The 144179-nt window shown below is 40.5% G+C and overlaps 1 protein-coding gene across 2 annotated transcripts; it reads left to right on the top strand.

The window, feature by feature from the left end:
* The first annotated feature begins 59920 nt into the window (after positions 1 to 59920).
* On the top strand, positions 59921 to 122221 carry LOC115520441 (monocarboxylate transporter 1). Of its 2 annotated transcripts, none has more exons than XM_030324789.1 (5): positions 59921 to 59940; positions 104386 to 104646; positions 109687 to 109830; positions 114032 to 114898; positions 117122 to 122221. In XM_030324789.1, exons 2-5 carry the CDS (start codon positions 104430 to 104432, stop codon positions 117391 to 117393), a joined length of 1500 nt encoding a protein of 499 aa, XP_030180649.1. In that variant the 5' UTR covers positions 59921 to 59940; positions 104386 to 104429; the 3' UTR covers positions 117394 to 122221. The 2 variants fall into 2 exon arrangements, with proteins under 2 accessions (XP_030180649.1, XP_030180648.1); XM_030324788.2 differs by lacking the exon at positions 59921 to 59940 and adding an exon at positions 76214 to 76422.
* Positions 122222 to 144179: the final 21958 nt, after the last annotated feature.

The following is a 144179-nucleotide window of genomic DNA, read 5'->3' as shown; positions in this document are numbered from 1 at the left end:
ACTGGAATTTAAATTAAAAATAGCATATTAATATCTAGTGATGTTTCAAAATATATTAACCATGAGTGACTATAGGAAAATTATTTGCCCTCTCTCTATCTCAGTTTCTTCATCCATAACAACGGAATAATGACCCTCACGCACTATCGGTAGAAATGTAAGTTGTGGGGGCGCCTGGGTGGCTCAGTTGGTGAAGTGTCCAACTCTTGATCTCAGCTCAGGTCGTGATATCTCATGGTTCGTGAGATCGAGCCCTGCACTGGGCTCTGTGCTGATAGGGCGGAGCCTTCTTGAGATTCTCATTCTCCCTCCCTCTCTCTCTCTCTCTCTCTCTCTCTCTGCCCTTCTCCTACTCATTCACAATCCCTCTCTCAAAATAAATAAATAAACATTAAAAAAAAGAAATGTAAATTGGTTCATCCACTATGGAAAACAGTATGAAGCTTCCTCAAAAAATTAAGAGTAGGAATACCATACAATCCAGTAATCCCACTTCTGAGTATTTACCTGAAGAAAACAAAAATGCTAATGCAAAGAGACATATGTACTCCTCTGTTTATTGCAGCATTATTTACAATAGCCAAGATGTGGAAGCAACCCAGCTATTCATCGGTAGATGAATGAATAAGAAGATGTGATACACAAAAATAGACACATAGATCAATGTAACAGAATAGACAGCTTAGAAATAAACCCAGGATTACATGGTCAATTAATCTACAACAAAGGAGGCAAGAGTATACAATGGGAAAAAAATCTTTTCAACAAATGGTGCTGGGAAAACTGGACAGCTGCATACAAAAGAATGACACTGGGCTACCTGCTTACAGCATATCCAAAAATAAACTCAAAATGGAGTGAAGACTAAATGTGGGATCTGAAATCATAAAATTCCTAGAGAAAATACAAGCAGTAATCTCTTTAACGTCAGCCATAGAAACATTTTTCTATATGCCTCCTTTGGGAAAGGAAACAAAAGTGAGAATAAACTATTGGGACTTCATCAAAATAAAAAGCCTTTGCACAGCAAAGGAAACCATCAACAAAACAAAAGGCAACCTACCAAGTGGGAGAAGATATTTGCAAATGATATATTGGATAAGGGGTCCATATCGAAAATAAAGAAGTTATATGACTCAACACCAAAACCACACAAATAATCCCATTAAAAATGGGCAGAAGACATGAACAGACATTTATCCAAAGAAGACATACAGATGGCCAACAGATACATGAAAAGATGCTCAATATCACTCATCATCAGAGAAATGTAAGTCAAAACTACAATGAGATATCACATCACCTCACACCTGTCAGAATAGCTAACATAAAAATCACAAGAAATAAGAAGTGTTGGTGTGGATGTGGATAAAAAGAACCCTTGTGTAGTGTTGCTGGGAATGGAAGCTGGTGCAACCACTGTGGAAAACAGTAGGGAGGTTCTCTCCAAAATTACTATAGAATTACCATATGATGCAGTAATTCTACTACTGAGTATTTACCCAAAGAAAATTAAAACACTAATTAAAAAAGATATATGCACTCTTATGTTTATTGCCACATTATTTACAATAGCCAAGATATAGAAGCAGCCCAAGTATCCATCCAGAGATGAATGGATAAAGATGTGGTGTGTGTGTGTGTGTGTGTGTGTGTGTGTGTGTGTGTGTGTAGCTATAAATATAGATATGCAATGGAATATTACTCTGCCATAAAAAATGAAATCTTGCCATTTGCAACAACATGGGTGGATCTAGAGGGTATAATGATAAGTGAAATTAGTCAGTCAGAGAAAGACAAGTATAATATGACATCACTCATATGTGGAATCTAAAAAACAAAACAGGGGCGCCTGGGTGGCGCAGTCGGTTAAGCGTCCGACTTCAGCCAGGTCACGATCTCGCGGCCCGTGAGTTCGAGCCCCGCGTCGGGCTCTGGGCTGATGGCTCAGAGCCTGGAGCCTGTTTCCGATTCTGTGTCTCCCTCTCTCTCTGCCCCTCCCCCGTTCATGCTCTGTCTCTCTCTGTCCCAAAAATAAATAAATAAACGTTGAAAAAAAAAAATAAAAAAATAAAAATAAAAATAAAAATAAAAAACAAAACAAAGGCACCGGGGTGGCTCAGTTGGTTAAATGGCTGACTTTAGCTCAGGTCATGATCTCACAGTTCACTAGGTCGAGTCCTGTGTTGGGCTCTGTGCTGACAGCTCAGAGCCTGGACCCTACTTCAGATTCTATGTCTCCTTCTCTCTCTGCCCCTCCCCTGCTCACGCTCTGTCTCTCTCTCTCTCTCAAAAATAAATAAATAAATAAGCAAACAAATAAATAAATAAACATTAAAAAACAAAACAAATGAACAAAACAGAAACAGACTCATAAATAGAGAACAAACGTCTTTATGAAAGGGGAGTAGGAGAGGGTGGCAGACTAAATAGGTGAAGGGGATTAAAGGGTAGGAACTTCCAGTTATAAAATAAATAAGTCGTGGAGAAGAAAAATACAGCACAGGGAATATAATCAATAATATTGTAATAGCGTTGTATGGTGACAGATGGTAACTACACTTATCGTGGAGACCATTTTGTAATGTATATAAATGTCAAGTCACTATGTTTTAACCTGAAACTTGTACGTCAACTATGCTTCAATTTTAAAAAATGGAACAATAGTACCAACTTCATAATTTTATTATGAAGATTAAATAAATTTGTGTCTGTAAAGTTCTCACAATAGCATATGATACATAGTTAAGTATTATGTGTTGTTTGTTCATTGTTAGCCCAAGGCACCTGTGTGTGCAACACACTTTACTGAAGATTTGGGGACAGGAAGAGATTTACTTTACAGAAAAACAACACAAACCGAATTTGACCATCATTTCTTCCCGAAAGCCTCTTTGTTTATTTAATTTTCAGGCGTCCCCTTCCTTTGGTCTCTGGGAAATTCACCCTATTAATGCAAAACAACTGACCTCTTCACCCACTACTCAACCCCAGGTCTTCTCTGCAGACTGACCTCCTCTAACCTGCAAGCATTTTTCTCAGAGCCAACTTCTCAGGGCCACTTGGAAATCTTTTCCTTTCTCCTTCCTCAATAGCTCCTGGGAGGACTAAGGACCAAGAGAGAGATTTATTTCCATATCAAAGTGCATTCCATCACCTCCCTAAGCAGGAAGCAACAGCAACAATCAATTCTTGTCTTAAATGGCAATTTTAGTCATTGAAACTTAGAAATAAACATTTCATGGGCAAAAGACATGAATAGACACTTTTCCAAAGAAGACATCCAGATGGCTAACAGACACGTGAAAAAATGCTCAACATCACTCATCTTCAGGGAAATACAAATCAAAACCACAATGAGATACCACCTTACACCTGTCAGAATGGCTAACATTAACAACTCAGGCAACAACAGATGTTGGCCAGGATGTGGAGAAAGAGGATCTCTTTTGCACTGCTGGTGGGAATGCAAACTGGTGCAGCCACTCTGGAAAACAGTATGGAGTTCCTCAAAAACTAAAAATAGAACTACCCTATGACCCAGCAATTGCACTACTAGGTATTTAACCAAAGGATACAGGTGTGCTGTGTTGAAGGGACACATGCACCCCAATGTTTATAGCAGCACTATCAACAATAGCCAAAGTATGGAAAGAGCCCAAATGTCCATTGACAGATGAATGGAATAAGAAGATGTGGTGTATATATATAATGGAGTATTACTCGGCAATCATAAAGAATGAAATCTTGCCATTTGCAACAACGTGGATTGAACTAGAGGGTATTACGATAAGTGAAATTAGTCAGAAAAAGACAAATATCATATGACTTCACTTAAATGTAGAAGTTAAGATACAAAACAGATGAACATAGGGGAAGGGGAGCAAAAATAATATAAAAACAGGGAGAGGGACAAAACATAAGAGACTCTTAAATATAGAGAACAAACGCGGGGTTGGTTGCTGGAGGGGTTGGGGTGGCGGATGGGCTAAATAGGCAAGGGGCATTGAGGAATGGGCTAAATGTTGGGATGAGCCCTGGATGTCATATGTAGGGGATGAACCACTGGATTCTTCTCCTGAAATCATTATGGCAGTATATGCTAACTAACTTGGATGTAAATTTAAAAAATAAAAATAAATAATAAATAAATATTATTTCATATACCTTTTGGGAAAAAAAAGAAACAAACATTTCAAATACATATTTTAAACACATTTTAAAATACACATTTTAAACATATTTAAATCTATTTCATTATCTTCCTTAATATTAAATTTCATCAGTGTGATGCGTAGGTCTTGATATTTTAATGACTGGATAAAATGACTCACTATGAACAGTGAGATTTGAATACTAAGCAGGGTTTCCTAATTCTGAGAAAGAAGTCGGGAAGGATGTCCTTAGGTCATTCATGCACAAATATAGCACTGATTCTGCCCGGGAGGGTAAGGAAATAAAGTAGAACTTGAGTGGAGCTGCTTTCTCAACCCCGGTTAACACTCGGTATCATCTCTTCCTCCACTCTCTGAGCTACTGGTTATGGCTGTTTCCTCCTCCCAGACAAGGACCTGGCCAGACCTACAGAAGCCCCCTCCCTGTTCTTTAACAACTCACAAGGATAATGGTAAGGTCTCCAGGGAGATGTTGGGCTTCCTGCCACTAAAGGCAGTTGTGGGGGGTTGGGGTGGGGGGAGAAGAGTGCACCCGGCTGGCTTAGTAGGTAGAGCATGTGACTCTTGATCTCAGGGTTGTGAGTTCATGCCCCACATTGGGCATAGAGATTACCTTAAAAATAATTTTTTGGAAAAATAATGAAGACAGTTGGCAGGCTCAAGTGATTAATGAAAACTTGAAAGATAAGACTATATTTATACCCCAAGCCACAAAACATGTCATACCAGCTATGCCTGATTATATAAACAACCCAGTGTCCCAAGACTTCATTAGCCCAAGACTACAGAATCAGGTCGCATTTCTTCAATAGACACATTTCAATGACTCCAAGTTGTCTCCTCTGGAATATGAGAAGCATTGTGAGTCTCATTGGATTTCCCCTTTTGTTTGTTTGTGGAAGAAAGCCAACATAATCCTGGCCTTTGGAGGTTTTCCCCCTAAGTACATTTGCCACACTTGGTGCTTCTCCACAGCTCTGGGGCCACCCGAAGCCATCTGGGGATTCGCTCCTCCCAGACTACTGCTGCTCTCCCCCAGCTGTGTCTCCCCCAACTTGAGCACAGGCTCTATCCTCCCCTCCCCAAAGTACAGCTAGGGCCAGCAAGTGGTGTTGAAAAAAGCCTGCCAGATGTCTTGAGAATCGCATAAATGGAGGGAAACTTAAACTGGACGAGACATATCACTTCTCCTTAAATTTGTTTTCCACACGCTCCCTACAGGATCCTCTACCAGAGCTGTCTCCATGGGCCATGTGCAATCACACAGGCCCTGTGCTTAGAAGGGCCCCATACTTGGGGCGCCTGGGTGGCGCAGTCGGTTAAGCGTCCGACTTCAGCCAGGTCACGATCTCGCGGTCCGTGAGTTCGAGCCCCGCGTCAGGCTCTGGGCTGATGGCTCAGAGCCTGGAGCCTGTTTCCGATTCTGTGTCTCCCTCTCTCTCTGCCCCTCCCCCGTTCATGCTCTGTCTCTCTCTGTCCCAAAAATAAATAAACGTTGAAAAAAAAAATTTAAAAAAAAACAAGGGCCCCATACTTAATAATCTGCTGTTGCCATCTTGGAATTCTTAATACTTTTTAACAAGAAGCCCTCTGTTTTCATTTTGTATTGAGCACAGCAAATTACGTAGCTACTCACACCCTCTTTTCTTTTATTGAGATATAATCAACATACAATATTATATTAGTTTCAGGTATACAACATAACAATTTGATATTTGTATATATTGCAAAATGAACACTACAGTAAGTCTAATTAACATCTGCCACCATACCTTCTCACAATCACACCCTCTATTAAATACCATCCTTCTCCTTAACCCTTAGCTTGCCTGTGTTTGCAGCCTACGTACCTATGATTATGCCCCTTCTTCTTGGAGTTCTGATCCAACTCCAGGCACAAAATGGCTCCAGAGATGCAACCCTGCTCACAATGAAGGCTACCAAGTAGATGAGTTCAAGAGATGAAATTGTCTTTCAAGTATCATAACCACAAGGCAGTGGAAAGGTGCTTTGATTTTAAAAAAAATTTTTTTTAATTGAAGTGTAGTTGAGACATAATATTATATTGGTTTCATGTGTGCAACTTAGTAATTCAACATTTATATACATTAGGAACTGATCACCACAATAAATCTAGCTACCATCTGTCATCATACAAAGTTATCACCTATTATTAACTATATTCTCTATGCTGTACATTGTATCTCCAGGTCTTATTTATTTTATAACTATAAGGGTGCTTTGATTTTTTTAAGGTTTATTTTTGAAAGAGAGAGCACGAGCGGAGGAGGTTCAGAGGGAGAGGAGGTCAGAGTACCGAAGAGGGCTCTGCACTGACAGTCGCAAGCCCTGATGCGGGGCTCAAACTCACGAACCGCAAGATCATGACCTGAGCCAAAGTTAGACACTCAACCGACCAGGCACCATCCAACTTCGATTGTAATACAAATACACAACAGGCATATATACCTGCGGTCATATAAATAAAATTATCTAAATGTGCTTATCTAAAGATTCAGATATTCAGTCCCATGTAGACCAAAAACCAAGCAAACAACCAAACTTTTATCTAAAGATAACTGTTTTGGTTGAGGGGCTTAGCATCACAGATAGACTTATTCTGTACATGAGGATATTTTGGGAAGAGACTAGAGTATTTCATGACACCAGAACATTCTGAAAAATTTGATCTCCACTCTCATCTCTACTGCTCTCTCTTCATCTCCCCCATCTCCGCGACCCTCTCCTCCCCTCCCTTCTTCAACTCCATCCCAGCCCCTTTGGGGCAGTTATTTTCCAGACCTGGCTCTAAAGGTATCTCCCCAGCAGGAGTCCTACACTCTGCAGAAGTCCCAGGACAGAGGGTACAGGCATGACTGCTCGCCAGGGGCCAGCCCCAGTCAGAGCTGAAAAGGGGCAAAAGCAAGAACTAGGAGGAAATGGGTCACTGCCCCGCGGTTGGCAGGAGCATCTGCTGTGCCTGAACTTTTATTCTGGGAACAAATCTTTGCTCTCTTCACCAGTGACCCACGTGAACCATAATTCCCAACAGCAATAAAGTGGGGCAATAAAGAAGGTCTGACTCCACAGCTGCGGGGTAAGAGTTCCCTGGCAAGAGAATAAAGACAGAGAGACCTAGAGACAGAAGAAACAAAGAGATCCCGAAAAGGAGATTTTTTAAAAAGTCTGAGCCTTGACTAACTGCCTCTAGATGCCTCCATAGCAAAAAATTCCGTCTTTCGTCTTCCTCTGATTTTAAACACCCTTTCTTTTCAAGGTGAGAGAAGGGTGAGGAAGAAGGGGGAGAGTGCAGAGCCAAATCAAGCTGGGAGCTTGGAATCATGGGAGCCAGTGTAGGGCTTGGCAGAACCCCACTGTTGGATGGATCCTGGAAACACCCACTGAATTGGCAACATTTTCCTTCCCTGCAAACAAGATCCTAACAAGATTCTTCTAGCCCAAAGTGGTGACTTTGTGACCTGTTGGCCTTAGTCACGGCCTCTCTCCCACCTCAGCCCCAGAGACTCTTTTCTCTGGCAGTTCCCGAGTCCCAGAGTGTTATTTATTGGTAGGCAGCAGAGGGCGATCTGGCTCTGGAGAATGACCGGGTCAACTCCTGCCATGTGCCTGGATTGCTAATGACTTGCAGCTTCATCAACATAAAGCTAACTCTTGACAAAGGAACATTGTCACTAAGCATTTTCCATTTCATTCTTGAAAGCTCCACTGCCTTAGCTAACCCCTGGCCCCTCCCTCCTGCCTTCATTCTCACTCTCTTTCCTCTCCCAACCTCTTGGAAGCAGCAGGAAATGAACAAGGTCCACAGTGGAGAAAAACAAATCCCAGGGCCCTGTCGGGGAAAACCACAGGGAAAGGACCAAGTGGCATTAGCAGCTGCAGGAGCTAGAGGCAGCGCTCTGTGTGTGTGGTGTGTATGTGTGTGTACTTTCGTATACAGAAAAACGACCTTGAGAGATTGTTAAAACACAGTTTCCTGGGCCTCACCCAGGAGTTCTGATTTAGTAGGTCTGGAGTGGGGCCCAAGAAATTGCATTCTTAACACTCCCAAGCTATTTTAATGCTATCACTGGTGGACCACGTTTTCAGTAGCCCTGTTGTACACCAAATGCAGTGAATAGGTTTATAAATCTGGGTCAGGGGCTTGCTTGGATAAAATCCTGATAAGATGAATTTCCCCTAGAATAGTAAGTCCAGATCCTTCTAAATCTAGGCCAGAAGATCTCATGGATCAGCCTGCTGCTGTTCCCTCCCCTTGGAAAAGGAGCAGAGAATGTATCAACCAGAGCATTGTTTGGAGGGGGCTGAGTTCAGATAATAAGATGGTTCTCCATTGACTGTTTTTCATCCCAACTGGCAGGAGAATTACAGTAGGCCCCTCCTTCACCCCTGGGCAGGAGATGGAAACTCTATCTACAGAACCCTGCTGTGTGTAACAGCTTTTGTCCAAAGGCCTCTGTCCCCTCCTCAGCACCCTCCAAACTCTAGAACCTCTAGATCCCAGGGCTCAGTGGGATGAGCTGGTTATCCTCAAGAGAGGTGAGCACCCAAAGGCACTTTGGGTGATCGAAAGAGAACCACTCACTTCTGTCCATGCACCAGAACATAACAGAACAAAGTATCAACGGACACTGCTTATCCTCGCCTCATCCCCGTTTATGGCATAGGCCAAAATTATTGTCCTTTCTCCTCCCTCTAAGTTTGTCTAAATGGCGTGACATTCAATTCAACAAACATCCTTTGAGCACCTACTCTGTCCACACCCCATGTCAGACTCTGGGGACGCAGGGTCTCTGATAAACCTGGACCTAGCTCTCAAGGAGCCCACAGTTTAGAGAGAAAGACTAACAAATATGTAAGAGATATGTACCAGGATAGTAAGTGCCCTCTAAGAACTGTGAGCTAGAGGTGCTTCCCCTGCCAAGACCCTTCATCCCAGGGAGAGACACTGGGGGAGGGTGGGGACACTTCTCCCTCTGAAGGGCCACTGTTTGAGCCAGAAGAAGCCTATGGGTGTGGGGTCTGAAGCTTAATTTCCTCAAGTGCAACTGTCTACACTAGATCTGGCAGCTAAGGGGTGAGCAGCTCTGTTGCGCAGAAGATAGATCAAAATGGGCAGAAGCCATAGAAAAACCAAGAACACCAGCTTGTGGGCACAAGAGAGCCACCCCAACGGCTCCAGAATGACTCAGGAAGACCTTGAAGGGGCTGTATGTGGTGCAAACCCCGTGGATAGAGAATAAAGAATACTGCTTGGTTACTGCTATACCCAGTTTCTCTGCTAGGCTGGTGTGGGGCACGGGTGTTAACAAGGCAGGTAGTTTAGGTACGCAGATACTTTCCAAAGGGTATGGGACACTGGTCAGTTTCAAAGGGATCAATTTGCAGGTCTTCAGTTTCCATTCATATTCTTCCCTAAACGGATGTGCCTCAGAGGGCATCTGCAGCGCTGATTTCCTTTGACCGCCATTTTTCTTTTCTTTTTTTTGCCTGGTGGCTCAGTTGGTTGCGCGTCTGACTTTGGCTTAAGTCATGATCTCATGGTTTGTGGATTCAAGCCCCGTGTTGGGCTCTGCGCTGACAGCTCAGAGATGAGCCTGCTTTGGATTCTGTGTCTCCCCATCTCTCTCTCTGCCCCTCCCTGGCTTGTGCTCTCTCTCTCTCTCTTTCTCTCAAAAATAAATAAACATCAAAAAATTTAAAAAAAAATACTTTAAAGATTTTATTTGTAAGTAATCTCTACAGCCAACTTGGGGTTTGAACTTAAAAGCCCGAGATCAAGAGTTGTTGTCTGCTCTTACTGACTGAGCCAGCCAGGGGCTCCTCTTTTCCTCACCTTTTTTTCCTCAATTGCCCTCCTCCCATTTCACACACAAAAAAAGTTTACTGCTCATTGTTCTCTAATCCTGCTAGCTGATGCATTGCTCTAAGGTATAAGAACCTCTGGGACATCAAAGGGACAATTCCACAATTATTCTAATCAAGGAACCATAAATACCTCCCCAGTCTTTCCATCTCCTTATAAGACAAATTCCCAATAAAATTTCACTTCTTAAGAAGTGAACCAGTGTTTACTAATTATAAAAATTTGTAATACCTGTTGTTGTGATAAATGTTACTAATCATAATATTTTCAAACAATTAGAACCTTCTGTCACTGGAAATATCTTTTAAAATGAATTTCAATTTATGTATTTTTGTTGCAGAAAAGTATGTGTAATCAAAGACCAATAAAATGTTTTTATCACTAAATCATTTTAAGATTACATGGAAGAGGGGGCGCCTGGGTGGCGCAGTCGGTTAAGCGTCCGACTTCAGCCAGGTCACGATCTCGCGGTCCATGAGTTCAAGCCCCGCGTCAGACTCTGGGCTGATGGCTCAGAGCCTGGAGCCTGTTTCCCATTCTGTGTCTCCCTCTCTCTCTGCCCCTCCCCCGTTCATGCTGTCTCTCTCTGTCCCAAAAATAAATAAACGTTGAAAAAAAAAATTTTTTAAAAAAAAAAGATTACATGGAAGAGGAATCGAAATGTGATAATGTGATTTCAAAGAGAGAAAGAAACAATATAAAACTTCCATTTTAAAGAGTTTCATCATGAATTAGCTAAATCGACAAGGGTAGTATCAAATTACTCTGGTATTTATATGAATCCTTTAGATGCATTTAAAAGAGTGATTTCACAGTTTTTATTGATATTTACAAAAGGCCAACAGTATTTTACAACTTTTAGAACTCTTCGAGCTAATGATGAAAAATGTTAGATGCCAACTTTAAATGTACGAGGAGGTACAAGATTTTTCAAAACTCTTTTAAAAGATACAGGAGCAAAAATGTTAGAGGACTGCGGCTCCAACCAATGTCATTTCCGGAGGGGAACCTGGCAGGGCTGTGACTCAGCATCACTTCGAGACTCCTCTGGGGCAGGGCCAGACCTGTCTTCCCCTTGTAGCAACTTCCACCCCCTGTTCCCAGCAACTGACACCAGTTACTCACCTCCCAGTCACATAACCTCTGGAGGCTGCGGACTCAGTCACGTACACAAATGCCATACCCCTGGGTATGGTACTTAACCCCTCTGTACCTCAGTTTTCTAATTTATAAAATGGGAGCGATATTTACTGCTTCTTCTATTTCTACTTCTTTTTCCACTACTTTTAATTTATGTATGTTACCTTAAGAATGCTTGGCAGTGGAAGCTACTGTTGTTTATCTGAATACTCACTTAACAGAAAAGGAAGAATGAGAAACAGAAGTCAAGCCAGATGTCAAAGGTCATTTGATAGGTCAGTTGCAAAGGACTAGAACCTTAGAAAGGTAGCATTTAGCCTACTGGCCTCTATTTTCTGGCAGTGACTCAGAGCTCATCTAAGAATCTAGAGGCACGGTTCATAACATCTTTTCCCAACACGGGCCTTGAGGACAGTCTATTCTTTCATGGATTTGTGTTAACCACTGCCTGCCCAGAAGCATCTGTAACCAGAGTAGGGGGCCTAGGCTTACACGTTGAGGTCTTATGTCTCCATGTCTTCAGGCTGTGCTCCTCCCCCCATAACAGAAGAGTAGTTAACTGCTAAAATCTTCTATCACTTCTCATTTGTTCATTAAATCATACAAATCTTAGATTTTAAGAATCTGATAACTAAAAGGGACTTTAGAAATCAGATTGTCCCTGGGGCCCCTGGGTGTCGGTTAAGCCTCCAACTCTTGGTTTTATCTCAGGTCATGATCTCATGGTTTGTGAATTAGAGCCACACATCAGACTCTGCACTGACAGTGTGCAGCCTGCTTGGAATTCTTTCTCTCTCTCTCTCTCTCTCTCTCTCTCTCTCTCTGCCCTTCCCTTCCTCGTGTGCTCTGTTTTCTCTCTCTCTCTCTCAAAATAAATACACCTGTAAAAAAGATCTCTCAAAAAAAAAAAGAAAGAAAGAAAGAAATCAGATTGTCCCAGCTTTGAGGCCCAAACCTTTCTCATCAGTCACCCTGCAGCAGGGTTCCAAAAAAGCATTTCCACCTGTGTTCTCTGTGCTGGCCACCTTGAAACCAAGACAGGTGACTAGAGTTGGTGGAGGTACTGTTGCTACTGCTGCTGACTCTGTTGAGCCTCCATTCTCCAAATTTTAAAGCTCATGATCTCCTTTGACTAAAACTGATAATAATCATAAAGTCCTATACCTTTTTTTCATGTAAATTGACACAATGTTTGGAATGAAAACAGAATTTTTTTTAATGTTTATTTATTCTTGAGAGAGAGAGAGAGAGAGCATGAGCGGGCGGGGGGGGGGGGGGCGAAAGAGAGGGGGCAGAGGATCCAAAGCAGGGGCCCTATACTATATGTTTTTAATTTATACTGATCTGCCTCCTTGGGAAGATTCCTCCAAGAGAAACATTCCACCCCTTTATCCACGCCTTCTAGACCCCACATTCCAACACACACTTCTTGGCTCCAGGAGTGTGTAGGGTACGTGTGGCAAGACCACCAAAGATGAACAGAAAGAGGCGAGAGCAAGACACCCAGCAAATTAGGCCCAGCGCCTGTGCACGTTTGTGGGCGCACTGGGATGGGGTCAGGGGGAGGGGCACAGAGGAATTATCTATAACCAGAGGAGAAGACTAAGGGTGGGGCTGGAGGGAACGGCTCATAAAAAGCTGTGCCAATGTTCTTCCCAGCTAACAGAAATAAAGGCAACAGACAGGTCAGAGATTTAAGGTCGGGAAGGAAGGTGGGGAAGAGCCAAACTCACACTTCCCTGAAGGATTTCTATTTTGTACCTTTCCGGTGCTCTTCTGTCAGCTCATCCTGTACTACAGTTGGCCAATGGTTCCCCGCTATTCCAACTGATCTCTCTTTCACTCTTGCCAGTCCCTCTTTCCCTTGTGTTTAGGTGACTTCACCGCAGTCCTGCCACATTCACACACGTTAACGTTGGAAGGGCCTCATTTGCCATCCAACCCAATTCTTTGAACATTTGGACCGTGGCAACACGGTAAGAAGTGCATTTTATATCCTGACCTAGTACCTGTGCACATAGAGTACAACCAAACCAAGTTTCAGGAAACAGCCCTTGCTTTACCACAACTATTCAATGGTTTCAATGTTAAAATGCCAGGTGTCACTGGCTAAATTAACACAGGCTATTGATGGCTCACAATTCATTCTTAAACCCAGACTCATTTTACAGATAAGCAAATTAAAACAAAAGGAAAGGCCCCAGGTCACACCACCAGCGTCAAAACCAGGGCTAGCACTCCCAACTTTTCCTGCAAGGAGTTAGATTCCACTCAGAACACCACCTTTGATTGGAAAGGGATAATTTTTTTTTTTTCAACGTTTATTTATTTTTGGGACAGAGAGACAGAGCATGAACGGGGGAGGGGCAGAGAGAGAGGGAGACACAGAATCGGAAACAGGCTCCAGGCTCTGAGCCATCAGCCCAGAGCCTGACGCGGGGCTCGAACTCCCGGACCGCGAGATCGTGACCTGGCTGAAGTCGGACGCTTAACCGACTGCGCCACCCAGGCGCCCCTGGAAAGGGATAATTTTAAAAATATGCTATCTTGGGGGCACCTGGGTGGCTCAGGGTGTTGAGCATCGGACTCTTGATCTCGGCTCAGGTCTTGATCTCAGGGTCATGAGTTCAAGCCCTGCATTGGGTTCCATGCTGGGTGTGGAGCCTACTTAAAAAAAAATGTTTTTTTGTTTTAAATGCTATGTTGGTGCATAAATGTCTTGCCTATTTTTGTGTGGGCTCTCTGCCATGCTCAGTTATTTGATGCCAGAACACTGAGACCTAGCAAATGGAGAAACTTGGGTGAATTAGGAACCCAAAATGCATTTGCTTTTTTTTTTTTTTTTAATTTTTTTTTTTTAATGCTCAAAGACCTCTACCGCTGCTCCCTGCTAGTAGCTGGGTAGACTGGTCCTCTCATCTGACAGAGCTGGGCAGGTGGTGGGGGCTGGGGGAGAAGTGGGTTAGGGGAGTGAAGAGGGGGATGGATGGGATTTCCTTGACCTTCCTTCCTCTCTTCCTCCATCCCTCCCCCCCCCTCCCTTCCTTCCCCCCTTCCATGAGCAAACCAATATTATATACCTATTATTTGCCAGGTCTTGTGCTACTTTCTATAGACAGGGTGAAAAAAATTCTCTTGGGAAACACACTCTGGCAAAGCAATAAACTTGTAAGCAGTCCATTATAATGCCACACAGAGGTTAAGGCTTTATGAGAAGAAAGTTTAAGCCTGTATTTAACCCAGACTGATGAAGAAAGAAGTGACTAGAAAGGCCTGCCCTGAGAAGGGGATGGCTGAGTTGACTCCAACCAGGTGAAGACATAGGGAAGAAGGTCTCCGGCAGAAATCCTGCTGGACCAGGGGACGGTCTTGGTGTTTCATAACATTGATGTGTAGAGCTCCTAACTTGGGGGAGATCTGCTAAATATAGACTGATTTTCAACTCCTGTCTCTGAATGCAGCTGGATGGTGAAGGACAAATAAAGGTCCTGTTTACAGGATGGATGAAAGGTATCCATCGAGCCCTACCTGCCCAAACCAGTTTCTGAAGGGACAGAGCTCTCATGGGGTGGGGAAGAAAGATAGCACACACCTACCCTGCTCATTCTTTGAATTTTATTTTGTTACACTTTTTGAAATTATTTGAATTCAGGGGCACCTGGATTGTTCAGTCAGTTGAGTGTCTGACTTTGGCTCAGGTCATGATCTCACAGTTCGTGAGTTCAAGCCCCACATCGGGCTCTGTGCTGACAGCGCAGAGCCTGGAGACTTCTTCAGATTCTGTGTCTCCCTCTCTCTTTGCCCCTTCCTTGTCATGTTCTTTCTCTCTCTCTCTCTCTCTCTCTCTCTCTCTCTTTCTCAAAAACAAATAAACATTAACCCAAAAAAAAAATTATTTGAATTCAGAATTCCGTTAAGAATATCCACTGAATATGCAAATGTTGTCACTACTTGGGGATGCTTAAAAAAAACAAACCAACCCCCTCCCTACTCCCCATTCATAGCCTTGCTTAAGAGGCACTTATAGTAGTGCTAGAGAGACAGCCTCCCCACTCCCCTTCCTCCCTGCATTCCCTGGAGAGATTGTGCGATAGGGCCATTTGTTTAGATAGGACTCTGCCTGCCAGCTAAGGTTCAGCATCTGGCCTCAGGCAACAAAATAAAACAAAACAGGAAAGTCAGGAAGAAGCTAGGGAGCTAAAACTAGGCCCTTGAAATATCAAGCCTCCAGCCCAGCAGATGTTGGAATGAGGACTCTACATACAGGAATAAACAAAAATTATGTCTCAAGATCTAACTTGAAACAACGCCACTTAGTACGTCCTAGGTGATCTTCATGTCGAAAATAATCAATTATCAGTCTAAAACTGATCCAAACGGTGTTAGAAAAGCTCAATGAAAAATTCTGACAATTTTGTGGCTTCTTCAACATATTGTCTTCCTGAGGATCAGCAAATCTGTTAAGGTCTTGCTCTTCTGTTTGGCTGACCACTATCATCTACTAAAAATGTCTGAGGTCTTTCTAGTTTATTTCAACCATTACTTCTTAGTGATGACGGCTTGAAATTCATAAGAAAGCCTGAATTATGCAAGTTGTCTGATTCTGAAACCTCTTAGATCAGTACCAAATGGTGGTTCTCAAGACTTTCACTAAGTGACCTTTATTCAATGCCTGTTAATACCAGGATTTAAAAAAATATATATATATCCTATTTCATATATAACCATCCTAAAAAGTAACTGTTTTGTTCCATGAGATTCAGAAGTTAGGCAAGGTAGTGAGAAAAAGCAATAATTGAAGTCCAAACGCGCCTCTCTTTACAATCCAAGATCTTTTTGTCCTAATACTGCCTTCCCAACTGAACCAAAGCAGGCTCTAATTTAGCTAACTAGCTAAAAGCTAGAAGCATTATCTTAAAGCAGGAGAATAACCGGAACGGGGCTTTCTGACCCTCTCTGTCTCACCTTCTGTCTCTCTCACCCTCCCTTCTCTCCCTCATTACTTAGGTGTCCTGCTCTCTTCTCTTACCATCAAACAGAGCTCTCTAGAATGCATTCTACCATAAAAGGTCAGAGCGGCATTTTCCAACAGGGGTCCAGGACTTTTACTACCTCCCCCAACCCAATCCCCCACCCCTGCCCCCACACTACTACCTTGGAGGCTCCAAAAGGAGTCTGAGAGCTGTTGTCTCCATTTCAAAGGAGTCTAAAGAGAAATTGTCAATTCTTTTTAGGCTACTCAGATTCCTTTGTTTTTTCTGGTGTCCCATCAACTCAGTGTAGTAGGCCTGAGTTGGGAAATTGAATTAATCAATAAAGGATATTTGTCTGGCAGGTTGAAATCTTTTGAAGCACTGAGATCCCCCCTGAAAGCTGTAGAGTGGTGAAAGGTTAGGGCTTTGCAACTTAATCTCCACTAACAAAGTCTTAATCCGAATGGATCAACTCTTTAGTAAAACATTCAAGCAACACTGCCATTGTGCTGGAGAAGAAGGGTATGGGTTGAAAGGCTGAAGATACGTTGACCTGGATATCTAGGTCCATAATGCAAAAGAAGCAATAGACCACAGTGGTTAAGGTAATGGACTTTGACAGCAGAGAGACACTGTTCAAATCCTGACTCTGTCACTTGTTAGGAGTTATTGACCAAATTGTTGAACTTTGTACATCAGTTTTCTCATCTGTAAAATAACAGCAACCATCTCATCGGATTGCCAACTGGATGCAATGCCATAACGCGTTTGGAGTGCAAGATGCCTCACACTATAATAACCGTTAAGAAATGCTGCCTTACATTTTTTTCAAAGGACTATAACCCAAATTGGTCTTCTGTTATGCCACAGGACATCTCCTCCTCCCCCATCTGCCTACTGACTATTTCCTTTGCAAGCCCTGAGCTCATTGGATGTTTTGGCTGATGTTGGAAAACTCTTGGAACAAAAGCAGAAGGAAAGTGTAGTCTGGGTCCGAAGGCTAAGCAGCAATCTTTTCGCCCTAAGTGATGACTACAGCTGGCTATGGCGTAGAGGGCCTTGGCACAAAGAGGAGGGTGAAGGACAAATAAAGGTCCTGTTTACAGGAAGCTCACTGTCTGATGGGGAGCTAGGAGTCACGCTTGGAAAAGAGAGAGACCCACCAAAACCAGACTCAGGTAAGGATAAATGTTGAATGTGTAAGTGCTAGGAGGGAAATCCTTCCTTTAACAGCAGTGGACTCAGAGGTTCACGGTGGGTAACTGGTCAAGGAAAGCTTTGCAGTGCTGTGCCCTCACCTCACTGAAGCTCCTTTTATCCCTCCAAGCTGCCCTCCCCCCACCGCTGCCGCCCCGCCCCACCCCACCAGCTGCTACAGTAATCGCCCTAAAGTACTAGGTCAATCATGTCACTCTTCACCTAAATGCTGGTGACACCTGCGGAATTAAGCACAGACTTTGTAGCCTCTCCAGTGTGAACCCACCTTATCACCCGTGCTCCCTGTCATGTGCCAGATTGTGGTACTCATTGTCCCCTGAGCTCATCCTGAGCTCTGGCTCCTCTGCACCTTTCTTCCTCCTCCTCCTCCTCCTCCTCTTCCTCCTCCTCCTCTTTAAAGACCTTTATTTTTCAGTAATGTCTATACCCAACATGGGGCTCAGACTTTCAACCCCTAGATCAAGAGTCCCATGCTCCACGGACGGAGCCACCCAGGCTCTCCCTTCCTTTTATTCTTTATTGTCTCTCAGGAATGTCCTCTGGTTCTCTCCTATCTCAAACACCACTCCTCCCTTAGAAGCTTCCTCTAATCCTCTCCCAATTCCCCCAGCACTCCCTCCTCTGAAACTTGGGGGATGGAAGGTTCTCTGTAAATCTTGTTTTCTACCAGTTATCATATTGTTGACTGCTTAAGCGTAGGTGAGATGTCTGACTGGATGGTCCCCTCTGCTGACACTTAATATGTACTCAAGAAGGGATTGCTGAATTGGATCAGAGCTGAATAACCTTCCTTCCCCCTCAAGACCCTCTTCATATTTATTCTTCTAACAACGCTCTTCCAAGGGAAACAGAATTCATTCTTCCTATTTTACTGAGCAGGAAACTGAGGCCTGGAGAATAAAAATAATTGGTCCAGAGGGGGTTGGGGGGTGAGGGCTACAGAGGCCAATATGGAAACGTCCATAGCAAAGCAAACCCAGTGATGATTTTGCTTGTCATTCTGTTTAGTCTCTCTTGTCTCAAGGCTACGGTGACAGCCTGGAATGGATTAAACCGTGACTAGCAACTGTCGGTCTCTAGGCCTGGGGTGAAGTAATGTCTCTTTAACTCCGTCCTCAAAGAGAATTTTAAAAAGGCAAAAAGAAAGAGGAAAAGAAATTTTGCTCCCCAAGAAATGGAGAAATGTACTGCAACATAAAATCATACACGGCTTTAAAATTCAATGTTTTCCTTCCCTGAAGATAACCCAGGACAGCCCGTCTCTACTGTTTCTCATCATACAAATTGCTTTGCTTGAAAGACAAGTGGGGGTAAATATAGCAGCAGTATCTCTGATGTAACATTCTCTGACCTGGCCTAGACATGCCCTTGACATTGTGCTTCAGCAAGGAAAGAGAAGGAGAGAAAGTAGGTCCTTGCTACTGTGTGTAAGAGAAACTGCCATGCCCAGCCATTATCGGGGTGCAGGAGACTGATGAGTATAAAGAATAAAAATAAAGAAGTGAAGGATGTGAGGATTTGTCAGGTTTCCTGTGTTTGGCTGTCTAGCAGGCAGGCCAGAGCCAGAGCCAACCAGCGGTATTTACCAAGGTGGACGTGGCCCGAAGCCCTGCCCTGGAAACCACACACGGCTCCACTTCCACTTCTGCCCGCTGCATTTTGCAAAGTGTCCTGCCTAAAATATTTTGTAGGTTACTGAATCCCACTTTCCCCTTATTCTTTCCAGGCTCTTTTTCCTTAAGGCAACAACTTAAGGATAGCAATAATGAAACTGTAATTTGAAAGTGGGCAGAACACACACCAAAATGATCATTGTGGTTACCTCTGGTGAGAGGTCAGCGCAGCTGGGGCTGGGAGGAGGGCAGCGGGAACGCCCCAGGGCTCTTGGCTCTGTATGGCTGGACTCTTTCACAATGAGAATGATTTAGTGAATTGCATGCGTAATTTTTTTTAGCCAGGGAAGAAAGGAAATAATGGATTGAGAAATAGCCCACCTGTGATTTATACTTTGTTTAAGCATATTATGAGCTCTCAATTCCCCCCAAAGTAAAGTATCTATTTGGTAGGTTAACTGCGATGTTCTTACTTCCAGTGTCCAGGATAACAACTCTTTCTTTTCTTTAATTTTACATTCCTAATGTAAAATTTCAATTATGTGCCACACATATATATGTAATTTATGTCTGTATAAACCATTTAGAGTGATTTTATATGCATAGATACTTCCATCTATCCATTTCTGTCGATTACCTATTTCCTTGTGTTCTTAATAATACATAAATAAGAGAACCTCATGATACCACTCATGTGTGTGCCCACCCCCTTCTTAAGATCGCTAGTCAAATTAAGACAGCTCTGCTGTCCCACGGGTTAATGTATACATTAATATACACAAGATCCCTCATGCAATGCCTGGCATGTGTTAGCTGCTTTATCAGAACTGGGAAGGCTTCTCTCCTCCCTCTTTGTCCACAGAAGAGGACAGAGTTGACACAGAAGAATTTCAAAGAATTTCAGCGTGTAAGCCTCTGGCCTAGGAAACTTAGAGCTAGGAAGTGTTAGATATGATTTCACCGATTTTCCTCACCTTGAGACAGGGAAATTGAGACCCAGGGAGAGTTGCTTATTTAATAAAGACTACAAATCCACTAAGTGGCAGAGCCAAGCATCTTAAATGACTTTTCTGAACTTCCACTTGTACCCCTGGCTCATGTCCAAACTAGTTAAAATGACAAAATTGCCAATTTTTAGAATAACTGTCCTCTCTCTTCCCTTCTCTTAGTGTGTCTGGCTTAGAACTTTTATTTTATACCTACCTAGATGAGCTTGTAGGAGTAAAATCTCAGAGGAGATACAAATGCAATAACATCTTTTTTTTTAACTTTATTTATTTTGAGAGAGAGAGAGAGAGCGAGGTAGTGAATAAGGGGGAAAGGTCCAGAGAGAGAAAGAGAAAGAGAGAGAATCCCAAGCAGGTTCTGTGCTGTCAGCGCAGAGCCTAACATGGGGCCGACATGGGGCCTGATCTCACAAACTGTGAGATCATGACCTGAGCTGAAATCAAAAGTCAGACACTTAACCGACTGAGCCACCTAGGAGACCCTGCAATAACATCTTTAATAATCGAGTACTGGGCTGAAGGCATTCTGACTTCCCCCAGAGCACAGTATACATAGTGAACAGCAGGTGTGGTTTATTATTACTATTATTAGCATTATTAACATCATCATCCTTATCTGTCTTCTGTATGTGAATAGGTTTTTAATAATGCACTATTAGGGGCATCTGGCTGGCTCAGTGAGTAGAGCATGTGACTCTTGATCTTGGGGTCGTGAGTTTGAGACTTTGAGTTGGGTGTAAAGATTACTCTCATTAAAAAAAAGCGCTTCAGGGGTGCCTGGGTGGCTCAGTCGGTTATTTCAGGGTAGGTCATGACCTCCCAGTTCGTAAGTAAGTTTGAGCCCCACATCAGACTCTTTGCTGACAGCTCAGAGCCTGGAGCCTGTTTCAGATTCTGTGCCTCCCTGTCTCTGTGCCCCTCCGCTGCTCACACTCTGTCTGTCTCTGTCTCTCTCTCTCAAAAACAAATAAACTTAAAAAAAAAATTAGAAAGAAAGAAAGAAAGAAAGAAAGAAAGAAAGAAAGAAAGAAAGAAAGAAAGAAAGAAAGAAAAAGAAAATTCGAAAGCCTGAGCAGCTTCTCACCTGGAGGCAGTGAGCCAGCACCCAGGTGGCCCCACCATGCTGAGTCTCTTCTGCTAATCATGGGAAGGACTTCAGGAAGGTAGTCCCCAGCCCCCAGCTTGTTGCCTGGGGCAAGCTCCCAGAAAAGTTTACCTAACTTCCACCTAGAAAAACAGAGCTCTCCTCTGGAATTCAAGCACAGTTTAGAGAGGTCAGAGAAATTCACAGCCTGGGGCCCCGTTTCTGTCTGCCTGGTGCCAAAACAACCACATATTCTGCTTTCTGCTTTGCAGTTTATAAAACACGATGAGAGGCTGGGGATCTGGATAACAGGCCGGTTTTACAAAGCAAAACAAACAAGGAAACAACAACAGCAACAAAAACAGAGAGAAGGAAGTGAAGAGGAAGAAAAAGATGCTAATATGTTCGAGAGCCCCTGTGTCTCAGACGTCAGCCGCTTGTCAGCCACCTCGTAGCTCTGATCTCTTTCACAACCTCCCTTACTCCCAAAAATAAGAGTTGCACCCATTTCATAGAAACCAAAGCTCACAGGCCAGGCAGCATATCTGAGGTCACACAGCAACCAAGTGGCAGACCCAGAAGTTGAACCCACCCGCTCAGACCCCTGATCTAGTGGGTGCACCTTCCACAGCCCCACACGAGGAAACCGAATCCCAGAGCATTTTCTGTGCCCTGCAGAAGGTCACATAGCTAGTAAATAGCAAGGCTGGCACCTGCCTGTAATCCTGATCTCAAACTTGAGGTAGATCGTCTGTGCTTAAAAAGATGTTTTGTTTGCTGATGGCAAACAAAAAGTGGGGTGGAAGAAAATGAGATGTCACACAGAAATTGACCTGTTTAGATTCTATTAGATAACCCAGGTTGGGGGTGTGGTTCTCAGGAAGAGGTTCTTAAACTAAAAGATCACACAACAAAGTCGTGAATCAGATGAACAAGTAGGTTATGAAACTACTTGTAAATCCAAGTACAGATTTACTACAGTAAATCCAGGAGGCTTTACTGACCAGACAACAGAGACTTCAGTTTTCCTTCTCAGTCTCAATCAAGTCTTTAAAACAACTTAAGCTTTTCAAATGAAATGATACACGTTCACAATACAATTTTCAAAAGATGCAAAATAATAATAGATAGAAAAGTCATCCTCCCACCTCTGACTCCCCCAAGCCAGCTTGACCACCACAGGGTCTCCAGAGACCTTGATTCAGCCTAAACACAGAGGGTTCTAGGTAGTAGAAGAGAAAACTGTTCATATGGTGTGGTGATAAGTGTGGAAAGATCCGATGCCTTGTCTGAAATATATCTCCATCAGCCGGGTATCACTTTCCCCTTCAAACTAGTAGGAAATTTGCCCTTTACTAAATCATTAAGTAAAGATGGGGATATTACCTCCAGAACTACACAGGAAAAGGGAAATGGTCAAACTCAGTAATTTTGCCTAATGGGCTTTCTGTTCATCAACCCAATAATTATTTTCTCTGATGATTTTGTTCTCCCCATTCTCATCCTCAAAACATACACTCAACTGAGGAAGCCTTGAGGGGCCCTCACTAAGGCAGATCTAATTTTAGGATTTTAAATGTGATACATTCTTCCAACAGCCCCACATTTTCTAGAAGAGCCAGCTGGACACAAACGAGATTTTGCTTATGGGTGAAATGTGAGGAATGTATAATCAAAAGCTTCCTCCCCTTCCCAGTGCCCTGACCCTGACCTCCCAAGAGTATAATTTATGAAGACCCTTACCCTCTGCTCCCCTTTTTTTTTGTTTCAATTTTTTAATTTAAATTCTAGTTAGTTAACATATAGTATAATGTTAGCTTCAGGAGAAGAATTTACAGATTCATCACTTACATACAACACCTAGTGCTCAACACAAGTGCTGTCCTTAATATCCATCATCAACTTAACCTATTCCACCACCCCCCCACCTCCCTTCCAGCAGCCCTCAGTTTGTTCTCTATATTAAGAGTCTTCTCCATTTTTCAAAGTAAAACAACAACAACAAAAAAGGGGTGTGTGGGGGGGTGGTAGAAGCTCTCTTTGCATGCTATCAACTTTCCACTATTAATCAGGTCTTCTTCAGACTTAGACTTGCAATTGAAATAGTCAAGGACCCAGAGCTTATACCTTCTTGTCTGTGTTTTTCCAATTCAGAACAAAAGCTTTGCCCAACTCTGCCCCTAAAGGTTCTGTCCTGTTTCTACCCTTCTTTGCCAAACTCCTGTGACAAATTATCTGCACTCACATTTATTTTCAGCTCTTAACTTCCAATAATTCGGTTTTGGTCTCTATTGAGAATGTAATTAGGGGTCATTATCTACTCTGGAATAGGTGGATTCAAATGTCCCTTCTCAGTCTTGACTGGCATCCAGAGTCTCTTACTCAATTTGCTACTGCAAATCACACTCTAAAGGATGGGTCTTTTTTTTTTCAATAAGTTAAAAAATTTTTAATTTCATGATCAGTATAGCAACATTAATACAGTTCTACATAAAAGGCAGAAAAAGTCACCCACAATGCCACTACCCTTAAAAAAATAAACATTTTTTAAAAGTTATGTTTATAAGGCACTAGCTCAATACATTATAGTTCATCTTGTGGAATGTTATGCAACATTTGAAAACAATGAGATAAATCTATGCATCTGAAAAAACTCCCATAGTAACTGTCAAGTGAAAATAGCATGGTGTATAACAATATCTATAATGCAATACTATTTTTGTATGTTTATAAATATATCTCATGCTGGGATAGGTATGCAAATTTTCTGGGAAGACATACAAGATACATTCAACAGCCACTACTTGTAGACTCTAAAGAAAGGGAATTGCTGATATGAAAAAAGATTTTACTTTATACTTTCCTGAATTGAGTGATTTGTTTACCATGTAATTTAAAAAATAACTACCATCTAAAAAAATTTTTTTAACGTTTATTTATTATTGAAAGACAGAGAGAGACAGAGTGTGAGCAGGGGAGGGGCAGAGAGAGAGGGAGACACAGAATCTGAAGCAGCCTCCAGGCTCTGAGTCATCAGCACAGAGCCTGATGCCGGGCTTGAACTCACAAACCGTGAGATCATGACCTGAGCCGAAGTGGGATGCTCAACCAACTGAGCCACCCAGGCGCCCCCCCTTTTTTTTTTTAATTTTTTAACGTTTATTTATTAGTATTGAAATAAAAAATAACTACCATCTAAAACAAAAGTTATGTTTGTGCACAGTTTTTTTGGAAATAAATAAAACAGTTAAATGTCTACACATGCAACATGTGAAGTTCATTGCTTACGTAGTTGATATTCAAAAGAAGTTTATTACATTTGAAAAGTATTTGAAGATTAAAGACACAGAGAGATAAACCAAGAAACAGATTCTTTTTTTTTCAACGTTTTTATTTATTTTTGGGACAGAGAGAGACAGAGCATGAACGGGGGAGGGGCAGAGAGAGAGGGAGACACAGAATGGGAAACAGGCTCCAGGCTCCGAGCCATCAGCCCAGAGCCTGACGCGGGGCTCGAACTCACGGACCACGAGATCGTGACCTGGCTGAAGTCGGACGCTTAACCGACTGCGCCACCCAGGCGCCCCCAAGAAACAGATTCTTAACTATAGAGAACAAATGAGGGTTAGCAGGGGGGGTGGGTGGGTAGAGAGATGAGTGAAGTAGGGGATGGGGATTAAAGAGTGCACTTGTGATGACCACTGAGTGTTGCATGCAAGTGTTGACTCATTAAATTCACACCTGAAACTAACATAACACTGTATATTAACAAGTATTTGAAAGTAAATTTTACTTCATTCTGCACAAGTTCACAAAATTATATAACAGTTTTTGAGAAATGATAACCAAACGTACATTAAATGTTACTTGCTCATAGCTTAATAAATTTCAAAAGAAAAATTATACAAAATTCTGTCAACATTTTACAGCATATTTTGATATTTGATTTGGGAGGTCATTATATATATATTTAAATTTTTTTAAGTGTTTATTTTTGAGAGAGAGAGACAGACAGACAGACAGACAGACCCCCAGTGGGAGAGGGGCAGAGAGAGATGGAGACACAGAAACCGAAGCAGCTCCAGGCTCTGAGCACACAGCCAGATGTGGGGCTCGAACGCACAAACTGCGAGATCATGACCTGAGCCGAAGTCAGATGTTTAACCGACTGAACCAGCCAGGTGGCCCTGCATGTCATTATATATTTTAATATGTATATAGGATACTACACAGGATCTCCTCTATGTATATAGGATACTGCAAAGAATACTACAAATGCCTATAGCACAAAAGGCTCTTAAATTAGACCTGGGTAGCATAACACTCCAAACTGTATAAAGAATAAATCCACATCTAATTCTGCTTTCACTATTGCCCTCCCTGCTTACTTTGGCTTTGGCTTCTAGAAAACAGTAGAATGTCTGCTGATAAACAAGGTAAGGTCTGGTTTTCTTTCTATCGTCTTTAAGACACTTTTTTTTTTAAAGGTGAATTTTATGGTATGTGAATTATAACTCAATGAAAATAAAGAAAGATAATTTTCATGCTGGAAGGGGAAGAACAAACATAGGTAAGAAATTTGAAATTCCACAGAGGTGAAATAATATGAAGTATTCTGTCACTTTTAACAAAGCAAGATTTCTAGTCCCAAATACTGTAAGGCCAGTGTGATTATAAACCACGAATGAAAATATAAAAATTATTTTGACAGTGGGAAAAATGTCAGAAGGTGAGATGTATTGATTTTCAAGGGTGAATAAGGTCTTCTTTTAAAGATAGAAGATTGGTCAAACCTGTTTAGTTTGAAGTAGCTGCCTACCTCAAGAGTATTACTCTTTTCATTATAAATATTTGGTACTACTTCTTCACTCAAAAAGTGTTTTTGGCAGGGGTGCCTGGCTGGCTTAGTCAGTGGAGCATGCCATTCTTGATTTTGGGGTTGTGGGCTTGAGCCCCACATTGGATGTAGGGATTGTTTGGAAATAAAATCTTAAAAAGTGGTTTTTGTGTGTGTGTAAAAAAATGAGATCCTAAAAATTATAGTCTGAAAATCTTCAGCGACCCCTGGGAGATTTTGGTATGAATTATTAAAAGGTGTTAAAAAAAATTTTTTTTAAAAAGAGGGGGTGCCTGCATGGCTCAGTTGGTTGAGTGTCCGACTCTGGATTTTGGCTCAGGTTGTGATCTCACGGGTTTATGGGTTCGAGCCTCACATCAGGCCCCACAATGACAATGTGGAACCTGCTTGGGATTTTTTTCTCTCCCCCTTTCTCTACCGCTCTGCAGCTCAAGCTCACTCTCTCTCAAAGTAAATAAATAAACTTAAAAAAATTTTTTTTAAAGGTGTTTTATGAGCACTTAAAGGAATTGACTCTAGGAACCAATATGGATCCACTAAGGGCAAGTTCATTGACTGAACAAATATTTATTGTGCACCTACTTACTGGTCCTGGTTACTGTGCAAGGCACTCGGGATGAAGCAGAAAACAAAACAGGTATGTTCCTCCCCTTGTGGAACTGAGGAAGACAAATGATAACAAAAATTATGGCATAATTACAACTTGTGATAAGTGCTATGAAAGAAAACATAGGGATTTATGTGAGCACATAATTAGAGGAACTGGCCTCATTGCAGGAGAGGGTGATGCTAGAGAAATCCTCTGTGAGGAGGCAGCATGTAATCAGAGCCCTGAAGGATGAATAGAATTTAGATAGGCAAAGTGTGGGGAGTGCTACAGAGAAAATCTGAAAACCACGTGTGAAAAATGCATGAGGCAGCAATAAACTTGGCATTCTAGAGGAAGGAGAAAAAGCTGATGTGGCTGGAACAGTAAACAGGAGGTGAGTGCAAGAATGAGATTATCCAGGTAATTAGGGGCCATACCACGCAGGCTATTTCTTTCTTTCTTTCTTTCTTTTAAAGTTTTTATTTACTTGAGTACTCTCTACACCCCATGTGGGGTTCAAATTCACCACCTAGACATCAAGAGTAACACGCTCTTCCAACTGAGCCAGCCAGGAGCCCTGTGGCTATTTCCTTTTTTGAAATGACAGGACAGTAGATTAAAGAAATACAAAGACACACTAAATTTATTTTCAGGAAGCCATTTGATCAAAGCACTTAGAAAGAACCACAGTTACCAGTTTTATAACCAAATTCGGTCCAAAATCCACCCACTTCTCCCCTACCTTCTGTTTCCTCCCTGGATGAGGCCACCACCATCTCTCTCCTGGGCCACTGTTTTCACTTTTACCCCCTCCCCTTGCAATCCATTCTCTGTACAGCAGCTGGAGTGATCTAAAAACTAAATTATACCATTTGAATTCTTTGCTTAAAATCCTTCAGTGGCTTCTCATTTGTAACAGGTTGGGCTCTCCACAGACGTGGGGACCAAGCTTGGGATCCAAGATGTATATCAGGGTTTAACACCTCTGAATGGAAAGAAGAGGAAGCGGGACTCGGCAGAGGAAGAAATCAGTGATACACACTCAATAAAGCTTGGGCTAACCCACCAGGGAGCCCAGGAATGAGTGCGGTCGGTCAGAATTGTGCGGTGCAAGATCCAAATGATCCAAATGATTGAGCCTTTATATCCCCGCCCACTCAGTCACAGGTACGGTCTGTTCTAAGTGGGGTATGTCCTCAGGCAGCAAGGCTCTCTGCACCTAAGGTAGACCTGAAAGAGCTGTCAGCTCAAGGCTCCTTGCTGACCACACTCTCCATTTCTGGGCATCAAGCACTTCCTTAAAGGGATATCTGGTTGTTGCATCTTCTTATCCATGTCAGCATTGCATTTAGACATGTAGGACTTCAAAACCCTGAATGATCTGGCTCCTGTCTACCTCTCCTCCACTTGGCTTCTGTTCACAATTGGCTCTAGGCACACTAGCCTGCCTGTTTCTTGAAGCTTATCCCCTCTTCAGGGTCTTTGTACTTGCCTCAGTGTTCTATTCCCGGCCTTCACGTTATATTCCTAGCTTCTTCTAAAGTTGTCTGCCTCCCTCCTCAGCACTCCCTATGATGTTGCCCTGCTTCACTTTCCTTATGCACTTACCTAACATTATCCAGAGTATTTGATTTTTGTTTACATTGGTCTCATCAACTAGAATGTAAGTTCCACGAGGGTATGGATCTGATCTGGTAGGTTCACTGCTTCGTCCCCAGTCAATACCTAGAACATAGTATACCTTCGATAAATATTTGTTAAACTGAATTCAGATGAGGTGCAGAAATGCACGCTAAATGACACTACAGACAGTTCCATGTTAGCTAATTGAACGACTCGCCCGAATACTATTTATTACTGCATTAAGATTAACCTGAAGAGAGATCTCTAATTGTCTGATACAAATCTGTCTGGTCTTGTCAAACGGATAAATGTCAATGATTTCTGTAGACAAAAATGGTGTGATCATTCAAATTTCTGACGTACAAATCTGGGAGTATTGGTGGTTAATGTATTGGATGACAGGTTTCAGATTCAAAAATACCTGAAGGTCCATCAACAACACAACAGGTAATTAGTTGTAGTATATTATTCATACAACGAATTATTGTGCAGCAATGAAAATGAGTGAACTACTGGTATCTGTCACACGGAGGAACCTCACTAAGGAAATGATGAGGGAAAGAAACCAGACACACAAAAAAAGAGTATGTCCTACATGATTCTATATCTATATACTTCAAAATCAGGCAAAACTATTCTGTGGTTCTCTTAAGGAAGGAGGAAGAGAGCAATGGGAGGGACATGAGGAAAGCTTTTGAGGTGTTTATTTCTTGAACCAGTGTCTATTTCTTGACCTAGGTGGTGGTATAAATGTGTTTACTTTGCAATAACTCATTGATCTGTGAAGTTATGATTTATCCACATTTTTATATGTATATTATACACTTTTAAAGTTGAGGTAAAAAGGACCTGACAGGTATATTTAACACTTCTTAAAAAATATTTATTATCTATTTTTGAGATACAGGGACAAAGCACAAGCAGGGGAGGGGCAGAGAGAGAGAGGGAGACACAGAATCTGAAGCAGGCTTCAGGCTCTGAGCTCTCAGTACAGAGCCGTATGTTGGGCTCAAATCTACAAACTGTGAGATCATGACCTGAGCTGAAGTCGGACGCTTAACTGACTAAGCCATGCAGCTGCCCCATTGTAGTTCCTGATTTTAAATGAAAGAGTTATAATATTTTCCCAGTTAGGATTATAATTGCCGTTGACTTGCAGTAAATAATTTTTATTATATTGCAACTATGTGGATGGAACTAGAGGGTATTATTATGCTAAGCAAAATTAGTCAGAGAAAGACAAATATCATATGACTTCACTCATATGAGGACTTTAAGACACAGAACAGATGAACACAAGGAAAGGGAAGCAAAAATAATATAAAAAACAGGGAGAGGGACAAAATATAAGAGACTCTTAAATATGGAGAACAAACAGAGGGTTACTGGAGGGGTTTTGGGAGGGGGGGATGGGCTAAATGGGTAAGGGCATTAAGGAATCTACTACTGAAGTCATTGTTGCACTATATGCTAACTAACTTGGATGTAAATTTTAAAAATAAAATAAATAATTTTTATTATATTTAAGTAGTTTCCTTTGATCTCTTGTTTCACAGGGGTTTTATTAGAATGACTGCTGTAATACCTATTGCTGCAGGGATATAGGATAAAGAGTATTTTCATGTGTCACTATTGAAATACAAAGCATTACAGGCTTTTTAAAAGCAATCTGGCAACACCTATTATTTAAAAATACGAAAAATGGGGTGCCTGGGTGGCTCAATCTGTTAAGCATCCAACTCTTGATTTCAGCTCAGGTCAGGATTTCACAGTTGGTGAGTTCAGCCCTGTGTTGGGTTCCACACTGGACGTAGAGCCTACTTAAGATTCTCCTACTTTCTCTGCTCTTCCCCTGCTGGCAATCTCTCTCAAAATAAATAAATAAATAAATAAATAAATAAATAAATAAATAAAATAAAATAAAATAAAAAATGAAAATATATACACCCCTTGGGGTGCCTGGCTGGCTCAGTTGGTAGAGCCTGCAACTCTTGATGTTGGGTTGTGAGTTCAAGCGTCATGTTGGGTGTAGAGATTGTTGAAAAATAAAATCTTTAAAATACATATATCCCTTGACCTACCAATCTCAGTTCTGGAAATCTATCCTACTAAAATAAACTACTAGTTTCAATAAAACTGTTGAAAAACATCATAGTACATAATGTACCAGGATATTTATTACAGCAGTGTTTTCAGTGTTAACACATGCACACACATACACACACGTTGTAAATACTATGCATGCCCATCGATAGGGGAATGGTTGCAAAAATTATAGTACATCCACATTTGGAACATCCATTAAAAGGAATGAATTTGATTTAGAAACTTAAATTTTTTTTAATCTTTATTTTTGAGAGAGAGAGATAGGCAGAGTGTGAGCAGGGGAGAGGCAGACACAGAATCCGAAGCAGGCTCCAGGCTCTGAGCTGTCAGCACAGAGCCTGACATGGGGCTCGAACTCACAAACCATGAGATCATGACCTGAGCTGAAGTCAGACGCTTAACTGACAGAGACACCCAGGCACCCTGGAGATTGTTTTGTTTTGTTTTGTTTTTAATGTTTATTTTTGAGATGGGGGTTGGCACAGAGAAGATCCAAAGCGGGCTCTGTACTGAGAGCAGAGAGCCCAATGTGGGGTTGGAACTCATAAACTGTGAGACCATGCCATGGGCCGAAGTTGGACACTTAAGCAACTGAACCACCCAGATTTTATACAAGAAATTGTTTTAAGTAAAAGTGAGAGGCAAAAATGTAGTCACTTCTTTTTTTCCTTTAAGTTTTTATTTGTATATTTTGAAGGGGGTAGGGGCAGAGAGAAAGGGAGGGAGAGAATCCCAAGCAGGCTCTGCACCGTCAGGGCAGAGCCCCACATGGGGCTTGAACTCATGAACAGTGAGATCATGACCTGAGCCAAAATCAAGGGTCACATGCTTAACTGCCTGAGCCGCGCAGGCACCGTCACTTCTTAAATTACAAAAAAAGTCTATAACGAATATGTGTACGTTTCTATTTGTCTATATGTTATTATAGAGCATGGAGGAAAATATTAAATAGGTTGATAAAATGGTTATGGAAGGGTTAGAACTGTTGGGGTAACAAAGGAGGAGAGATAAGGTGGGAGTCAAAGTGAAAAAATAAAATAAGAGCTAAAGGTCTATATGAGTCATATACCAGGTGAAAAATCAAATAAAGTCTTAGGGACATTAATATATTGTAATGTGTCCAAATCCAAGGGCATAATAATCACAGTGTACTTTATGCTCTCCAGATCAAACCTAGATTGTTGTGTCAATTTCTGGACACCACACTAAAAATAAATATTTTTCCTGCCCCTCAAAAAATTGTTTTTTTTGCGGGGGAACCTGGCTGGCTCAGTTAATGGAGCATCTGACTTTTGATCTCAGGTTCAAGCCCCACACTGGGCAAGGAGCCTATTTAAAAAAAAAAAAAATTGTTTTACTTTTATAAGAGGAATGGTCAAGAATTAAGCAAACCTGGGTTTCAATTTCTTTTCAGCCACTTAATTAACTGTGACCTTGGCAAATTACTTAATCCCTCTATGCCTCAGTTTCTTCATTTGTACAATGGAGAAAATTATAGTTCCTATCTCTCAGGTTTATTATAGGATAATTCTATACACATTCTAGGACTGGTATCTAGAATAAACCCCCCCAAAATAATTTAACTGTCAGATATTAAAGTAAATATTTATTGCAAAAATTAGAATCTACATAGAAGCAAGAAAATTTAAAAACAACCACAATCTTACCTTCCTAGATTAACTACTATTAACTTTTGAATGTTTGTCCATTATTCAACGTGATCTGAAAAAACTATTATGAGTGATGATACTTAGTTAGGACAAATTAGCAGCATCCAATGGTGCGTCATATGGACCAGGGGTAGACATATTCTGTGAAGCTGCAAAGAACCACAGCAAGCAGCAAGGGTTATGATGAGAGCTGTCCAGCAATGAAATGGGCTGTCCAACACCATGGCAAGTTCCTCATTATACTAAATAACTGAGTCTTGGCTGGTGACCATTTGTTAGAAAAAGTATGGAAGAAATGCTGGCTTTGGAAAACAGGTCAAGCCAAATGACTTCTAGAACTCTTCCTAACTCTAACATATGATCAAGAAATACTTTTTGGAGGAATGGATATATTAGACTCGCAGCCTTCATAAAACAATTTGTGTGGTTCTTACCGTAATACTGGGTGGTAAGAACAGTTCTAAGGTCCCATTAAAGTTAATAGGAAATTCCTAGCATAGGTCAGGCAGAGGAACTCTCCCTCATACAACACTGAGGACGTGAAATTCCTCCACCAATTAATTACATTCAAATGGAGAAAGAAATCTAAGGGAGGGGCAGGCCTGAAAAGAGTTACATCTTATCTTCAGGTACTGTTTGTCTGCTTTCTTAATACTCAGGGTCTCTTCCTTGGAACAGTTTCTGACCTGGCAGAAATTCATAGTAATTACGCAGGGGAAAGGAAAGGAGAAACCAACAAACAAAAAATACATTAATGTGGGTGGGTAAAAAAAAAAAATTTAAGAACGTGGTGTTGGTGGGAGAGAAGACTAAAGGCCTATGTAAGACCCACCCAAGTGCTTTTGATGTTTGAGCAATTATTATCTTATTATTTTTCCTGCTATAGATGCAGCTGCAATTTATGTAACAGGATGTTTAAAAAGATTAAAGAGAAGCTGTAGTAGAGTTCTGAGGTGATAAGAGTCCCTGGAATATGTATTTATGGACGTTTAGAATATAAGTTCCTGTACGTTCTTAGAATAAACCATCTATTTGTTTTTCTTTTTTTTTTTTAAAGAAACAAGTAAAATTTGTATTTCAATATGGCTGCTTCCTGCCCACAAGTGATACTGAAAAAAATAGAGCAAAGAGAGCAAACAAATAATAGAGCAAAGAAAGGTTAGTGATGGTTCAATCTGTTATCTGTGCTGTTTTTTAATCAGCTATGACTTTTAGGTCCAAAATATTTTATCGCTATATTAAGATAAGTGTTTAGAATTTATTTGGATTAAACCTATTCATCGGTAAATGGATTATTCTATTGCTCAAGCAGGAGAGTTGCATGGAATTTGTGACTATAATAACTCTGTCTGAATATGAAAACTAAAGAAATAATTTTTGGTAGAAGAGCTTGTGGTATTGAAGTTGAGGTGAGTTAAATTGACTGGGTTAGAAGAGTGTGTTCTATAGGTGTCTCAAATACAGAGAATGACTCATTGGTATTCAAGACTTTCTGCCGTATGGGCTGCTGTCTTATCTTACATCTTAAATTGGCACCAGGCACCAAATAAAAAGAGCTTTGAGGCATAGTTTCAGAATTTCTGATTAGTCATGTAAAAATTGCTTGTTAATTTTAATTCTTTCTCCTAGCAACCTAGGGCAACCTTGTGTGCACTTGTGTACTATCTGTACATATTTATTTATAATTTTTTCTGTTGAAGAATAAGTTGGAGGGACGCCTGGGCGGCTCAGTCGGTTAAGCATCCGACAGATCATGATCTCATGGTTTGTGGGTTCAAGCCTCGCGTCAGGCTCTGTGCTGACAGCTTGGAGCCTGGAGCCTGTCTTAGATTCTGTGTCTCCCTCTCCCTCCGCCCCTCCCCTGCTCACGCTCTGTCTCTGTCTCTCAAAAATGAATAAACATTAAAAAAAATAAATAAATGAAGAATAAGTTGTAGACATGATGCCCTTTCCTCCTAAGTACTTTAATGTGTATTTCCAAAACACAAGGACATTCTCTTTCACAACCCCAGTGTAATTATGCAAAGTAAGAAGTCAATATTGATTCAGTAATACTATCCAATCTATAGACCTCATTCCAACTTTGCTCAATTGTCTCGGTAATGTCCATTAAATAAAATTCCATACCATACACTGTTGTCAAGATCAACATTCAGTTGTCAAGTATCTTTAGCCTCCTTTAATCTAGACTAGATTTTCCATACTTTGTTTTTCATGACCGTGACATATTTGAAGAGTTATAGGCAAGTTGTTTGTAGAGTGTTTTTCAACTTGGGTTGTCTGATTTTTCCTCATGATTAGATTCAGGTTATGCATTCTTAGCAGAAATACCTCAGAAGTGTCGTTGTGATCTTCTCAGTATATAATATTAGTTGATTTGTTCCATTACAGTTAAAGTTCCCTTTAATGACTTGGTTAAGGTTTTTCCACTTTAAAATTACTGTTTTTCTCTTCATCATTAACAAGTATCTTGTGGGGAGATACTTTGACACTATGTAACTATCCTATCCTTCATCAAACTTTATCCACTAGTTTTAGCATGCATGATGATTCTTACCTGAGTCAATTATTACCACGATGATTGCCAAATGGTGATTTCATAATTCTTTCATTCTTTTTCTATTTTTTAGTTGGTGTTCTACTGTAAGGAAAAATGTACTTTTCTCCATGATTTGCTTGGGTGTTTGTTTATACCTGTAGAGACTCATAGATTCCTATTCTATTCCATGGGTTATAATCTGTTACTGACACTATTTATTAGGATACTCAAATTGTCCCTGACACAGCTAGTGAGAGTCCCTTCAAACTGTCCTTTTGACATGTCCCTAAAATTCCTTGAGCTTCCTAACTTTATGACACAAGAAGATAGTCCAGGTTTTTCTAGTGTTTTCCTAGCACCAGCCTTGAAATCAGCCACTTTTCTAAGCAGCACTGGTTCCTTTGGTGGAGAATAGCGTTTAGAAAGACTTGGGTTCTAGGTGTGTTAATTTGCACTAGTGTGTCATTGCCTGTAGGTCCTCTCAGAGAACAACCTCCCCACTCCCCAACACACACACACACACACACACACACACACACACACACACACACACACTGAAAAACAATGGTTTCATACTGATATTTCCAATTCCAGTCCAGCACCGCGGGGTTCGTTCGAGCCTTCTCCCTTTCCATACACTTATAATCCCCTTCTATGACAGTGAGAAATCTGCAGAACCACAGACTTAACTTCTACACTTAACCACTCCTACATGCACTCTTACCTTCCCACTTCACTTCAGTGCAATCTCTTGTTATCCTTAAGCCAAACTGTATACACACACTGATACTGGGGCCGAAAGCACCTGAAGCACTGATAATTTCGCTACATTCCCAATGCTCAACTGAAGGGTAATGTCTCTTCTGCTTCTTTGGGGGGCCCTAATGTTGACTGATTTCTCTGGTTTTCAGCCTGTTAATGCTTGCGATAGAAATTCCACCAGGAAAAAGCATTCTTCACTCCAAATTTTCTCCACACAGTGAAACAGCTAATCTGGAAGGGCTGCGTTAAGGTCCTGATGACTCTGAGATTTAATGGAAATTACTCTTTTGAAATTTACATGCCCTTTATTTTAGCTCCCTTTCCCTAGGATTCAAACATGAATCTGGTCTGTGCCCAGAATCACTCCTTTCTTATGGTCAACATTGTCCTGTGGTACTCTCTTCCATTAGAATGAAATTGTTCTTAATCTCTCACATGTATGGAACCTTGGCAGACAGGTCCTCCAGGTACGTCTGAATGTGAGAATGTGTCAGCCTAAGTTCTCAAAACACCCCGTCACGTTCATTACACTCTTAAAATTACTGGCATTAATAGTTTAATTGAGAAACTCTCTTGAAGACTGAGGACTATACCATGGAAGCAGCGCAGAAATAAATGGACTGCAATCTCATCCCAAGGATCTTATTCAAGGAAAAGAACTCCTTCATGATTCTCCTGGCTGGCAGAGACAGAAGCCTGGAGAACTTTCAGTTTGAAGATGGCCCTGCACCATATTTGATCACAATGACACTATTGTCTGGCATGCCTCTTAGAACACCATCATCAGGATACGGGTGTTAAGTTGTTTTTCTAACAGTGCTAACAGACACCTAATCTATCATCTCCTTATTTCTCTTGTTTTCAACTGGATGCCTCTGGAGGACTGGCCAGGTTAGCAAAGCAGTCTGTGGCAATGAGACTGAAAGATATTAACTAATATTAACTAGTTTGTGTGTAGAATAAGCCCAAGAGTTAATGACCTTGATGTCATCATACCTTTCTCAATCTATTCAGCTAACTAGTCACAGACAGGTTACATTTGGCCATTTTATTACTAAATTGGTATTTAACAACAGACAATTACTTTACTTGAGTTGAGATAAAATCTCCTGATTACATGAATGAGATAATTCTGAATTAAAGCCAGAGGATACTAAATCTGCAGCGTTACAGACATTAACAATAGGAACTCTATCGTGGTTACTGAAATTGTTTCTTTTACTAGATGTGGCCCCCTCTCTATGATGAACTGTGAAAAGTCTGTTCTGCCAGTCTTCTTGCTGTTTTGTGGGTTTAGGATGTGGCTGTTATCTAGGAGTGTCCATGGGACAGGTGGGCTTAGGATCCTCCTACTCTGCCATCTTCCCGGAAGTCTTGTTTCCTTCACTAGAATGCAAGTTTCATGAGGGCAGGGAGCTTTGCTTTGTTCATTGCTCTATTCCCAGTACAAGTATGCCTGATTTGTAGTAGGAGCTCAATACATATCTGAACACATGAAAATGGTGGCACAATACGAAATGAAAAAGTATTAAAACTAAATCCTGAAGGAACTATTGCCCAGTTATAACTATTCCAAACAATATCCGTGAGAATGCTAAGGAAGAACTTGGCTACTATTAATGTGGCCTAAAGAATCAAACCTCCCCTCCATCTCTGGTAGTTCAAAGGCTGGGAGAGAGGAGAAGTCTTGCTAAGAACTTACCTAGATCCTTAAGGGAACATTTAAAAACTTTATGTGGTTTGGGGGGGCATGCCTGGGTGGCTCAGTTGGTTAAGCATCCAATTCTTGATTTCGGCTTAGGTCACGATCTCGTAGTTTGTGGGATCGAGCCCTGTGATGGGTTCTGTGCTGAAAGCATGGAGCCTGCTTGAGATTCTCTGTCTCCCTCTCTCTCTCTGCCCCTCCCCTACTTGCATGTGCATGCACATGTGCTCTCTCGCTCTCTCTCAAAATAAATAAACATTACAAAAAATTTTTTTAAATTAAAAATAGTAAAAACTGTATGTGGTTTGGGATTAGCTAAGGGAGTGGCCTGGTATAACTTGAAGACCCAAGGGGCAAAGTTTAAAAGCAGAAGGGGGAGAAAGGAGATATGTTCATATATTAAAAGTAATTAGGAAAATGTATATCTTCCTCCTTATGGGTTTAAATGTTTATTTATTTTAAGAGAGAGAGAGAGTGCATGTACATGTGAGTGAGGGAGGGGCAGAGAAAGAGAGGGAATCCCAAGCAGGCTCCATGCTGTCAGAGCAGAGCCTGATATTATGCTTGAACCCACAAACCATGAGATCATGACCTGAGCCGAAATCAAGAGTTGGATGCTTAATGGACTGAGCCACCCAAGCAGCCCTCATTATGGGTTTAGATGCAGGGATCTCAAACTCAAACGTTTTTCAAGATCAGGCCAGTATATAAATGAGTGATGCAGCTGGATGTGAATAAGAAGAAAGAGTAGAGACTGGGGGGGAAACAACAATTGCATGCCCCTTCTAAAGACATTACAAATCATTTGAAGATCATAACAACAACAATAACAACAACAACAACAACAACAACAGGGAGATCAGATATGTCTGTAGGAAGAATTCACTATGTAGGCAGTCTGAGGGCTTTTGGTTGTATATTGTCTCCATGATTAACATTTGCCCTTGAAAGGTGTTTTGTGTGTGTGTGTGTGTGTGTGTGTGCGTGTGTGTGTGTGTGTGTGTGTGTGTCCATCTGTGTTCTAACAGTTACTAACTAGACAATTTTAAGAACAAAGAGGCATATTTGCTACTCACAGCAGTGAGGAGACAAACAGGGATCACACTTGGAGGTCTTACGTGCCCACCTGGACTGTTCTGTAGGGCTCTAGCACCAAAGAACCATGACTAGTCTGTGGGAGTTGTCTAAAGCATTTCGGCTGTTTTAACTGAATAACTCAGACTTGAAGAATGAACTACTGGAATAGTTCCTGGAATGAGACCAACTCCATGGGTGATGACTAGAGTTTGTCAAAGATAGGCAGACAGCCAAATAGCAGAGGTTAGGAAATGGCAGGGCTCTCAAACTTGAGGGTAGGGCAGAAAGATTATAAATTGGGTTATCTAGAAGGCAATCAATCTCCCGGCAAAGGTGTAATGTCTTATTCACTTTCCTGGGATGATGGGAAAGGTTATTTAGCTGAATTACCATTGATACACTGAAAGTAGGATGTACAAAAAATATGTAACTTGATCAATTAGTATCACTATTCTCATTTTGTTCTTCAACCTCTGACTTTCCCTTATGGTGGGGGAGAGGTCAGGGCACTTAATTTTGCTGGCCTCCCTCCTGCAGTCTTTTGTGGGTCACTAGGCTGAAACCAGAGTGACATGAAAAATTCAAGAGTAGAATGTGGACTTCACTCTTGGAGCAGCAGGTTTATGTGGCCAGGAGTCTAAGTTTCTTATTAATGTATTAAGTGGAAGGCTTGATGCGATTTCCAGGAAGGTAGTTTAAGTAGAGTTCCTACCTATCAAATGCACTGTGAGTTGGGTGATTATAGCAGGTTTCACATTCAGTTTACATTTTTTCCCCTTCCTACACTGTGATTTCCTTAAGTTAATCCAACCATTCACTAAGTCTAATAGATGTACACTACCTTGTGTGATGGAGGTGTGGAGGATAAAGGGATGAAACTGTAAAGAGAAGCATGCCCTGCCTCACACTTAATCTTATGTGGCACCCATCACAGAAAACAACATCCTACAAGAGAACTGTGTCCAGGAGTTTGAGGCATTGATCTGTAGTTAAGTGAATGGTGGCCCATGATGGAGCAAATGCCTGGTGAAGAGCATGTAATTTCCAAATTAGGAGAAGGATGCTCAGAAGGGACATAAACCAATACCCCTCTCCTTTCTCCACTTACACTAGAGGACAGAGGTCAGGATAATTTAAGCGGTAATTGTGTTATGCTCTGTTCTTTTCGTGTGCATTAAAATCATACAGGGATATGACTTGTTAATTACATTGGTAAGATTTCATAGATGGTGGATGGTAACTATTTGTATTTCAATAGCTTTCCCTCAGTTTAAAACATGTGAAAATTAATAAAAAAGGCACCTCACTGAAATGGACTTGGGAGTCTAGAATGGGAGCCTGGAAGGGGGTGCCCTACATTAATTACAAGAACTGTCAATTACAGACCCCAAAAGAAGAATCAAAGGAAAGAATCATCAATTATATGCATTGCATCTCATGCAAGAAATCGAGTGCCCCAGCAACCCAACCAATGAGAAAGCATCATCACCCTGAACTCTTTCTTTCCTTCAATGCACTTTCATTCAAATAACCCCGACCCCCAACCTCCTTTTCCTCCATAACATGAGGTTCGTCTTTGTTTGTTGGAGTTGCCTATGGCTTTTCATATGTCGCATGCCCCGAATTGCAATTCTCCAGTATTCCTGAATAAACCCATTTTGCTGGTAAAATAACTGACAATTTTATTTTTAAGATTAACAAACAGCTTTCCACATCTTTATTTTTTTTTTAATTTTTTCATGTTTATTTATTTTTGAGAAAGAGAGAGAGAGACTGAGAGAGAGAGAGAGAATGCAAGTAGGGAGGGACAGAGAGAGAGGGAGACACAGAATCTAAAGCAGGCTCCAGGCTCTGAGCTGTCAGCACAAAGCCCAATGTGGGGCTTGAACCTGCTAACTGTGAGATCATGACCTGAGCCAAAGTCACATGCTTAACCAACTGAGCCACCCAGGTGCCCCTCCACATCATTATTTTTAACAGAGCTTATGAGCTAAAATAATAAAAATTATCATATTTTACAAACTGAAAAATTTCTGAACTTCATAATCTGAGGAGTAAAGGATTTCTGAGAGAAGATATACAAAATCTGGACTTTCCCTGATAATTTAGCACATATAGTTGCCATAACTGGAGCACACTGGCAGATGCATGGACAAGTAAATACCTTCATACTCTTTAAGTAGTAATTACTTTTGGCCTTTTCTCACTTAGAGCTTCATTAATTAAGGATTGAGTTCATTTTTCTCTTAAAGATTCCCTTAAAGGTTAAAAAATTAGTTTAAATCAGGGTAAGGGTCAGACTGGCTACTTTTTCAGTTCTGGGTGGTTTTTATTAGGCAGCTCAAGAATCTACACTGGGACTGATACAGAGCCATGGGAGAGAGAAAGTTTCTGCTACTTTTTCCTCTTGCTTTCTAATCATTAAAAACTATTCACGAGGTTATTGCCAAGTAAAGACCAACCCTGCTGAAAGTCGTTGCCAACTTCTAGACCTAAACGCCCAACTGCTGAACATAGTGTCTACTGACTCCCTTATCAAAGATGAACGTGCAAAATATTCTGAGAGGCAAAACAAGTCATGTCTGTGCTCTTGAAGGAGGCCAGCCAAGGTGAACGAAGACCTCTGCTTTAAGGGTGAAGGCCATATTCCACTCTCAAGTGTTTCTATTGTTTCAGCCTGGTGAACTTTCACCCACAAAAATCTTTCTTTGAACAGTCTGATCAAAAACAAGGTCTTTAATTTTTTTGGTTGTTTGTTTACTTACAGCTAAACCTTTAGACAGGAGGCCAACTCCCAGTGGTCAGTTTCAAATAGGTTAACTTTGGACTGAAGTGATTTTTTAAAACTCCGCAATTTTCTGACAGATGTGTGAGCGATGCCAGTATGCTTGACTTTATCTGCTCTTCTGAAGAGTTTCCTCCCTCCCAGGGAACACCTAAAGGGAGTAGTATGGAGTTAAGAGAACGAGTTTAATGGGTAATCTTTGTCCAGTCTTGTAATGAAAAGTGCAGTTGATTACATGATGACCCACAGATTTGGGTTGGCATGGTTAGGTCTTGCAGGTAGAAAGAAGAGAAGGAAGGATAGGGAAAGTCAGCACAGCCATGTTAAATGTGCCTCCATGTGCTTTTTTTCAACCTTTCTTATGAATCTCGCAGACATGTTTACTGCTTTTTTGCATAGGACCAAGGGGTAAAGTTATAAGGGAAAAGCAATTACGGACTTGTGCTTTAAGAATGTTATCCTCTTAGGGCTGGTTCAACATTCGCAAATCAATCAACGTGATACATCACATTAACAAAAAAAAAGAGAAGAACCATATGATCCTGTCAATCGATGCAGAAAAGGCCTTTGACAAAATCCAGCACCCTTTCTTAATAAAAACCCTTGAGAAAGTCGGGATAGAAGGAACATACTTAAAGATCATCAAAGCCATTTATGAAAAGCCCACAGCTAACATCATCCTCAACGGGGAAAAACTGAGAGCTTTTTCCCTGAGATCAGGAACACGACAGGGATGCCCACTCTCACCGCTGTTGTTTAACATAGTGCTGGAAGTTCTAGCATCAGCAATCAGACAACAAAAGGAAATCAAAGGCATCAAAATTGGCAAAGATGAAGTCAAGCTTTCGCTTTTTGCAGATGACATGATATTATACATGGAAAATCCGATAGACTCCACCAAAAGTCTGCTAGAACTGATACATGAATTCAGCAAAGTTGCAGGATACAAAATCAATGTCCAGAAATCAGTTGCATTCTTATACACTAACAATGAAGCAACAGAAAGACAAATAAAGAAAATGATCCCATTCACAATTGCACCAAGAAGCATAAAATACCTAGGAATAAATCTAACCAAAGATGTAAAGGATCTGTATGCTGAAAACTATAGAAAGCTTATGAAGGTAATTGAAGAAGACTTAAAGAAATGGAAAGACATTCCCTGCTCATGGATTGGAAAAATAAATATTGTCAAAATGTCAATACTACCCAAAGCTATCTACACATTCAATGCAATCCCAATCAAAATTGCACCAGCATTCTTCTCGAAATTAGAACAAGCAATCCTAAAATTCATATGGAACCACAAAAGGCCCCGAATAGCCAAAGGAATTTTGAAGAAGAAGACCATAGCAGGAGGCATCACAATCCCAGACTTTAGCCTCTACTACAAAGCTGTCATCATCAAGACAGCATGGTATTGGCACAAAAACAGACACACAGACCAATGGAATAGAATAGAAACCCCAGAACTAGACCCACAAACGTATGGCCAACTCATCTTTGACAAAGCAGGAAAGAACATCCAATGGAAAAAAGACAGCCTCTTTAACAAATGGTGCTGGGAGAACTGGACAGCAACATGCAGAAGGTTGAATCTAGACCACTTTCTCACACCATTTACAAAAATAAACTCAAAATGGATAAAGGACCTAAATGTGAGACAGGAAACCATCAAAACCTTAGAGGAGAAAGCAGGAAAAGATCTCTCTGACCTCAGCCGTAGCAATCTCTTACTCGACACATCCCCAAAGGCAAGGGAATTAAAAGCAAAAGTGAATTACTGGGACCTTATGAAGATAAAAAGCTGCACAGCAAAGGAAACAACCAACAAAACTAAAAGGCAACCAACGGAATGGGAAAAGATATTTGCAAATGACATATCGGACAAAGGGCTAGTATCTAAAATCTATAAAGAGCTCACCAAACTCCACACCCGAAAAACAAATAACCCAGTGAAGAAATGGGCAGAAAACATGAATAGACACTTCTCTAAAGAAGACATCCAGATGGCCAACAGGCACATGAAAAGATGTTCAGCGTCGCTCCTTATCAGGGAAATACAAATCAAAACCACACTCAGGTATCACCTCACGCCAGTCAGAGTGGCCAAAATGAACAAATCAGGAGACTATAGATGCTGGAGAGGATGTGGAGAAACGGGAACCCTCTTGCACTGTTGGTGGGAATGCAAATTGGTGCAGCCGCTCTGGAAAGCAGTGTGGAGGTTCCTCAGAAAATTAAAAATAGACCTACCCTATGACCCAGCAATAGCACTGCTAGGAATTTATCCAAGGGATACAGGAGTACTGATGCATAGGGGCACTTGTACCCCAATGTTCATAGCAGCACTCTCAACAATAGCCAAATTATGGAAAGAGCCTAAATGTCCATCAACTGATGAATGGATAAAGAAATTGTGGTATATATACACAATGGAGTACTATGTGGCAATGAGAAAAAATGAAATATGGCCCTTTGTAGCAACGTGGATGGAACTGGAGAATGTAATGCTAAGTGAAATAAGCCATACAGAGAAAGACAGATACCATATGGTTTCACTCTTATGTGGATCCTGAGAAACTTAACAGGAACCCATGGGGGAGGGGAAGGAAAAAAAAAAAAAAAGAGGTTAGAGTGGGAGAGAGCCAAAGCATAAGAGACTGTTAAAAACTGAAAACAAACTGAGGGTTGATGGGGGGTGGGAGGGAGGGGAGGGTGGGTGATGGGTATTGAGGAGGGCACCTTTTGGGATGAGCACTGGGTGTTGTATGGAAACCAATTTGTCAATAAATTTCATAAAAAAAAAAAAAAAATGAAGTGCACAATTGCATGAAAAAAAAAAAAAAAAAAAAAAGAATGTTATCCTCTTGGGCTTCCCAAAGAAAACTAATAAAGTTCAGATGCATACTTTGTCCAAGTACTTTGGTATTTTAGGAACCGTAAGAAAAGAATAAGGATTTTTTTTTTTTTTTTTTTTTTTGGACCAAATGGGTGGTACAACAAAGAGAAGAGCCTTTGTAAAATTCTATTTGAAAAAAATCATTTAGGGGCACCTGGGTGGCTCAGTCAGTTAAGCGTCCAACTTCGGCTCAGATCAAGATCTCAGGGTTCATGGGTTCGAGCCCTGTGTCAGGCTCTGCACTGACAGCTCAGAGCCTGGAGCCTACTTTGGATTCTGTGCTCCCTCTCTCCCTGACCCTCCCCCACTTGTGTTCCCTCTCTCTCTCTCTCTCTCTCTCTCTCAAAAATAAATAAATAAAAACATTTAATGCCTTTAAAAAGAAAACAATCACTTAAACTTTGAACTGCTGGTTAAATAGGCAGATTAATCAACTAATTTCTGTAATGCCACACTTATAAGTAGGTAATGTTTCCAAAACACTCCAGTATTTGGAATATAGTCCAGGGACTAGAAATCAATGAGTAAACAGACATCAAAAAGCACATGCATTTTGTTCTTTAGGAAGTCTAAGTGTTCTCACACAGTCATTCAATTATGCATAAAATAAAGATCAAGCACACAGACCAGAGATTACGATGGAAGCAGCAGAGTCCATTCAGATGATCTAGAAGATGGTGTAACCAGCTGCAGCTGTTTAGTCCAGACAATAACTCTAGGGGTTTTAATAATGATGATAAAACAGCTACTATTTACTCAGTGCTCTTTATGGTCTACCGGGCACTACTCTATGCAGTAGGTACATATTACCCCCAATTTACAGTTGAGAAAACTGAGACACAGATTAAATAACTTGACATGCTATAATGGATAGAGGCCAGTTCAAACCCACTCCCGTCAAACTTCAAAACTTAAGTCTTGCCTATTTTGTTTTATTGCCCTATATTCCAATCCTAATTCTTTCCTAACATATTTTCAAAAGAAGACATCTATATGCCATATTATCTGATAAACAGCACAGGGAACTATGTAATATGTTTTAAGACATTTTAAATCTAATACAGGGGCACTTGGGTGGCTCAACCAGTTAAGCGTGTGACTCTTGGTTTTGGCTCAGGTTATGATCTCATGGTCTGTGAGTTTGAACCTCTAATCAGGCTCTGTGCTGACAGTGTGGAGCCTGCTTGGGATTCTCTCTCTCTCCCTCTCTCTGTGCCTCTCCCCTGCTCATGCTCTCTCTCCTTCTCTCAAAATAAGTAATCTTTAAAATTATTTTAAAAATCTAATCTAATACATATAAATTTGTTGGTATTTAAACAGTAAGTTTCGAATATCTGGAAATATCATTTATATGGAAGACGAGACAACTCCTTTATTAATTCATGAAGGTTTATAAATCAAACCTTCAGTGAAGGTTTGATTGCATATCTTCTATGTTTGTCTCAACCACGACTTAAAGGACATTCTTTTTTTAAATATATATTTATTTTTAGGAGAGCACAAGTCAGGGAGGGGTAGAGAGAGGGGGACAGAGGATCCAAAGCAGGCTCTGTGAGGACAGGCTGACAGCAGCGAGCCCAAAGTGGGGCTCCTACTCATGAGCTGCAAGATCATGACCTGAGCTGAAGTCAGATGCTTAACCGACAAAGCCACCCAGGTGCCCCTTAAAGGACCTTCTTTATCCAAAACTCCTTCCACTCTGGGGTGATAAACTTGCTGCGGTTCACATGGGACCTTTCATAGTTTTAGCAAACTAACTCCCACACTCCTTGGGAAAATCAGGACAGTTGGTGGCTCTAGCTTCACAACACATAAGGGGTGCTTTAAAGGGGCTTTTGGATGGGGGCGCCTAAATGGCTCAGTCGGTTGAGCGTCAAACTCTTGATTTCGGTTCAGGTCATGATCTCATGGTTCATGGATTAAGTCCCTAGTCAGGCTCTGTGCTTATATCACAGAACCTGCTTAGGATTCTCTCTCTCCCTCTCTCTCTGCTCCTCTCCTGCTTGCTCTCTCTCACTTTGAAAATAAACTTAAAAAATAAATAAATAAAGTTGCTTTTGGATGATAGTGGTGATTACAAATAGTATCTGATAGGCTTAAGACCTTTCTTAGGGAGAAAGAAGTAGTTCAGTTTCTGTTTCTGTGGGAGCACCTCAAGTGGTGGAGAAACTTCTCCCTGAAACCTCGTTTCATTTTTAGTTTGTCAATTTTATACACTTCTTCTGCATTCTGAACTAAAACTCTTATCTCACTGAAGCTTCCACCCACTTTTCTTATTCCACCCCTTGCTACCATATGAAATGAACCAAATCCTTTCCCCATGTGATTGCACATGAAATATTTAAAGAAATCTATCATGGCCCCAATATTTTCACCTTCAAACAACACATCTCCAAACCATTCAACATTTCTCATGCTCTTTTACCATGATTACTCTCTTCTGAATGCAGTATGGCCATATTCAAATTGTAGCCTCTGAAACTGTAGCTTCCAGAAATCTAATCAGCAGAGTAGAGTGGATAGGTCACCTCCTTCATCTAGAGTCTAGGCTTCCTTTAATTCAGCGTGACACCTTAGTATTTTTCTTGGCAGTCATTAACTTAGATTAAGTTCTTATCTACTAAAACTTCTAAGCAATTTTCTTATATACATTTAGGCTATATTGTTTATATTCTGTATATGCAGTTATTTTTTCCCAGCTTGATGTACAGGATCTTACATTTAACTCTGCTAAACTTAACTTTCAATCCCTCATCCTTTTTTAAAAATCACCCATTCTCAAATTATTTTGATGAGCATATTTTTGTGTCAATGATAGAGTTGTTAAAAAGACATGGCCTTCGTTGGCAATCTTTCTTTATGTTTGTATTCATCTGCTAACTTTAGTTACCATAATTTAACCCATTTGTAGCTAACCTAATTTACAAATAACAACACATATTTTCTTATTTAATCCCATAAAAAAGGAGTGGGATAGGAAAGTGAAGTCAGCCACAATGGAAAATGCTTTGTGACGGGGTGCCTGGGTAGCTCAGCTGGTTAAGCATCCGACTTCGGCTCAGGTCATGATCTTGCCAGTCCCGAGTTCAAGCTCTGTGTCCGGCTCTGTGCTGACAGCTAAGAGCCTGGAGCCTGTTTCAGATTCTGTGCTTCCCTCTCTGTCTCTGCTTCTCCCCCACTCACACTCTGTCTCTCTCTCTCTCAAAAATAAATAAACATTAAAAAAAAAATTTTTTTAAAGAAAATGCTTTGTGACAAAGAAGTATTTGCTACTTCTGTCAAAACTGTGGGATTGCTTTCTTAGCCCCATGCTCTCAGCCACAGATGGCATGTCCCAATGTAATTCTCCACTTTACTTACTGGGCTTGGCGTTGAGTAAGTTTTGGTTATTAAGGAAGATCAAATCTTCTCTCAAAGAACAACGATTTGCCCTTCTTAAGAATGTTAAAAAAAATAGGGGCGCCTGGGTGGCGCAGTCGGTTAAGCGTCCGACTTCAGCCAGGTCACGATCTCACGGTCCGTGAGTTCGAGCCCCGCGTCGGGCTCTGGGCTGATGGCTCAGAGCCTGGAGCCTGTTTCTGATTCTGTGTCTCCCTCTCTCTCTGCCCCTCCCCTGTTCATGCTCTGTCTCTCTCTGTCCCAAAAATAAATAAACGTGGAAAAAAAAAAATTAAAAAAAAAAAAAGAATGTTAAAAAAAATAAATCACAGATTTTTCAGTTCAAAACAGGAGTCCTGAATAGGCTTAGGAATAAATATACAGACTTCCAAATTTATTCCTTTAAAGGAGGCAATACTTTCTGGAAGCGCAAGGTTTGCTGTGTTTGTTAAACCATCAGAGACGGTTTAAGCTAGTAGTCAAATACATTGGCTTTGGCCTGGGTCAACTCTCAGTTCTAGCACTTGCCAACTGTTTGACTATGGACAAATATATTCATGCTTACTGCAGTGTCTAGCATCTAGTAAGAGCTCTAAATACATGAGTAGCTACTGTTTATTAAGCAACATTTTATGTTAGGTGTTACATAAGGCCTAGTACACATAAAGTGCTTAACATGCTGTCTTACTGTCTCCTAACAATTCCATGAAGTAGACGCTCCTGTTATGCCCAAATTACAGATGAGAAAATTGAGGCACAGAAAGATTACACAATTTGCTTAAGTTAAACATGAAAGATAGGATTTATAACAAGTCTATCTGACTCCAGACCAGGATCCCAAATATAATTCTATCCTGCCAGTCCCTGAATATAGACAAAACTCCCACTAGGCCTGATAACATCAGCAGTTTGAGTAGTAAGGATATTGACCACTGGCCAGTTAGGGAGTTTCTAGGAACTCCCAAAGGTCCTCCATTGGTATGGTCTTATCTTTCATCAGAGTGAGGTTCTGGTCCTCAGCCATATAGGCTTAGAAATCCAATATGCTAACACACAGACTATAAATTCATCTCCCAAAGCAGACTCATGCTCCCAGAGCCTGGTGTTCAAAACCACAAGTTTGTCCATAATGAACATTATGAATATAAACAGAAAAAGATATAATAGCCACGGGCTAAAACATTCATATCCTGGGGCACCTGGCTGGCTCAGTTGGCGGAGGTTGTGACTCTTGCTTATCGGGGTTGTGAGTTCGAGTCCCACATTGGGTGTAGAGATTACTTAAAAAAATAAATAGATGAATAAAAACATTCATGTCCTGTGACCAACATTGGGGAATCAGATTGTAAGACTAGGTTGCTTACAGAGCATGGAACTAAAAATAAGGGTGTCTGTTTTATGTGTGAACGTTTGACAAAAAAGCCATCCAACTCCAAAGCAACAATTTACCTGCCTCCAAACTGAACAAACCAATGTAACCTCTCACCTAAAACCACTTGGATAAATACCACCAGGATTTGCCTCATAGATCCTCTTTATTCCTAAGTTTTCAGGGCTAACCTTCCCTGACACCATGTTCTTTCTTGAATTTAGGTTAGTTTTTTTTTTTTTTCCAGGTTACAGCATAATTCTTTTTCACTGAGATTTTGAACAACTATACTTTGATGTATTCTGCATTGATTTGAAGGTTTAAATCTAAACGCGCAACTTGAAATTAAAATAAAATAAAATGATTAAATAAAATAAAATGGCAACTTGAATTCCAGGTTCTTGGTGGGAAATCTTCTCACTGAGGCCCAAAGTACTACTAGCAGCAATAAGAGACAGACCCCTCTGGTGGAAGCTGCCTTCTCTATGAAACTCCTGCTGGTTGGCTCTCCAGCTTGAGAAACAGGGACTGTTGCCAGCAGTTTTCACCCATCTACTAAAATCTAAAAGGTAACAAACACCATTTCTGGAGCTACCGAAGAGACAGACTGCTTGAAGGGAGATTTACATGGCTCTGCAGACTTCCTGGCTCTGCCAGCACTGGGGGAATTTGGTGTACAGAGTGTGAAATGATTTTTTTTTTCTTGGCTCTTTGCTGTAGGTCCAGGCAGCTACAGCAACAGCAACAGCAGTGGTTCCTACCCTCATGCAAAGCTTCCAGAATGCCTGGGAGTCTCCTGCTGATAACAATATGGAATGCCTGGAACTAGTCAAAGAGGTTGGAAGCCCCAACACCTACAGCAGCCAAGACTTAAAGCAGAGCGGTTACCCCAGAACCTCTGGGCTCAGTGTAGCTTCAGAACTTAAAGGCAAGGGGTGCCTGGGCGGCTCCGTTGGTTGGGCATCCGACTATTGATCTCAGTTCAGGTCTTGATCTCGGGGTTGTGAGTTCAGGCCCCATGTTGGGCTCTGCACTGGGTGTGAAGAATACTTTAAAAAAAAAAGAGAGAGGGGCGCCTGGGTGGCTCAGTCGGTTAAGTGGCCGACTTCGGCCCGGGTCATGATCTCGCGGTCCGTGAGTTCGAGCCCCGCGTCGGGCTCTGTGCTGACAGCTCGGAGCCTGGAGCCTGTTTCAGATTCTGTGTCTCCCTCTCTCTGACCCTCCCCTGTTCATGCTTTGTCTCTCTCTGTCTCAAAAATAAATAAACGCTAAAAAAAAAAAAAAAAAAAAAAAAAAAAAAAAAGAGAGAGAGAACCTAAAGGCAAGGAATGGATGCTTCAGTGTGTACACATGCCACACAATAGCCATGCACAGCAGATCATACGAAAAAAAAAGTAGTGTGGACAAATTCCTGTCCTCTCCTGCAGGTGCGGCATTTACATATCTTCGGGTATAAAGAAAAGGCAGAGCACCTGGGAGAGGAGAATTTTTCCAGCATTACTGGGAAGGCACAAGAACTGAAGCCTTTGGCTTTTGGGGCCTACCATTCCCACTTCCCTTCTACAGGATAAAAAGAATCTCAGGGACACCTGGGTGGCTCAGTTAGTTAGGTGTCCAACTCTTGATTTCGGCTCAGGTCATGATCTCATAGCCTGTGAGTTGGAGACCCACGGCTGGGCTCCACATTGACAGCATGGAGCCTGCTTGGGATTCTCTCTCTCCCTCTCTCTCTGCCCCTCCCCTGCTCATGCTCTCTCTCTCTCTCTCAAAATAAATAAATAAAACTTAAAAAAAAAAAAAAAAAAGACATCCTTAAAAAAAAAAAGTATCTCAGAAGATCCAGAGCTCCTAGTGCCTAGACAGGACACTGGACAGAGTCCATGATACCCACAGCCTCTCTCTCCCTGAAAAGATACCTCGATGATGCTGGGAAAGAGGAGTCGGGCTGATCGGGAAGTCAAAATACAGTTACTAATTCTCTTCACCAAAGGCCAACCAGGGGACTAGACTATCAAGTCCACTCACTCAAGATATCATGATTTCTCACCATATCCCATGTCTCCCCAACATTCACACATTAAAATGAAGCTCCCACCAGTGTTTAGGGGTTAACTGAGTAGGAAGACTTGGCCCCTTTATGACTCCAGATTCTTGCAAGACGTTTGTTTTCTGAATATTCCCCTCTGTGTACTCCCTTCTTGTCTTAATTGGCCCTACCCACTGAGGTAGATTCCACATCTTTCTCCTGTATCTTTCAGTTGGCTAAGCCTCTGACCTCTCCACTGCAGAGTCTAAAAGCAGGGAGATGGCCAAAATAGGCAGTCAGGGAAGAGCACAGGCATTCCTATCGCATCTGCTCAGTCTCTCAGCAGTCCTCATGTCAGGGAACCTCTCAAGTTTACAGGCTGGGGCCATAGAGAGTCTCCCCTTCCTCACTCACTGTGTAACACATGGAGCAAGGTCTCTCAGAGGCTGTTTGCGGAGTGCTGAGAGAGATGCTGTTGTTGAATGTGGGTGTTTTCCAGCAGCCCTGTTCTGGATGTAATTCCTCAGAGCTGCTCCCTGGGTCTGTGTGAGCTAGGTTCTGGATGATTCCCAGCACGACTCCTTACCCTTTTTCTTGTTGTCACCAGCTGTCAGGGGAATTGCTGTTCATGATTGCCACAGGTAACTCCTATTATAATTGTTGTTGTTATTTTCCTGTTTCTTTTCAAAAATATATTTACTTATTTTTATATATAAATATTTTGACATATATATATATATTTTGAGAGAGAGAGAGAGAGCAGGAGAGAGGCAGAGAGAAATAGAGAATCACAAGTAGCTGTCAGCACAGAGCCCCGTGCAGGGACCAATCCCACAAACCGTGAGATCATGATCCAGGCTGAAATCAAGAGCTGGGCACCTAACTGACTGAGCCACCCATTATTTTTAATACTTAGAAGGCTGGAACACAAAGTTGAAAGACTTCCACAAAACTAGGAAACAGGTTGCCACTTTAGCAAGGCTTGCTCAACTGATTGATTCAAAAACATTTATTGAGCACTGGCACATGCAATGTACAACCTGATGATGTGGAGGGGAAACAGAGATAAGAAAACAGATCCCTCCTTAAAAAGGCTACATTGTAATGGAGACATAGATGCACACAGAAATCACTGTCATACAAGGTAAGCATGTAAGGATAGGTCACAGTTATAACCTGGAAAAGTTAAAGGTGAGTCTGCGAGGCCACTAAGCCTAGGCCTGTTGATCAGCTGGGGTAGTCTGATTGTTTTTGCCTCAGAAGCCAATGCCAAGCCAAGGTCAATGCCAATGCCAACATGTTATGCACCATAAAGTAAATATTTTGTAATGCTCTATGTGCATGTAACAGTAGCTCAGTGTAACACTTTCCTTTAAATGGATCTCTTTTAGGGGTACCTGGGTGGCTCAGTCAGTTAAGCATCCCACTTTTGACTCGGGCTCAGGTCATAATCTCACAGTTTGTGGGTTTGAGCCCTGCATCGGGCTCTGTGCTGGCAGTGTGGAGCCTGCTTGGATTTCTCTCTCTCCCTCTCCCTCTGCCCCTTCCCACTCATGTGCTTTGTCTCTCTCCTCAAAATAGGTAAACTTAAAAAAAAAATAAATGAATCTTTTAAGTTAATGAAGTAGGTTGACTGCCATTTACTTCCTTTTCATAGCAAGAAAGATAGAAGTTGCACTTCCTTTCCCTGTTCCTCAGGGCAACTAATAAGAGAACAAACATCGTTCCGTACCAGGAATAAAGTTGACTCATACTCTTAGGCTTTCTCTCCTTTTAGAACACATTGATTGAAGACTTGGAATGGGATAACATTCATTCGCGTAGAGAAACAGATGAAGTCGCCAAAGAAGAGAGGGTAGGGAGGGAACAGGGAAAATGAGGTGAAGGAATAGAGAAAGGGGCTATTACACTACTTTTGATAAAGTCTCTTAATCTGAGAAGAAAAGATTGTTCCAGGAAGATCATATTCTAGGCAGAAGGATGAGGATGAGTAGAAATCCTATATATTCTGGCCCACCATCTTAGAAGAGAGTCAGTCTTGTGGCAACAGGAATAAATAGGTCTTTGTGGCCTGCTACCAGTCCAACATCCCCAGGTCTACAAAACTTAAAAACAAGCCAACGAGAGTATGGGCAACTGGCTGGCTCAGTCAGTACAGCATGTGACTCTTGACCTCAGGGTTGTGAGTTCAAGCCCCATGTTGGGTGAAGAATTTACTTAGAAAAATATATATATACTCTAATATATAGAGTATAGAATTAGTAGTAGAGAGGAGGTGAACTTTTCCCAAGGCAGGAATCTCAATGGGTGCCACTGAGTGACCTCAGGTCAAGAGGTAAGAACCTAAAACCCAGGAGGTGACCCACAATACACAAAAGATTTATAGGGGAAAAGGACACCATAATTTTTCCATTAGTATACTTCAAAATAGTGACACAAAAGAAAGGACATGAGAGGCTCCTACACTGGGCTCTTGGCTTTCTAGATAGAAGGGGGGTAGAAATGATGCCTCATCTTCCTGTGAATTCTTAGCCATTTTTTTTTTTTTTTTGCACCATTGCCTTTGCTAACCCTTCTATGACTGATTACTGTTAAGTAAGTCTTTACCTGGTATTTAAATATTCATATGTTTGTTTTCATATATACCATAAACTACTTGAGGGCAGTGATCATATCTCTATACCTTCAATGACAACTAGCGAGTGCCTGTTCTCAGTAGGTCATTAAAAAATGTTGATTTGATGTTATAGGAGAATTAGGGTCAACAGCTGCAAGGGCTGGCAATCCATAGGTTTCTGGCCAAGAATTTCCATGAGGCAAGGCAACATTTGGCAATTACAAGGGCATTCCAGTGAAGTGAAGAGGAGTGTCAGATTTTGCAATAGTTCTGCAAATAAGATAGATTTTCTGGAGTGGCTGGGTTCGTGGAAAAACATGTGCTGAATGGCAAAAAGGAATCTGGGTTTTCACCTTTACAGTAATCATTGTAGCAAGATATAATCTCTTCTAGATTCAAATAGAAAGGAGTGACATTAATAAGTTTTCTTAGCACTACACAGCATTATGCCATACATGCAGAATATTTTTTTTAATTGTTACTATTGACCTCAAGCTTAAAATCTCAATGGGAATTCAGAGGCATCTCAGTGGCTCAGTTGGTTAAGCGTCCGACTCTTCGTTTTGGCTCAGGTCATAATCTCACAGTTTCATGAGTTTGAGCCGCACACTGGGCTCTGTGAGCCTGCTTGGGATTCTCTGTCTCTGTCTCTCCCCCTCCCCGACTTGTGCTGTCTCTGTCTCTCTCAAAGTTTCTTTAAATAAACTTTAAAGAAAAATCTTAGTGGGAATTCAATGTGTACATACACAAACTAGTTAGAGAACAAGGCAATGAGTGTTACATTGAGTTACAAATTAAACATTATACCATTGCTCTTGGAGATGGATCTTGGGAGTCCCCTAATTTTTGTAGGTCTTTGTTCTTTTGAGCCTTCACAAAGTTCTCTATCCTGTGGACATTTGAAACATAAGACATTTTATTGCTTTAACTACCCCCCCATCCACCTTATCCCCACCTATTAGTATTTCAAGACACCATTTCATATATAGCTGATGTAATAGCATGCTTAGTTCTTAAACTCCTATCTCTCTAGCCTTTGAGCTTGAATCTGTAACCCTAACTTATAGATTAAGCTTTGCTCCAACCCAAGGACCCCAATTCTTCCTGGTAGAAGGACATGAGGAGAATGGGTCATTAGTTCAAAGAGTCAATCTCAAAGACAATCAGGCTTTGGGGCGGTTCCTGTCTTATATTTCTATTCCCCAGTACTTCTCTTGCTGGTAACTTCTCCTTCCCAAAATAGAATTGCAGCCCCCATTGAGGCCTCTGGTTTCTATGGTCAGGTTTTTTGGATATCAACTTTCTGTGCGCCTGAATCTGTGTAAATTGCCTAATGCCCTTTTAGATCCACACCCTGGATCTCACATTCATTTAGGACTTTTTACCATAGATTAAAAACTTTCTACATGGTCCCCAGGGGCTAGTTTTGGTGCCAGAGTCACAGAGAAGGTGGTACACTGGTCGCCCAAGGTTCTCTTATTTCAAATGTTTCTGGGCTACAAAGCAAAAACAAGTGAGAGGGTGCAGTTCTGTGATGGGATCATGTTTATCAGCTTGTTTTATGATCCAAAGAATTGCCTTAGATGATTTGTGCTTTAAAGTGTGAGACAATGTAGACAGAGAGGATCTTTTCTGCACTGCTGGTAGGAATGCAAACTGGTGCAGCCACTCTGGAAAACAGTCTGGAAATTCCTCAAAAAGTTAAAAATAGAACTACCCTACGACCCAGCAATTGCAGTACTAGGTATTTATCCAAAGGATACAGGTGTGCTGTTTTGAAGGGGCACGTGCATCCCAATGTTTATAGCAGCGCTATCGACAATAGCCAAAGTATGGAAAGAGCCCAGATGTCCATCAACAGATGAACGGTTAAAGAAGATGTGGTGTACACACACACACACACACACACACACACACACACACACAGACACACACACAAACACAACGGAGTATTACCCGGCAGTCAAAAAGAATGAAATCTTGCCATTTGCAACAACGTGGATGGAACTAGAGGGTGTTATGCTAAGTGAAATTAGTCAGGGAAAGAAAAATATCATGACTTCACTCTTATGTGGAATTTAAGATACAAAACAGATGAACACAAGGGAAGGGAAGCAAAAATAATATAAAAACAGGGAGGAGGACAAAACACAAGAGACTCTTAAATATACAGAACAAACTGAGGGTTGCTGGAGGGATTGTGGGTGAGGGGATGGGTTAAATAGTAAGGGGCATTGAGGAAGACACTTGTTGGGATGAGCACTGGGTGTTATACATAAGGATGAATCACTGGGTTCTACTCCTGAAATCATTATTGCACTATATGCTAACTTGGATGTAAATTTAAAAATAAATTAATTAATTTATTAATCAATTTAAAAAAAAGTGTGAGACAATGAAAGGGGTATTTTGGAAAAAAATTAACATAGCATAAAATGTATCAGATGTCAAGGTGACCATCAAGACACTATATGCCTCAGAACAAATTGAGATAATGCAAAGTACCCAGCACAGTTCCTGGCACTCAATGAAAATGTTAGTTCTCTTCCCTTTGCATGTGGATTTTACTGTTTACAGCATGCTTTCGTACATATTAGCCCCCCACCCCAAACCTTAGTAATTTCCCTCAGAGAAGTAACTTGACCCCAAAAACAGTACTTCTGAAAAATGGCAGGGTTGAGAGTCAGATTCAGACCCCAAAGCCAGTTCTCTGCCGGCACCCAAGACTCTTCTTACTGTGCTGTGTTAGACTCAAGATTGTGTAGGCCTGGATCAGAGTGCTACAATGATATGGAATCAAAGAATGATCTTGAAGCTCCTGCATAGCTGAGCTTCCTGGGGACTTATTATTGTTTTTTTTTAATATCTTAATTTTATTTAAATCCAAGTTAGATAACAGTGTAATAATGGTTTCAGGAGTAGAATTTAGCAATTCATCACGTACATATAACCCCCAATGCTCTTTCTGAGGCCTTATTTTTATACACCTTTATTTGTAAAACACAACAAAAAACCCAATACTTTATTTTACCTATTCCAAGATACATATACTGTCACCTTTTAACATCTCTGAAATTGAGACAATTGGTGTTTTTCAGCTGTTTCCACCACTATGCACTTTTGATATCACTGCTACTGTCTGCTTATCTGCAAATTTGGTTGTTACTCCTGGTTGAATGATTGGACAACTAAAACCCAGGGACATTTCAGTCAGCCAACCACTTAAGCAACATTTGCACAAGAAATATGATCCTAGTTGTTGTCTGAAAAACTTCCACTGACACCTTTTTGTATATAGCTTATCAGGCACAAGAGCGCATCAACATCAAAATTTGCGGAATTGATGCCAGAAGGTTGGAAGAAAATCTTACCCCCAAATGGAGCCCCGTTTAAGGACTGCTGCATTGCCACTGCCTTTGATGGCACAGAAGGTAGCACTGTATTGAAAATACAGTATATTGGGGCACCTGGGTGGCTCAGTCAGTTAAGTGTTTGACTTTGGCTCAGGTTGTGTGTTCATGGGTTCAGGCCCTGTGTTGGGCTCTGCGCTGACAACTGGAGCCTGGAACCTGCTTCAGGCTGTGTGTGTGTGTCCCTCTCTGCCCTTCCCCTGCTCATGCTGTCTCTCTCTCTCTCAAAAATAAATAAAACATTTTAAAAAAAGAAAAATTCAGTATATCAATTATTCAGAGTTGAAAAGTTATTCGTTAGATATAAAGACATTTTGGGTTACCTTAACTGAATTGTTCCATTTAATGCACAGCTTTTAAATATAACAAAAATCAATTTTACATACACCTAAATAAGCCCTTTAATAAGGACTGAGTGATAAGAAAGTATTGTGTAACAGATTAACTTGTATCATTAGTTTCTTAGTGGACTATAAAATAATGGTGTGCTCTACAATCTGTGGTGTCTCAGATTCAATGAGAATAGTCATATTACATTTGTGTGTTTCATGGTTTATATATTAACTCATTTTGGTCATCATAATAACCTTGTAATATTAGCAGCAAACTATTAGCCCCAATTCTATCCATGGAAAAATAAGGCAGATTAAATAACCTATTCAAACAGCCAGGATAAGGACTCATCCTTATTTAGTCCTCTAGAATAAGCCTAAAATCCTTTTTTCCCTCTAAAATTACAAGGCTGATATCAATCTTACTACTATATATATATAAAAAAAGGCAGCTCTGATGAAAATGAACATAGTAATTCAGGAAAAACATTGAATGTGCCTCCCTTTTGGCAAGGAAAGTGAATTGTCAGAGTTTTAACAATAATAAATCACTATTACAAACAGCCTACTACTCTGCCTAGCACATAAAAGATGTTAAATAAATAATACATGTTGCATTACTCAGGATAGCTAGTGCTGGCTTAACCAACAAAACTTAATTCAGCTAATGCTGAATCTTCTGTGGCTTAACCAACAAAACTTTGTCTCGTGCAGGTCACAGATCTAGCACAAGTTGGCAGGCAGTGAAAGCTGTGTGTCACTCTATTCCACACCTTTACCCAGTAGCCAACATGACTCACATTCTACCATCTTCTAGCTGCACCAAGTGGAACGTGTAACCTCCAAGATTGCTGTGACGGGGTAAAAAGGGTTAGGAAAGGCACATGGGCTTACAACTTGTCTGGTCTGAAAGTGACACCCGAAAGGGATACAAATCACTTCTTTCACAGGCCATTAGGCAGAAGTGATCACAGGACCCTAACCTACCTGAAGTGAAGGGAGCTGAGAAAAGCAAAGCAGCAATAGAATATTTGGTGAGTACTATCTATACCACAGTAATCCTATTTCTTGAGGGCAGGAATCTTTTATTTACTGGTATTCCCAAATATCTAGAATTGTGTCTGGCCTACAGTGTTTACTAGCAATTATTAAATGAATAAATGAATGAATTAATAAATGGCATCTGAAGCTGCTTTTCCTCATTTTAACTACGAATCTGCAGTTTCCAGGTAGAATTAGATATGCAAGTTCAGGTTAATATTTCAGAAACACCTAGTGTTAAAAAGAAGAAGCCAGTTTGATAAGAAGTTATTTGAAGTTGGCACACTCATTCTTAAATGTAATTACAAATTACATGAAATCTTTTCTATGGGAGCTTAATGATTCTTTAAATTGACATAAATATGAGGAAATACAATACGCAACTCTAAAAGCCAGTTTGGGTTGTTGGTTTCATTTAACAAATGAACACAGACTGCAATCTTCCCAAAAATGATTGCTTAGGGAGTTGGGAACAATTTGCCAGGATAAGAATTTAGATTGTGGTGATACGAGAAGGCAAGCAGCAGTCAGGCATGGGGAAGGCACAATAAGTAGCTGTCCTTTTGGCTCTAATTCAACACCTGTTCTTAACATTACCCACATGATTAGGAAGGCACAGAAGGTTCAATATTTGGTTTTCACAAAGGAATCTCAAAACGATTATAAGATGTAATTCATCATTTATTCAGAGCACCTGGGTGGTTCAGTCGGCTGAGTGACTTTAGTTCAGGTCATGATCTCATGGTTTGTGGGTTCAAGCCCCACGTCAGGCTTTGCACTGACAGCAAGGAGCCTGCTTGGGATTCTCTCTCTCAAAAATAACTGGGATTCATGCTCTCTCAAAAAGAAACATTTTAGAAAAAGATGTAATTCATAATTTATTCAACTGTTTATTAAGCACCAAATACGTGCATGCAGAATGCTTGGTACAGGAGATTCCAGTGCAAAAGACAGATATGAGTCCTACCCCAATGGAACTTATGATCTAATAGAGAAGAGAGACACTGAACAACTATTATAATAAGCATGACATAGGTTGCAAAAGGGGAAGTAACAGGTGCTATTGAGTGAACTGGGAAACTATTGGTCTTCAGCAATAAGAAAGTAGGATCAGTCAGGGAAGATCTCAAGAACAGGTGTTTCAGTTTAAATCCAGAAGATAGGGAGGATTTGGCATGAAAAGTCAGGGAAAGAGAATTCCAGATGGAGGGAATAGCTTGTCTTCTCAACCCCATTGTGAAATCTCAACAGGATTACGTGCTCAATCATATAGCTGGAGAGATGGCAGAAATGACTTGTTCAAAGGATGCTGTTTAATAAGTAGCTTAATTAGGACCATAAGCCATATTCGTTACTTTACAGAGCAGGGCACACAATTGTAGAAGGTAGGCTCTTTCCTCACTCAAACGTAGCTAAGCCAGTCACTCCTATAGCCCATCAGGTGCATCAGTCAGCCATGAACCAGACTGATGTAACAGATATAAATTTTCAGCCTGTTTCACAGCGTGCAGGATGAGAACTAAAGAGCCCTAAAGGCTTTCATGCAGGAAGGGAGGGGTGTGGTGGCAGAGGGGGAAGCTTCATTGGTGAGAGCCAAGCGCTAAAAGCAGCTGCGTGTGACATTTCCATCAACAGCACTCCCTCCCTCATTGTGTATGAGACACACATCAGATGTTCTGGTTTATGATTTCAGCTTCAGAGTACATACCCTTCGAGGTCCAAGCTCATGTATCTCTTCCTGGCATGGTGCCTGCTCATTAACTGGACTAAAAAGCTCATCTAAGAGTGATAACCAAATGCTGAGAATATTGGGGTCCCTTTCTCCTACCCTTAAGGTCTGGAGTCTTGGTTGAGGCAGGCCGACACGCCCAGCCTCTGTACTTGCTAGAAAGTGACAAAGCACAGGCCACCAAAAAGATTCTGTCCAGATGCCAGAACCGTATCAGAACACAAGGTCACATACAGCTGCTGTCTTCCCCCGTTTATATCAGCCTGGAGGACAATCCATTCTCTTTCCCTTGGAGGACACAGTAGAGGCAAACTCTTGGAGGTCCCAGGTAAGTGCCACTTTATCTGTTAGGTAGACTAGACCTAAGGAAAGCTAAGTCTTTGCCTTTTTGTATTGTGTTTACCTCCCCAGGTAAATTAAGGTAGAAAAATCTGTTATTTTCAGGGGAGATAACAGGAAAGCCCTTATAGGCCTTTGCTTCTTTGATTCAAGAGCACAGAACCTGAAGTGACTGAGATGTCAGTAAATGGTATGTTTGCACACCAAAACTTAAAAGTGTTCATGATGTTCTGATCATTTGAAAATGTATTACTTTAGAGATTTCTGTTAAGTTTTGGTGGTTGAAATCTGTTACTTGTTCTAAAAATGCTGGGTCATACAATCTCATATTATTTTTCCAAATATGTCATGCAACTATAAAAAACCACTGTAAATGGGGCGCCTGGGTGGCTCAGTCAGTTAAGCGTCCGACTTCAGCTCAGGTCATGATCTCACAGTCCGTGAGTTCGAACCCCGCGTTGGGCTCTGTGCTGACAGCTCAGAGCCTGGAGCCTGCTTCAGATTCTGTGTCTCCCTTTCTCTCTGCCCTTCCCCTGCTCATGCTCTGTCTCTTTCTATCTCAAAAATAAATAAAACATTTAAAAAACAATCTTAAAAAAAAACCACTGTAAAATAAATGTCAGAGAGTTTTCTTTTTAAAGAGCAAAATTACAATAATAACAATAATTTGTTCTAATCCAAATGACTACAATCTCTGAGCATCAAGGCTGCTTGTTTTATCACTGGGTGGCCACATTTATATAGGGTTGTGTTTTTTTTGTCAGAAATCTTTTCATAACCAGACATTAGACCCAATTTTAGATGATTTGAAAGACGGGTTGGCTTTGGAAGAAGTATGCTAAAGTTAGTAGTGAGGTTTTATCACAGTTTCTTAGTCCACATTATTCCTCAACTGCCACAAGTCTATGTCTGAAGTAGTAATAACAACTTCTCACTTTAGGGCAAAGTAACTCCTGGTAAATTCATTCATTTAGTCTACAGATATTCAAAGAAAATCTATATTCATTGTACTGAATAAGACATGATTCCTGCCTTTTAATATGCAATTTAGTGGAAGCTATTTATACACTAGACTGTAAACTCCAAGGTCAGGTTTTGGGTCTGTTGCAATTACCACTTTATATCAAAGTATAGCAGTGTCTGTCTCATGGTAGGTGCTCAGTAAATATTGGTTGAATGTGTATATGTATGAACAGATATGTATACGATGCTACTTTTTTAATATGTATTACATTCTTTGACAACCACATTGTTGATTAAAATCTCATAAACATTTCAACATCATCCATCAATAACTCAGATTTTAGTAGGGCCCATGGAAATAGTTGATTTTCATTTTTACTTCTTGTAATCAGTCTGTGGCCTTGGGGAAGGCTAATAGCACTGGCTGGGGGAAAAGAGAGAGTATAAGAAAAAGGGATATTTAACTCACCATCCTGAAGTTGTATTTCAAGGTTTTATTTCCAATGGGCTATCCTGAAGATAAGTACAAAGTATGTATGTATTTTTTTTTCTTGACAAATGCAGATTCAAAAATAGGAAGAACAGTTATGTTACTACGTTTATTTGAGATATCCTGTATCTTAAACCTTTTCCTCTTTATCCTAAACTTTTTCCATTTCCATTTTTCAGACTTAAAAAACATAGCTGCCAACTATGGCATTATAACACGTAAGTAGAAAGGAAGAAAGATGAGATAAAGATCAATCCAAGTATTGTTTGAATTCTAAACACTCTGTGGCCTTGGTTAAGTTTGGACTTAATTTTTTCATCCGTAAAATAGAGGGAGTTGGGTTATTTCTAACCTGTCCTCCAGTTTGAATTTTCTGTGATTTCATCTGACAAGCAAACTCTCCCCTTTGTCATTCTTGTCGTTTGTGGAATCCTCATTTTTTTCCAACTTATTTTTTAATCACCACAGATGCTTAGAATAAAATAGCTTTCTCTATATAGAATGTATGCCTTTTTTTTTTTACCCCAGGTAATCATGGCACTACTTGAAATTATAAAATATATCCAAATAAAAAAGAAAATACCACTCTATAATCTCACTGAGTTATAATCTTCTAATATTACTTTAGTTTTTTATGCGTATTTGTTTAAAAAATAAAATTGTGATCACTTTGTACTTATTTGAAACCTACATTTTGTTGTTGCTTTAAGAGAGAGAGAGCATGCGCACATGTGTGAGCAGGGGAGGGGCAGAGAGAGGGGAAGAGAGAGTATTCCAAGCAGGTTCCATGCTGTTAGTGAAGAACCTGACACAGGGCTTGAACTTACAAACTGTTAAATCATGACCTGATCTGAGATCAAGAGTCAGATGCTTAACTAAGTCACCTGGGCACCCCTCTCATGCTGTATTTGTAATCCACTATTAAATACTACAATTTAACTCATCTATTATTGTTAGACATCTAGGTTATTTATAATCTGTGTTATAAATAACACTGTAGTGAACAAATTTGTACAAGAATAAATGATTAGTTCTTAAGAATAAATTTCGTAACTAGAGTTACTCCCACTAGCAATTTTGAGTGCTGGTTTCCAGACACCCTGGGGGTTATAAAACAGGTTTTATAGTTTTTATTTATATTTCTTTTCTGTATTTGTTTTTATTTTAGAGCTAGAGGGAGAGCGAGGGAGAGGGGTAGAGGGAGAGAATCCTAGGCAGACTCCACGCTCAATGCAGAGTCAGATGTGGGGCTTGATCCCACAACTCTGGTATGACCTGAGTCAAAATCAAGAGCCAGACGCTCAACTGACTCAGCCACTCAGCTGCCCCATGAAACAGGTTTTATAATTTAAAAAAATCCTTGCTAATATGCCATGTGAAAAAAACCTTGAGGTTCTAGACTTTGTAATTTAGAGGAGCCCTTGTCAATATACATATCTGGTTATTACTGAATATTTTTCTATTTGGTTTTGGTCATTTGTACTTCTTTTTTTGGTTAAGTGTCTACTCCATTTCTCCACTTGCTCACCACTTTCCTTTTTGAGACACCTCAAAATGCCTCATTATTTTTGATGGGATAAATTTTATAAGGTGCCCTGCAGATTCAGGGAGATTCAAAGTTGTTTTTGGAGATCATAATCATCATAATTATGGTCCCAGACCAAACTTCAACTAATGTCCCCCCCCTTTTTTTTTTTTTTAGTTTTCCTCTGGACTATCCATGAACCATTTTATGATTTTGTTTTGCATTTTATTTATTTTTTAATTTTATTTTAACGTTTATTCATTTTTGAGAGAGAGAGAGAGCGAGCATGAGTGGGAGAGGGTCAGAGAGGGAGACACAGAATCCAAAGCAGTCTCCAGGCTCTGAGCTGTCAGCACAGAGCCTGATGTGGGGCTCGAACTCACAGACCATGAAATCATGACCTGAGCTGAAGTTGGGCGCTTAACCAACTGAGCCACCCAGGCGTCCCTGTTTTGTTTTGCAATGTAAATCACAAACTTACCAATAAATCATTTGAGGACTCTTTTCTGGAGCACCATTCCCAGCAACATTTTAAAAATGAAGTATCTTGAATTAAAATACTAAGAACTTCATTAATTTTGTGCATTGAAACATTAATAAATCTTAAACATTGGTAGGCCAATACTAGATAAATTGGCAGGACATTAGCACATTGTGGGTATTCAATTTTAAATGTACAACTTATTATAGTGTATGTATCAAAATTATGGCAGCAAAAGAAAAGATTTACATTCAGGTATGTACCTACAATTTGATTCAGCACATTGTGTGTGTGGACTAGCTAGGTAAATAAATAGGCAAACACCTTGAAGTGGCTACCTTCACCAGAACTTAAAAAAATAAAAATAAAAATAATAATAATAATAAATAAATAAGTCTTCTGTGGCCTAACAAATGTAGTGCTCTTTAGAGCCTGTAGGATATTAAGCTAGAAGCACTGGAAACCCACAGAACCCCCTTGCTGGGCTCTGACTTACTGGCTCAGCAGGTTATTGTTGATTGTTGATCATTCAAAAGAACAAGTTGTAACTCACTGGCCATGTACGGAATAACAAAGCACATCTTCACATAACTTACTGTCCCTTTACCTTTCTCTGAGCCTGTGTCTATTCTTTTTTGGAATATATCTTTTAATTTCTCTTGTGTTTTGGGTTGTTTCATGTGTATAACTATTTTTAGAATTTGTTTTTTAGAAACGACAAAAGTTTGTGTTACTTTTTGATTCTGTAACAAACACTGTCCTTACTGACATTAAGGAAATCACTTCAAGGTCTTTTCTGGGACATCCTGTTTTTTCATTTAACTAACACTTTAATACTGAAATGTGTTGGTTGTGATGTTGAAATTAATCCAATGTACCAAAAGAGCAATAAATCTTAGAACCAGTTAAGTGAAAAACAGAGAAACTTGGGGTGCCTGGGTGGCTCAGTTGGTTAAATGTCTGACTTTGGCTCAGGTCATGATCTCATGGTTTGTGAGTTCAAGCCCCGCATAGGGCTAATTGCTTTCAGCACACAGCCTGCTTCAGATCCTCTGTCCCCTCTCTCTCTGCACCTCCCCTGCTGGTTTTCTTTCTTTCTCTCTCAAAATAAACTTAAAAATAAAAAGAGGGACAGAATATTATATGCAGTATGCCACCATAACATAAAAAATGTGTATTTATATACATAGAATATACACAGGAGGATACAAAGTACCAAAATGTTAGTATTAATATTGGTTTTCTACCAGGTGAGATGAATGGCTGGGTATCAGGGGTGCAGGGTTTCCTTTTCACTGTATACTTCTTGTACCTTAAAATTTTTATTCCATGTACAGGAATTAACAATTTAAAAATAGAATTTAATAAAAATTTTATTACACATAGTAGGCACTCAGTAAACACGGAGCGAAAGACTAAATGAATAAATGGATGAATTAAGTAAAATGAATCAGTGCCTTACACTTGCCCTTGCACTTAAAACTTGCACAAAAGCCTTGTGTAATCCATAATGTATAGCAGTGGTGTTATGTGCCAAAACCACAGCAAAGTCTTAAGGCTGTAAATGGTCAATATCTGTAAATCTTCAGAAATGGCAGAATTGTGATATCACCAAGAAAGGAGCTTTGGTTGGCAGAACAGCATTTTTGTAAGTGTGTTCTAGGCTAGTGCCTTAAAAATTCCTCAGTAAACAAAGCCAGATTATCCTCCACCGCCCAGGTCTGTGAACCACCACTCTGGCAGAAACACCTCTTGTGGTCTGGAAGAAAGTGTACTAACTCCATTATTAAAGAGTCAGGTCCCAAGCTTGTCTAATGGCAGTTTTATCAACCTTCATCTCACTGCTAAGCAGTGCAATTTCCCAATTGCATGAGACTGAATGGCTTTTTAAAACAGAAATCAAGACCGAATGGGGAGAAAAACTATTATCACTTTGTTAGATTTCTAAATGGAAACAACCCATTATATATTACAAAGAAGTTTCATAATGTAGATGGTCCCTGACTTAGGATGATTGGACTTAACGATTTTTTTGCCTTATCCATGGTGTGAAAGTGATACATTCAGTAGAAACTGTACTTCCAAATTGTGATCTTTTTCCTGGCTAGTGATATGCATGCAGTATGATCCTCTCCCATGAAGCAGGGCAGGGGCAGTGAGCTGCAGCTCTGTCAGCCCTGTGATCGTGAGGGTAAACAACCCTGTGCTTACAGCCACTTTGTACCCACACATCCGTTCTGCTTCTCACTTTCAGTATTCAATAAATTACATGAGCTATGCAACACTTTAGTATAAAATAGTCTTGTGTTAGATGATGTTGCCCAACTGTAGGCTAACATAAGTATTCTGAGTAGGTTTAAGGTAGGTTAGGCTAAGCTATGATGTTCAGTAGGTTAGGTATATTAAAAAATGCATTTTCAACTTAGGATATTTTCAATTTACAATGGATTTATTAGGATATAACTCCATCATAATATCCAGGAAGATCTGTTATCTCCCTACATTTGCTGAGGAAGCTGGTCCTAATATTTTTCTGAAAAATAGTAAAAGGTAGGGCAGACAGACTTCAAATCAACATGTTTATTGTATCTCACTTCGGTGAAGGTGAGCAAGGATTTACACCAACTGCAAAATTACTTTAGGCTTTGTTTACTTCTTTATGTCCTAAGATAAGCAAAGCAGCAACCTGCTGTGTGTATTCAGGTCAAGCCTTAGGGACAAGCATGGATGGAAAAAGTGACAGTTTCCTGGAGTCAAAATAATAAAGGATGAGAGTGGAATTCTAGCTATTCTTGTTGGGGAGATGAAGGCTGAATTGTGGAATTCACTGTAACACAGATTCTGAAAGAGGTTTGCCAAAAAATTAAGGATGACTGGATAAAAGTGGTTTTACACTGAGCAATTCTGTGTGAAACGTTTACAACGGCGTCTAGCACAGACTTTTTATATAAATGTTAGTTGCCATTTACCATCATCATCATTACATTGAGACTCACCGTTTTAAAATACTCAAGTTTTTATTAGCCATATGTAGGTCTGTATAAGGCCATCTGCAGGATACCATGAGAAGAAACAGTCCTTGTTTGTAAGAAGTTTATAATGATACATCTTGAAGGAGAAAAGATAGAAAGTTAAATTGTTAAAGAAAAAAAATATTTAGTTTCTTTGAGGCAGTGTCTTTTGCTAGTTTAGCTGGAGTCCTGCATCAAAGGCTAAGAAAAGTTCATAGCTTGTTCTTTCCCAAGCAAGTTAAAAACAGAGATCATTATTATTTAAAATAAAACAGAAATTATAGTAGTAATTTATTGCTTTTCAACAATTCTGGTGTCATAAATCTAACTGAACCAAACTCCACATATATCTTGAATACAAGAATCAAAATTCTCAGGAAAGTGAGGCACTTTCATATAGTGAGTCTACAGCACAGTCCTTTTTTTCTTTTTTTTTTTTTCTTTTTTTTTCTGATAAGGGTAGAATACCAAGACGAAAAGACCAGGAAAAGATTGCCTAGAGACCTAGATACACGGGACTGTCCTTAGCTTTCATGTATGTATACCTCCATTTCTGAACACGTTTATTTTTGGATATCTTCCAGTCTATGAAAAGAAAGGGAAGTGGGATAAAAGGAACTGTACTACACTACACTGGATAACCAAAAGGTGGCAAATGTTCTTCAGTCAAACATGTCTTGCTATCTCTCTGAAAAGGAGTAGGCAAAAATCTTTTTGAAAAGAAAGCTTGGGGTGGTTCAGTCAGTTAAACATCCCACTCTTTTTTTTTTTAAGTTTATTTATTTTGAGGTGGGGGAGGGGCAGAGAGAGAAGGAGGGAGACAGAATCCCAAGCAGGGTCCACACTGTCAGCACAGAGCCCCAAGTGTCCAACTCCCGATTTCGGCTCAGGTCAAGATCTCACCTGATTTGTGAGATGGAGTCCCGTATCAGACTCTGCAATGACAGCAAGGAGCCGCCTTGGGATTCTCTCTCTCCCTCACCCTTTGCCCCTCCCACGGGTATGCTCTCTCTCTCTCTCAAAATAAATAAACTTTAGGGGGAAAAAAAAGCGCCTTAATTTCTAGTAGAGATTGTCCTGGAAGGGTTAACTTTCCAAACTGACAGGAAAGCATACCAAACACTAACACATAATTTAAATTTCTCTTCAACATACAAGAGAAAAATCTATCCTTGATTTTTCTATTAGGCCTTTCATACCTAGCTTAAAATACACCCTGTTCTTCACTCACCCTAGCTTTCCCTCTTCAGGTGAAAATTAAGGAGAAATTTTATTTGCTTTGCTAACTCGAAGAAAAGTTTTCTACATGGAGAATGTTTAATTTAGATCACAACATGTTTATATGGCTATCTGATATTGTTAAGGTAATTTCTGAATTCTGAAGCTTTTGCATTCTTAATAGTGGACAACTCATTAGGGATTTAGAATACATGAATTTTACTCCCTTATTTATTCTTTATTTTAAAGAGAGAGAGAGAGAGAGAGAGAGAGAGGAGAGAACATGAGCAGGGTAGGGGCACAGGGAGACAGAGAATCCCAAGCAGGCTCTACATTCAGCATGGAGCCTGATGTGGGGCTTGCTCCCACGATCCTGGGATCAAGACCTGAGCCAAAATCAAGAGTCTGATGCTCAACTGACTAAGCCACCCAGGCTTCCCGGAATACCTGAATTTTTAAAATACAAAGACTGCATACAAGTTTGCCTGAGGTCTGTAATACTTCAGGGATCCACTAAGAGCCCTTCCTTCCCATCCATGGGTTGGTAAGACTTGTGAATATGTAATGTTAAAAAATAATTAAAAGAGATCTAGGTCTTCCCTAGGAGATACAGCAAGACATGGAATTTAATTGTCAAGCCAATGCTTTTCCCAAAATAATCATGTGCCCCCATAAAGGAAATAGGAAATGAAACATTTAATTTGGATTTGGAGGTGGCCTTCCTAAGCAATTTGCTCAAGTGCAAACAATAATTACGTAGAAAGAACCTGATTATAAACATAATTATGAAACCTGATTAATTCACAATCAGTGGGGAAGCTAAATGGCATTACAAGGAGATTTGAATTATATAATAGAATTACTAAAATTACTCCCTTGTTGGTCTATCTGCCTCTCCTTTATTTCCATGTTGTCCTGTACACAACTTACTAGGTAGGAGAAAGTGTCTTCTATGAAGAAACAGTGTACAAAAGATAGAAGGCTCAGGGTTGAGACTTTAAAACAACCCTGCGTTTTCTGCCTCCTATTATCCACCTCATCACTACCCTTCTATTCTTCTCTATGACCTCAGGATTTTGAACAAAATAAAATGAAAATAGCCTAATATTTAACACAGGCTAAGTTAAATAGACCTAGGTTTAAATCTCAGCTTAATAGGGGCGCCTAGGTGGCTCAGTTGGTTAAGTGTCCAACTCTTGTTTTCAGGCTCAGGTCATGACTTCACGGTTCATGGGACTGAGCCCCATGTCAGGCTCTGCACTGATGGCAGAGCCTGCTTGGGATTCTCTCTCTCTCTTTCTCTGGACCTTCCCCACTCTCTCTCTCTCAAAATAAATAAACGTTAAAAAAAAACCTCAGCTTTTTTTTAGTATATGTGCTACCAAAGTGAGCACAATCTCAGCTTTATAGTACTTGTCAGGTAAAAAAAACCTTAGTGATGTTATCTATAAATTTGGGGAGATGGGATGGGATTTCCCTAGATTCTTGGCAGAAAAACCTGTTTAGGTTTAGGTGCATGGCTGCAGTGATGAAGAGTTCTCCCCAGTGACTCTTGGAGTCCATCTGTCTCTCATTCCACTGGATTCCATAAGTGAGCTATGTTGCCGACATAGTCTGAATCACGTACTCCCATGTTATGGTTGAAGCACGTCTGGGCTGTTTCATGCCTGATGTGGTCACACCTGCATTGGTCAAAAGAATGACTAGTGAACTATAGGAGATATACAAGATGGGAGTTAGGGGCTCCCAGATTAACTTTATCTTTTCATTGCAAACAGAAGCAAAACCCTATTACCAGCCTGTCTGGGCCTAATGGAATATGAGACGAAGGCCGTATGCAGTCTTCTACTTAGATGTCTACACCTGATGAGTCTTACCTGTTGCAATTTATGTCTTTGTGCCTCTTGTTAACTTCCTGCAGCATTTAACTTTTCTAGATTCTTGTTCCCACTGATGTGGCTATGGTGAGTATACAAACAATAAGGTGTGTGTGCATGGTGGGGACGAGAGACTGGTGAAAACAATGGCTGAAGCAGAAATGCTGTATTCTTTTTTTTTTTTTAATGTTTATTTATTTTTCAGAGAGACAGAGAAAGCATGAGCAGGGGAGGGGCAAAGAGAGAGGGAGACACAGAATCCAAAGCAGGCTCCAGGCTCTGAGCTGTCAGCATAGAGCCCGACACAGGGCTTGGAACCACGAACTGTGAGATCATGACCTGAGCCGAAAGTCAAGATGCTTAACTGACTGAGCCACCTGGGTGGCCCCAGAATGGTGTATTCTGAGCTTGATGAGAGTTACTATACTTCTGGCCCTGAGGTACTGAGCAGGTCAGCAGTCCTCGAAGTTGGTAGCATAGCACAAAGGGTATTCCTCTACTACAAGATTTTCCAGTTTCTTTCTTGCTACTAGATCAGAGGTGATAAATAGTCAGAGGTATATATGCACACCTAGAAGACTTAAAGAGGGCTCTACCAAAACAGGATAAAATTAAAGCCCTCAGTGTGAGACTATGAGTTTGAAGACACTAGAGAGAATTGTCTATAAGCAGTTAGCTTGGCATCTGAGGCTGAAGGCTGTCCACTGCCAAGAGTATAGTGGGCCATTTCAGTCACTGTAGCCATGACCAAAATGGAACCATGGCCTGAGATGAGAGAAAATTGTGGAAGAAGTTGTCAGGAAATCCACTGGGTCTCTTAAACTTGAATCTTGATCTGCCAAAGGTGACAACAAAAGGAGAATCTCCACATAGGGAGGAGACTGCCAAATCTTGTTACTAAGACTCTTGTTCTGACTTAAACTTTTCCTTGGGGAAACTTTCATAAATTATCACTGACACCACGAGGAAGACTGGGGGTTGGGAGCATTCCCTTTTCTTTCTTTCTTTCTTTTTTTTTTTTAAGACATAGAGTGTGAGCAGGGAGAGGGGCAGGGGGGACACAGAGAGAGAATCTCAAGCAGGCTCCATGCTGAGCCTCAATCCCACAACTCCTAGGATCATGACCCAAGCTGAAGTCAAGTGCTCAACCGAGTGAACCACCCAGGCACTGCTTACCTGCTTCTTAAATAGCTCAGCAGAGCTCAAGCTGGAACAGACTAGCTGCTGTAATATGTTTGGCCTCCTCCCTACTGCCTGCCCATTCCTCATTTTCAACCCTCCACACAATTTCCTATCACTATTGTTTTCCCCTTCATACTGATTAAAAATAAAGTATTAGGAGTTTAAAAAACTCTATTTTCTTCTGCATTATTGAACAATGTATGATGTAAAAATGTCCAGTAAACTTGTACTGTGATTAGTATTATTTAGGGAAGGGCTTCATGAAGCACATTTGAAACATCTGAACTTTGAGGCCTAGATGGGTATGGTCACTTTCACCATGCTGCTCACCACTCCTTATACTGGGCTTGGTTACCTTTTCCTAGTCCTTGAAGGCTTTTCAATTTTCAATCGGTGATTTAGATTAAACTTGGCTAAAATTCAGGGATAAGGTAGAGTGATGCATCAATCAACAGACTTACAAAACATGAGTACTTACCTTCCCTTTTGGGTATCCACAGAAGCCTGTCAGCCTGGCTCCTACTAGGCAGCTCTGTGGCACAGGCCATTTCCCTTATGTAAGTGGGGAGGGCCCTCAACATTTTCTAACTCCTCTAAGTTCAAACCCTGAAAAGGTAAATCCACCAGTGCCACCTTCTATCTGTTCTATGTTCCAAGTTTTTCCTGTATGAGGACCTTCTTCTTCTTTGAATGACTGATAATAAGAATGTCTTATTTAAGGAAACTCTGCACCCTACCCAAAGGTAGATATACCTACCAAAGAGGTATAACTTCACTCTATGGCCATAAAAATAATCCTACCAAAGCACAGCAGGCATAACATCTGAACTCATGGTTTGTGCAAAATGTAAGGTGGTGGGGGGAGGGAGGAGGCTTCACTCTATTAATACACAGCTCAGAAGTGAGGTTGGTAGCCCCTGGACCTCACTTGGGCACAGGTGTCATAGATATTGTGTGGCACGGGGCACTGTGGCAGATTCACAGTTCTCAGAGGTCACCACAGATTAAGCTCATGCTTTATTTAAGCCTCATCTCATTCACCAGTGCAGCAGCATCAAGGTCCAGTTAGAACACCCAGGTCTGGCTACCCAGGCAGGTGGATACATAAAGCTAATCATTATGATCTAAGAGGTCTCCTTCATTGCATGCACCCCTCTTCTAACTCACATCAAGCTTGAGGTGCAGCTGTTCAGAATTTCCAACTGCCTGCTGCTGCTGTTGGGTAAGAGCCATAAGATCCAAGTTCTCACAATGAAAGATCTTACAACATGGAATATAGGTGCCAGGACACCCAGAACTTCCTGGAATACAAGTAATCTTAAAATTAAGCTTTAAAAAATATGTCCCAATGTCTCCACCCCCAACTTACTGCCTAGAGGCTCACAACAATCCCAAATTCAGATAATCAGGGAGTAGTTTCCTGCAGTGCACTTTCTGGTTTCAAAGGCAGATTTTGTGGCCAACAGCTTTTATAAGGATTGTTTAGCCCTGTGATGGGTAGAAGGAAACTAGAACAGGATCTTCCTAAATCAAGAGGTCTTCAAACTCTAGGGATTAGTTTCCTATGGTATTAATAGTTATTTATAACCATTTCTGCTCCTGTATTTTTGGTGAAAACTAAATGAATACTTCCTGATGATTCCAGAAAATATTATATGCCCTTAAGCAAGTTAACTTCTTGTATCTGTATCTGTCTGTAAAATGGGGATTGTAACAGTACCTAGTTCATAGTATTTTTATGAATAGTAAATGAATTACTATATGAAGTGCTAAGATCAATGCCTGGCATATAGTAAGCACTCCCTAATTATAACACCAATTTATCATCATCATCATTATTATTATTATTATTATATTTCCAATCCCGACCCCATCTGCCTAGAATACTAAAGACAGGAAGAAAGGGAGGGAAGGAAGGAGGGAGAAAAGGTAAAAGGAAGGAAGAAGCCCAGGGTTAGCCAGGATCAAGGAGGTAGACAGGTCTGGCAAATATGGAGGGCCATGCCTAGAAGGAATGATTACTAGGAAAGATCCTAAACAATGATATAGATTAGAAAGAGCATAGACCAAAACTGTCTCTGTGCTGGCAGAGAGAAGCAGCAGGAGACAAGCTGTATCAAACCACGAATGGAGTAAGGGTATAGGAACTGGACTGCCACATACAAACAGAGCCACAGGCAATTTGGTTGAAGGCAAATTTCAAATTTCATTTCCTATATTCTGAGTTATCATAAATTATAAATGGGGAATTTTTCTTAATCAATTAAGTATTGTTGTGTTTATAATAAAAAACCCTTTCCTGCTTTGTTTGGTGCTAGTGAAATGTGAATAACAGCATCTTCCTATTTCCTAACACAGACAAATGATGGAATAATTAAGGGGAATGTAAGTGTAGTATTTTAATTCCAGAAAAAATAAATTATAATTTTATTATTTTCCTTTTTAGATAAAGCAACTGGATAACTTACTCAGCTTAAATAGTAACTGTTACACATTTTCAAATTTTTTGCATTTCTCATCCCATTACAAATTTCTGGTTATAACTCTTACCTTAAAATCTTCAGAAGTTTTGGTCACTTAACAAGCTTGCCAACAGCAGATTACCCATGCATCATCCAGTCTATCAGCCTCTAAAACAGGAAGGTGAATCTGAAGAATTTCATGATAAAACCAAAAGCCACTAGAGAATATCATGCCTTCTCTGGTTTTGATGTAATGATTCTGAAAGACCCCACTGTGAAATGCTTTTTATCTTAAAGATTACTTGGTACGTGCCATTTATTAGATGAGTGACCTTAGAAAAATCTTTTAGCTCTCTGGACCTTAATTTCCATTTCCGTAAAATGTGGTGGGTTGTGTCAGATGATCTTCAACCTCCTCTCGGCTCTAAATTTCTGATCCTGCAACTACTACAATTTTATTTCTTCGATGTCTCATGGATTAATCAGGAAGAAACTTGGCAGAAAAACATTTTACCTGTATTATTTCATCAGTTTTGCCAGCTCACCCACCCTGTTTCTACTTTTTCAGCTAAAAACCTTTTCCTTGCTTTTGATCTTTCCCTCTTATGCACTTTATAAACAAATTATAATGTTAATCATAAACACTTGTGGAGTGCTTTCCAAGTTTTACCAAACCCTTCTGCATATACTCTTACTTGATTATCACAATAGCTTGGGCTGATAGATATTATCTCCAATTTACCTGGCCCAGAAGAGTTCAATGGTTCAATGAATTAACTGTCCAGAGTAACACCAATAGTAAATTATGGGAACAAACCTTCTGATCCCAAAGTATGTACTCTTCACAACACTACAGTTTCTACTAGGGACAGATCCAGATTTTGTGGAGCATGCAGCATACACAATTTTGGTGGACATTTTCAAGAAAAGGAATACAAAATTACAATAGAACACTAATATAATCCTGTGAACACATTGTTAGGGCCCCTGTCAGGTCCTGGAAGGGGTCTATTCAAGTGAAGTGCCTTTAGGATTAATCTTTAGGGCTCGGTTTCACGGGTTTCCACGGTTATACAATTATTTAGTGCTTACTTTCTACCAAACACTTAAGTAAATAGTATTTTTATTATAACAACCCTAGGAGGTAGGTACTATCCTTGTTTTACAAAGCAGACAATGAGGCTTAAAGAGTAAAATAATTTGCCTAAGGATATAGAGCTTATAAGTGCCAAGTATCAAAATTGAAACTGTGGAGATCTGGCTCCTGGGTTGATAATATAAACCCATCCCACCCTATATAAGTCTTCTTTTCGGGTTTCCTAGAATCATCTTAATCTACTGCTTCCCACTCCATTCTATAGTTCAGGCCCTGATAAGCTCATGTCCGAACCAGTCCCATGCTGTCTCCTTAACTCAATTCTCCTACCGTCTACCATGAATGCTGCTACCACCCTAACAATCCTAAAGCACTACTGTTCTAAGTCCTAGACACCCCCATGGCCTAAAGTGCCTTCCTTCTCAGCATTTATCAAAGGTGAGAAGCAATTAATTACTGCTCATACACAGTACTTGGCCATAGATTCCATACCGTCTTCTAAGGTGTTGAACTATTACTGAAAACTTTTCGTTGTGTGAAACAGAAGCAGAGTGGGTAAGGGGAAAGCACAATCACCTCTCAGAACCGGACCCTTCAATCCCCACTCTTCAATCTCAGTTCTTCACTTGTAAAACAAAACCTTAGAGCCAATCTCACAGGGTTTTTGTGAGAATCAAGGGTGGGAGGAGGAAGGAAGGACTCGGTTGGGGGAAAGAGCAAATGGTCATCAAATGCTGGCTGATTTCTTCTGCCTGAATGGGAGATTGCCCCTAAAATTTGTAAACTCTCTGAAGGCAGGGGCCTTCATACATTTTTGGTATTTCCTGAAGGCCAACTTCAGAGACACCTCATAATTATTCAATCTGATCACTTAAACATAACCACTTCCCCTGTCAGGACTTGCTCAAGAAACTACAATGGCTCTTAGGACAAAATCTGGCTCTGGAGTCTGACTGTAGGTGTTGGCCACTTACTCTGTGACCTCTGGAAGGTTACTTAACCTCTCTTGAGCCTTAGGTCCCTTATTTGTAAAATGTTAATAATAGTTACCGACCTCATAAGATTATGAGGATAATTCAGGTGAACTGCTAAGTATATAATCGGTCCCTCAAAACTGCTAGCTCTGATTATGTCCTGTCCCGAACATTCGGTGTCCACAGAAATTTGGCTTCTGCATCCCCTTGTCTCCCCGTTTCTGGCATACACACCTTCCCCCTAGAGACGGGGGTCGCCACCCTCTGAGCCGCTCTTCTTTCCCGGTTCCTGTGTTTAACCACCACCATCCACCAAATACCACAGGGCAGGCTCTGTATTAAGAAAGTTCCATAAATTCGTCAAAACCACCAAAAGCGCCTATGAGGTCGGATCTACTACTGTTGCCATTTTAGAGAACAGGAAACAGGCCCTGAGGGTTTGGGTGACTTCCCCGAGTTCACCCAACTCTGCGGAGGCCACAGCCCGCGCTCGCACCGCCCGCCCCTCGGCCTCTTCCCGGGCCCGAGGTGCACCCGCATCCATTCACACCCCGCCCAGCCCCTCCTCTTCCAGCAGCTTCCCGGCTCCCCCCGCGCGCCCGCCCGTCGCCCCCCACACCTGAGTCAGGCCCCCGGGGTACGCCCCATCCGTCCTTCGCGGCTTTTCCCTTTTCTCTGCCAGAGACTGAGGGGTACGCCGGCGCCGGCGTCCCGCACGCGTGTAAGTCACCGCGAGCTCCTTGGACTGAGGACCTGAGGGGCGAGCGCCGCAGAGGAGCGCGGCGGCTCCGTCCGCGCCGCGTAGCGGGGGTGCAAATCGCGGGTCGTGCTGAGCCGCCGGTCACGTGGCGGGGAGGGGGCGCCGGCGCGCGCGGGCGGGCGGGCGCGCGCGCCTGCGAGCGTGTGGAGGCGCGAGTCGCGGTTCGGGCGTATGTATAGGGGGGAGGGGGCGGTGGCCGGGAGGGCCGACTCCGCCCCCTGTGCGCATGCTCCGGTCCCGGCGGGTTATAAGGCAGCCCCGCCACGGGCCCGGCCCCACAAAGTGCTGGCGAGCTGCGACGTGATCAACCGGCCGCGTGGGTTCCTGAACGAGCGAACGAGGCAGCTGGTGAAGGACGCGACCTGGACCCTGGGCCCTGCGGAACTCCAGCCGCGTCACGCACACGCTCGGCGCCGCGAGCCGCGCATAACGGTTAGTTGAGTAACGGCCGGCGGCGGCGCTCGGCGCGGACCCCGCGGTGCCCCTGCTGCTCTTGCGGGTGGGAGGGAGCCTCGGGAGCCAGGGGGTGGGGGGCATGCAGACTTGAGTCTCGGGGGAGGGGGGCGGCCCGGCAGGGGCATCGTGGCCGCGGGCCGCCGCGTGGCCCCGGAGCGCGGCTTTGGTGAAGGAGACCTTGAGGCGGTGGGGACAGCGCCTCGCCCCGCTGAGCTGCGGCCCCCCCTGGTCAGGTGCCGGCTACCGGCCTGGCCGAGGAGTTGGGTCTTGGTGCCGGTGACCTTGGGAAAGTCGCTCTTCCCCAGCCTTCAGGAGTCTTCTCAAGAGATGCTTTTGATTTGGAAAAGGGACGACGTGGGGCTGATTCATGTGGTGCCTCCCGGCTCTCCTGGCCGCGTTCTGATCCGAGGGAAGGGACTCGGGGCGGGAGTTATTTTGGACTCGTGGCATGCCCGCCCCAGCCTTCTGGGCCAGCCAATCCTTGCCCCACCTGGTGACTTGCGAGGGTGATTTGGGGAGCCGCAGTCCCTGCAGCTAAGGCGTGACTGCAGGGTTCGCGTGGACTTTGCGGAGGGAACAGTGCAGCTGACCGGCCCCGGGACTGGTGCTGACGGAGGCTCTTTGTCATTCAACCTGTGGCTGCGGAACGTCAGCTGTAGCGCCCTCGCGCTCCTGGGCTTGAAGGTGGCCCTGTTGAGAGCAGTCTGAAGGATAGCGTTACACTTGGTCAGATGCACTCGGTTTGTTCCAAGTACATCCTTTTTTCCCCACGTGCATTTTAACATTTCATTTCCTTGCCATGACTTATTTGGTGTGACACGCAGTTGCCAAAACTACTTTGAAATGATTTTCAAGCAAGAAACAAACGGATTTCTACTTGACTGGAGTTTCCATCGTTTGCTTACAACCTAGGCGTCTACTGATAACAGTAGAATGTTTACAGAGCTTACCATAGCTAGTTTTTTTTTTTTCAAAAGTTATTCCGGTTTCGAAATAAAATGCGTACACGTCAGTGCCCTAATGAAACAAATGTGGATTTAGTAACTACTGGAATGTCGTGATAGGGTGAACTCTGAATTGTGTGAGAGTTTGGAAGGGTATGACCAGGAATTAGGCATTAATAAACAACTTCAATGTCAGTTACCAGACCTATGAGTGGATTAAACTATGAATCTTCAATTTTTTAGTTTGGCATTAAATTGTACCCATAAATCCAAGTCTTATGCCCTGAAGTACAACTTTGCCTTCAAACTGCCATGGAAAATATCAGGAATTCAAGACATCTAGAGTTTAATATAGGTAATGGGTAAGTATTATTTAGAAGTTTAACATACTTGAGTAATTCAGGGTTTAGATAAATGCTGTTCTTTAATCATACTATAGTGACTCTTGTTAAATATGTAAGTTAATGGTGTGGAGAGCGTTTTGTGAGATTTTTATAGCCAAGTAGGTTTAAAGGTAACATAACAGGTTATAACATCCCTAAGCAGATAAAAAAAAAAGGGTAAAAGGTCATAGGATGAAACCAGTTGATAATGTTTCAATAGTTTACATGTGTTTTCATCTTTTAAATATTAATGCATATAATATTAGCCCTGGAAAAGATCTTAATCACTACTTAGTGAGATTCTCTTATTTTACACATCAGGAAACTGAGGTTGGAGAAGTTAAGTGACTTAACATTCTAGGTCTGAAAACTTGTTAATACTTGGGTGGGAATTAATGTGTCTTTTGACTCTCATTTAATCAGATTGGTACTCTTGAGCTTTCTGTAAAATTGTTAATGTGGATATAAATTATACTAAAATTATTTTGAGTAATTTTTTCCCAATTTATGTTCTTCATTCCCACTGTGTTTTCAGTCTGCTTTATAGTACATTCCTTTGTAGGATTTAGGTCCTGTAAATGCCTACATGGCCAGTCTTTTTTTATTGCAGATGAAGACTTGGAAGATGGAACTTAGTTATAAGAAAAATAGACCAGAAAGTTATAAATATTTATGTATTCAGCAATTTGGTACTAGCTACTAGGCACTAGGAAAGACTTAGGATTCAGCACTGAACAAGTTCAGCCCTATCCCTTCTGGAGTTTGTAGTTTAACTGAAGAGCAGATAGATAGGTAAAGGTGATTACCACAAGTATTGAGTGTCCTGGTAGAGGAAGTGCAGTTCCCAAAGAACCAAATAGTGTATTCTGGAGATATGAGAAGACACTCAACTTAGTATAGAAGCGATCTGGGTAGGCCTCTCTGAAGAAATGGTACTTAGCTTTTTAGACTTGAAGGTTAGGAGCTAACTGAGCCAGGAAGTGATGGTGGAAAGAGCATTCCAGACATGAATACTGAAACTGCAGTCAGAGTACAGGGTACATTGGAAAAACTGCAAGAATTTAATCAAAGCTAAAGCATAGAGGGAGAAGGGAGATTAAGGAGAGATGAAAGTTGGAGAGGTAGATAATCTCAGTTAATGGCCTTATAAGTTATTTTAAGGAATTAGGGAAGGGACTACGTCAAAAATTTAAGGAAGCGCTCTTGCCTTGAAGGCAGTCTAAAGCAGTTTAAGGGTTTTAAGTGGGACTGGGAATGACCTGATCACATTTTTCATTTTAGGAGCATCATTCTGTATACAAGCATCATTCTGTATACAATGTGGGGAATAGGCTGATGGGGAGGCTGTTGGAATGTGCGAGACCACAGTGATAGGCAGTAGTGGGAGGATGGAAGAGAGAGGGAACACACAGGATTCTGTGGCAGACCAGATTGGAGAGACTGGGACATCCAGAAGAGTTAACAATATCTCATAGGTTTCTAGCTTGACCAAATATGATTTTACAGATTAGATGGTATTTATCTCCCTTTAATCAATGGGGACATTTAAGACATGTGACTAGCCCAGGGCTGCTCAGGTTTGAGTGTTGGAAACAAAACAAATCCATTCCTGTCTTTTTAGTTCCATTGGTGTTATTGATAGTGATTTTTTTTCTTAATCCCTTTTAAATTTTTTTTTTTTTTAGTATTTTTTTAAATTTATTTTTGAGAGAGAGACAGTGCGAGCCAGGGAGGGGCAGAGAGAGAGAGAGGGAGACACACAATCCGAAACAGGCTCCAGGCTCCAAGCCGTCAGCACAGAGCCCGACGCGAGGCTCGAACTCACAAACCGCGAGATCATGACCTGAGCCGAAGTTGTACGCCCAACCATCTGAGCCACCCAGGCGCCCCACTTACTTATTCCCTTCTAAACAATTTATTATTGAAAATTTCATACACAATTGAGAGCCAGTACTGTTTCATCTATACCCTTTCCTGCTCCCCTACAGCTGCCACTGGGTTACTGTGAAGCAAATCCTAGATATACAATTATTTCATTTGTAAATATTTCAGTATGTCTCTAAAAGACATGACTCCAAAATATCATAACCACATACCATTATCTTACCTGTAAAAATGAACATCATCAAATAAGCAGAAAATTCAAATTTTCCTAAGTTTTTTTTTTTTTCCCCCTTTTTTAAAGTAAGCTCTATACCCAACATGGGGCTTGAACTCATAACTTCGAGATCAAGAGTCCCATGCTCCATGGACTGAGCCAGCCAGGTGTCCCCCTAAATTGTTTGAAATAACTAGGTTGCTTGGTTTGGGATCCAAACACAATCACACATTACATTTGGTTGGTATGTATTTTAACCTGCAGTCCCCCGCCTCCCTTCTCATTTTCCTCATAATTTATTTGCTGAAGGAACCAGGTTATTTTTCTTAAAGTTTCTCTCATTCTGGATTTAGTTGAATCTGTCCCTCTGGAGTAGTTTTAATATGTTCTAGTTCAACATGTCTCTTGATTCCCTGTATTTCCTGTAAATTGGTGGCTAGATTTAAGACTTTGAGCATGCTTAGATCTGTTTAGGTTTGATTTCTGAGGGTAGGGACAGTGTGGGGGAGAGGGCAAATATAATCCGTAGATGATGATGTATATTTCCATCAGGAGGCCTATGTTTGGTTGCTACTGACTCTGCTATATTAATGGCATGGTTCCATTTTTTTCATTAGTGGTTTGCAAATGCCCTCTAATTCTAACATTCCTTCTCCGTTGATCAACTGGAATACCTCTATAAAGAGAAGTAGGGCTTTCCCCCCCACCCCCAGTTTTAATGGGATATAATTGACATACATCATTGTATAAGTTTAAGGTGTACAGTATGATGGCTTGAGTAACATATATTGTGAAGTGATTACCACAGTAAGTTCAGTTAGCATCCATCAGCTCATTAGATACAATAAAAAGAAAGCAAAAAAAATTTTTTTTTGTCCCAAATAGAGTTCAGGATTTATTCTCTTAACATTCATATGTATCATATTAGTGTTAATTATAGTTGCCATGTTGTACCTCCTATCCCTTATTCTTATAATTGGAAGTTTGTACCTTTTGACCACCTTCCCCAAGTGGTTTTTGAATGTAAGGGTAAGTTAAAGTTTGTGTTTTAATACAATATCCTATGTGATTGAGACACTGTCTTTTTGGAGAGGTGTATTTAATTGTATCAAGGTTCATTTTCTTTTAAAAGCCAGTATTTTGTGAAAATGTTTTTAGCACCTGATGTTAATATTTCAAATGGTTTTTACTATTTGGGATATATAGAATTTCTGTTCTTAAATTGATAGGGTTTCTTTTGGTCTTCTCTGCTATTTCTTTGAAGAACTTATCTGTTCCCATAGCTTTTGGGGAGTTTCTGGTAGAATCACTACCAAATCTAAATCTCTAGCTGTAATCACATTACAGATTTTAAATTCCTTGAGGACAGAGATTGATTACTCTTATCAATGATCTGCTTTTCTAATTCTTGGGCATTTCAAAATTAAAATGTTGCTTAAAGTTCATTATCTCTGCCTGTTCCCAACTTCCCTTCATTCCTCACACCCCCCACCCCCAACCTACTCTTTTCTTCTGATTACCATTCTTTCGGGTAGTCAGGGTTAAAAACCTCTGAGTCATCTTAATACTTCTCTAGTAGGTCCCCTGCCCTACCAAGTGCAATTAAGTGCCAAACCTTTCCTTTGTTGTATCCATTTGCTTCCCCCACTCTACTTTTCATTTTTATTACTACTCCCTAGTTTAGGCTGCTGCCATGATTTGTGGCGTGGCCTTATACCTTCTCTCATTGCCATCCCCCTTCTCTAATCTGCTCTATAGTGTGCTGCCAGTTCTGATCATGTCATCTCTCTAATTAAAACCTTCTCATGGCTTTCTAGTGCCTACCAAATTTAGTATTTGCCTATATAGATTTAAGTCTTCTACAATATATAACTCCAAATTATCCTTCTAAGTTGTATGCTCTTCTTCCTTTAACTTGCACTGACAAACTGAAATTTTTCTCCCTGCTTTTTCCCCCTGTAATTTTGTTTTCTCTTTTCCTGGTCATGGGATCCATTTTATAATGGATCTTTATGCCAAGATTAGTATAGGTGACATATTTGAACCCTTGTGTTCTATAAAGAAGTGATAAAACAGCAATAACAATCTTAAGGAAATGGTGATTTCTCTTCTGAGGTCACAGCACACACAATGACAGTATGAGTTCACATCTACCAACAGCGAGACTGGCTGCAAAAGGGCTGAGCCGTTTAGGAGTACCACTGACCATTTATGCAGAAGTAGTGGGATCCAGCTGTGTTGTTTGTCCACACTACTCTGTTGCTAATCACATCTCATAATGTTGTTGAATCTAATCTGATTTGATTACAATGACTTAGTCCTCCTGTGAAGGAGAAATTCCTCAAAACATGCAAGCATTGTAAGCTGCATATTTGATCATTGGTTGAAAAGTATTTTTTCTTGGGGCTCCTAAGTGGGTCAGTTGGTTAGACATCCAATTCTTGATTTCAGTTCAGGTCATGATCTCACAGGTTGTGCAATTGAGCCCTGTGTCGGGCTCTATGCTGACAGCACAGAACCTGCTTGGGATTCTCTCTTTCTCTGCCCCTCCCCTGTGCTCTTTCTCTGAATAAACACTTAAAAAGAAAAGAAAGGGGCATCTGGGTGGTTCAGTTGGTTAAGCGTCTGACTTTGACTCAGGTCCTGATCTCGCAGTTAATAAGTTCAAGCCCTACATCGGGCTCTATGCTAACAGTGAGGACCCTGGAACCTGCTTTGGATTCTGTGTCTCCCTCTCTCTGCCCCTCCCTCTCTCTCAAAAATAAAAGACAAAAACATTTTTTTAAAGAAAAGAAAAATACTTTTTTCTCTTTGATTTTGCTCTTCCTATGTAAATCACCAAAGACTATTGAGTAAATGAAAGTCTGATAATACTGCTCTAGTGTGTTACTATTTTGGGTAGTAATGGAACTTCTTTTTTATTAAATTTTTAAATTCCAATATAGTTAATATACAGTGCTATGTTAGTTTCAGGCGTACAAAATGGTGATTCAACAATTCTATACGTTACTCAATGCTCATCGTGATAAGCATACTTGTACCAGGGCTTTTTAAGTTGCCTCGAATAGTTTTGAGACTCAAAACTTTTACTGTATTAACTTTCTCTTCTGTTCCCGTATCAGGGGTTTGTACCCTAGAATCTGCAGATTGGTCCTCCCTGATGGATGGAATTCAGAGAGTCTGTGAACTTGGCTAAAGAAAAAAATTACACCTTTTCATTAACTTCTAAGTAAAATTTAGATTTATTTCAACTATGAGTGTAGGCAACTATAGCTACAACTAAGCTATAGTAGTTTTAGTAGTACCTGGTGACTGTCACCAATAGAAATCACATATTTTCATATCATAATGTGATTGTAGCCATCTTAAAATTGTTTAAACTTATCATTACTTCAAAATTACTGTGGTTATTAGACCTACTAGATTTTATCTAATTTGTTAATTTTGAAAGGACATATCAATTAAAAAGTATATATCAATTAAAAATATTTTGACAATTATACATTTGACAATTATACGTTTGTATTTTATGCATTTAAAAACCTCATTCTAACAAGAATAATGACAGTTTTTACCAAACTGTCAAAGGAATCTGTCAAAGGCACCAAAGAGCCTAAGGACTCCTGTTTATATTCTTGTATGTGTATTCTGATAGAAGAGTAGTTAGCCAGAACCTGTGATGGAGTATATAATACAAATCATGATGTCACAGGTTTATGTAAATTATTTGGCCATTGACTTCTGTGTACTAAATCATCATAAATTTTGACCTCATAAATGGTAGGGAACAAAATACTTGTGTTTGCTAAGGACTAGTAAGATGATTTCTACAAATATGGGCAGAATAATTTTCCTTTGTATTCAGGAAGTATATGTTTATATAACTTAAAATTAATACATCTGAAATGGTTTTTTTTATTTGTTTTTAAATTAAAAAAAAAAAGTTTTTAAGTAAACTCTAAGCCCAATATGGGGCTTGAACTCATGACCCTGAGACCAAGAATCACACACTCCATGGACTGAGCCAGGCAGGTAAACCCAAAATTCTGTTTTAAATGCCGTAGTTAGGGGCACCTGGGTGGCTCAGTTGGTTAAGTGTCCTGACTCTTGATCTAAGCTCAGGTCTTGTTATCAGCCTGCGATGGGCTCTGCATTGGGCTTGGAGCTTACTTAAAAAATACACCATAAGGTAAATGGAATAGGGGGTGTCTTCATTGACTTGGAGTTTTCTTGCCCTCTTTTGGATATATCAGCAAAGGTGCTTCAAATTGCTTCAGATCTTAACTTCACAAGCTCACTCTATTAGATGTAGGGTTTTTTATTTTGCTCAACTAAGTGAACCCCTAAAGAGGTCAGTGGAAGTCAGGTTTGAAATACCTGCTCTGTAGATTAGAAATACACGTTCTTACTTCAGTCTGTTGTGATTGTGTAATGATGTTGTATGTATTTACTCTGTTACTTGGAAAACTACCTGATGGGGTTAGTAGAGGGAAAAAGAATGGTTTAACAATTACTGTGGTTTCTAGGAAAATAAAACATTAATTTGAAAGTTGTATATTTTTAGTAAAGGAACTTAATAATTATCTTTTTTTAATTTATTTTGAGAGAGAGAGAGGGAGAGCACAGACAGGGGAGGGGCATAGAGAGAGGGAGAGAAATTCCCAAGCAGGCTCTGTACTCTCAGCACAGATCCTGACACTGGGCTTGATCTCACAACTGTGAGATCACAACCTGAGCCAAAATCAGGAGTCAGACACCCAATCTGACTGAGCCACTGAGGTGCCCCGGAACTGATAGTTATCTTAAAGACAATATAATCTAAGATTTATAATGTCAGCAATTAAAAAGACTATTCCAGTTTAATTGTAGTATGCTGATTGTTTGCTACATCTTTACTGTCTATGAATATCTTCTAAAAAAGCTTTGCAAATACACATTTGAGAATGGTGGGTAATGATTTAATTCCAAACAAACAATACTCAAATTTAATACTCTCGTGTCGGGGCGCCTGGGTGGCGCAGTGGGTTAAGCGTCCGACTTCAGCCAGGTCACGATCTCGCGGTCCGTGAGTTCGAGCCCCGCGTCAGGCTCTGGGCTGATGGCTCAGAGCCTGGAGCCTGTTTCCGATTCTGTGTCTCCCTCTCTCTGCCCCTCCCCCGTTCATGCTCTGTCTCTCTCTGTCCCAAAAAATAAATAAACGTTGAAAAAAAAATTTTTTAAAAAAATACTCTCGTGTGGTTTGTTATTGATGAAAAAACAGGGGCGCCTGGGTGGTGCAGTCGGTTACGCGTCCGACTTCAGCCAGGTCACGATCTCGCGGTCCGTGAGTTCGAGCTCCGCGTCGGGCTCTGGGCTGATGGCTCAGAGCCTGGAGCCTGTTTCCGATTCTGTGTCTCCCTCTCTCTCTGCCCCTCCCCCGTTCATGCTCTGTCTCTCTCTGTCCCAAAAATAAATAAAAAACGTTGAAAAAAAAAAATTTAACAAAACAAAACAACTTAGTTTTTTGAGATAATGAGGGTCAAAGTTTGAACTTAATGAAGTTCAAACTCATTCAGGGCATGTTTATTAAATAGTGACTATGTGTACAAGAAATTACTAGAAAGGGATGAAAGAATATATAGTTTAAAGTGTGCTTTGAGGAGTACCTCAAACTGTGGCTCAGTCAGTTGAGCATCCGACTCTTCATTTCAGCTCACGTCATGATCTCACAGTTTCGTGAGTTCAGGCCCCCTCTGGTATCTGTGCTGTTGGCTCAGAAACTGCTTGGGATCCTCTCTCTCTCCCTCTCTCTCTGCCCCTCCTCCACTCATGCTCTCTCAAAAATAAATGGATAAACTTTAAAAAAATAAAATGTGGTTTGAGAACATTCAGAATGAAAATAAAGCTTTGAAATGAAATGTTAGTATGTTACTGTGTTGTTTCTAGTCCTCGAAACTTAAGATATTTTTATGTGAAAGTAAGTATAGTGTTAATTATTTCTGCCAGTGAATAGTTCAAATCTGCTTTTTCAAGAAAAGGAAAAGGTTTCTTTGTTTATCTTTTAATGAATTGTAATCCACTTATACTCCCCATTAGGCTTCAGAATACTGGGAGTGAAATAGATTCTAGCAGAAATATCACCTATTGTATTCAAATACTCATTTATATTCAAAGTAATATAAATGACACAACACCGACAACATATCTATTTGTAATTTTAGTCTAGCTAGTACATTTTTTTTCAAATTCTGAAACAAGGTAGGTCTTACACTAATAAATTGAAATGGCTCACTTAGATACTGATTGGGTGAATATATTTTTGGATTGCTGAAGAAAAACAACATATTCAGGTATTCCAGAGTATAATCTGGAATTCTGCCAAACAGAACATGCTGTTGAAGGATATAGTCTCCAACTTCCCCTTCTTTGCTACTATTCACACTCTTTGTTTTATATAATGTGAAATGGGTCTGTATTTGGAAACTCTTGCCCAAGCAAGAAACAAATTAGCATGTGAAAGGGAACAGGACTTGGCCTCAGCGTAGAATATAGCCAATTTTTCAGTCTGAGAAACAGGCAAAAATGAAGCATTAAAGAAGGCCAAGATCTGCTGGTGTAGTAATAACTCAGAAAGTGAGACTGATTAGATCTTTTTGTTGTTGGTGTTATTAAGTTTATTTATTTATTTTGAAAGAGAGAGCATGGATAGGGGAGGGTTAGAGAGAGGGAAAGAGAATCCCAAGCAGGCCGTGCACTGGTCAGTGTGGAGCCCGACATGGGGCTTGAACCCACAAACTGTGAGATCATGACCTGGGCTGAAATCAAGAGTCAGACGCTTAACCAACTGAGCCCCTTAGCACCCCTGATCAGGTAAGTTCTATGTGCCAAAAGTTGTATTCAGTAATTTTTTTTCTTTATGTAAAAACAAACAAAAAACCTTTTCTGCCTCTTTGTAGAGGACACTAGGTCCAGAAAGCATAACATCACATTACTGAGGAGTTTTTCCTTGTTTCATATTTTTCTCTGCTTCTCAAAAACTGGGGAAATCAGAGTCTTTGAAGTTCACCTAATGCTAACTTTTGGGGACAGGAGGAGGTTAAATTTTTAAAAGTGGGAAGAATAGCCTCTGTCCTTAATTCATGATCTAAAAGCACACACCTAAACTAATTAGGGAAATAATTACTTACAAAGAAAGAGACATATAGTTTAGTATCTTAGAGTTTTCAGAATGCTACCCAAGAAGCACTAAGATATCATGGAGGAAATTCACTTCATGTGACATGGTATATTCAGAAAAGCAGTAAGGATATTGGTGGGCTAGAGTAGATTTTTAGTATTAGATGAAATTAGAATTATGGAAATCGTCAGTGAACATTAATTTCATTTTTACAAGTTACTAAATGCTTTTATCACCTCAATATGTGAATATGGAACAAAATGATACTATCTTTTTGCCTTTGTTTCTGATTTGCCCTTTAAGACTAAGGTGTCCTAAAACCATGGTGCCTCTTGATGGCCTGTTGTCCTTTTCTCCCTGGGGAGTCATACGGTTGATTTTCTTTCTTTTTTTTAATGTTTGTTTATTTTTGAGAGATCACAAATGGGGGAGGGGCAGAGAGAGAGAGGGACAGAGGATCTGAAACAGGCTCTGTGCTGACAGGCTGACAGCAGCAAGCCTGATGTGAGGCTTGAACTCATGAAACTCCCTGCCTCATGGAGTTTAGATTACAGGGAAGAAAGGGGGAAAAAAGGTAAATTAAGTGAATTCAATAAATATGTTCTAATAAATGCATCTGAAACTTTATATTGTCTGTTTAGTTTACAGCTTTTGCTGCAACTGTGAGATCATGACCTGAGCTCAATTTGGACGCTCATCCAACAGAGCCACCCAGGTGCCCCCAGCTCACATTCTCTTTCCTTCTTTGCTCTTCCACAACTGAGATTGCCTGAAGCATGATTTCATCATGAATTATAAATACATACTTTCAGAGTCCCTCACTTTTCCTTCCTCTACTTCCAACTCTTACACAGTAGCATTACCAGAATATCTCTTCCTTTTCCCTTTCCTTCTTTCCTCTCTGGTTTATGAGACAAAAAAGCCTCAATCTTTGTTAATAAGTGTGAGAAGTGCTAATGATGTAACAGTATCAAGGAAAAGGGAAACTTGTAAGTATACATTTTAATCATGACTGATGTAATAAAGAATTGGTTCTACTAACTTCTCTTAAGGCTTTGAAATATCCATAGAAGTTATTACTAATTTCTGGACACCCTTATCTGCTTCCTTATCCCCACAAGTGAGTCCCAGTATTAAAGAGAACTAAACTAACTTAATCTCATGGGTTTTGTCTTAGTTAATTATACTGTTGTTTTCTAATCTGTATTACAGACCTACATAACTTCAGCTTCTCTGAATGTGACTTTCTCTATGGTATGACTTTGAGGGGTAGCCTAGGTGGCTAACCACAGCGAAGTGGGAAAGTTCTCTAAAGTTAGGGATTTGCAGTGAAAAGTAAAAATGAGTTTGCCACTTTGTTTGACTAGGTGCCCCCAACTTTCGTTCAGGAACCTTAATGCTGAGCCCTAAGTAACCACCCAGGCCTGTTATATTGAAGAGTTACCTATTTTTTAATTCATCTGATGTTAAACAATCCATGAACTTTAAATACAGAAAAAAATGAAGATGTTGGCTATTGTCTTAAAATAAACCTTACCATAAAGTAGAAGAAATAATACCATTGATCTGGATACATATTCAGAGATGTTTCTGATATTGAATGGAAAAAGCATGTAAAGCAGCATAAAACACAATCCCATGTTTATATCACATATATGCTTATGCATGGTATCCTAGAAAGAAATTTAAGAAAATTCTCATCAAAATGTAGAATAACTGATACAAGGATGATAGAATGGCAGAGATATTTTATTTTCAATTTATATATATATATCCTATGGGCGCCAGGGTGGCTCATTTGGTTAAGCGTCCGACTTCAGCTCAGGTCATGATCTCACGGCTCTTGAGTTCGAGCCCCACATCAGGCTCTGTGCTAACAACCCAGAGCCTGGAGCCTGCTTTGGGTTCTGTGTCTTCCTCTCTCTCTGCCCCTCCCCCACTCATGCTCTGTCTCTGAAAAATAAACATTAAAAACTGTACGTGTGTATATCCTCTAATTTTTCTATAATGAGTATGTATAACTTGTCATCTTTTAAAACTTTGCTACTTTGTGTTTTTTATTATAAAGTAATATATGTTCATTGGAACAAGTCAAACAACATAGTTATCATAGGAGGATATTATCTACTCCTCACAACCTCCAACCAATATAAAGTTTCAGATGCATTTATTAGAACATATTTATTGAATTCACTTAATTTACCTTTTTTCCCCCTTTCTTCCCTGTAATCTAAACTCCATGAGGCAGGGACCATGTCTGTTTAGTTTACAGCTTTTGCTGCAAGCACTCAAATTTTATTAAATGAATGGCAAAAAAGTTTGATGTATATCCTGATACAATTTTAAAATGATTATACAGTTCTATTATGTGTAGCTTTAAAAATCTGAATTGCAGGGGCACCTGTGTGGCTCGGTTGAGCATATGACTTTTGATTTTGTCTCAGGTCATGATCTCACAGTTGATGGAATTGAGCCTGGCTTCAGGCTCTGCGCTGACAGTGTGGAGCCTGCTTGGGATTCTCTCTCTGTCCCTCTCTCTCTGTTCCTTCCCTACGCACTCTTTCTCTCTCTCCCCCTCTTTCACAATAAGTAAACTTAAAAATTTTTTTAAAAATCTGAGTTACAAAAACATTCATGAAATTTAGGACATTGATAGCTGATCGTCTTTGGGTCTCATGACTGTAAAATCCTGCCTTTGTATGAACATCCTGCCTTTATTATTAACAAGGTATGCCCCTTTCTTTATTGCACTAATGAAAACTAACACTTGTTTTTGGGATCATAGTGTTCATAAAGAAAGTTACACCACAGTTTGTGTTTGGGTAGTAGAAAGGAAAGGTGAAATGGCCAAGAAATGCAGTGTGTCACTTAGGAAGTTGTTATATAGAAGAATAAGAGAATCTGCTACTATAAGACTTAATTTTTTTAAGTTTTTTTTTTAAGTTTATTTATTTTTGAGAGAGAGAGCGTGTGAGTAGGGGTGGGCGAGAGAGAGAATCCCAGACAAGCTCCTCACTGTCAGCGTAGAGCTGGAAGCAGGGCTTGAACTCAAACTGTGAGATCATGACTAGAGCCGAAATAAACAGTTGGATGCTTAACCAGCTGAGCCACCCAGGAGCCCCTATTTTAATTCTAGTTGTTAACATACAATGTTATATTAGTTTTAAGTGTGCAGTATAGAAATTCCAACACTTTCATACATCACCCTATGCTCATCACCACAAGTGCATTCCTCGGTCCCCATCACCTATTTAACCCATTCTCCCACCCATCTCCCCTCTGGTAACCATCAGTTTGTTCTCTGTTTCTTTGTCTCTCTCTCTTACTTTTTAACCCTTGTTTGTTTTGTTTGTTAAACAAACCTATGAGTGAAATCATGTGCTATTTGTTTTTCTCTGACTTCTTTCACTAAGCATTATACTCTCTAGCTCCATACATGTCATTGCAAACGGGAAATTTTCATTCTTTTTTATGGCTGAATAATATTCCATTGTGTATATATGCCACCTCTTCTTAATCCGTTCATCGACTGACGGGACACTTGGTTCCGTGTCTTAGCTGTTGTAAGTAATGCCATAGTGAACGAAGGGGGTGTATGTATCCCTTTGAATTAGTGTTCTTATATTTTTTTAGGTAAATACCCAGTAGTGTAATTGCTGGATCAAAAGATAGTTCTATTTTTAACTTTTTAAGGGACCTCCATACTGTTTTCCACAGTGGCTGCACCAGTTTCCATTCCTACCAACAGTGCCAGAGGGTCCTTTTTTCTCTACGTTCTCACCAACACCTGTTGTTTCTAGTGTTGCTGATTTTAGCCATTCTGACAGGTATGAGCATTTTCCTGATGATGAGTGATGTTGAACATCTTTGCATGTGTCTGGATATCTTCTTTGGAGAAATGTCTGTTCATGTCTTCTGCCCATTTTTAATTGGATTGTTTTTTGGGTGTTTTGAGTTTTATAAGTTTTTGAGTTCATAAGTTTATAAGTTTTTTGTATATTTTGGATACTAACCCTTTATTGGTTATATCATTTTTTAATGTCTTCTCCCATTCTGTAGATTGCCTTTTAGTTTTGTTGATGGTTTCTTTCATTATGCAGAAACTTTTTTTTGATAGTAGCAGTAATTTATTTTGGCTTTGTTTCCCTTACATCAGAGACCTATCTAGAAAGAAGTTGTTATGGCTAATGTCAAAGAAGTTATTGCCTATTTTGTAGGTTTTATGGTTTCAGTTCTCACATTTAGGTCTTTAATCCATTTTGAATTTATTTTTGTGTATAATGTAAGAAAGTGGTCCAGTTTCATTCTTCTGCATGTAGCTGTCCAGTTTTCCCAACACCATTTGTTGGAGAGACTATGTTTTTGCCATTGGATATTCTTTCCTGCTTTGTTGAAGATTATTTGACCATGTAATTATGGGTTTGTTTCTGGGTTTTCATTCTCTTTCATTGATCTTACGTGTCTATATTTGTGCCAATACCATACTGTTTTGATTACTGCAGCTTTGTGATATAACTTTAAATCTGGAATTCTGATGCCTTCAGCTTTGCTTTTCTTTTTCAAAATTGCTTTGGCTATTTGTGGTTTCATACAAATTTTCAGATTGTTCTACTTCTGTGAAAAATGCTATTGGTATTTTGATAGGGATTGCATTAAATGTATAGATTGCTTTGGGTAGTATAGACTTTTTAACAATATTTGTTCTTTCAATCCATGAATATCTTTCCATTTCTTTTTTTTTTTTTTTTTTTAAGTTTAGTTTGAGAGAGAGAGAGCGTGCACGTATGCGTGTAGGAGGAGGAGCAGAGAAAGAGGGGGAGAGAGAGAATCCCAAGCAGGCTGCTCACTGACAGCACCCATCTTTCCATTTCTTTGTGTTGTAAGACTATTACTTTTCATCCCGGATAGTATTTAATAGCTAATGGGCTTCACTTTTTTTTTTCTTTTTGAAATACTAATTCACTAGGAGCAATGTTAAACTGGAGATTTATGTTTTTCATGCTGTGGCCCCTTAGATGAAGTCACCTTAGTTTTAGAATTGGGAGCCATAACCCTAGTAGTACAAGATGCTAAGTGGGTCTTACTGTTTTATTCTGTTGTCATGTTTTGCTATTTGTCAGCTGGAGTAGAAATAGTTGCTAGTTTCTTGATACCTTTTTATAATAAACATTTTAAAAATGTCACAATTTTTCATGGAAGTTTTGAGTTTCACATTAAATTATTAAAGGGAGAAAGGCGCCTGGGTGGCGCTTGTCAGTGAAGCATCGACTCTTGATCTTGGTTCAAGTCATTACCTCACAGTTGGTGAGTTCGAGCCCCACATCAGGCTCTCGCTGATGGCATGGAGCTTGCATGGGATTCTGTCTCTCCTGCTCTCTGCCCCTCCCCCACTTGTGCGTGTGCACACTCTCTCTCTCTGTCTCTCACAAAATAATTTTTTTTTAATTATTAAAGGGAGAAATATTTTTATTGGCATTAGTTTGATTATGCTAATAGTTGGCAAATGAGACTTTAAAAGTAAGTGGAGGTTTCTCTTTTTTATTTTGAAAACTCTTGTTTTCAGTATAAACTGCATATTAATTGGGGCATCTGGGTGGCTTAGTCAGTTGAGTGTCTGACTCTTGATTTCAGCTCAGGTCATGATCTCACAGTTTTGTGAGTCTGAGCCCAGTGTTAGGCTCTGTTCTGACAGTAAGGAACCTGCTTGAGATTCTTCCTCTCTTTCTGCCCTTCCCCGTCTCACAGTCTCTTAGTCTCTCTCAAAATAAATAAACCCATCTATTCTGTGGGTCTACAAGTAGATTACTTTTGAAAGAAATTGCACTGGTATGGAGAGAAGAGAGAAATAAAATACTAAAATTAACCCTCAACAGGGAAACCAGAACCCAGATTCAGAGTTTCTACACATTACAGGGACCATACTTCCTCCCCCATCCACTTGCATAAAATTATGCTTATTTGGGTGAATAGATGCCAGAAATCATTTTCTTACAAGGAGAATTGAGAGTGGTATAATTCAGATTGTGTATGACATTAACTGAGATTAACAAAAGCAGATTAAATAAGTAAATATGTATACATACACACGTATACACACAGATGTTCATATATGTATATTCACTACCTTTAAGGTTGCATATTTGTTCATTTGCAGATATGATCAGTTTCACCCGTTCTCTGTGGTACTTACAAAACTTTAATCCTCTCTTTTAAAACAGCTACAAGAAATTAGGATTGACATTTAAAAATTTGGGTTGCTATAGCAACTTCATAGGGCTATTGTAGAGCATTAAACAAAGTCAAGATAAATTAATTTGAAGTGCATCAGTGTAGGCCCATTCAAGCAGATATAAGCAAAAATTGATTTTCACTCACTATTAATATTAAAGTCTTGGGCATTTTGTAGTTTCTTATGGAATTTAGTTGAAGTTGGAAATAGCCAAAATATACCATGTTTGTCATTCATTGAGTTGCTTACCTGGCTTTGTTCATGGTACAGCAAAAGTAGTTCTAACTGTTGCTATATAGATATATTGATATAAAAGGTGATATATTGAGTGCCAGGAAGCCCTGTAGGAAAACTTAAACCCATTTCACAAAACAAGCCAGGAATATTTACAATGCCGGTCATTCAGTGGTGGCACTAAATTCCATTCTCTGGAAACCTTTCTCAGTGGTGAGTCTTTATGTCCCCATGTCTCTATGTTATTGACAAATATTTATTTCTGCCTTTTCAAAAAATTTTAGCCTTGTGGCTTTGCTCAACTGAGCATATGGTAGTTGACTAGTATTTAAAGAAGATCCTTCATGGAAAGATAGAAAAGTGTTATGCTTGAACAATCTGTACATAAGACCACAGTGGACAAAGAGGTGGCAGAAAAGCTGGAAATTAAGGGTATTGGTTGTTTATGTTGGAGAAACTCTTGCCCCTTGACTTCTGACCCGCCCCCCCTTTCAGTCTTATTTAGGTGGTGAAAGGGCCCTTAGATCCTACATATACTCTCCATTTCATCACATGTCCTTTGGCACATGATACATTTACTTAAAACAGCAGCCCTTTTCTAGATCACAGTAGAAATGAGGACAGTTACAAATGTTAGGTTTCATCTGTTTCATGGTGCTCAGCCTCCTGACAAGTATGTATTGTGTGAGCTTTCTGTTGGGAAAAACTTAGAAAAAATTCCCCAGTTTGGGTAGAAAATACTCTCCAAGACTACATATGGTATTTGAGACTAAATATTTTAAGGGATTGACAGGGAATACCTAATAAGACAAAGAACTCTTAAAGGAAGCATTACATTTTTTTCTTTTGACTGACTAAAAAATAGCAAAGATTTGACATACTTACTCAAAGTTATTTTAAAATTATTTGTTTGTTTGTTTAGTGAGAGAGGGAGTGAGAGTGCTCTAAAGGCAGGGGCAGAGAGAGAGAGAGGGAGAGAGAATCCCAGGCAGGCTCTGAGCTGTCAGTGCAGAGCCCAGCGTGGGGCTTGATCTCATGAACTGCAAGATCATGACCTGAGCCAAAATCAAGAGTTGGATGTTTAACCGACTGAGCCACCCAGGTATGCTCCCAGTTACTTATTAAGCGAGAGGTTATATACATACTTATAATTTTATCAAATTATAAAATACATGTATATAATTTAAATAGATTTACAACTTACAATGAAAAATAGAAAAATAGTACATTCTGTACCATCTCCTACCATTCTCTCAAAGTGTGGTTTATGGGCCCCTCCAAGGGCCCCCTCAAGACTCAAGGTTGGAGTCCTTAGTTTGCACATTGTAACTAATCACTAAGAAATGATAAATGATAATTTATCAAGTTTTGGTGTAGGATCAATGTAGAATATCCACAATTATCTGAATAGGCTGCTAAAATACTCCCTTGTCCAACTACGTATCTGCTTAAGGTGGCTTTAGACCAAAAACTTATGAGATCTGTTGTATTAAAAAAGAAATATATCTTATATTTATTGGTAGGATAGTCTGAGCATGTAAATAATAAAAAATCTGGAAGTTATTAGTAATTAAAATATTGATATTTTTAGAGATTATTAATATGAGCTAAATAAAAGCATAATCTAGAGTTAATTTTCATATATTAAGAAGGACAGACCCAAAATCTTTAAGCAACTGTTAATTTCTCTTCAAGAATAGTGTATTTAGCGGTGCCTGAGTGGCTCAGTTGGTTGAGTGTCTTGACTCTTGTCTTGGCTCAGGTCATGATCTTACACTGGTGAAATCCTGAGCTGCGTCGGGCTCTGTGTGGACACTGTTGAACCTCCTCGGGGTTCTTTCTGTCCCTCTCTCCAAATAAATAAATAAACTTACGGGGGAAAAAAAGGTGGTGTATTTAACTTCTTACAATGCGAGTTGGATTTACCCTCAAGTGATAAGTTGGAAGTTTGCAGAGCCAGGTTTATATTTTTCTAGGTTCTTTATATTCCGTTTGATCAAAATCATGCATTTCATAACTATTGAGTATTTGGCTAGCCAACAATAGTATAGTTATGGTTCTGCTTTCACTGGTGCTTTATGTTTGTTTTTTTACTGTTTTTGCTTTCTTCACAATCATTTGTTTCTTTCTGTTCAGTTTCAAGTGGAAAAGAGGGTAAAAAGATGAGGCTTCCTAGACCTTGGATCTTGGGATTTACCTTGGGGTGGGTGGTTCTGTAAGCTATGAAACTGGACTAGTGCCAGTAGTAATGAGTAGTAACTTAGCTACTTTAGCAGTAATAGCTTTAGTAAATCAGCCTTCTGGATTTTCCATGTGAATGTTTCTATGTAAATTCGAAACCTTAAACTAGTCTACACTTAGTAACAATTTATTTTAAAATTATTGATTTTAGATACTTTCTGCCTCTTTTAAGTTCACAAACTGGCCATTGTCATTTTAGAAAAATGGCTTTGTTTTCAACGTTGATCTCAAAAGTGTAGGAAACATAATGAGTAGTACTATTTGCAAGGGCTTTTGTAACTCTTGTGGAGTGGGGGCAGAGCACAGGGGGTATGGAGAAAATTTTCAGCTTTCCAGATGAGTTTACTTGCACAATTCCTGAGAGTCATGAAAAAAGGAAATAAATCAGAAGACAATTAGAAGAGAAATTAGGCAATTGTTGCACTACAGTCTTTGCCAAGAAGTTAAGGTTGTTTCTTATTGTCCTTTACAAGGCAAAGGGATGAAGAACTTTCTCGTCACCATATCACTTTTTTTAAATCTCTCCATCATTTTCAGGGAACTGCTACAGAGTCATAAAATAATAGCTAGCTGATAGGAAGGCTACTGTGCACACTGTAAGGATTAAAATCTTAAACTTTAATCCCTTTTAGCCTCTAGACTTGGGCACTCTTTCTCAGCAGGGCTCTGAATACTGTGCAAGGGACCCTGTTCTCATAATTTACTTTTTGTATGAACCCTTATGTTTATAGCTGAGATATGGTTAGTTTAAAAGGAACTAATATATTTAATTTTCTTATTTTTAAAGGAAGTACTATATTTAAATAATGATATTACACAATTTTTTACTAGGTGCCATCAGAATTTTTAAGTTAATAAGGAGAGCCATTTGTTAGATAGTAGCAGAATTATGTTGAATCTGTATCTGGTTTTTTGAAGTGTTTTCACAGTTTGTATACTTTAATTTTTTAGACTTCTTGTTAACTTCTGAATTTTTTTTTTAAAGCCTCTTGAAGTTTTAAATTTTTGACACTATGGAATAAGGTATTTTTAACTTGATGAGGCAAGTCTTAGTGACTAAAAATTGTAACTGCTTTAACTAACCGGGACAAATCATAGCTGGCAGCTAAGCTCAAAGTTTAATCACGTCCAGCACGTATTAGCTTTTCGAGTCAGAGCTTGATGCATTAAATAGCTTTGCCATCTGCATGGATGTCTATGTGTGTAAACAATCTGGGGTGAACTAATCTTTTTAGTGGTTCTTTGAAAAATTTCATGTGCTTTTCTCTTTTTTCATACTTAAGTGAGAGAAAAACTCATGAAAGTAATGTTTGGAGCAGTTCTGTTTAATATAATTTTAGAATCAAGACTATTTCCTTTAGCAGAACTGAGCTGTTAAATAACGTTTTATTATATTTATTCCAATAGAAATTTTAGGAAGCTTCAATTTGTAAATATTTTTATCCCACCTGAATCATAGGTAAATGCCCTAGGACAAAGATCTTTAATCTTTAAACTGGGTTATATTTTTAAGGGAATTATTCTTCAGATTTTCAGATTCAGATGTACTCTAAACTAAAAATCATGTCTCCTGAAAATAGATGCCTGAAGTTTTCTCCTTTCCTTTTTCAGTTTGTTTTATCTAAAAGCCCTTAACCCCACTATGAAAGAAAAGTATATCTTTGACTTATCCTAATTCTTGCTGTGGCTCATTGCCCCAGACTACCAAAGTCTCTGGAATCCCCAAACAAGAGAAAATTGCAGAATGCATTGTCTCAGAGAGAGTCTTATGACAGAAATCCAAAGAGGGGTTAGGTGAGAAATATTGGAGGAGGCAGGACTTTATTCCTTCTGGACAACAAACTCCTTTCCTCTCTGTTTTTTAAGTTAGATTTAAAAAATGAAATAGTTACCACAGGATGTGGGTCAATACATTTATTTCAATTAAAATGAGGTATGACTTTGACAGAAATCTGTTTTGCTTGACTGGTTTAAAAATGAACTGGCCAGTTAGATTATATGGTATTTCCTATAAATTGGGCTAAATATTTAGTGCCAAAATTTTGAAATCTATTTGAAGTGCATAGAATACAACATATAATATGCCAGAAATTATATTCTATGTAACCTAAGCTTAATAATAAACTTTAGATGTAAAATTAATATACAAGGCAGTAGGTTATTTTCTATATGCACAAAACCCTGCATATAGAGGTTACACAGCTTTATTCACAACTGCCAAAACTTGGAACCAAGATTCTGTCAGTAGGTGAACAAACTGGTACATGCCGACAATGGAATATTATTATAGAGCACTAAAAAGAAATGTGCTATGAAAAGACCTAGAGGAAACTTAAATGTTTGTTACTAAGTGAAAGAAGCCAGTCTGAAAAGTCTGCATACTGTATGATTCCAACTATATGGAATTCTGGAAAAGACAGAACTATGGAGACAATAAAAAGATCAGTGGTTGCCAGGGGTTAAAGAGGAGAGAGGGATGAATAGAGGGAGCACAAAAGATTTTTAGAGCCATGAAAGTACTTATTATGTACTATAATGATGGATACATATCATTATAAATTTGTCCAGACATAGAATCTACAACACCAAGAGTGAACCTTAAGGCAAACTATAGAGTCAAGTAATGATGTGTCATATAATGATGTGCACACTGAGTAAAACTAAAGACTACAGTTCCAAGGAAAAGAATATTACTTTAGAATGTTGACACTGTTCTCACTTAGAGAACAAGCTATGGATCCTCGGATAGGCGAAGTACCTGAAATCCAGAGAAGCCAGCAATTCTTGCTGTGCAAACAATATTCTTAGAGAAGGGAGAATTATGCATCAGATTAGGACCTATCTGCAACTCTAGTGAGGTTGTGAATAACTCTTGGAGATGTCCTCTCATACCGTCTAAACCTCTTCTATAAGGGAAATGGGACAGTATGTTCTTTATTTCCCTGGGCACTTCACCATTTCATTAGCCCTGTTTGTTTCACCAGTGAACAAGAATAGGTTGGGAATTATATTGTGGCATAATTTCACCCATCCTGATGAATTAACCAAGGGAAACTCCTGATAAGAACAAATTTATAATTGTGGTGGCCTCCCGTCTATATCTGATCCTCTCAATCTTGGCTAGTTCCAATGCCAGGAGGATATGGAGGAGATGCCCTTGCCTAGCATTCTTGAATCCCTTCTCCCAGATAATTTTGAAGGAGCACTACTAAGTATGGCCCACAGATCAGTGCTGGTCTGTTGTATATTGCTAGTCCATGATGAGATAAATACAAATACTGACAGTAAGTAAGCATTTAGAAATTTTTATAACAGTTTTTCATTTTTTTATATACCCATTTCATGTATGTCTATATATAATAGTATCAATGTACACTTTTTATAAAGACACTGGTATGGAGATATGTGTGTGTATACATATATAGTTTTACATAATTTAGATTTTACATAAATCATACTGCGTATATCTAAGGTATATTTTGGAAATGGTGTTTAGCATCCATTACATCCTCTTTTCTAGTGTACATTAATATATTGCATAGGCTTTAAAGCTAAACTACATTTCTCAGGTTCCCTTGCAACTATATTTCTGAATTTGATTTAAATTCTGCCAGTCAGATAGATCATCTGACATTTGTAAGGCAAAATTAGAACAGAGGTCTCTATGTCTACTCATTGGCTTTGAGATTTTGAGAAGCAGAGCACATGAGATCCATCTTGATGATGTCATAGGAGGTACATATTGTTCTCGAGCTAACTGCAGATATTAACAGCCTTTGTGCCGACTTCCTGATTTTGATGATAACGTGATTTTTGGCAGCTTCTTATTTTGCTGGCTTCCTAATTATGGCAATAGTGATATGATTATGGGGTCAGCAGATTTCTGGTTATAGAAGGAGGAGCAACTCTCTTGGGAGCCTGAGTAGTGCTTTGGAAAGCTTCAGAGATCCAAAGGAACAAATTTTGGAGTCTAGGGCTCACCAAGAGTAAGAGCTCTGGTAAATCCTGTTCTTTTTGGTTGGGATCCTAAAGGGCTGTGCCATAGGAGTAAGGGTGCATTTGAGATAAACCAGTCCTCAAAGGAACTGCAACGTGATTTCAGGTCATCTGGATGAACAAAACATCTTGGTCCTTGAAACATTCTTAAAGAGATTCTGGGTTTATATAGCCTTAGGTAAATGAGAATCATCTCTGGAGGAAGATAATATCCAAGCCTCAAATTCTCAGTACGGGTGGAACTGTACTAAGGATGGAAAACACAGAAGAAAAAGAGAGTAGATACCTTGAGAAGGTTCAATCCACATCCAGTTGAAGTCTCAGGGAGTGGAAGGAGGGGAAAAGGGAAGAACAAATATTTGAAGACATGGTGGCTGAGAGTTTTTCAAAATCAGTGAGAATTCTGTTTTGTCAGTGTGATTATCTCCAGATTATGTAATCTATATTTTCTTGGTGGTTTTTTGTTTTGTTTTTTTTTCTTTATCTGGTTGAGTTTCCTCAAACTGTAGGTTCATATTCATCGAAGCTGGAATAGGTATAGGCATTAACTCTTGAAAATTGCTTCTTCCCCATTCTTTCCATTGTCTTCTTCCAAAGCTCCATTAGATGTATGCACATCCTCCCATTCTAAAGTCTATTTTTCTAAATTTTTCACAGATCAAGAAGAAAGCTCTCCCCTAATTGACTTTTCTTCAAACCTGTCGTCAGGTTCATGGTCTCTCTAGCTATGTTCAGTCTGCTGGTTAACCTGTTATGAATTTCATTGTGTACACTTTTTATTTCTAGAAGTTCTGTTTCAAGTCAACTACTCTTTTAATAGTCTTTAATGTGTTGCTTTTATTTAGTGTTCTTAATTTCTTATTTCATGCTTTTAATCATTTCAAATATACCATTGTCTTTAGTTCTTGTGTCTAATCCAGCTATATTGAGTTGGCTTTACTTCACTCATGGTTAATTGGTTCTTGAGTGTTTTGAAATTTTAGATCATCAGCTTATGTTTGGCAGGGCTTTGTCTGTGGGAAATCTTACTGACGAAGTCAAACATATCTCTGGAAGAACAACAGAAATTTCCCACAGACATTGCCCTGCCAACCATAAGCTCACCCAGGCCTGTAGTTGTGAATTCTCAGAAGAGAGCACTATCTCCTCTTCCTTGTCTTCTTCCTTTTCCTCTTCTTACTTGTTAAAAAAAATTTTTTTTTAAGGTTTATTCATTTTTCAGAGACAGAGCGTGAGCAGGGGAGGGGCAGAGAGAGAGGGAGACACAGAATCTGAAACAGGCTCCAGGCTCTGAGCTGTCAACACAAAGCTGGATGCGGGGCTCAAACCCATGAACCATGAGATCATGACCTGAGCTGAAGTCGGACACTTAACTGACTGAGCCACTCAGGCGCCCCTCCTCTTATTTTTAACCACCAGATGGCCAAGAGAGAAAATTTGCTTGCCATCATCTTTTGCTTTTGTATTGTCTCCATGTGCCACTAAACAGATTTTATCTGCCTTGACACTGCCTTTGAACTATTTTTTTAAATCAATTTTATGTACATACAATAAAATTAGCCAGTTTTAAATATACAATTTGATGAGTAACTACTGCCAAATCATAAGAGTATTTCCATATCCCTGAAAAGTTCTTTCATGCCCCTTTGTAGTCAGTCTCTTCTCTTCACTCCCTGATAAGTTTTCTATTATTAGAATTTGGCCTTTCTAGAACTTGATATAAATGTGACCATATAGAATATAGTTTTAGGTCTAGTCCTTTTTCACTTAGCAGAACATTTTTACAATTCACCCATGTTCTTGTTTGCATCAGTAGTTCTGTTTATTGCAGAGTAGTATTCCATTTTATGGCTATCTCATGATTTGTTTTTCCATTCACTTGTTGATGGATATTTGGATTGTTTTCAGTTTTGAGCTATTATGAATAAAGCTATTAGAGAATTCTCATAAAAGTCTTTATGAAGATGTATGTTTTCATTTCTTGGATAATGCCTAGGGATGTAATGGCTGGATCATATGTTTGTGTAACTTTTTAAGGAATTGCCAAAATGTTTTCCAACCTGGCTGTACCATTTTGCTTTACCACCCGCAACAGAGGGTTCCATTTGCTTCATATCCTCACCAACTCTTGGTATTATCAGTCTTAATTTTAGTCATTCTAGTAGATATATCTAGTAGATATATATTAGTATCTCTCTTTGTTTTTAATGTTTATTTTTGAGAGAGAGAGAGAGAGACAGAGATAGAGCACGAGCAGGGGAGGGGCAGAGAGAGGGAGACAGAATCTGAAGCAGGCTCCAGGCTCTTAGCTGTCAGCACAGAGCCCAATGTGGGGCTTGAACCTGTGAACTAACTGCAAGATCATGACCTGAGCCAAAGTCGGATGCTTAACCAACTGAGCCACCCAGGTGCCCCTATATCAGTATCTCTTTATTATAATTCGCATTTCACAAGTGACTAATAATTTTGATCATTTTTTCATGTACTTCTTGGTTATTCATGTATCTTGATAAATTACCCAAATCTTTTGTCCATTTTTATTTGAGTTTCTTGTCTTTTACTACTGAACCATAAAAGATCTTTTTATAAAAGATTTGGACATGTCTTTTGTTGGATATATTTTATATATATTTTCTCCCAACCTGTAGCTTGAAATCCAATTTAGATACTTTTTAATATATGTGTTACATGCTTTTAGAAATATTTGCCTAATTTAAATATTGAGTCTTTCAAACCATGAGGATGGGTTATCTTTTGTATTTTTAATTTTTTTTTGTTTTTTAATTTCTTAGTAATATCTCCTAGTTTTCGGTGTATACATCTTGTACATTATTAGATGTATCCCTATTCAGTAGTTTTCTGATGCTGTTGTAAATGTTATTTTTTTTACTTGAAAATTCTGATTGCTGGTTTATAAAAAGATGATTTCTGTTTATTAATCTTGTATCCTGAAACCTAAATTTATTTTTAGTTCTAGTACCTTTTTCTTAATATTCTTTAGCATTGCCTATATGGACAGTTATGTCCTTTGTGAATAAAGACAACCTATGTCCTTGCTTTTAGGGAAGCTTCCACTATGGGCTACTTTTTTTCCTATCCTGCAACATTCATTTCTTAAATCCTATTTGAAGTGTTCAGATGGATTGGAAGAAACAGTTTTTTGAGGAACGTCCATACTGTTTTCCACAGTGGCTGCACCAGTTTGCATTCCCACCTACAGTGCAAGAGGGTTCCCTTTTCTCAACATCCTCGCCAACACCTGTTGTTTCTTGTGTTGTTAATTTTAGCCATTCTGACTGGTGTGAGTTGATATCTCATCATGGTTTTGATTTGTATCTCCCTGATGATGAGTGATATTGAGCATCTTTTCATGTGTCTGTTAGCCATCTGGATGACTTCTTTGGAAAAGTGTTTATTCATGTCTTTTCATTTCTTAACTGAGTTTTTTTGGGGGGAGTGTTGAATTTGATAAGTTATTTATAGATTTTGGATACTAACCCTTAGTCAGATAAGTCATTTGCAAATGTCTTCTCCCATTCCGTAGGCTGTCTTTTAGTTTCGTTGTTTCCTTTCACTCGTATCTTCTTATTCATAATTTAACAGGAAGTTGCATTTTCTTTTTTTTTTTTTTAAGCTTATTTCTTTTGAGAGAGAGCATGTGGGCAAGGGAGGGGAAGAGAGGGAGGAGAGAGAGAGAGAGAGAGAGAGAGAGAGAGAGAGAGAGAGAGAGAAATCCCAAGCAGGCTCCACGCTGTCAGCACGGAGCCCAGTGCAGGGCTTGATCCCACAAACCATGAGATCATGATCTAAGCTGAAACCAAAAGTCAGACGCTTAACCAACTGAGCCACCCAGGCACCCTGAAAGTTGCATTTTCTAACCATACTATTCATTAGTACTAGGTCACTTCAAGAAAAGGGGACAATTTTTAATTTGAAGTATCATCTTTTGACATCATAGTTCAATTTGTGGATTTAATGATACTTGACTGAGCTATTGTTTAGGGGCTTTTCTTGTCATATAATGGAAAAAAATATCTTGAGTCAAAGCAATTATATAAATAAAAAGAAACTTTTCTGAGATAATTTTCCAGCCCATTAAATGAAATTCTTGTGTGTTCAGAATGATCTATTTTGCAAATTGCTATGTATCTGGTGACTTGGGTACCCACTTCCTAATATTCTGTCAGCATATAAGAGAAAGTAAAAAGAAAATAGTATTGAAGAATACATTTTGGGAAAGGGGAAAACTTATAAAAGTCTGTTTTAAAACTTGAAACTTGTGTGTGGCATGTGTTACGTGGATTTTGCATGCAGATAAATCAAATGAGGCATTTAGTTATTCACAATAATTTGAGGAATTATATTAACTTCTAAAACAAGTAGGCTTACTTGAAATACAAAGGCTATATTTACTGAACAGGATTTATTTCCGTTATGGTTCCTTAAATGGTAAGGAGCTGTTTTCCTACTAAGAACTATGGGCAATACCATGGCTCTAAGACTCTTTTTCTGATAATGCCCTTAGAAGATAATCTCTATTGGAAAAGTAATATTGAAAAACAATTCAGTTACTTGAGAGCTGGCCATAAAGTGTGCAAGTGCCTTGCTGGTGGGAGTGCTTTATTGTTGACATGGTATTTTAATTTTATATTTTTCAGATATTTGGATTTGAACTGCATTTTGGAATTCATCTACACATAAAATGCCACCAGCAATTGGAGGTCCAGTTGGATATACTCCCCCAGATGGAGGCTGGGGGTGGGCGGTAGTAGTTGGAGCCTTCATTTCCATCGGCTTCTCTTATGCGTTTCCCAAATCCATTACTGTGTTCTTCAAAGAAATTGAAGGTATCTTCAATGCCACCACCAGTGAAGTGTCCTGGATATCCTCAATCATGTTGGCTGTCATGTATGGTGGAGGTAAGAACCCCCAAGGCCTGCTGTTTTATTCATATTTTTCATTCTTGTTAACCATGACAACTCTTGCTCTGTTTGTTCCCCTGTAGTATTCTGAAACAGAAATGAGAAACTGTAAGGAGCTGTGATTTGGTCTAACTCCTAATCATTGAGCTTTAAAAAGCGCTCAGAAAAATGACATGTGCACAACTGGTTTTTCTTCTTGCTCTCTGCTAGATTCTTGAGATGTAAACATGAAGGTTTTTCTTAAATTGATGTTGGGAGAATTGAAATAAATCAGGCTCACCTGAATAGTAGCATGGTTCAAAGTCTCAGATAAAATCTTTTCATGGCATTAGCATTAAAGAACTGAATAAAATCTTCCCCTTGTTCCTTGTGATGTTATTTGTCCTAAAAGCATTTCAGGGGCACCTGAGTGGCTCAGTTGGTTAAGCATCCGACTTTGGCTCAGGTCGTGATCTCACAGTTTGTGGGTTCGAGCCCCGCATCGGGCTCTGTGCTGACAGCTCAGAGCCTGGAGCCTGCTTCAGATTCTGTGTCTCCCTCTCTCTCTGCCGCCTTCCCGCTCGCACTCTGTCTCTCTCTCTCAAAAATAAATAAACATTAAAAAAATTTTTTTAAAAGCATTTCAGTTTTGCCTTAAACTTAAGTTTTAGCTTAAGTTTCATCACTTTTTCCTTTCTGTTTTCCTTGACATGTTTTAAAGGAGATACGGAGAGTACGTTGCTTACTTAACATCATTTAAAATAGTTTGTTTCACCTTGGAACATCAAATCACAATGTAACGTGTAGAAGTCAAAACCTTCCATAATACTTAAAATGTATAGTTGCTTAGTGAGAGATTCTAAAGCCAAGTGTATTTATTTACTGAGATTGACAGTGTCTCATGGTGCTTATTTAGCCAAGCTTTCACCTCTGTTAATACTATTTTTTGGTGGCAGTTTAGTACCTTAGCTTATTTTCACATGTAGCTCCTTAATAGCCAGCCAATATAAAGATTCTATACTTCAACTGTAAAACTTTAGCCTTGGGCTTCTAACCTGGTGGCAGATTGAACCAATATTAAGCACTAGGCACATATTTCGCCCTAGGCTGGGTCTTGTTTGTTTGTTTTTTTCTCTCCACCCCACCTCCTCTAGGCTAGGTCTTGTGAGTGACAGAGAACACTTGATCCTGATCCCTGCCTTTGGGGAGTTCATAATCCAACTGAGACAATAACATAAACTTCTGAAACAGTAAATAGTTGAAGTCCTAATTTAATTAAGTATATAATTTCATTGCACAGAAAAAACAGGTAACCTAGTGGCCTTACAGAGAGGTGAATTGGGTGACTTGGAACAGGAGTGGGAAGGCTTCTTTTTTCACTGCGTATCTTTTTATGCCTTTTGAATTTTGAAGGTATGCCTGTTTTGTTTAAGTACTTTTAAGAGAACCTAAGTGCTATATTGTAGTAGTTACTTTCTTTTCATAAATTCAGAGAAACCAAAAGGGACTTTGGACATTATTTAGATTGTAAGAGCCAGTAGTTTTAGAGGCTTTGAACTCCATGTGCCTGGATTTTCAAATCAGGTTTTGACTATGATGGCTTGAAGAAATTTTTGGCATAAGTATTATCCAGAAGTACTCCAGGTGTGTGTTCAATGTGTGTTGAGCTGAGGATGAACCAGAGGTTCACATGTTGCAATTTGGAGCTGTCACAGAGCTTGAGAGCCACTTGTATTTTGCATCAAAAGTAAGTGATGTCAGTTGTGCTAATTGCACATGACACTTTCTTCTGGGAAAACAGTTCCTTCTTTGTCCTCACCCAGAGATAACTAGCACATTTTCTCTGAATTCGTGTTATAATAGGCCTATGAACTGTACCCCTCTCTATTTTTAATGATAGCTAATTGGGGCCATCCTTCCTGAAATAACTCTGAAAGACAAATTGCCTATTGAGAGCCTGTGGTGGAATTTTTCCTAAATGGGTTATTTTGTTTTGATTGGCTCCTAAGTGGTATATCCCCTAAGAATTATCATCAGTTTTTAAACTGCCATAATTCTGTAACTTCTGTATTTGGGCCACACCCTCAACGCTAATATGTTTTGACCTATGAGTGGTTTAGTGGGCTTTTTTAATGCTTTGGTTCAGAGATATATACTGATGCTTGTTAGAGCATAAGTGTATTTTTAAGGGAGGAAATCTTAGTTGCCTACTTTTGATTTATTTACTTGAGTTTGTTTTTTTTTAACATGAAAGTGTAAATTTGCATATTTTCAGTTTCACACTAACGTACGTCATTTTGACGTTCCTACTTTAATATTGTGGGCTTCACAGTATTAACTTCTAATTCACAGAATCAACAATGTGGCAGTTATTTTGACCTTTGTAATTCTGACTATACAGAATGTATATGAAAATTTATATGGAATTTATATGGAAATATTTCATGAATATTCTTCCAGTATTTAATTATTTTATCTTTTTTTATGTTTATTTTTTGACAGAGAGAGAGCGCAAGCCAGAGAGGGGCAGAGAAAGAGGGAGAGAGAATCCAAGGAAGGCTCCGCACTGTCAGTGCATAGCCCGATGCAGGGTTCAGTTTCATGAACTGTGAGACCATGACCTGAGCCAAAATCAGGAGTCGGACATTTAACTGACTGAGTCACCCAGGCGCCCCTTTAATTATTTCATCTTACATAAGCTATAAATTCCAATTATTTCCAAACCAGCCGTGGTCTGATATTTTCATGAAGTGACTTAGAAAGTCAATGAAAAATTTTTATACAAATTCAAGCTGAGCCTGAAGTCTCTCCTAGCAGCCATTTCTGGAACCAGCCCCTGAGATAGACTTAGTGAGTACTCTGAAACACTAGGATGTCAAAAGGTTTGATTCCTTCTTGCATACATACCATAATTTGAATTTGGATTCCCTGGGGTCAGAGCCTGACCTTTTAATTGTATCATCCTGCAACTTTGAGTGTAGTACTACAATATAAGTAACTGCAGAATTTTCCATGGTGTTTATGGAAATAGAATATGTCAACATATAACCAGTAGTATATTCTGAATACATACACTGTATATTTGTTTTAAAAAGTAGACTGTCTTCTAGGGATCTAATTATAGAATGAACAGAAGAAGGTCAGAATTTACTGTGCTAATAGAAGAAAAACATGATTTGTATGACTACTGCTTTGTAGTTTAGTTCCACACACATAGAGTGCATGTAATGGGGAGAAATGGGCTGGATTTGAAACTTGGTTTTCAGTAGCTTTGTGACTTTGCAGTGTTCAAACAGCAGATCATTTCCTTGTGTCCCCTTCCCTACTGATGCATTGCAGTGATCCTTTCTGTTTGCAGTCATCTACCTTTTCCAGGCAGACGAGGTACAGTGTCAGGTAAACAAAGGTGTCGTTCCCACAAGTCCATATCCATGAAGTAGAGACATAAGTATTCTTATACATAAATGAAATTCAATGAATGTCATTCAGTGTAATTAGAAATACTGTTAGTCTACTTAAGAATTGTGTTACAGCTTTTAAAACGTTGGTTTGGATAAGACTTTCTTATAATTAACATTTAAAAGTTTGGTAAAAGGACTTACAGATTATACCTATTTGTAGCAAGTAAGGAGAGGCCATTTGATATTCATATTTGAAAACTGATAAATACAACAAATCTTTTTCTTCCTGATCCTTATGATACTTCAAATTTTATTTGGTTCCTTCTCTCATGTTCAAGAAAAGCTGATATTTTGGTATTCATCTGTTTAGCAGAGGAAATTTAATCAGATTTTCTTTTGTTTTTAATCTGATTTTCTCAGAATAACACTCTATTTTCTATCTTCTTGAGTTGTTAGACCCAAGATATTTTGACCATTATTTGACTTAATCTCCCACAAGCTTTTTTCCCCACAGTATTGTTACCATGAAACAGTAATATAGGCACGGAGCCAAGTTAACTCTGAAAGAAAGACTCAATTCAGTACCTGAGACATGTAGGTAAAACTGGGAACAGTTTTTTTTGTTTTAAAGTTAGATTTCCTAGGGGCGCCTGGGTGGCGCAGTCGGTTAAGCCTCCGACTTCAGCCAGGTCACGATCTCGCGGTCCGTGAGTTCGAGCCCCGCGTCGGGCTCTGGGCTGACGGCTCAGAGCCTGGAGCCTGTTTCCGATTCTGTGTCTCCCTCTCTCTCTGCCCCTCCCCCGTTCATGCTCTGTCTCTCTCTGTCCCAAAAAAATAAATAAACGTTGAAAAAAAAAAATTAAAAAAAAAAAAAGTTAGATTTCCTAATTGCAAAATTACTTAAACTTGGAAAAAATATTGGTCATTTTCATTTTTTTCTTTTTTAAAAATATGACACAAACTGCATTTATGATAATGTATAAATAATACTCTAAAATCATCTCATCATGTCAGAGTGCCTGTCCAAAAAATGAAAACGGAGCAAACTTATTAAATACGTTGATCATATCCTAGATATGACAACAAGCCTACAAACATCCATTACCAAGATGTTTTCAGCCAGTTCTGCCTTATAAGAAGAAGACCGAGGAGAGACCAGAGTCCTTTTATATTTTAGCAAAATTCTGTCCAACATTTATAGATGTAGAAGGCACACAGTAATGTTTTTTAGCATCTTTATTTCTTTTTTTTTTTTTTAATTTTTTTTTTCAACGTTTATTTATTTTTGGGACAGAGAGAGACAGAGCATGAACGGGGGAGGGGCAGAGAGAGAGGGAGACACAGAATCGGAAACAGGCTCCAGGCTCTGAGCCATCAGCCCAGAGCCCGACGCGGGGCTCGAACTCACGGACCGCGAGATCGTGACCTGGCTGAAGTCGGACGCCCAACCCACTGCGCCACCCAGGCGCCCCAGCATCTTTATTTCTAATACACTTTGACTATGCAATAATTACAGAAAGCAATTTTCTTACCATCGTCTTTTGTTGTTTTCTGTTTATTTTGGAGAACTTGTCATTTAGTGTCATTAATGCCTTCTATAGATGTGCAGGAGTTGGTTCCTTTCTTCTATGCTATTAAATTTCTGGTTCTCTCCCAGGTCCTATCAGCAGTATCCTGGTGAATAAATATGGCAGTCGTCCAATCATGATTGCTGGTGGCTGTTTGTCAGGCTGTGGTTTGATTGCAGCTTCTTTCTGTAATACCGTTCAGGAACTTTACTTGTGTGTTGGAGTCATTGGAGGTGAGTTGCTGTTGGTTCATTTTCAAGCATTAGTTTATTACTGGCTATTTGCTTTTCACTTACATTCATCTTTCAGATCTTTGGAGTGAAATTCCTTCCTTATGGAAATTACTTGATTATCATTTTGAAGAGCTATATAAATACTTTTAAGGGTACTAGAAAATCAAACTTTTAAAGAAATTGCTATCATACAGTATGTGTTCATTGTTGAATGAATGAATCAAAGAGATGATAGCATCTCTTGTCCTAAGAATAGTCAATGGTGGTAGATAAAATGTGTCAGGCAACTTCTTGCAAGGTTGATCATTGGTTATTACTCTTTCTCATTACCTCTTCCTCACACAGGGAATAGCCTTCTATTGGAGCAGGAGAGCATAAAACATAAAGCTGGAATTATCTGACAGAATGTCCAGATACATTTCTGAGGGATAAAAGATCCACTTAATAACTCCCTTCTTCCTTTTTTGATAGCCAGATTAAAATAATGAACTGCTGATGAGTATAATAAAGATTACTTATAACTTCACAATCCAGAGGATGTGACTGTTAACATTTTAATGTATGTCTTTCCATACTTTTTTCTGTGTACAAACATATAACCTTTTAATACAAAAAATGATAAGATTATGTTCTGTAACCTTTTTTTTTCACTTACCAAGATACCATGAACATCTTTCCATGTCATTAAATATTCTGATAACAATATTCCATTGAATAGATATATACTAAAATTTTTTTTTATTAAGCTGTATGCCAAGATCTCACGACCCTGAGATCAAGAGGCATATGCTCTACTGACTGAGCCAAACAGGCTCCCTAATATATACCATAATTTTATTTGACCAGTCTCTTAGTTAATTGTTCAATATTTAGGGTTTAATTTTTGTTTTTGGGGGTTTTTTTGCATTTTCTTACTGTTAGTAAACAGTATTACATTAATAGTCCTTTATGAACATGAATATTTTCTTAGGATAACTTTGTAAAAGTGGAACTGCTATGTTTTTGAAAAATACATATAAGCTAAATTGCCCTCCAGAAAGATCATGCTCACTAAGAGCTCTACTATCATGTGAGAGGGGATACAGCCTTGGCAAAAATAGGATATTATCTTTTTTAAAAATCATTTCATCGGGTGAATGGTGTCTTCTCCTCGTTTTAATTTAAATCTCTTTGATTATTGGGAAAGTAAATATTTTTAATTTGTGGCTGTGTATTTGGGGTTTGTCTTTGTACAAAATTCTTATTAATGGCTTTTGTGTACTTGTTTAAGAATAATGTGTAGTAACTTTACATGTTAAATTATTGTCCCTTTGCATAAGACACAGTTATTTTTCCAAATTTTTTTTTACATTTGTGAAAATACACATAACATAAAATTACTTTCCTAACCATCTTTTAAGTGTTCAGTTTAGTGGTATTAACTATATTCACATTGTTTTGCAACCATTTCTACCATCCATTTTCAGAACTGTTTTCATCTTGCAGAACTGAAACTCTGACCCCATTAAACAATAACTTCCCAGTCCCCATCCCTCCAAATATCTGTTGCCAATTTTTTTCTGTTGACTTTTCTTTGGAAGAAAAATTTGGGGTGGGGGGCAGTGCCTGGGTGGCTTAGTCAGGTGAGAGTCCAACTTCAGCTTAGGTCATGATCTCATGGTTCATGAGTTCAAGCTCTGCATCGGGCTCTGCGCTGACAGTTCAGAGCTTGGAGCCTGCTTCGGATACTGTCTCCCTCCCTATGTGCCCCTCCCCCAGTCACACTCTGTCTCTCTCAAAAATAAACATTAAAAAACCAGAAAGGGGGTGGCGCCTAGGTGGCTCAGTTGTTAAGCATGCGACTTTGCTTAGGTCATGATCTCGTGGTCCATGAGTTCAAGCCCCATGTCGGGCTCTGTGCTGACAGCTCAGAGCCTGGAGCCTGCTTTGGATTCTGTGTCTCCATCTCTCTCTGATCCTCCCTGACTCACGGTCTGTCTCTCTCTCAAAAATAAGTAAACGTTTAAAATTTTTAAGTTTTTTTTTATTTTTATAAGATTTATGTATTTATTTAGTGAGGGGGAGAGGGAGAGCGTGCACGTGAGCCTGTATGCACCGGCAAATGGGGAGCAGCGGAGAGAGAAAATCCTAAGCAGGCTCCCCACTGCCAGGGTGGAGCCTAATATGCACAGGGCTTGAACTCATGAACACGTGAGGTCATGACCTGAGCCAAAATCAAGAGTCAGATGCCCAACCAACTGAGCCACCCCAGGCACCCCTATTTGCCTATTTTTAAACATCTGGTACCCTACCCTCCCCCTGCCATGTTTTACATTTAAAACTTCTGAATAGAAGAAAACATTTTACATAAAATAAGAAATATAAAAGTCTGTTTGCTCCCACATGGTTACTCAGCTTATTCTCTTTTATTCGTTCCTCAAATATTTATTAACAACCATGTGTGTATCAGGCACTGTGCTAGATATTGTTGGGAATAGAACAACAAAATTGGGCTAAATCATACTCTTTAATGGGAGGGGGCAGACAATACTACTCACAAATATATGAATAAATAGGGAAAATATCAGCTAGTAATAATGCTATACAAAGCCTCAAAACAAAGTGTTCTGACAGAGAAAGACTAGGTGGTCTATGAAGGTGGGGTGCTCTGGAGACATGTCCTTAACCAAGAAATCTGAGTAAACAGGGAACTAGCTTTGTGAAAATCTAGGGGAACCTAAGCCCCAGGTCAACAGTGTACTTCTTGGCACAGGTGAGAATGGTCTGGTATGAGATGAGGAAGGGAGTTAACGTAAGGGAAGGTTATGGTTGGGAAGCCACTATCAGGCTTGAAACAGTGGAGTGATCTGCTCTGGTGTATTGGTTTAATGCTCTGTGAATGGCTTAAACATAAATGGTAGGGAACAAGCAGGGACCAGGGAAAGCATCTAGAAGTTATTTGAATATTCACTTTTACTAGCACTGTTTATTGAACAATTCTTTCTACAGGAATTAAAAACTTCACTTTTACATTAAGTGTATGTATATATAATGTTTACATTAAAATATGTTCTATATATACATAATATTTATTTTATATATATATGTATATATAATATTTTTTTTTACATTAAATGTTCATGGACTCTGTCCACTTTGACGGATCAGTGTTTATGCCTGAGTCAGAGCCACACTGTTGTAATGACTGTAGCTTCTGGAAGTCCACTTAAATATCTGTTACTGTTTGTCCCACTCCTCCTGTACCACAGGAGGACTTCCTGATTGACTCCCATGCATTCTCTTAAGTATGTTTTAGAGTCATCTTACCCTATTCCAAAATGAAATGCACTGAATTTTCATTGGAATCACATTAAATTAATACATTCATTTGGGGAGTATTGACGTCTTGATGATGTTGTGTTTTATTGTCCAAAAACTGTGCGCTTGTGTGTGTGTTTTCATTTTCTGACCTTTTAGGAAAGTTACACAGTTGCAGTGATTAAAATTGCACATTTTTTACTTTTGGTGCTATTGTAAAGTCATTTTTTAAAATGTTTCTTTATTTTTGAGAGGGATTGAGAACACGGGCAGGCAAGGTGCAGAGAGAGAGGGAGCAGCCTCTGTACTGACAACAGGAACCTGATGTGGGGCTTCAACTCATGAACTATGAGATCATGACCTGAGCTCAAGTTGGACGTTTGTCCACCTGAGCCACCCAGGTGCCCCTTTGGTGCTATTATAAAAGGAATAATTTTGTGTTGCACTTTCTGTTGTAAAACTTGTCTCTACTTGATAATTATCCACTTAATGATTTTTCTGTCATTACAATGATTCCTCAGGTGGTTTTGCAAGATTAGACAAATAGTTATTCACCTTCAAATACTATAAACAATAATAAAAATAACTAACATTTATTGAGCGCAGACTGCAATGCCAGGCACTGTTTTAACCAACAGCACTGTGCACCTGTTTTACGTATTAGGAGACACTCACATGTCCGACATTACCAGCAAGTCGCGATGCTGAGATTTGAACCCACATATGTCTGCTTTTAGATACCACACTTTAAACCATTATACAGTATATCCTGTAATGGTGAGGATTTTTGTCTCATTTGCATTATTTATAACTCTTATTTTAATTTCTTTGTTTTGTTAAGTAATTCCAAATACGTTGCTGACATTTATTATAGTATGTGATTCTTTTTAACCCTCCTCCCCAGGTCTTGGGCTTGCCTTCAACTTGAATCCGGCTCTGACCATGATTGGCAAGTATTTCTACAAGAGGCGACCATTGGCAAATGGACTGGCCATGGCAGGCAGCCCTGTGTTTCTCTCTACTCTGGCCCCCCTCAATCAGGCTTTCTTCGGTATCTTTGGCTGGAGAGGAAGCTTCCTAATTCTTGGGGGCCTCCTACTAAATTGCTGTGTAGCTGGTGCCCTGATGCGACCGATAGGGCCCCCGCCAACCAACGCAGGGAAAGATAGGTCTAAAGAATCCCTTCAGGATGCTGGAAAATCTGAAGGAAAAAAGGGAGTAGGTGATGCAAATACAGATCTTATTGGAGGAAACCCCAAACAAGAGAAACGATCAGTCTTCCAAACAATTAATAAATTCCTGGACTTATCTCTGTTCACACACAGAGGCTTTTTGCTATACCTCTCCGGAAATGTGCTCATGTTTTTTGGACTATTTACTCCTTTGGTCTTTCTCAGTAATTATGGCAAGAGTAAACATTACTCTAGTGAGAAGGCTGCCTTCCTTCTTTCCATTCTGGCTTTCGTCGATATGGTAGCCAGACCTTCTATGGGACTTGTAGCCAACACAAAGTGGATAAGACCTCGAGTTCAGTACTTTTTTGCTGCTTCTATTATTGCAAATGGAGTGTGTCATCTGCTAGCACCTTTATCCTCCAGCTACATTGGGTTCTGTGTCTATGCGGGATTCTTTGGATTTGCATTTGGGTGGCTCAGCTCCGTATTATTCGAAACACTGATGGACCTTGTTGGACCCCAGAGGTTCTCCAGCGCTGTGGGATTGGTGACCATTGTGGAATGCTGTCCTGTCCTCCTGGGGCCGCCACTTTTAGGTATAGTATGCCTTACTACCTCTTTGGTCCTCTTAACATAAAACAGGCATAGAAAATTGGGAAGGTGATAAAAAGCAGAGATTAGTGAGCCTCTGGGTGGCAGAGAGCATTTTTCATCTCTGTAGCCTCAGTGCTGACACAATGCTTGGCACAGCATAATTGCTCAGATCCTTACAGAATCAAATTGCATTGAACCATCAAGTTGAAAGGGGAGTCCAATATTTTTACAAATGGCATTCTTTTTTGAAGTGTTTTATCTTCATAAAACTTAGGTGCTTATTGTAGAAAACATGTAAAATACAACACCTCTGATAATAGCTATCATGTGAGCTCCTGGTTTACCAGGGACTGTCCTAAACATTTTCTGTATCCTCTTACAGCTCATAAGCCTATGAAATAGGACTGTCATAGTTCCTACTTCATAAGAAATAGAAGCTTTGAAAGGTTAAATAGTTTGCCTTACATCACATGGCTAGTAAGTGAGTATATAATTTGGGAACTGTTTCTTAAGGTTATCTTTCAGTTAATAGCTCACTAGATAACAAATTAGTGAAGATGTATACTTTTTAGAAGTATGATTTGGGGAATAAGGATACATAAAGAAGACCTATAGCTCTCCTTCTGATACTGCTCTCTTCCTCCCCATATCCAGTGATTCTAGTCGGCCCACTTTTTCTGTCACAACACCACCCCATCCACAGTTCCTGTCCCCTATCTGGGTTGCTCCAGCAGCCTCCAGACTGGTCTACCCATATCCACTCTAGCCAGCCTACAATCTGTTTTCTACTCTGCAGGCAAATACAAACTCGATATTCCAGCTGATGAGATCTTTCCAGTTGCTTCCCATTGTTCTTGGGGTGGAGAGCAAATTCCCTTGTGGCCTACAAGGCGCCCCCCAGCCTGGCTTCCAATCTCTCCAGCCTCATTTCCTGTCACTCACCTTTTGTTCTCTCTGCTCCAACAGCCCCGCCCTTCCTCCTTCCCCTCTCACACCCCAGCTTCCTACCACCTGCCTTTGCACTTGCTGTGCTCTGGCCTCATCCTTCTCCCATCCCCTCCTCCTAGATGGGTCCCATCCTCCTCTAGGTCCCTGCTTCATTTACACTGTAAGAGAAGCTTTCCTGACCCTGCTTGCTGCTCCCAACCCCCTATTTTCTGCTTTCAAACACTCCTTGTCACGGCTTGTATAATTATTTGATTAACATTTCTCTTCTCCACTGAACTGTGGATGTTCTCTCCTCTGCTCTCCCTTATCCTCAGGGCCAGCAGCCCGGTGCCAAGTGTATGTGTCAGCCCGATAAATATTGCTGAATGAATGATGTCCTGAGTTAGAAAAGCATATGGAATCATATTTGAATTGGTTGTATTAAGTCTTCTTGGGTGTTTATTCCTTAAGTAACCAATTGGGTGAGATGCTAATAAATTTTACTATAACAAGGATTTCATGGCCAAAAAATTTTTGGAAACCCCAAGTTTGGTAGATTACCAGAGGACCTTGCAAAGCCCATTTAATATGCACATGGTGAATCTTTACCAGAAAAGAATATGTTATGCCATTCCCTAAGTTTGACTTTGGGAACACTCAGGAGGTTACAGGTGCAGCTTCAGTGTCAGACTTCCTGGATTAAAAGCCATGTTATTTCACTTATGAGCTCTGTGACCTTGGGCGAGTTACTTAAGGTCTCTGTACTTCAGTTTGTACATCATACAGCGCGAATGATGACAGAATCTGCCTGTTGTGAGGATTAAGCACTTCGAATGGTGGAAAGGTGTTGCTGTTAATTGTATAGCACAGGCCAAGTGTTCACAGGGACTGCTCTTTGGGAAATGCTGATGTCAGCGAAAGAGCATTGGCCAGGAGACTGCAGTTAGCTCTGTGGCCTGGGGCAAGACTCCTAAACCTCTTTTGAGCAACAATTTTTTCCACTGTGAATCCAGAGAATTGATTCTAGATGATCTGTAGGTCTTTCCTGGCTCAAATTTGGAAAGATTTCATTATTTTCAAGTTGCTAAAAATAACAAAATATGCAAGGCCATCTAAAACCCAAGTGTGACGTCATAAAAGATGAGATAATTTTTAGCAGTTCTTTTTTTAGACTAATTTGTCATTTATGGGCTCTTTGAGGATTGGTTGACATCTTTCTGAGTAGATCCTTCAGCTTCATTTGGGAAAGGTATACTTGTTCACTTTTCCCCACATAACTGTGTTTTGGATATCTTTAGGTCGTCTGAATGACATCTATGGAGACTACAAATACACATACTGGGCGTGTGGTGTGATCCTAATTATCGCAGGCATCTATCTCTTCATTGGCATGGGCATCAATTATCGGCTTGTGGCAAAAGAACAGAAAGCAGAGAAGCAGCAGAAAAAGGAAAATAAAGAGGAGGAGACCAGTGTAGATGCTGCTGAGAAGCCAAAAGAATACACAGCAGAATCTGAAGAGCAGAAAGACACAGAAGGAAGTCCCAAAGAGGAGGAGAGTCCAGTCTAAACGTGTGGGGCCCAAGGGTCAATGGAGCAGCTTGTGACCCAAGATACCTGAAAATGTTCTACTGGCCTGTTATCCAGCAGTGGTGCTCAATGCAAATAGTGGACATTTGTGTGGGAAATCATACCAGGTGTTCAGTGATGGAATTTTTGTTTCACTCCTTACCAGTAGCCTGAATTTAAAATGCCATACCTTTGGGAAGGGAGTGGTTGGCAAAGAATGACAGAAGGAAGTAGTATGGGGGTTTTTTTTGTTTGTTTGTTTGTTTGTTTAAATCTTAGCTTTTACCAGTGTCCAGAAGATTATAATATGTGCCTTAAGTTTTAGTCTTTAGAACTCTTTAGGGAGCCTTAACTTTTTAAACCATTCTGCTGAATTCATCTATTTTAAGTGTTACGTTGTAAGGAAGAGTAACAACTAACTTGTTTGAGACCAATCTAAAATTTAAAATTAATCTTTGTTTCATTGTTACTTGTAATATAGTGTCATACATCATCACTGGAAGATTTATAAGTAGAAATATTCGTTGCAAGTTGGGATTTTATAAAATCCTGACTAAAATATTTTCCTAGCATCAATAGTTGCCTGGCATAGTGCCTGCTAGCTATATATTTAGGAAATTTAAGGCATAAAGCTTTGGAAACATCTTGGCCATTCTAGACACATTGTACTCATCAGCACCTCTCTGGAATCTTTTCTTGGGATGCTAATATTATTAGTGTTTGAGAATTGATTTCATTACATTACTGTTTTCCCTTTTCAAAGATGCATTTTGAGTGGTTATAGGCCATTGCCCCCTTTGAGGTCACTTAGTATTTTTCAGTGTAAAAGTTAATTTTAAAATATGCAAAACTATGTATTTGTGCCTCCTTATTAGTAAATACAACACATCTAATTAAATGCAGACAGAGATTTCAAACAGCAGCTGAATTCAGCTTCAGTTTTACCAAAACCTCAGTTAAACTGTGAGACTTGGAATCTTTTTTTGTTAATGATTTTCCTGGAATTTCCCCCCATTGATTCATAGTGGTTCCATTTATATCTGTGTCTGTCTTAGAGCTGCGTGTGAGATATTCAATCTTTGTATATTTGGGTTTTTTTCTTTAATGTTTGCTAATTAAAGAAAGCCAGAGCAATTTGGCCCCAGGCAAACAAATAAGGATAAGATTTGGAGGAAAGTTGCTCCTTTTCTTTTTCTCAGGCCTGACAGAAAATTATGTTTTGCTTACAATTATTGGATACATTCTTACTTTCCACACAAACCTAAAGATATTGTGACCCTTTTTTTACTTACTTGAGAAGTAGAGAAATGGGTTTAATATAAGGATAGGGAGGATGGACCAGAATGAAAACTGTAAATATTTTTTAACCTAATATCTTCTAAAATGCACAAGAAGATAATGATAGACACTCGATAAATTATATTCCGTGAATTTTAAAATATCATTGTAATTGACACGGTGAAAGAAAGTATAGGTACAAAACCTTTTGTGTAAGAGGCTGGCTTTTCCAAATAAACTTTTTTTCTTTTTTTTAAGAAATGTTTCTCCCTCCAAATGTTTATTTTCTTGAGAAAGTATTAGTGTGTCTTTATTTTCAGTATCAAGATCCATTTTGGCCCTTGCTAATATTAAATCATTTAGCTTATGTGCTGTGGGAATTGTGTATATTGCTAATTTTATTTATATTTTTCTTCTTTCATCTTTTCCTTAAGGCAAAGAAGAGGGGAATTTTGAAATCACCTCTCTGAAAGCATCCAAAGCAGTTAGACTTAAGGACACAATGAAAACTCCCTTTCAGTGCCTGAGTGTCATGGCAGATGGAGGAGGCATTTTAGGGGAGAAGCCTGCTGTGATTGTTGGCAGGCTCGGCTCCAGTTGGGACTCTGCTATTTTCCATGGCCCCGAGTCCATAACCTCTATGTGCTTCTTTCCCCTTCCATAAAAACGAGGATCACTGTCAGTGAGGTAATATAAGTAAAGGAAATGGGAAGGGGAGGTAGGGTGGAGGAGGAGGAGTGCAGGATTATTTTCCCCAGTAGGGGAGGAAAACTTTTCCCTTCTTCCTTCCTAGGTTTTTTGGCTGGCCTAATAATTATATTGACCTAAGACAGATTAATAGGAGAAAAATTTAATTTCATACATGTGGGAACTTCATATAGACATGACAGTATCATAAATAATTAGGCAACCAAGGCTTACAAGCCATCTTGAGCTAAGGAGAAGGGGGATAGGGGTCTTCAGCTTCAAAAGGAATAAAAACAATTTATAGAAAGATGGGAAGAATAAATGTTTGGTAAACTATGCCATGTGGAGAACTCTTAATGTTAAAAAAAAAAAAAGTTCACTTTGGTAATAGTTCTCTTCCTTGGTACAGACTCCCTGTCTAAATTCTTTCAGGCAGTACCAGGGGAGGTAAAAAGTTCTCCTTGAGTCTGTTAGGCATTGGTGGCCTTCAGCTCAAATAATCCACATGCTAAAGTGGCACATTTGGGGCAGCCCTGTCCTGGACCCCCATCACTCCCATCACAGTTGAGCTACATCCGTACCTAAGAGCCTGCTTAGTCTTTGTTCAATAGCTGAATCTTTTTAGTGAGGTGAGGGGTTTGTGGTGCAGACTGACCACTCCTCATTAGCAAAAAGGGTTGAAAACCGCCTCCAAGCTGGAATTAAACTTTTTATTGCCAGTCCAACCCTAACTTTCTCCCCCTAAAGAGGGAGGATTTAAGCTATTTATTCAACATCAATTTTGGTAACAGCCAACATTAAAACCTGATACAGGCCTACTCTGTGCCATTTTCCTTGCTAACAGTCCCCGTGAATTTTCTCTGTGTTGTAGGTTATGTTCAACACTGGGAAGCAGCCGAGCTTTCTGATTCTGTCTGTTGTCCTTTATTCCGTGTGAGGACTAAGTTTTATTCCAATTCACATGGTTTCAGTGGCTGCTTTGGGAAAATAGATGTATGCAAAAAGTACCTGCCTGTATTTGCTTTTTCTCTGTGCCACACCCTCTGTAAGTCACAGGACATATACAGCTCTTAGGTAGTCGTAGTGCTTGGCTCTGTTCAAGAGTATATTCTGAAACAGGCTCCCAGGCCAAAGCTGGGAAATTACTTAAGAAGCTGATAGGTTGGACAATTGCAGATTATCATGGTGACAAGACCATATTCTCATGCTCTACACAAGTTTGTTGAGAATTTAAATTATCTGAACTAGTCATGATAAGTGAATAATTTCTGTAAAAAGTATTCAGGAAAACATGATGGTAAAACAAATTATGGGAAATTCAGAGGTGTTTTATCCCTGATTTAATCACACTGGTGACTAGTCCTGAATTCTTGGGTTATCTGAATTTAGTTTATGTGTGTATTATAGATACATATGTCAATATTAATCCTGTATTTTTAAAAAGGAAAAAGTTTTGTCAAAAACCACTTAATATTTTTGTATGAGCCAGTGTTTTACTGTGTTGAATTTCAGACTGATAAATTGGGTATTGGTTTGTGTGAAAAACCTAAATGTCTGGGTTTTACCTTCCCTAGCAAATGGTTCATAGTATAATAAACTTAATAATCAGGTAGCCATGTGCCCCTCCACCATTTTGCTTGGAAAGACGAGGAAAGGTGAACAGCAGATTTCCACCTTTGCAACATGACTTGTTTTAATAATCAGATCAGGCATTTGCCTGGAAGACACGAAGAAAGAGGTTAATGACAGACTTGTGTCAATATGAAAATTCTTTCAGTTCTTGACAGGAAGCGACAGCCCAAGCTTGCCTGGCTTCCCAGATGTGAGCAATGAAGCCAGGTTGCTTCAGAGTTCAGAAGCATCTAAGGGGATTTCAGGTACATCATTTCTGAAATGTGTTCTAGCTTTAGCGTTTTAGATTGTCTCCCCTTTTCCCCCATTCAGTCTGGGCCATAGTGACTAAAGCTTTCAAATGAGAGTAGTTGGAAAAAGTACCATGTGTATGTGTAGATTATTTTTCTCCTCAACTGAACAGCATTGATCTGCATTTTGCTGAGTTTTACCCTGACTTGCCTAGAGGAGACTGGGATAGCTAGCAACAGAATTGTAGTCTGCTGGTTGCTTAACAGTATAGGCCACCTGGGTTCAAATTGAGGCTGTGTGACTTCAAACAAATTACTTAGCCTCCATAAGGGTCAGGTTTTCTCTTCTGTAAAGGGGTTAAGAATAATTGGTAGCGCACCCCCCCCCCCCCCCGCAGAGTTGTCCGGAAGGTTAGTTGATATTTGACAGCTGGTGTTAAGTAAGAGCTTAATAAGTGTAAATACCTATTAAAAAAAAGTCTTGGGGAAAAAATTGAGCTCTTCTAATTCCCAAAATGGATCCGTACTTGGAGAGGATAGTTTGGAAGAGACTCTTAAAGATAAGAATATTAGCTAAATTATCAGATTCTCCTTTCTGATTAGATCCCCCTTTTATTCTTGTAAATGTAATGGTCTTTCTTTGGTAAATGAATGGGTGAAATGAACAATTTACAAGGTTGGTACATACATGTCTAGCTCTGTGAGCAAAAGGGTTGTAAATCTCAAAGCCCTTGCACTCCTGATATTCTGACAATACACTGTCTCCAAGGAAGAGATGCCTGACTAGCAGCACATAAAGCTTTCCTCTCGATATTTGCGATGATTCTAAAAGAAGAACTATAACTAAGCCATAACTAGTCGTGATTAAAATTGTCTGTCCCTACCAATGTTCTTAAATGCAAATTGAAAAATTGGTGAGGTTTTAGTTTTTACCTACTGTATACATAACATGATTTAAGTTATAAATTATCAGTTGGTGGCTGAATAAATTGGTGTAACATATTGACAGAGTATATGAGACATATTTCATGATGTGTGTCAAGTGCCATGAGTTCACATCACATTCCAGATAATGGAATTTATGTAAGAAAAATATGTCTGTCTTTGAAATTGTCAATTTCTTTGGAAAGTCCTAAGGTGTATATCAGTAACTAAATGGATGGTTATGATGTCCTTGTGGTATAAACATGGCACAATGTTAAATAAGCAGAACACAAACTACTACGATACATGTCTGTCTATGTATATATATATATATATATATATATATACACACACACATACATACATCTATATACATACATACATATATACATACATCTATATACACTACATACATATATATACATACATCTATATGTATGTATATATATACACACACACACATATATATGCATAGTGCCTATAACACACTCACATTGGAGGAAAGAACATACACAAATAGGCTAATCACTTTGTGACCATAATTAGAGATGACTTTTTCTATATTTTTTCCATATACTAAATTTTCTTAATGTGATGATAACTTTTATACTAAAAGAAAATATTTAATGTAGGAGATACTACTGGTTTACAGAGGGGAAAAAAAATAGTATATTTGATCTAGAAGTGTTCTGACAAGAAACACATGACTCCTAAGAAAATGAAGCTGATGATTATTACAAGCAGGTTATTTTTTCCTGTTTCTTCGATAGTTGCATCTGGTGAAAGGGAGGGGAGTAAGACCTGGACCTCAAGAGCACAGTGCTCTCAAGGCATGATCTTGCTGCTGCTGGACCAGAGCTGTGGAGCATAGAGTCCACGGGCTGCCTGTGCCAGCCTCCAGTGCTGTCTTCCTGGAGACAGTGCTCTTGGGGACAGCATTCCTGTAGTTCCCCCTCTGATCATCATTTAGCTGCAAGTGAATGTTTAACTCAGAAAGCTAGAGCATTCGGCACTTACCCACATCACAATGTTGCAGTCTTAAGCGTTATCTTACTGAAATCAGCATCGAAAAAAAATTCATTGATGTCACACAAAGGAGAATTTGCTTGTCTGCACAGCTATCATTTATTTACCAGCGAGTATTTATTGGACTCTTACTATGTCACAGGCACTGTTCTAGGCTTTGAGAATCCAACCATGAAGAAAACACGATAGGTCTTCCCATGCGTTTACATTCTAGTGGCAGAAGAAAGACCGTGAACAGTAAGTTCTAAGGAAAGTAGCAGTATTTTTTTTTTAACCATCTTGTGCCTATTTGCTGGATAGAAGAGATAATAACAGTGAGCAAAATTTGATTCCTGGCACTCACAGCTTCTAGTGTAGTGGGGAGGACTGTGTAGTCAGTGTTGTAGGGGCAGAACATGGGGAATTCTTTAACCCAACCTCAAGAGGGCCCTCAAAAGGACAAAAAGTATATTTCTTTGCAAGTTAACTTCTCTGAACCTCTTTGGTAAAATAAACATAGTAAAATTGTGAGGATTAAGTGTGGAAGTACTTGGCATGCTGCTGGGTATATAGTAGCATTACATTGAGCTCATAGTGTTAAAAATTAAGTGGCAAGTGGCAAGTCACCAACCAGAACAAGAAGGAATAAACAGCTGCTAACATATGTATGGCTCATCAGAGTTTTCAAAGGCCTTTCAAGTATATTCTATCATCTGAATCACACAAAATCCTGGGGAGGTGGGTGTAATGGAAAATACCCTTTAGTTGGGTCTTCATCCCAGCAGGGCATCTCCCCTGCTGTCAGAAGAGTGCAAAGCAAGAACTGCAGACAGCTCAGTGGCTAGAGCTGAAGGTACCTAATGGAAGAGGCCGAATCCTGGGTAATCTTGGAACAGTGACCAAACCAATCACTTGGGTCCTACACCAAAAGGAGTAAAATGGTCCTGTCCCCAATGTATTCACAATATAATTTAGAGTCCTTTTCCTTGGCTTTGGAATTCATAATGTGATTTCTTCACTTGTGGATTTCCTTTCCTAATATGCTTTACTAATTCCAGAATTAAAAGTTTGCACTTCCTGAGCTTACCCTGGCCAGGTCCCAAGAGGAAGTGGCCAGCAGCCATTAAGAAGCCAGGAGGAGAACTGGGCTGGGATTACAAATCACCTGGTGTGCTAACAATCTGTACATCAATAATTATCAAGAGAAGGCTTCTAATGGTTCTTGTCGTTGTGATTCATCTTTCTTTCCTTTCTCACTGCTTTATTTTTTATCCCTTTTAAGACCAAAAAAATAGGCCTGGGTGCTTTTATGTCAGGCCCTGTTTATTTATATACTCTTCTCAAAAGGGGAGCTTTACTTTTGATTAACAACCCTTCTTTTAAATTCCAGGTACCATCTTGTTTCTCAAATGCTGAGAATGAGCAAGATCAGGCCTGCAGTAGGGGGTCAAGTGAGCTAGGCACTTGGAGAGGGTTCCTAAACTTCTGCCTGTGCCCTAGCCCCTCCCTCCCCTTCCCCATTCCTACCCCCACATGCTTCCTCAGCTGCCCAAATGGGTAGACTGAACAGCTTTCCCGTTTCTCCTTTCATCCCCTCCTCTTTCTCCCCTGCCATAGGCTTGTCTTTTAACAGCCTCCCTACCTCTGTTCTCACCACCCCCCATCTAACCTCAACACTGATGCCAAAATGATTTTTTGGCAGTCTCTCAGCCGCTTTTATAACTTCACATAAAAGCAATAAAGATAAAAATAATAAAACTCATCTAATCATGTCACTCCTCTGCCTAATATTCTGTAGTTTGAGGTTAAAGTCCAATCTCAGTTTGACCCCTGCCCAGAGCCCTTCTCTGTCAGCTATCAGCACCTGTGGACTGCTTCAGTCTTATCTCCTGCCAGTCCTCAGCCGCACCCTGCTCTTGAGCCAGCTGAATTTCTTAGTAATGCTGGCTCTAGTTCCACACCTCCCTGCCTTCCTACATGCTGACTTGTGCCTGGAAACCCCTCCCTCCTCTCTCTGCACTAACTCCTATTCATCCTTTGCAATTTGGTTCATGTCTTTTAAAGGAGGCCATGCTGATTCCCCAATTTGTTTTCAATTGCCCTTAGGTCTACAGCACCGAGAATGATTCTGTGTCAAGTCCCAGGTCTCTGGGTACAAATTCCAGGTAGGCCACTTACTAATTCTGAGTCCTTAAGCAAGTTACTTAACTTCTAGGCCACACTTTATACATCCATAAATATGCACTAATAGACAAAGGGCTGAAAGAACTTACCTTATAGGGTTGCCATGAGGATTAAATATGGCAATGTCTGTAAGACCCTTAGCATAGCACCTGACAGAATAAATGCTCAGTAAGAATTATTGCCACCTCTGTCCTAGATCTTCCTACTGCCAAAGAAGAATTTTCAAAATGGTAAAATAACTCTCATATAGTTATAAAATGCACATGTTTATATAACTCATTAAGGAGGGAACCAGTAAGGTCTTACAACTGTTTCAACTGAGAATTGGATTTATGGAGATTTATTCTCTACTGGACAAAATGCATTTGCATTGCCATGAACCAGGAACAATTTGCATCATACATCAGACAGGGAGCACCTGCACCACTGTCAGCCCTCCACAGGTTAGCTTCCATCTCTGCAGAGCTGAAATGTAGCCCAGCAGAAGACAGATGCAGACGTCCCTATAGAACCAGGTGGCCTGGAACCCTAGACAACACCCAGCATCCCATCAAGAGAACACCCAGGAATCCTTTGCCCATTTGTAAAACCTCACAATTTTTCCTACCACAATAGTTGCACTATTTTTTGCCTTTCTAAACACCTAAACCCCACCAGCTATGAGTTGCTTAAGATGAGAGGGAGCAACATGCAAACTCCTTGATCCCTTTTGATCTTAGGGGCTGGAGAAGCTTCTGCAGGAGATGACATTTGAGCTGGGTAGAGGACAGGAAGGCTACATATCTCCTGGAGAACAGTGTCCACTGTGTGGGGCCATGGCAGAAATGACTGGCAAGCAGGTGTTAAACATAGACCATATGCCAGGCCCTGGGCTAGGCTAGCAAGACAGATGAATGAAGCCTGATCTCTGTTTTCAAGAAGCACTCCATTGCAGGCAATAAAAGGAGATCAAGGCTTACAACACAGTATGAGGAGGGCCCTAAAACCCACAAGCCAAACTTTAGAAACTCAAGTAAATTGCTGGGCCCAGGTTTGATGAAGGACCAAAGACAGGAGATTGCTGGGAGCCTCTGGGCAGCCTCCGAGAAATCAATGAAAAATATCTGTTCTACGCTCATTGGCAGACCTGCTCTTGCTCTTCATCAGACTTTTCTGGCCAGATGGGTGGCAATGTAGAAGTAGGGTGAGTTCCCTCAAATCTCTGGGAATGGAAGTCCTCACTATGGGCAGGGGCAACCCGGAAGCATTTCCAAAGTCTTACTTCGGGAACTAGCGCACAAAGCCATTGCATAGAAAATAGTCCTTACCAGCTGAAAGGCAGTATGTTGAAAGGGGGCTAATCAACAAGGAAACTCAGGACAATGTGTTCTGGAATTTAAGGTCTGTGAGGCAGGGAGTATCTGAATTTGCTTATTATCTGATAGGACTCATTTGTTGAATATATAAAAAGAAAGAATGAATGAATGGGGACTCCAGAGGATTTGTCCAGGGAGAGGAAACTGGATGACTGGCTGCCCTGCTCTGCCCTCAGAGGTAGTCAGCTAAAGACCGGCAGCATTGACATACTCAAAGCACCAACCAACTCCTTTGATTTACTTTTCTCCTCGCTTGGCTTCCTCTATATGTTTAGTTACCTGATAGGAGATGATAAACTCAGCACGTCGGCAGGAACATTCAATCTGAGTGCCTGCCATACTCTCCCTGTGAATTCTGGTATATACCGTCTGTCAGGCTCCGGGCTCCATTCAACCCTGGGATACCGACAAGACCAAAGCACTGTAAGTTCACCAAGGCGGTGCCACCCACGTTAGCCTCCTGACCCACAGGCCTGGTGGCACCTCCACCGTACCTTCTGCCTCTTTTGATGTTGCACCCATCACTGAAGTGTTTCTCCGAACACTGCTGATCTGTTAACCACGGGAAGTGGCTGGGCGGGCTTACAGGCATGGGCTGGGCTCACTTCCATGGCGGGTCCTGAGAAGGCAGCACAAGTGGGGCCAGTTCCTGGGGACCGTCCCAGAGGTTGGGGCTGACTCAGATGGGTTGTGTGGGGCAGGGAGGCTGCTGAGAGAGCCAAACTGTGTGGGCACCACGTTGATCACGTCGAGCACCTGGCACACCTCAAAGCATTTCCACTGAGGCAAGGGGGTGTGGTGGCCCCGGACTCAGAGACACCTGGGTTCAGAGCCTGGCTCTACCACCCTCTGGCCATGGGTATTTTGAGCAGAAAGTGACTAATACAGGGGGTTGGGTGCTCATGGGATGGTTGGAGTGGCTGGATGGGGGAGGGGAGGAGGGGAGGCTGAGGCTTGAGAGGATCTGCTCCCCTGGCCTGAGCAGGAAAGGCAGGTGGGCGTCCAGAGCTTGCCTCGGGCACTCCGCGTTAGGGGACACGCCGACATGGCCGTGATCCGGGGAGCAGGCAGGGCCTCCCCCACCACGGGTGACCGCACCCTGGACACCAGTGCAGGAAAGGATGCGCATCTGCACGAGCCTGCCCGTCAGAAGGGAGCGGCCAAGGCACAGGAAGGTGGCCTCTGGCTCCTTCCACCTTCAAGTCCCACGTGAGGGTCTCAGCGCTGGCTCACGGTAGGCACCCACCACTCTGGAAGGAGGCAGTCTGGGAAATGGAGCTTTATTTAGCTTTCTACCTGCAAAGGACAGGAAATAGGTGGGACCGGGTCCCTCAGCCCCATGAGGGTCAAGCACCTTTAAGCCTGGAGAGCGCTCACCACTCCAGGCACACAGCACTTGCTGGCTGGAGGCGGCTCTGGTGAGGCTCCTGTGGTGACGGCTACATGGCTGCTGGGTGGCTGCCAGGTGGCAGCTCAGGACTAGGCCCCAGGAGATACACCCGCAAACAAGACAGGGCCTGACCCTGAAGATGCGATGGCCCTCCAGGGGCAGCAGAGCCTGGAATCATCAAGGAGAGTGATCGGTGTAACCGTGTGTGTGTGAAAAGCCTGGGGTCACAGGGAGCTGAGAGCACAGGGGGCCCACCTGGGCCAGTCTGGGGGTGGGAAGCGGAATGGTAAAAGCCAGCTTTCCAGTAGTAGCAGAGTCTAATGCAAAGCTTAAAGGGAAAACTACAAATTAACCAAATCCAAATTAAGTAGGAGGGAACAAAGGGCCTGTGTGTGTGAGAGAGAGACACAATGCTATTTCAGTCTTAAGGGAGCATATGTATATCTACAAACCCCTGGAAGATGGGGGGTGCGTGGCACTTTCCACCAGTGGACAGTTCAGTCTGACCAGTGCACAGAGTGGTGAGTGAGGGCAGTGGGTAAGAAACAAAATTGGAGAGGAAAGCAGGGAACTGGAGACCTCAAGGGGCTTCCACATCATTTTGAAGAATTTGAGTTTATCCTGTGGGCAATGGGGAGCCATAGCAGGCATTTAAGCAGGGAGAGAATCACCATTCTGGTTTCTGAAATATCACTTCAGTGCAGTTTGTGCTGCAGACTGGAGAGGGCAGGACTGCGGGCAAAGATCTCAATGATGATATTGCAGCTGTCTGGGCTGAAGATCATGGCTGCCGAGAGGAGGACTAGGGAAAAGACAAGGCAGGTTGTTGGGAGTTTAGGGAGGCGGAGCAACCGGGAGGGGGTGGGAGTGGGAGCAGAGAGAAACCTGGGGTGGCTGCCAGGTTTCAACACCAGCTACACCCAGAAGGGTGAGCCCCCACCAACTCCTGGCACTTGATCCTGGGGTGGTGCCCACCTACAGGCTCCCTGCCTCTGAACTGAGCTGAGTTCACAGAAAGCCTCTTCCCTCCCGTGAACCTTATGGCCTACATGCAATTCAATGCCACCAACATTTATTAAGCAGCTATTATGTGCCAGGAAGCAGGGAGGCTTCTCCCTGTCTCACCTAAGGGGGTTTAAACTGGATGACTGGGGCGCCTGGGTGGCGCAGTTGGTTAAGCGTCCGACTTCAGCCAGGTCACGATCTCGCGGTCTGTGAGTTCGAACCCCGCGTCGGGCTCTGGGCTGATGGCTCGGAGCCTGGAGCCTGTTTCCGATTCTGTGTCTCCCTCTCTCTCTGTCCCTCCCCCGTTCATGCTCTATCTCTCTCTGTCCCAAAAATAAATAAAAAAAATAAATAAACTGGATGACTAAGAGACTCGGGAGTAGGGATGGGAGGTTGAATGTGGGCAGGGAGAAGCTGTGGATACATAGCCCACATTCAGGCCTTCCCTCTTCTCCTTGTGTAGGAGGTGTCTTGACCCATGATCTCTCACCCCCTATGATAGAAGGATACAAGGGGAATCAGCAGAGCCTTAGACAAAGCCCTTGGGTCCCAACCTCTACTGGAACAGGCAGCCACCCCTGGTCTCTTTCTCCTCACAGAGTTCTGCGTTCCATCTGCCATGAGGCCCAGATGGAAGGAGAGATCATCTGCACATTCACGGATAGGACTTGCTGTCTGCCATTCAATAGATTCACTCCTTGGAACCAAGGCATTTTCCCAGAGGCTGTTAACAGGAAGATATTAGCCCATTATTGCCTGGGTAATATATTAACTCCTTACCAATGCAGTAGCACAGTAGTGCAGGCAAATTATAGGATTGCTTTTGTCTGAGCCCAGAAGGGAGGCCTGCTTTTTAGAAAGGTGAGAGGCCTGGAGCCACCCTCTGGGGGTCCGGGCACTGGAAAACCATGATAGGAAGAGCGTTTACTATTGATGGAACGAACGAACACACTACGTTTCTAATTTCTCAATCTCCGTAATTCTGTAAGGTGATTATTGTTCCCATTTTGCAGATGATGAAACTAAGTTTCAGTTAGGTTCTGAAATTTGCTCATTTAGGGTCACATGGCTAACTAGGTCGGTGAACTAGAATTTTAACCAACCCAAACCTGATGCCAATGCCTTTTTCTAAATGACTACATGGTAATTAAGCCTTGCTCCCTGGACCCCCTGTGCGCTGCTAGGTCCTGCTGCTCCCTAGAGTAGTCATATCCCAGAAGGAGGTTATTCTCTCAAATCTTTCTCATGGTTGTTTGGCTTGGCCTGGGAATGGAAGCTCCTGGAAGAGACGAAGTGTACAGAACCAAGGAAGGGAAAGTCTGCTGGGAAGAAGCCTGAACCAGGACAGCAGGGATTGAAGATGGGAGCCCTGGGAGGCTCTGTCCTTATTCACCCCTCCCCCGCAGGGGGTCTCCTAGGCCCTGCAACATCCTGCTTTTGTCCCCAACCTGTTTCAGGACCCTAGGAACAGTCCTTCTACTCTGGCGCTGAGAAACCTCAGGACTTCCTCATCCTGCTCTGGGACACTGTCCAGGGCCTCAGCCTACTAGCCTGGGGCTCCCACCCTGGGTTTAATTCCAGCAACCCTAATGCTCTCCAATCCCCGGCTGAGACGCCAGGCCAGGGTACAGCCTGCAGAGCTTATTCATGTGCGGTAGCTGCCCAGTGACCAAGGGGATGGGGGGGGGGGGGGGCGGGGGGAGACAGAGAAGCCTCTAAGGCCCCTGGTAGCTGTCTCCCAGGCAGGGGAGGAAAATGTATTTTTCATCTACACTTCTGAGTTCGTGACTGAGACCCCTGTAATAAAAGGCAGTTTAGCCAGAGAAAAACAAGTTTATTCACATGTATACCTCATGTGTATATTTGGGACAAGAGAAAAACAAGTTAACCCTCGCAGGTGGCCTAAACCAGAAGCTTAAATACCATCTTCAGCTAAAGACAAAAGAACAAAAAGGTGAGAGGGGGGAGGTCTGTATGGGAGATTAGCAGGGAAAGCAGGGTAAACAAGGATAAAGCTTGTTAGGCAGATTTAAATCACTGCTCCCTCCATTGGTTAAGCTTCTCTGGAGACTTAAGAGTTATCTTCTCTTCCCAGTGCGGAGACGGAGACAGACTTAGAGATTTCCTCTAAATTTCCCGTTCAAAAGAGTAAGTTCCACGGTTTCTGGAGTTTCTCCGGTGTCTGTTCTTCGTCAAAATAATCAGCTCAAAATAATCCATAGGACAAGAGGCATATTTTGGGGTGGCATATTCTGCTACCCTTACCCTCCCCACCCCCCCACCCCCGTTCGGCCTCCCCCCCAACCACCCCTTCCAAACCCGGGCTCCCTGCCATGGCCCCAGGCAGCTTTCGAGAGAAAACAATGTTCTGGTCAGAGTGAGAACCAGTGGCTTCTTAGGTCACAAGACCTCTGATGGACTGTGCCCCTGGACACATCTTGGTCACACCAGGTCCCGGAGCAGCAGGACTGGGTGGGCTTCGGTGCCTGGCAGTCGGGGGACATCATAGCCTTTGATGGGTGATTAGAAGGCTTGGCTAGTTGCAAGCCCACCGAGAAGCTCTCAATGTACATCCCGCTGGGCCAGGCTGAGGAGGGCGCCCTCCACCTCCAACCAGCCCGGGTGCTGAAAGCAAAGGCTGATCTCTCCCGCGGTCAGACCCGGGACTCCGGCGGGGAGGGAGCGCCGAGTCTACCACTTGGGCTAGTTCTTGCTTCAGGTTCCCCTCCTTGTTACAGCCCTCGGCAGGCAGGAACCGCTCCCCCCCCACGCCCCCTCCCACTCGCCACTACATCCCCGGGGAAACCTCCACACCCACACCCCTACCTACGGCACACACCCCAATAAACAAACATTCCCCTCCCCCACTAGGCAGCCGCGACACATGCGCACGAATTCCTCAGGCCTCAAGACAGGCTGTGCGTCCAGTTGCCAGGGGGACTTTACACTGACCTTCTTCGAGGGTGACCACACGAAGAACCCGGAGAGGGGGGCGGTCGGGGAGCAGACAGGACCTCCTCTCCCTACTCGCCCCCAACCCCCCAGAAGGCTCCCTCCCCGGCTTTCCTCCAGTCCAGAACCCCAGACTGGATGTGGCAGCGCGGGGCGCCCTCGTGTGGGCAGGCGCGGTGCTGCAGCTCCTCCGCGGCCTCCCGCTCCTGCGCCGCGCCCGCCCCCCCAAGCAGAGTCCTGTGCCCTGGGGCCTTGCTCACTGCCCCCGTGGGCCTGCGCCCAAGCGACCGTCTGTCCGTCTCTTACCTTTTAATATTTACTCCCTCTATTTTCTAATTCTATATTCATGCATACGAAAAGACAATTTAACAAAACGGTAGTTATAAAACATAATATAGTTAATATCCACAAGCCTGCCCCCTGACAAGAGAGCTGAATCATCACTTTGTAAGTTACATCTTCCTTTGTGTTCCTCTTCACCGTCCCTAATTTCATGTTTTCTCTTGCTTTTTGTTTCACTTATGTTTATTGTGGTAAAATATATGTAAACTAAAATGTACAGTTCTGTAGTATTAAATACATTAAGAATGCTGTACAACTACCAGCACCATCCATCTCCATAACCTTTTCGTCTTATCAAACTGAAACTCTATGCCCATTAAATAATACCCACTCTCTGCTCCCTTAGCCTGGCAACCACCATTCTGTTTTCTGTCTCTATGACTTTCACTAATCTAAGTATCTTATATAAATGGAAGTATGCAGTTTTTGTCTTTGTGACTGTCCATATATCACTTAGCATAAGGTGCTTAAAATTCATCCATGTTGGAGCACCTGGGTAGCTCAGTTGGTTAAGCGTTCGACTTTGGCTCAGGTCATGATCTCACCGTCCATGTGCCGAAGCCCCTTGTCGGGCTCTGTGCTGACAGCTCAGAGCCTGGAGCCTGCTTCAGATTCTGTGCCTCCCTCACTCTCTGCCCCTCCCCTGCTCTCTCTCCCTCTCTCAAAAATAAATACACAGTTAAAAAAAAAATTATCCATGTTGTAGCATGTGTCAATTTCCTTCCTTTTTAAGGCTGAAAAATATTACATTGTGTATACATGGCGTTATACATTTTACTTATCCATTCATCCATTCATGGATACTCGGGTTGCTTCCATGATTTAGTTATTGTGAATAATACTTCTATAAATACATGTGTACAAATGTTTCTTTCAGACCATGCTTTCAATTCTTCTGGGTACATACTAAGAAGCAGAATTGCTGGGTCACATGGTAATTCTATTTTTAACTTTTTGAGGAATCACCATATTGTTTTCCATAGTGGTTGCACCATTTTGCATACCCACCAACGGTGCACAAGGGTTCTTTTTCTTTTTCTTTTTCTTTTTTTTTTTCTTTTTTTAAGTAAGCTCTACGCACAACGTGGGGCTTGAACTCACAACCAGGGTTCTAATTTTTCCACATCCTTACCAACGCTGGTTGTTTTTGTTTTTTATAATAATCATCCTAATGGGTGTGAGGTGGTATCTCATTGCAGTTTTGACTTACATTTCCCTCATGATTAGCGATGCTGAGCATCTCTTCATGCGCCTATTGGCCATTTGTATATCTTCTTTAGAGAAACATCTATTCAAGCCCTTAGCCCATTTTTGAATCAGGTTATTTGTTGTGGAGTTTTAGAAGTTCTCTACGTATTCTGAGTAACAGTCCTTTTTCAGCTATATAAGTTGTAAACATTTTCTCCCATTATATGGCTTGCCTTTTTACTCTGTTGGTAGTATCTTTTGGTACACAAAATTAGAAAATTTTCACGAAGTCAAATTTGTCTTTTTTTCTTTTGTTACCTGTGCCTTTGGTGTCATATTCAAGAAACATTGCCAAATCCAATGTCATGAAGTTTTGTCCTATGTCTTCTTCTAAGAGTTTTATCTTTTTAATTCTTATGTTTAGGTCTTTGATCCGTTTTGAGTTAATTTTTGTATATGGTGTTAGGTAAAGTCCAACTACATTCTTTTGCATGTGGACATCCAATTTTCCTAGCACCATTCACTGAAAAGACTGTGCTTTCCCCCACTGAATGGTCTTGACAGCCTTGTTAAAAATTGTTATACTACATTTGCTAGTGTTTTTATCGGGGGTCTCTATTCTACTCCATTGGCCAATATGTCTGTCTTTATGCCAATACTACTGTTATGATTTTTGTAGCTTTGTAGGTTTTTTTTTTTTTCCAATATTTATTTATTTTGGGGAGAGTACAAGCAGAGGAGGGTCATAGAGGTGGGGACAGAGGATCCTTTTTTTATTCTCTATTTCATCTATCTCTGTTCTAATCTTTATTATTTCCTGCTTCCACTAGCTTTGGGTTTACTTTGTTCTCCTTTCTCTACTTCCTTAAGGCATAAAGTTAAGTCGCTGATGTAAGATTGTTCTTGTTTTTTAATGTAGGTGTTTATAGCTATAAATTTCCCCCTTAGCACAGCTCTCACTGAATCCCATAAATTTTGTTATGTTGTATTTTCATTTTCATTAATCTCTAAATCTTTTCTAATTGCCCTTGTGATTTCTTCTTTTAGCCATTGGTTGTTTAAAAGTGTGTTCTTTAATTTCCACAGTTCTGTGAATTTTCCAGTTTTTCTTCTGTTATTGATTTCTAACTTCATCCCACTGTGGTTGGAGAAGATTGTTTCATAGATCTACCTTTTAAAATCTGTGGAGACTTAATTTATAACCTAACATATGGTCTGTTCTAGAAAATGTCCAGTGTCCACATGAGAAAGATGTGTGTCTTGTTGTTTGATAGAGTGTTCTCTACATGTCTGTTAGACCTAGTTGTTCTGTTGTGTTGTTCAAGTCCTCTACTTCCTTACTTATCTTCTCTCTGGGTACTGTATCCATTATTGAGAGTTAGGTACTGAAGTCTCCAACTATTATTGCAGAATCTTCTAGTTCTCTTTTCAATCCATCCATTTTTGTTTCACATATTTTCCTGGCCTGTTATTAAATATGTGAAGGTTTATAATTGTTACATCTTCTTGCCATATTGAAACTTTTATAAATATATAATGGCATTCTTTGTCTCTTATGAACTTTTAAAATTTAAAGTCTATTTTGTATGATATTCTACGGCCACTCCTGATCTCTTTGGTTACTATTTTCATGGACTATCTTTCTTCATTCTTTCACTCTATTTGTGTCTTTGGCTCTAAGGTGAATCTCTTGGTAGCATATAGATATGTGTTTTTCTCCATTCTGCCAATCTAGGTCTTTGATTGGAGAATTTATTCTATTTACATTTAAAGTAATTACTGATAAGAAGGAACTTCTTGTGCTATTTGTTTTCCATATGCCTTATCATTGTGCTATTTGTTTTCCATATGCCTTGTATCATTTTTTTTGTCCCTCCTTTCCTGCATTACTGTCTCCTTTTGTGTTTAGTTGATTTTTTTCTAGTGAATGTTTAAATTTCTTTCTCATATCCTTTTGTGTATATTCTATAGTTATTTTCTTTGTGGTTACCACAGGGATTACATTTAATGCCCTAAAGTTATAACACTCTAATTTGAATTATTACCAGCTTAACTTCAGTAACCTAAAAAATCTGCTTCTTTTTTTTAAAAATTTTTTTAACGTTTATTCATTTTTGAGAGATGGAGAGAGATAAAGCCCGAGTGGGGGATGGGCAGAGAGAGAATGAGACACAGAATCCGAAGCAGGCTCCGGGTTCTGAGCTGTCAACACAGAGCCTAATGAGGGGCTCGAACCACAGACTGCAAGATCATGACCCAAGCTGAAGTCAGCCACTTAGCCAACTGAGCCATCCAGGTGCCCCACCTTCTTTTTTTTCTTTTTTTTTAAGTTTATTTATTTATTTTGAGAGAGCGTGTGTGTGTGTGTGCACACAGGGTAGGGGCAGAGAGAGAGAATCCCAAGCAGACTCTGCACTGTCAGCACAGAGTCTGACATGGGGCTCAAACCTACAAACCGTGAGATTATGACCTAAGCCAAAATTAAGAATTGGAGGCAGGCTCCATGCTGAGTGCGGAGCCTGCTTAAGATTCTCTACCTTTCTCCCTCTGCCCCTCTTCCCTGCCCATGCACACACTCTCTCTCTCTCTCTCTCTCTCTCTCTCTCTCTCTCTCAAGTAATACATACATATATTACATATATAACATATATTTAAATATATATAATATATTTAATATTTATAATATATATATATATTTGTAATATATAAAGTCATCTGAAATATGCTTCAACGGAGGGTATTCGTTTAAAATAAAGCATATTAGAGGGGAAATAGGTGAGAGGATGGGTGAAAAATGATGAGCACTGAATAATGATGTCTAGAATTGTTGAATCACTAATTATGTACCTGAAACTAATGTAACACTGTGTGTTAATTAAGATTAAAAACTAATTAAAAAAAAAAGAATTGGATGCTTAACCAACTGAACCATGTACACGCCCCTCTGCTTCTTTATAATAGCTACATTTCTACTCCTTTTAGTTGTTGATGTCCCCAAATTACATCTTTGTACATTGTGTGCCCCAAAACCTAAACTATATTTTTCAATGCATTAGTCTGTTAAATTATGTAGAAAACAATATTTGGAGTTACAAACCAGTTACAACAATACCAACTTTTATACTAATAATTATTTGTTTTCTTTATATAGTCTCTTAAATCATAAAGAAACAAAAAGTGCAGTCATAACCATTGTTACAATAAAACTTGTTTTTTGTAATTGTCCATATATTTACCTTTATTGAAATCTTTACTTCTCCATGTGGCTTCAAGTTACTGCTTAGTATCCTTTCATTTTACCTTACAGCATTTCTCGAGCATTCCTTGAAGGGCAAGTTTAGTGGTGATGAACTTCTTCAGCTTTTGTTTATTTGGGAATGTCTTAATTTCTCCCTCACTTTTGAAGGACAGTTTTGCCAGATATAGACTTCCTGGTTGACAGGTTTTTTTTGTTTTTTTTTTCTTTTAACTCTTTTTATATATTGGCCCACTGCTGTCTGGCCTCCAAAGTTTCTGATAGAAATCTGCTGTATTAAGGATCTCCTGTATGTGATAATTTGCTTCTCTCTTGCTGCTTTCAAGATTCCTTTTTTGTCTTTGTCTTTGAAAGTTTGATTAGAATATGTCTCAGTGTGGGTCTCTGAGTTCATCTTGCTTGGAGTTCACTGAACCTGTATTCATGTATTCATGTCCTTCATTAAATTTGGGAAGTCTTCTGCCATTATTTCTTCAAATAGTCCCTCAGCCATTTTCTGTTCTCCTTCTGGAACTCCCACCGTGCATATGTGGATCCACTTGATGTGTTCCACAGGTCTCTTAAGTTCTGTTCACTTTTCTTCAATATTTTCTCTTTCTGCTCCTCAGATTCCATAATTTCCATGATCCCATCTTCAAGTTCATAATTCTTTCTTCTTCCTGCTAAAATCTGTCTTTGAATCTCTCTAGTGAATTTTTCATTTCAGTTATACTATTTTTTTTTTTTAAGATTTTATTTTTAAGTAATCTCCATACCCAACGTGGGGCTCAAACTCACAACTCTGAGATCAAGAGTTGCACATTCCACTGACTCAGCCAGCCAGGCACCCCATTTCAGTTGTACTTGTAAGCTCCAGAGTTTCTTTTTGGTTTCTTTTTAAGGCCTCTAATTCTTTACTGATATTTCCATTTTGCTAAGACACCACTGTCTTGACTTTCTCCACATCTTTATTTAGTTCTTTGAGACAGTTGTTTTAAAGTCATCGTCTAGCATATCTGCCATCAGATCTTTTTCAGGGACAGTTTCTGTCATTTTTTTTTTCCTTTGAGTGAGCCATACTTTCTTGTTTCTTTGTATGTCTTGTGATTTTTTTTGAAAAATGGGCATTTTAATATAATAATGTAGTAACTCTGGAAATCAGGTTCTTCCCTTTCCTTAGGGTTGTTATTTATTATTATTAGTATTAGTATGTGGATTTTTTAAAATTTCATTTATTTATTTTGAGAGAGAGAGAGTGAGAGAAAGGAGAGAGAGTATGAGCAGGGGAGGGGCAGAGAGAGAGGGAAAGAGAGGATCTCAAGTAGGTTCTGCACTGACAGTGGGGCTTGAATTCATTAACTGTGAGATCATGACCTAAGCTAAAATCAAGAGTCAGATGCTTAACTGACTGAGCCACCCAGGCACCCCAGTATTTGGATTGTTGTAGGCTGTCTTGTGCCAAGGATTAACCTGAGGTATAAATTTAAGGGCTTCTCAGAGGCCTTTTCTGGACACACACAGTCACTTTCTAATTTTTCCCCATATATGCAGCTGTTTCTGAATGTCCTACCTAGTCTTGAATGTCTGGCTCCCAAAAGGGGAAATGGAGAAAAATTAGGAGGAAAGGAGTTCTGGCATTTTAAATCCCCTGGAAGTTACCTTAGCCAGAGAGGTAGGGGCTTGCAACATGGGGTGGGGGCTGCAACAGCGAGTGCCCATCTCTGTCTGCACCTCTGTGATTAGAAGTAATAATCAGCAAGCAGAGCACAGGTCCCAGATATTTGGAGGACAGGGTTGTTATCGTCCACCCTGGTTCCCATAATCTGTGTGCGAGCTGTTCCAGGAACACATGCACAGCTGCCTGCCATGTGTCTGGGGGTGGGGAGATGGGTAGCTGTTACTGTGATAATAGCTAAAGTTGGCCAACACGAACCACAACTTATAGCAAGCCTTCGGTAACCTTCAGCGTTTCAGCCAGGTTAACATCAGATGGACTCTACCAATGCAATGTAGTCCAAATGGGATCCCCAGTCATCTTCCTACCATTCCTACTCATCTTCTTCCTAGACTTATCTTCCCTTGTTTTTTTTTTTATAAAATTATTTCTTTCATCAAATAACTAAATATGCCTAAATTATATATTTATATAGATTTGGTTATTTTTGAGCTTTTTAGAAATATGTTTGATACAGCCTTTGTTTTTGTCCAATAATGCCATAAATATTTATGTTTGTCCTGTTTGAGACCTGACAAGATAATTGAAAGGATTTAATAACTCTGTGTTCAGAAATTTGGCCAATTGGAAGCTGATATTCAGAGCCTGATAGGAATTTTTTTAGATCTCCACCCTTAAGCTAAATGTACCCAGAGGGAAAAGCTCTTGTGAAAGGATTTATGGGTAGATCAAACTATAATGTCACTTAAATTACAACCCAATTCCTTGAGGAATTGAAAACAATTGTCCTTATGAAGCCAAATCTAGCCTTCTGGAGGGTGAGAGGCGGGGGGGGGGGGGGGGGGGGGGGACCCATTGGGATTCCCCAGAGTTGGTAAGGTGAAAGTTTTCAGTGATAGAAGATACAGAAAGAAATCTTATCTTAATTTCCCTTATCTGACTTAACTTCTTGAAAACACCATTAGCTCCTCCTCCAAGGGAGTTTCCTGTGAGTTCAGCTGCCATGGAGACAGATTAACCATTTCCATTAGCCCAACAGAAACTTCCAAATTTCCCACTGAAGCCCTAATAACTCCCCCCACCTTTTTTTTTAATGTTTATTTATTGAGAGAGAGAGAGAGAGAGAGCATGCACGTGTGCACATGAGTGCGGAAGGGGCAGAGAGGGAGAAAGAGAATCCCAAGCAAACTCCAAGCTGTCAGTGCAGAGTCAGTCATGGGATTCCATCTAATGAACCTTGAGATCATGACCTGAGCAGAAATCAAAAGTCAGATGCTTAACTGACTGAGCCACCCAGGTGCCTCGATAGATTCTTAAATTGGATGCTTAGAAGAGGCATTTCTGAGGAGGTGACATTTAAACTGACATCCAAAAGTCAAAGAAGTGCCCAGATGCATGTTTGGAGTAAGAGCATTTCAAGCAAAGTGAACACCTACAGCACAGGGACAAAAGAAGTAAGGGGGAATCTAATACCTTAAACTTACACAATGTTACATTTCAAATATGTTTCAATTAAAAAAAAAAAAAAGAAAAGAAGAAGAAGAGGAATCTGGAAGAAGAGGGAGTTGATCCTAAAGTTAATGAAGTGTAATAAAGTGTAAGCTTCCAGAGGCACCTGGGTGGCTCAGTCAGATAAGCATCTGACTCTTGATCTCAGCTCAGGTCGTGATCTCACAGCTCATAAGTTTGAGCCCCACATCAGGCTGTGCGCTGACAGAGGGGAGCCTGCTTGGGATTTCTCTCTCTCTCTTTCTCTGCCCCTCCCTGGCTCTCTCTTTCTCTCAATAAATAAATATAAAAAAATTTTTTTAGAAAAGCATAAGCTTCCGGGGACCCTCATAGAGGCCTCCAAAGTTCTGTATTGATTTGTCATTTTATCTCATTTTTCTAATCTACTTCCCCATTGCCCACAGGGGAATTTTTCTAATCTACTTCCCCATTGCCCACAGCTTATATGGGTTTGAGCTTCCAGTCCCCTCAAACCTGGGTCTGCCCTGGGCTGGAGCATAGAGGAGGATAGAACTCATAGAGGATGTGTACAGAGAAGAATGTTGGGACCCGGTCAAGTACTTGGTGAGCAACGAAGCTTAAAGAGTTTGGATTTTATTCTACGTGTAATTGGAATGCACTGAAGAGCATATAATTGAAGTGAGATACAATTGAGTGAAATTTTCCAAATTTGACTCTGGCTGCTCTGTGGAGAATGGGTTGTGGGGAAGCAGGAGGCAAGCAAGGAGAACTGTAGAGGCCACCGAGAGATGATGGTGGCTTAGACTAGTGTGGAAGCATTGAAAATAATGAAGAGTGGTCAGAAGCAAAATGAAAACCTATGTCCACACAAAACTTTTTACATGAATGTTTATAAGGACCTTATTTGTATTTGCCCAAACTGGAAACAACCCAAATGTCCCTCAGCTGGGAAATGGATAAACAAATTGTGGTATATCCATTCAATGCAATACTACTCTGCAATAAAAAGAACAAATTACTGTAATTTGCAATAACATGGTTGAATCTCAAATACATTATGCTAAGTAGCCAAACTAAAAAGGCTTTATTTATACTTTATTATTCAATTTATATGATATCCTTGCAAAAGCAAAAGTGTAGGGACAGAAAACAGATCAGTGGTTGTCCGGAGCTAAGATGAGGGAAGGGGTGACTGAAAGGAACATGGAGGACGACTTTGGATTTAGGAGGACTGTTCTCTATCTTGACTGTGGTGTTGGTCACATAGCTGCATGTACATATTTGTCAAAAAGGTAAATTTTTTTTGTGTGTATAAATTATGCCTTAATAAATAAAATGGGAAAATACGGTCAGGTTTGAGATATATTTTGAACCTAGGGAAATAGGACCGGCTGATGGAATGAAATAGGACTAGAACAAAATATGTCTACAAATTTTTTGATACTTCAAAAAGCGAAGCCTAATTCTCCTCCCTTTATGTTGTGGGCTGAATGTCACAACTCACTTCTGCCCAGTAGAATGTGGCAGAAGCGATGGTGTGTAACTTTAGGACAGAAAAAGCATCGAGGCTTCCTTGGCGCTCTCTCTCTGGGATCCCTCACTCTGGGAGAAGGCAGCTGCCATGTCATGAGGACACTCAATTCAGGCACAGCCCTCTTCACAGGTCTTCACAGCTAGGGGCTGGGCTTTCCTGTCAGCACCCAGCACTGACTTGCCTGAAGAGGAAGTGAGAAGCTAAGGGAGGAGGGTGGAAAGTATAGGAGGGAGAGCGCGAAACTGTGAGGAAGGCTCTGTGCAAAACTGTAACTGTCATATTAGGAACATCGAAGCTTTAGGAACTTTAGAAGCTTCTTGACACTGTATCCAAGGCCTCAAACTGTCTACCAAAACCTATCTCCATCCCTTTTATTCACACAAGGCGTGCTTGATGACAGATTGAAGTACTCACTTTACCAGGGGTATCTGCATTCTTATCAAGACACATACATGTAAGTAAAGCAGGAACTATTTGGTGGGAAACAGGAAGATTTCTTGAAATCCCACACTTGGTGGTTTGCCAGCTGCCTAAGATCACTCTGAGTGGTAAGGCTCTCTCCCTCCCCCTGGGTGCTGGCTGACTTAGAGCTGAGAGGTGGCTGGGTAAAGCAAAGATTAAGGAAAGAAGGCAGCAGCTGAGAGAACTGCCATACTGGAGAAAGCGGGTCCACCTCTTAGCTCTGGGATCAGAGTGGAGCAGCCGCGAGCTGGCAGTGAAGGGAACCCACAGTGAAAGCACTTGAGTAGCCTGAGCTGATGGAGGAGGAAGAGGCAGGGGAAGTCCACACCACATTCCCTAAGAATGAGGATGAGAAATCACTTAGGTGTTCAGCCAGGCTTGGATTCAGGGGGTGGAGATAAAGGAGATGTGTCATCTTAGAAATCACTCTCCCTGAGCACCTGGGTGACTCAGTCGGTTAAGCGTCCAACTTTGGCTCAGGTCATGATCTCACGGTCTGTGAGTTCAAGCCCTGCATCGGGCTCTGTCCTGACAGCTCAGAGCCTGGAGCCTGCTTCGGATTCTGTGTCTCCCCTGCTCGTGCTCTGTCTCTCTCACTCTCTCAAAAATAAATAAACATTTAAAAAAAAAGAAAGAAAGAAAAAGAAATCACTCTCCCCATATCCATCTTTGGTCCAGGCAGGGGAGAATACAGGGAGGCCTTGATGGAACTAACACTGACCTTCCTTTCACATCTTTTTTTTTTTTTTTTAATGTTTTATTTATTTTTGACAGAGAGAGAGAGAGAGAGAGAGAGAGACAGAACATGAGTGGGGGAGGGGCAGAGAGAGAGGGAGACACAGAATCTGAAGCAGGCTCCAGGCTCTGAGCTGTCAGCACAGAGCCCAATGCAGGGCCTTAAGATCATGACGCCTAATTGACTGAGCCACCCAGGCACCCCCTTTCAAATCGAATCTAGCATTAGATTTTCGATGTACCGTGTCTGGGGTGGGCAGTGAGGGAAACTCCAGAGATCTAGGAAACAGGAGAAGAGGATTTGGGGACACAAGTGATGGGGAAACCTGGACAATTCAGTTGTCTGGAGAGCTCCCAACCAGGGCCAGTACTATCTTGGGGCAAGGAGGCACGAAATTTAAGGAGATGCTCACTCAAGGTCATACACATGTAGAGTTGGTCCCTATGGGTGAGTGGCTCCTAACATTTTGTGCCCTGGGTGGCTCACTTGCATTCCTATTCCTGATCCTGATCCATCCCTACACCAACTCTCTTTTGACTCTAATCATGTCCTAAAAATGAACAAAAGAAGATAGACTGGACTGCAGTGCTGGACTGCTGCTTTCATCGTGCTGAGTCTCTGACACTGCTCCTTTTGGCCTGTGCTCTCAAACCCATCCATCTGGTGGGGTACGCCCAAGAAACAAACCTCTCTGCATTCCAAGCAGAAAGGCTCAGATTCACTCAGTCCTGCCAACTCATACTTCAGACTTCCCATGCTCACCCCCTGCCAGTCAGGACTACAGCTCCTCAGACATGATTTATAGACATGTCAGCCATCTCTGTATTGACAGGGTATCTGAGTTGAGCCTTCCCAAACCTCCAGTTGTCCAGAGTTTCCTGGGCAGGACTGAATGCTTGGTAATTTGAACCCCTCTCCCAACTATGTTCCTATAGATTCCTCTACTCTCATGTGTCCTTTTGTGGCTTCAAAAGACTGGCAATGCTTAAATGCTTGCAATCAAGGACTGGGGAAGACATCCTAAAATGCCTTGATCTGGCTTCCCATGAGCATGTGAGTCTCTCAGCAGAGACAATGTCGGGCTAGGGACAGAACCCCGAAGTCCTAGATCTGAATGGAGGGTTCTGACCATTTTCTCCTGTGACATCTTCCCGTACCACATAGATCCCCCACCTCCAGGATGGGGTGGCACCTCCATTTGGCGCTTCTCTCAGAACTTTCGTTCTGTGCTCCACATCTAGGCTGTGCAAAAATATGATGAAACTTGAGCCCACGACTGAATTGGATGAAAGCCCTGGCGACCATTTAAACTGAAATGCATTTTTAGCTCTGAATATTTCATGACAGGTGATCAGAGTAGAACTGGCATGATTTATTAATGGTTGGTTACCCATCATGGGTATTAATATATCTGTCATCCAGAAGGATATTAGCTTCACAGGAGAAGTCTAATGTGGCCAAGTGGTATTACCCAACCGCACTTTGACTTTTGAAGAAACTTGT

Source organism: Lynx canadensis, chromosome C1 (assembly GCF_007474595.2).
Source record: "Lynx canadensis isolate LIC74 chromosome C1, mLynCan4.pri.v2, whole genome shotgun sequence".
Classification (NCBI taxonomy): Eukaryota; Metazoa; Chordata; class Mammalia; order Carnivora; family Felidae; genus Lynx; species Lynx canadensis.
This window is presented reverse-complemented; position numbering and strand designations above follow the sequence as displayed.

What these genes read in the sequence shown, in the direction of transcription:
- LOC115520441 (XM_030324789.1), top strand. Translation starts at nt 104,430, where the DNA reads ATGCCACCAGCAATTGGAGGTCCAGTTGGATATACTCCCCCAGATGGA. An exon ending in GTGTGTTGGAGTCATTGGAG is followed by an intron (nt 109,831 to 114,031) that starts GTGAGTTGCTGT and finishes CCTCCTCCCCAG; the next exon opens with GTCTTGGGCTTGCCTTCAAC. An exon ending in CCTGGGGCCGCCACTTTTAG is followed by an intron (nt 114,899 to 117,121) that starts GTATAGTATGCC and finishes GGATATCTTTAG; the next exon opens with GTCGTCTGAATGACATCTAT.